This window comes from Magallana gigas, chromosome 10 (genome assembly GCF_963853765.1).
Source record: "Magallana gigas chromosome 10, xbMagGiga1.1, whole genome shotgun sequence".
In the NCBI taxonomy this organism is placed as follows: Eukaryota; Metazoa; Mollusca; class Bivalvia; order Ostreida; family Ostreidae; genus Magallana; species Magallana gigas.
In genome coordinates, this window is record NC_088862.1 from 1,700,755 (window position 1) to 1,824,458 (window position 123,704).

Here is a 123,704-nt window from a genome sequence, read left to right on the forward strand (position 1 = left end):
AAAATATTAACCGAACCTATCTGACAATCAGACGAAGCAGGGACGGATCTGACAAATTCCATGCAGGTGTCTTTAAAATGGGGGTCGTCAGACGGAATTCGTATAGGAAAACAAGCAGGGCTGAATAATGAAAGAAAAAGGACATTTTAATTATACATGCACTTTTATGTATTTTTTTAGTAAAATTACTAAAAAGAAGCATGCTACTTTATCTAGGAAACATATTGTAAATCAGTTTCAATGACATCTTTCCTAGTTAATAGTAATTAATACGGTATACCATAGACATCATTCAATGTCCATGGTATTTGGTTCCTTTGCTGTAAGAATTGCTGCAGCTAATTGAAAGTTATCTTTTTTACTACTGCATTCCAAATAACTAACCATTCGGACAAGTTCATCGTTCTCCTTGTCGCCATATTAAATAGTTTGATGTGTTGAAGGCAACTACATGTAATAATTCCGCTAATCTTATATAAATTAATACACCTTACTTTAACGCAACAGTGAATATGAGAAAACACACGGAGCGTCTATAATTTCATAATGTTCTATGTAATAATATTAAAATCATGAAATTGTACAATGTATTTGGATTTAAACTTTGTCGGCAAATAAATGAAAAGTATTACGCTCTCTTCTAGAAACGCACCAGTATCCCAAATTAATTAGTTTGTAAATATTGTACTTGTTGTATAGCAGATAATGCAATCACAGTGTAAGTACTTTGGCAAAAGAGTAAATATGTTATAGTTTAATATTGCTTCTATGCACAAATTTTATATAAGCTTTGGGGTTAAATAGAACAGCTGTCTATATGACCAACTTTGTCTCACCAGAAAAAAATGCTCGACAGGAATTCTGAGCTGTTAGCAGAATGGAAATCAAGTTAATGTAATATTGGATATTGAAGGATCAACCTCCTAGGTCTCAAAATTTTGTTTGGAACATAAAAGTTTTTTGCTAACAATACGGCTTTTTTCCAGAAAATAATACGTTTTTCGACCTATGAGGGTATCCTGTTTTCATAAGAATACCTTTTCTGTGCTTCCATACCGCAACATGTTATATGAACCCCTTCCTCGCCTGAAAAAAGGACACATTTATGCACAGCTAAGAGAAATGCATCTGGTATGAATGTTGTTTCTAAAGCATGCATGAAAAACATTCAACAATGATGTACTTTTTTTCAAAACGAAGACTGTTGCAAGTTAATCGCATTGACCTAGACTATGGCATTTTATCTAGTTTTTTTTTTAATTTTAATTTTGTTTTCATTTAATTTGTTATGATTTTGCTCCGGTATATATGTTTCAATCTTGTTCTTAAATCAAGTTTTTCCAACTAGAAAATCACCTAAAGTGGGAAGGGTTGAAGATATGTCATGGTCAGTGAACTGTCCCCAGGCCATCACCATCAGGGTACGGGCGTGGTCCGTCTCTGTACAGTCTCCTGGGGCACGGAAAAGTTTGTTACTGATAAGTCGTGGGCTGGGAAGTGTGCTGCCATCTTTTCCGGTCGTTCGTGGAGAATTTACTCCTACCAAGAATAGAAACTATGTGACTTTTTAGCGCTTAATTTGGAGTTAAAATTACAAAAGAAATCAGTGCATTCAAGTGGTAATGAAAATGAAAATTTAAAATAACACGACTGAGTGTGTTGCTTGTAAAAAAAAAAAATATAAAAAAACACTAGATACCATCGTCATATTGCGCAGGTTGGTAACGAGGCTGAGGTGAGAAAATCGTTCCCCAGTTTGGATGATTTAAGTTGTTGCAACTCCCGTGAATGAATCGATATGGGCTATATTTTGCGTCGTCACAACTTATCTGCGTTGGACAGTTTACGGATCGGGCATCTTCTTGTACTTCTGCGTTAGAGGCAACATTAGACCTTAACATAGATCTACAAAACATCCAAAATACCAAAAATGTTTCTTTACTAATGTGAAAAAAAATTAATTTGTCTTGAAAAAAACATTCAGAAATTGTTTTGAAAACATATATTTCTGAAAACAAGACACATTGCTAGTTCGGAAGAAACTACTCCCATTTTCGGCTGTCCTTCAGTTTCTTTTTGAGGATCTGTCAACATGCTTTTACTGGTTTCAGTTTCTGTTCTCTTGAAGTCAATTCCTGAAAAATAGAGATAATGTGAGTTTTTTCAGTTTAAAAGGAACTACCTCTTGCAATAAAATTGAATATTCAGAAAATTTCAAGGATGACTTGGGGAAAATATAAAACAAAAACAAAGAGGAAACAGTAAGAGAAGAAATAACCTATTTCAGCAATACGCGCCTATAGTGGACTTACTTAAGAATTATGTTTATGGCAAAATGATTTTCATTCCTCGTTGATTTAAAATATTTTGGGAACCTAACAGATATAGAAAATTACGTTTATAACGAAGCAAAATTGTCCTTTCATTGCACTTTGTAATAAGCGTGCTTTCCTGTACCAAATGTTTGGGAATGTTATTATTCTTACCTTCAACTGGGTACAATAAGAAAAATATCAGGACTACAAGCGAACCGACACGTGAAAAATCTTAAGAAAGTTTTGAAATCAGTGAATATTGAGAAAGCCAACGTCATACTGAGGGTACCGCAAACAAGATTAATCGCAAACATCTCTCATAAGCTGTTCCATATCTGTATTTGTGAAGTCTACAGCGTTTTAAGCACAATAAAAGGTCATTGTTCTTGTTTTAATAAACTTGAGTTGTTTATACTGGATGAACAAAATAAATTTGTTTCAATATAACATTCACTTTGATATTTAAAACATTATTCAGCTCTAGTATATGAAATCATTGACAAGTAATGGAAAATACCAACAGCTCTCTCTCTCTCTCTCTCTCTCTCTCTCTCTCTCTCTCTCTCTCTCTCTCTCTCTCTCTCTCTTATATATATCCGATGTTTCCTTGAACACCTGCATCCCTGCCAAATCCAATGCTAATGAGTCCACATTCAAAAATAAAAATCTGAACTTGTACTTCATCAGAAATAACACAGTTGACTTTAAGAACAAGTGTTTTAAGAGTACTTTATTTCAGGTTTTTTTTTTTTTTACCGTTTATTCATGGAACTGTCGTGCATTTCAGGTTAAAAACTCCTAATGCATTTATTTTGAATTAAGACTCAACACTTATATATTGATTTTTATGAATCAAAATACTTGTGTAGAAAATAAATTTATCTCCCTAAGCTTTAAACATTATTTAAATAAAATCTGTCTTTCATCAGTGAATTTTATGTCCTCTTTCCCGTATAGACATGTTTTGTTTACACCTGGACATTTCACATGTGTTTTCAGTGTTTTGTTTTAGAATTTGATTTAAAACGGTAATTTACTTTGAAACTTGTTTGATTTGAGACAAATAAGATATGAAGGCATGTATGCATCATTTACATCTTTTAAGGATCTAAGTTTCCTCCCTTTTGTCATACTTATTTTCGCCAGCAAACTGTGTTCAACAGAGTTTTTATATCATAAAAAATATTATGCACTTTAGGTGGTGAGTGACAGTTTTAGGTCTCACCTTGGAAGATAGTACGTTATATTTAGATTTTAATCATACATCCTTTTGAAATTTTAACATTGAACATCTGATGACCTTTAGATGCATTTTAATTTTGCGCTCAAAACTATATTACATAATTCAGTTTAACCAATTAAAATACATTTGAGTAAATAAGAAATTCAAATCATAGCCTCCCTGAAACACAGGGGTTAAGGTGTATAGTTTTTTTTCAGTAGAACTGTCTGTCAGATTAGCATAGATATAAAGTTCCAAATATTTTGCCTCCAAGTGTTTTGGATAAATTATAATGCATAAGGTCATACCCAGTCACATGTGGTCTCTCATTGGAAACAAGTCATTGAAAATGATTAAAAGTTGCATATTAAAGAGTGTTTCTTCATATGGTTATAAAGTACATGTATCACCTTTAATCAATCATTTTATCAAGTATTCAAATCTTCCAATATATGAATGAATATCAAGGAGATAATGTCACCCAAAATAAAACCCATATTTTTTTTCTTGTCAAATAAAACGTCTATTTGACCCCTATGTGTACTTTAAAAATTTTACTTGCTTTGCTCATTCTATACGCCACCCTACCGCACTTTATGCAGAGAGATGGATCTCGGGACAGGTTGCAATCTGTAGTCTAACATGTCCCCTACCTACCAGTCTGTAAAATGTATCGCACCACCTCTCATCCATTTCATTTTCACATTATCTCAGTATAGCCTGCCCTACTTTCTTAATACATGAACAGTGAGCTAACCTGTAAATAGCCACCGTTCTGCATCTGATTCCCACGCACTTTTTTATAACACCATGTGACATACATGCTTTACATCAAAAACAAGGATCTTTATAGATTTTAATTTTTTTGGAGGTTGATATTAAACAACTCACTACTGCATTTTAAATAGATTTTAAATAGATTTTAAAGTCGTGTGCAGGTCTTATTACATGGGTTACAGGGTTTAACATTGACAAAAAGGGAAAATGTACAGTGGATGAGATGGCGTGTACTCTGTATATAGATGAGGGGTACAAAGGGTGACAAAAGAATGACACAGGGCTACAGATATACAGGAGAAGACATATTGTTTAAGGCAAATTCGTGTAACATGTAGAAATAATGAAATATAGAGGAATACAATTTCGAAGTGGTTATTTCCTGTGTAGACATGTATGAGAACATGTACTTCTATTGATAATGCATGAAATACGATTGAAATATGTGCGATGAATTTATTCTTTTCATATATAAAAAATATCTACAGCAAACCTTTTTTGCAAATGTTCTTACACTTCATTTGCGATAATAAACAAGTTAAAAATATTGGTGCAATTTTTAAATAATAATCAAAATACCAAATGTTGGTTGTTATAAATGTCCAATTATAAGCAGAAGACAAACAACAATGCTGTTTCAACGACATGCGGATTTGGCTTATAAATAAGACCTATTAGCTGCTTTTATGAGAATAATTTTAAATCAGAGGATGAATCTCTGCCATTCAGTTAACTGAAATGTGACTGATTGGTAACTGAAAAGTGACTGAATGGCATAGCTATGCAGTCACCTTTCCAGACCATTCAGTTAACATTTAGTTCACTGAATGGCAAATGTTTATCCTGTGACTGGTAAAGTTCTTCATCTTTCAAATTAAATTTTTTCATACAATGTTTTTTTTTAAACGAACTTAGGATCCGTTTATGAAATTGTTGATAATTTTATTAATTCACCTCCTGAAATTCCTAACGTTACAGAGCAAAACAACTTCCACAAAAATTGAACCACCACGATTTATAATGATTCTACAGTAGTCACTTTACCAGACCTTTGAGTTGACTGAAAGGCACGAAGTTAGCCTATGTAGCAGAAAGCTTAATCTATAAATACGTAGAACTGTCTGTCAGATTAGCATAGATATAAAGTTCCCAATATATTGCCTCCAAGTATTTTGGATAAATTCTGATGCATAAGGTCATACCCAGTCACATGTGGTCTCTCATTGGAAACAAGTCTTAGACAATGATTAAAAGTTGCACTTTAAATAGTGTTCCTTTATATGGTTATAAAGTACATGTATCACCTTTGATTAATTATTTTATTAAGTATTCAAATCTTCCAATATATGAATGGATATTAAGAATATAATGTCACCCATATTTTTTTTCTTAAAAAAAACCCCGTCTATTTGACCCCATGTGTACTTTTAAAATTTCACTTACTTTGCCCATTCTATACGCCACCCTAACACGCTTCATGCAAGGAATTGGCCCTCGGGACAGGTTGAAATCTGTAGTCTAACATGTCCCCTACCTACCAGTCTGAACAATGTACCTCCCCACCTTCTATCAATGTCATTTTAACATAGATTCCCACGCATTCCCTTTTTAAAACACTATGTAACATACATGCTTTACATCAAAAACAAGGATCTTTTTATAGATTTTAATTTTTATGTAATTACCCATTTTTGGAGCTTGCTATTAAACAACTCACTACTGCATTTTCTTTCTCTAAACGAATGTGAACCATGTTTGGACAAGCACAACCATTAACCGCTGAATAAATTGATACTTAAAGGTAATCAGGAAATTTGATGTAGTTTATTCAGAAGCATTGATTTACAAGGAAAGTTATTTGAAATACCTTGAATACAAATAAGATATGAAGGCATGTATGCATCATTTACATCTTTTAAGGATCTAAGTTTCCTCCCTTTTGTCATACTTATTTTCGCCAGCAAACTGTGTTCAACAGAGTTTTTATATCATAAAAAATATTATGCACTTTAGGTGGTGAGTGACAGTTTTAGGTCTCACCTTGGAAGATAGTACGTTATATTTAGATTTTAATCATACATCCTTTTGAAATTTTAACATTGAACATCTGATGACCTTAAGATGCATTTTAATTTTGCGCTCAAAACTATATTACATAATTCAGTTTAACCAATTAAAATACATTTGAGTAAATAAGAAATTCAAATCATAGCCTCCCTGAAACACAGGGGTTAAGGTGTATAGTTTTTTTCAGTAGAACTGTCTGTCAGATTAGCATAGATATAAAGTTCCAAATATTTTGCCTCCAAGTGTTTTGGATAAATTATAATGCATAAGGTCATACCCAGTCACATGTGGTCTCTCATTGGAAACAAGTCATTGAAAATGATTAAAAGTTGCACTTTAAAGAGTGTTTCTTCATATGGTTATAAAGTACATGTATCACCTTTAATCAATCATTTTATCAAGTATTCAAATCTTCCAATATATGAATGAATATCAAGGAGATAATGTCACCCAAAATAAAACCCATATTTTTTTTCTTGTCAAATAAAACGTCTATTTGACCCCTATGTGTACTTTTAAAATTTTACTTGCTTTGCTCATTCTATACGCCACCCTACCGCACTTTATGCAGAGAGATGAATCTCGGGACAGGTTGCCATCTGTAGTCTAACATGTCCCCTACCTACCAGTCTGTAAAATGTATCGCACCACCTCTCATCCATTTCATTTTCACATTATCTCAGTATAGCCTGCCCTACTTTCTTAATACATGAACAGTGAGCTAACCTGTAAATAGCCACCGTTCTGCATCTGATTCCCACGCACTTTTTTATAACACCATGTGACATACATGCTTTACATCAAAAACAAGGATCTTTATAGATTTTAATTTTTTTGGAGGTTGATATTAAACAACTCACTACTGCATTTTAAATAGATTTTAAATAGATTTTAAAGTCGTGTGCAGGTCTTATTACATGGGTTACAGGGTTTAACATTGACAAAAAGGGAAAATGTACAGTGGATGAGATGGCGTGTACTCTGTATATAGATGAGGGGTACAAAGGGTGACAAAAGAATGACACAGGGCTACAGATATACAGGAGAAGACATATTGTTTAAGGCAAATTCGTGTAACATGTAGAAATAATGAAATATAGAGGAATACAATTTCGAAGTGGTTATTTCCTGTGTAGACATGTATGAGAACATGTACTTCTATTGATAATGCATGAAATACGATTGAAATATGTGCGATGAATTTATTCTTTTCATATATAAAAAATATCTACAGCAAACCTTTTTTGCAAATGTTCTTACACTTCATTTGCGATAATAAACAAGTTAAAAATATTGGTGCAATTTTTAAATAATAATCAAAATACCAAATGTTGGTTGTTATAAATGTCCAATTATAAGCAGAAGACAAACAACAATGCTGTTTCAACGACATGCGGATTTGGCTTATAAATAAGACCTATTAGCTGCTTTTATGAGAATAATTTTAAATCAGAGGATGAATCTCTGCCATTCAGTTAACTGAAATGTGACTGATTGGTAACTGAAAAGTGACTGAATGGCATAGCTATGCAGTCACCTTTCCAGACCATTCAGTTAACATTTAGTTCACTGAATGGCAAATGTTTATCCTGTGACTGGTAAAGTTCTTCATCTTTCAAATTAAATTTTTTCATACAATGTTTTTTTTTAAACGAACTTAGGATCCGTTTATGAAATTGTTGATAATTTTATTAATTCACCTCCTGAAATTCCTAACGTTACAGAGCAAAACAACTTCCACAAAAATTGAACCACCACGATTTATAATGATTCTACAGTAGTCACTTTACCAGACCTTTGAGTTGACTGAAAGGCACGAAGTTAGCCTATGTAGCAGAAAGCTTAATCTATAAATACGTAGAACTGTCTGTCAGATTAGCATAGATATAAAGTTCCCAATATATTGCCTCCAAGTATTTTGGATAAATTCTGATGCATAAGGTCATACCCAGTCACATGTGGTCTCTCATTGGAAACAAGTCTTAGACAATGATTAAAAGTTGCACTTTAAATAGTGTTCCTTTATATGGTTATAAAGTACATGTATCACCTTTGATTAATTATTTTATTAAGTATTCAAATCTTCCAATATATGAATGGATATTAAGAATATAATGTCACCCATATTTTTTTTCTCAAAAAAAACCCCCGTCTATTTGACCCCATGTGTACTTTTAAAATTTCACTTACTTTGCCCATTCTATACGCCACCCTAACACGCTTCATGCAAGGAATTGGCCCTCGGGACAGGTTGAAATCTGTAGTCTAACATGTCCCCTACCTACCAGTCTGAACAATGTACCGCCCCACCTTCTATCAATGTCATTTTAACATAGATTCCCACGCATTCCCTTTTTAAAACACTATGTAACATACATGCTTTACATCAAAAACAAGGATCTTTTAATAGATTTTAATTTTTATGTAATTACCCATTTTTGGAGCTTGCGATTAAACAACTCACTACTGCATTTTCTTTCTCTAAACGAATGTGAACCATGTTTGGACAAGCACAACCATTAACCGCTGAATAAATTGATACTTAAAGGTAATCGGGAAATTTGATGTAGTTTATTCAGAAGCATTGATTTACAAGGAAAGTTATTTGAAATACCTTGAATATATTAAGTATTGAAATGGTTCGAACAAATTAGATATTGTTTGTTATTGTACATGTATGTATTTATACGCAAAAGTTCAATAAGACTGGTTTGCTGTCAATTATTATCGATGCAACTTTTATAAAGCGGTAGCGTTAGAAATTAACGGCAGACTATCCACTCTAAAAATAGAACTAGTACGGGCATATACTAGACTTTAATATTATATATTTGATAACAAATGTTTAGATATATTTTAGAAATATATTAATTGTACATGTAATATTAATCAGTCTTTGTTGCAGGAAAAATGTTTTTTCCTTACAACAGGTGAACATTCTTTTTTTATGGACCGTCACATCCTGTCAGTGTGTACCGCAATGTATGTCGTTACTCTGAGCTTTCTAAAAAATGTAACAAAATAATCAATTTACCACTGTACATGTTAAACATTATTGTATATTTGTAGATACACAAAGCATGGCTATAGTTCATAACAAATTAGCAATGGATATTGTGAATAAATACATAGGAAAACCATGTATATTTGTACAAAACCAGGTCATAAATGTAATTTAACTTTTTTTCATATTAAAAAGCACACATTGCAATAATATTCCTCAATTAAATTGTATAGCTTGACTCACAATCTCATAATACACTTTATTTTACTCAAATATCAGAAAAAGCTCTAGATAAACTCTTGGTTTTTTTTTTTTTTATCATATTCTATTTTTGAAAAGCATTTTTATTCGTACATTGCACAACCTAAATACAAATATTTGGAATAAATAATTTTAATGAATTCATGACTGAATCCAATTTGAAGAAAATTGTATAATGTCGCTTTTTAATTCTCTATGCAATGGCAACATTTATTTGATGCATCAAAATTCATTACTAATGACAAACATAACTGGCAGTTGAATTTTCTGTATATATACACTCAAGCAACTACACTAAATTATTTTAAATCAGACAAATTAAAAGTATGTCACTAAAACACAAATAAACATAACTGATTTCAGAGCCATGTATAGTATAACAGAACGACCCCATAAACATTTTAAATCTACCGTGTTTCAATGGTAGGGTTTTTCACTTTTGGAGCGAAGAAAAATGTTTTTCAAAGTATAAAAGTATATAGTGTTGACAAACTAACAACGTATGTATGAAGACAATTTAGACCAAACTTGTAAATTCAATGTCCCTACCAGAAGGGATTTTTAATTTTGAAGTCAGGCTAAAAATGGTCGTATAGAATTGGTTCGGAAGAAAAAAAATATAATTTTGTTTGATACGTTGTAAATTATTTTTATTGGAAAACACTATTTACAAAATTTTGTCCTCAGAATATTAATAAACCTGTTGACAAATATAGGATTGGTTAAAGACAAATAGGATCTGTTGTGAATGGTTATTGGTTGTTTTACCTCTATTTATTGTAATCTTACATCTAAATTTGTTTTGCTTCATACCAACGCGTTGTCGTCATCAAGATATCATCACTTAAACAGTCGATATTCAATAGTTGACCGAGTAATACCTAACCCTTTTGAATGGTTTTATGTTTTATTAGCGTCTTCATGTCTGTGTATGTATCTTTTATGAAGGGTAATGGCTTGAAATACTATCTATAATTGTAAAAAGTACGCTAATAGGAAAAGTTCATTTTAAAATGGGTTGTCTAAAATAGTACCTAAACAACGAGCACCATTGTTGGTAACACTTATGTTAAACACTTTTCTACAACTCTCTTTGATATATTTTTCTGAGATTATATACTGTATTTTTTATGATAATTAAAAGCAGCTGAAGTACTTGCGCTGTTATTCACGTGGCATTAATTCAAATATATTGAAAGAGCAACAAGATTAATTAAAGACACAAAAATACACTACGCTAATTATATTGATCTCCCAAAAATGTATTTTAGTAAAAAACCCCAAAAATGGGTCATTTGATTACGTTGGCTATTCGAACAATATTTAAAAAAAAAAAGATGAACAGATACACAATTCTTAAAATCAAGTCAAAAGACTTTCAAACTTAATTTTTAACAAAACATTTTTTTTATTATAGAATTGTATGAGTTTTAATGAATTCCATTAACATTTACATTATGAAGCCATGTAATCAACGTAAATATAGTTGAAATGTCTTGAAAGGTAAGCTTTCTGTTATTTAAGTTGCCAAAATTGTCAGAGATTGATTGTTGTTTTGTTTTTAAAGATAAATGTTAAAACCAATGTTTCTAACCAGTCAGAGTCCATGAAATAGATTTTAAAGTCGTGTGCAGGTCTTATTACATGGGTTACAGGGTTTAACATTGACAGAAAGGGAATATGTACAGTGGATGAGATGGCGTGTACTCTGTATATAGATGAGGGGTACAAAGGGTGACAAAGAAATCACACAGGGCTACAGATATACAGGATAAGACATATTGTTTTAGGCAAATTCGTGTAACATGTAGAAATAATGAAATATAAAGGAATACAATTTCGAAGTGGTTCTGATCTATGTATAGAAACAATCAAACATTACTAAAGAACTGGTGGCGCAGTGATAAATAATAAGAGTTAAAACAGATTTCAAATTCATTTTTTTTCACTCAGTCTAGTCTATGAAATAAAACAATTATTATTTTGAAGAGTTATGGAACTTTAACAAATTTTGATTAAACCTAATAATCTGAGTTTTAAATAAAACATTTCCATAACAGAACCCAAGTACAAACAAGAACACTTTTTTTCAGTATGAATTTTTAATATGAATTTGATTTAATTTACAGATAGTAATCTTGTTCTTAAAGTTGGATTCATTTTTCTCCGCATCACTCTTAGTGATATCAAATATATTGATTTCGCTGAGTTACAAAGGCGTGCAAGATGATGTACTTTTGTTTTACTTTTAAAATTGAATCATATAAATGCATTTCGCGTTATTTTATAGCATAATGAATATGACCAAAAAATGTCAGAATTGTACAAACCTTGATGAAATGTAAGATTTTTTTTTAATTTTTTGAGGAGAGAACTAAAAGACACTAAGAATTGTATTAATCCTTTTCACGTCATGCTTGAAGACCTGGATAAAGATTACGCCATGCATGGCTAGAGATTGCCACGGTTTTTTTTTCATTTTTATACAGCCACTATCATAAATCACTAAAGGGCTGTTGACGCAGGAATAAAAAAAAATCAGACTAAAACAAATTACAAATTCATTTTTTCACTCACTACAATCTATAAAATTAAAGAAATATTCGTTTAAAATATTAATCGAACATTAACAAATTTCGATTCAATTCAATAATCAGTCTTTAACAAAACAATTTCATAAGAGAACTCAAGTACACACTAATGCAATAATGTCAATATGTATGGACATCTGCTCATCTCCATCTGGCGAAGTCTATTTCCGGAAATTGACTACAGCTTTGCCAGTTATTACTGTAATGAAAAAAAAAAACCTTTGACTTTATGTTTCGTCGTTAATTTAAAGAGATACATATGTTTTATATTTCGTGAACATTCATTTCACGCACCCCCCCCCCCCAGTTTTTTTTCTAATCTTTGAGAATTTTTTTTGTTTTGTATTCTCAAAGCCCCATCGAGTATACAAAAAACTCCTTTAGTTATTCATTTTTCTTCTCAAGCTTTAAACAACAATTGATAAAATCTAATGAGAATTAAGGGAAAAAAATGTTAAACACGTTCATTCATCAACTGTTTCGCATAAACGTTAAAGTATTCAACCTAGTAAAATCGAATACTTGATACTGGATTCCTTTCATAAAATTATTTATTCGAGGTGCAAACTTTTCTGATATGTTCTCATTATTGAACACTACCAAGGTAATGTTTACCAGATAATTCATCATTAAACATTCAAGTGATAACAAAGATAAAACTATAGACACCAAACTGATGATAAAGATAAAACTATAGACACTAAACTGATCATAAAGATGGAAATATATACATCAAACTGCTGATATAAAGTTTAGGACATACTGACCTTGGGCTAGGAACATGGAACACATCAGGTTGGATGGGATCCACTCCTAAGTTTGTACATACGATCTTGGCAAGTTTGACTTTCCTGATTTCTCGTAGTTGCGCTAGTAAATTAAAATAATTATTATTGTTATACACAAAATTGTTATTAATCTTTGGAACTTATGATATTTATATAACCCAGAAAAAATAAAAAAAATATTTGAAAGTTAAAAAAAAACAAAGTCAACGTATAACAACAATGCAAAAATTGCCTTTGATTACAATCATTAGCATGTAATGTCACACATTGTTGATTTAACAGTTAACATGAAAGGCTTTATCATTCTTATTTTTGTCTATTTCAGAGCTAACGGATAGTTTTCGTATTTCAGAGCTAATGGATTGCTGATTTAGTGATCTCTCTAATAAAATGAAAGTACCTGTTTGAAAGAAATTTAAGATGTTATAAATATTAGAGGGAGCTGGAGTGGAAAACCGACTTTTTCTAGAAATAAAATATAGAAAATAATATAATTTTTTTAACAAAATATTCCTATACTTTTTTCGGGGTTAAACTCAAGGGAAAGTATAAATACCGTCAATATGAAAAGAAACATGTACGAGACCCCCCCCCCCCAACTTTACGGATTGGGATAATGTCAATTTTTGAAGTGATATATCCTAAATCTTTAATCTTTTATGGTTGTTCGACCAGATTTGTGGTCGGTCTGCCGCACCCCATTTTTCTCTCCCCACACATAAAATACGATGTTTGCACAAGCCAGTTGTCCAACCTTCTTTCGAAATAGCATACGTTCATGAAAAAAATATAAACAGGCACGGATAGTCAACAAATCAGACAGCTATACCCTGTCATGCCGGATTTTTAATTGATGACAACCATTTCAATATTTCAAGAAAACAGATTCATTGTATATTAAAGAAATATTATAAGGTAAAGAGGAGAGACAGCTTTGAAACTCGGCGCTTTTAAATAGATTTCATCAAAAAAGTTTTTATTTTTGGTTTAAGAAAATGAAATACTTTTTTTTTTCTTTTAAAGCCTCTTAAAAGACGGTTTTTAATAGACATTTGTTTCATAGTGTGTTTCTTTGGTTTTTTACATCATTTTTCTTATTGGCCTTTATATAATTGTATTGTAATTTACGTACATACCAACTATAGCAAATAAATGGCAAAGTACGTGGGAGAGTATTAAAGTAAATCTGAATTTAAACAGAAATACACGAGGATCACATAAATTTAATTCATCCAGCCATGCACATCAAGCCCATGTATTTTGAATAAAATATTAAACAAGAACATTTAATAGAACAGAATGCACTTTATAAATATAAACATGCAAGATGTCGATAACAATCGTAACACAACTTTAAATTATAAAAAAAACATGATTGAAAGCCATACGCTAAAATTCATGCGGAAAAACCTATGTTGCATAGCAAAAATGGTTTTATTCATTATCTCTTAAATTTCCATAAAATTAAAAGTAGTGACTTTTAATCTAAATGAAAGCAGTCAAGAAGTATATGGTAGCTTCCACCAATGATCAGAGCTGGTACGTACGTAGGTATAATGCCGATCTTTAATTGTAGATCGACTAATGATATAATGTAATATTATCTCTCGAGAGAGTTGGACAGAAAATACAAACATCCATGAAACATTCACCTTCCTTGTGATGGCTATTTCTGTCCAGTTTTTCAGATAATACAATGTACATGTATTAGCGGCGTTCTCCTGAGACCACGAATTTCAACGTCAACAACTGTACTAATTAGTGGTGAATGGTACAATTAAACACGCTCGTCAGATCGCCCAATTTCTTTTGTAGTATTTTAACAGCAAATGTATCTTTGCACATTGCTACCAACAACCAATTATAAAAGACAAAGCAGTCCCTTTCATCCATATGTTTACACTGGTACGTAGCGCTATAACTGCTCTTATGGAGAGATAACTCGTGTAACGAACGATAACTCCAGGTTACCAAAAATCCGAAAATGAAGGTTATACTTTACATTGAAGAAAAGATAAAAAGTTCACTTGTACTCGCTCAGCTTTGTTAAATATTAAATTTTTATTATTGATTTTTTTACACTGTACCTCATTTTCAAACAAAACGCTGTCAGAAAAATAATGTTTTTATGCATAGAGATGAAGATCATACAAGTAAACAATGATGATCGTAGGTGATATTTGTCATGCATATGATAGCACAACAACACCCTGCCATTTATTTGTATGAACACCTTTTCTTATGAATAATTTAGCCTTCGATGTTTTAATCACTCACCCTGTTTAAAGCCCTCCACTCCTCGGTTTTCGTACCAGTATCTGTCTCCATCTTTAAGGTCTCGGAACTGGTTCCCTATGATACAGGAGAACAAAGGACCGACAGCAGCTCCGTCCAGAGGGGTTTCTGCCACTCCACCAGCAAACAGGTCAATGTCATCTGCCTCACTATTATAAAATACAACATTTTTCTCTGACGATCAAATGTCATGTTTCTCTCAAGACGATCATGTTTTTTATTATTCTGAATGAAATCAATTGCTTCTGACAACGACACTCATTTTTGTTTCTAAAATAATAATCTTTATGGCAAAAAAATACAGTGGCGGAAAATTGAAACATTTTAAATGCATGCATACTTTGAAACAATTTATAACATAATTATATCAAGGAAACATTGCATTTTGTAATGATAGCTGGATTTCAACAACAACGATTTAGTTGCGTCTTTGCGGACATGATATCCAATGTACCTGTAGAGGGCAGCAAGGACAGCTTTCTTTTCATCAGTAATGTCTGGTAAATTTGAGAAAGAGGTGGCTACCGTAAGTCCACACCATTTGCGCCATGCATTATACGGAGGAAGTCCATGATCACGACCTCTTTGCAAATTAAGAGCCCCAAGGTCCATTCCTTTACCATGCGCGTTTTCAAAAAGATGGTCTCGCACCGCACCTTCTAGTTGACTAAAATGGTTCACATGTGTCACATAGTAATATTCAAAGTAGCCTTGATTAAAATAAAAGATGATAATTCTGATTTACTCAAACCTATGCCTCTTTATTCGGACTTACTTGTCAACCTTCATGGAATTCGATGTAACAATAAAGCGCGCCAAATCCGACACCCTTCTTCCACCTTCTGTAATCAATAGGTGCGGATTAAAGAATATGGACTCAATTGTAGTGGAGTTGACGCGTGACATAAAGTCATAAAGAAGGTAGGCAAGGTTTGGCGGAATCTGTCAAGAGGCAACAAAAAGATGTAATTGATAATTTTACCATTTTTTTAAAGTATACGTAATGTTTTGCTTAAATTTAAACTCACATTTTAACAACGAGGGTATGGAATATTAAAAGAACAAGGAGTATACGATTTAAGCTAGTTTAAATATTACAAAAACATTTAAGTTTATTATCTATCATTAATTGATCATTGTCTGAACTATAACCAATTCAAGCTTTAATGTTCGACAAGATACTTACCAAGGAATGACCAAATCGAAAAACAGCAGCGTTAAAAGCGTTTTTGGTTGCTGGATTTCTACTGCTATCATAATTGTTGCTGAATCCCGAGTTCCGCAGCTTTAGCTTATGATTCTCAAGATCCTGTTTGCTCAAGATGCTTGGAAGGAACTCTCCGTACGTCACTTGCTGCATAAGGGCTCCGATTATCTTACGCGCCTCCTGATATAATTTTAAAGAACTCCATTTTGGTTGGACTTTTCGGAGTTCTCCAACAATTCTGTTGTGCTCTCTGACAAACAGCAGGTGGTTTCCACCAAGGGAAGGAATCTCGTTAACCCTTAAGTCGCCTAAAATTGTGTTTTATTATCTTCAATACTAACACTGTGACTTCCATGCATGTCGTTGATTTCAATAAACTTTCTTTCAGACATGAATTGTTACCTCGTTTGGTTAAATATGATTTTAAAATCGGGATATTTTGTTACTGCAGTCAAATAAAAAAAACGTACTCACCTGCATGTTTTTATGTTGCAGCTATATAATAATGATATACTAACCGGCATTTTGACAGAAGTCTGTCTCAGCAGAAGATTCACAAGTGTCATTGACTGCTGGAGGCAACAAATCCCCGGGGGAAGTTCTCATCTGTCCTGAAAAAAAAAATTAAACATACGCATATAGCTCCATTTATTATTCTGATATTTTCCTAAACAATTTTTATTCATTTTTTTTTAAATCTTTCCATTATATTTGATCTTTGAATTCCAATTACTCATTACAAACCACCAGAAGGTAGTTGGTTAGATGTAGTTAAAGCAAAAAGTAGTATGCATTTTTTCTGAGCAATAATGAGCTTTCTTAAAGGAAGAACTGAAGACTTTAGTAGTGCTTTGTGTAGATAAATTGTCATGTTGAACTTAAAGTGCATAATAGATCAACAAAAACATATAATTATGGTATATAAAAGAAATGTAAATTGTGTATTAAAATTCATATTTGTCGACTTTTCCTTTAAATTCATCAGATTCTAAAATTTTAGTTAATATAATTGGATTTAATCTGTACAAAAATACAGTAATCTTCGCCAGAAAAATGTATTCTGCTAGCACTTCCTATTGCCATGTAAACCAAGATATAAATGTGATTTGTCAGTTTTGTAAAGTGTTACAGGAGAAGCAATATTGGCCATTCGCAATTGTCAATATTCTAAATTGGCTAAGACTTTATCCCCTTTATAACTAAAAAGTCACATACTAGTAGTAAATGAGATGATAAAAATGAAATGAGAATATGAGCTTATCATTTCGAACTAACTTTTTAGATATCTGAAGCATTAAAGTGTAATTTTCCAATTATAAAATCATTTGTAAGCTGAACCTGTGTCTGTGTTTTTAAGCTCTTCCATTTTCTCTTTAGAGCTTCCATACACTGAACCGCCATCAATGAATGATGTGATCTGGTTGATTTGTTCTTGAGGACCTAGGTGAATCAAAAATTCATTATGAGAAACAAATCCAAAAATACAGTACCGTTAATACCAACCTAACAGAAAGTGGATCCCTACTAGATCATGGTTCTTTTTTTGATTAATCCTGGGTTTACTCTACCTTTTTTAGAGTAGACCTAGATTTAAATAGGCATGGTCACGATTCTGGTGCATTTTTTTCAATTTTGATATTTACAATGCTTCAGTAAGGCATTTTTAACAGGCAATAAAAATGTGTGTGCCATTCGTTGAGTTTTAAGCGAATTAAAATGCTTACAATTCGTTGCTATGTAAACATAGCTTTCGTTTGCATTTTGAATGTTGAAGTTAAATCCAGTTTTAGACCTAAATGGATGTATCAATCATTAGAAACTGTTTATTTATGCTTAAGAAGAATAAGAAGATAGACCAAAAAGGTTGAATTTTTTTTTACTGGTTTATTTAATCTATGTAAACAAAACCTGGGCAAAAGATGGTACAGTGTTTGACAAAATACGGTTCTGCTTTAGTGCGTTAAGTGAACCTTAAAAGCAAACCCAAAGTAAAACCAAAATGAAAGCCCGAGTGAAGCCAAAGTAAACCCGGAGTGGACGCATTTTTTTTTTAAAGTAGACCCAAAGAAAACCCCAAAATAAGCCCTAAAAGTAAACCTTGGGATATACTCTGGTGTTAGGTTGGTTTGATTTGCAATGTATCCAATAAAAGTCGTTTTGCATACCGAAAAAATATATATTTTTGCAAAATGTATTTATCAATTTAATGTTACTTAATGATTTCGAGAAAAAATCAAAATTAAATAAAGATCATAGAATTCATGTTGTCCTAAAAATATATAAGGACTCAAAATCTATACCAAGTTGACATCCATCCCCTGGAGGAGAGGGGGCTGATCTGACGAATTCCATGCAAGAGTCATCGAAATGGGGATCATCAGACGGGATAGATATTGGGAAACACTGAGGTCTGAATCAATAAAGAAAAAACCCAATAGCAATAACAGTAATGGAATATTGCCATTATACTTGTATCCATAAACCTTTTTGTTAAAGTTCAATTCTTTTACAGATATAAAAGCAATATAATTATTTTTTTACTTTTAAATGTGTTATAAAGAAAAATATTTTCTAGATTAACTTTTCATTACATTCGGCGTTTTTATATTATACTTAAAGTACAAAAATGTGAAGAAAATGTAATCGTTTTCATGAATTTCCGAGATAAATGAAGATACAGATGTATGTTAAATTTGTTTCTCGGCATCAAAGGACTATGGGCAGTATTATGAATGTTCGCCCCCAAAGTACTTTTAATGAGCTTTGAAAATAAGTGGAAGATAGATAAAGCATATTTAAAATACGTGTGTAAAATGTTATTTCAACAGTGACGTCATTATGTATAAATAATGTCATGAAGAATGTCTTAATTTGATGAATGTTGTTTTGTAGCAAAATATCAATGTTTTCCGATGGTTTTTCAAAAGGAAAACATCCAGTGAAGGACTCCTCAAGAACAGATTTTAGTATGATGTGTATATTTATATGAAAAAAAATATGTTGAAATCGTACTTTAGCAGACCTGCGCTCTAGACTTCCGAATGCATGATATAAAGAAAAAATATTTCCATTAGCCTGTAAAATCGCAGAGGTCTGGGTTATTAAGGTGACATCACAGATAAACAGCAAATAAACAATGATGACTAAAATCAAAATTAAAGAGATAGGCATTTACGATGATTTATGAAGATTTGATTTTCATAGTGATACGACACGATTAAAAAATTTGTTAAAGTTGATGGCAGGTATTTGACCATACCAAACATAGTGACTGTCCTTTTAACAAAATTTCTTAGTCTAATGGTATACATCTATCAACGATTATACCTGTTCTGTACGTTCTCGCCGCAACAAGTTATAGGAACCTCACCATCACCTGTAAAAATAAAAATGTGATTAAAAAAATATTTAATGATAAAGGTTACTTGAACTAAAAAAGATACTTTAAATCACAATTGACACTCTATGATAATGGTAAATTGATTTTAACCTGGTAAAATAATTTGTACTTTGTAGGATATTTGACCGTTTAATTGATTTTAGAATTCTATTTTTTTTCTCGCTTTTTTCGTTTGATTTTGTCTAGAGCGTGTCAAGGAATATCTAATACCGTTTAACATTCGTATAAAGAGAAAAGGAAGGTGCGGGTAAAATTTTACTTTGCAAATTGTGACTTAAATAATGTTGAAATCGTTTAACAAAAATTACATCATATTTCATTCATTACTAAACGATTTTAACGAATTTCCTTATGCTTGCTTAATGCAAACATTGGATCATTAAACACTTGAATGTTTGTTAAAGCTCATTCCTACCTAAACTTGAATGTTAAAAATAGAAGTTTGTCATATTGGGGTAGCAAAAATCGTCTCTAAACCTTAAAGGAAATCAAAAGTCGGTTGAATAGTAACAGTTTGTGCTGCTTTTAATTCTAGAAATGTGGGCCTTATGGCTAAGTGGTCATAGAGTGGAGAAGGTTGCAACGTTAGGCATTAAATGGAAAGGTTGGTAGCTCAAAACCTGCTGTTGTCTGTGGATTTTTGTACAGTGCCGTTTGATAAGACACTATATCTATATTGTCTCAGTCCACCTAGTTGAAATTAGGTACTGGATTACGCTTGCAGATAAAATGCCATGGACTGGTGTCTTACAAGAACTATGGAAATAAAACCGGTATTGTAATAAATTATTACAATAGTGATTTGGGATGTATTTTATGATATGACTTACTTTGCAACCACTGTTAAATAAATATTTCACAAGTAGTTGGGGATGTATTTAATTATAATAGTCACTTTGCAACCACTGTTCAAATATTCTTTTTTTTAATTAAATAAGACTAATAAACTGTCTGTTTACAAAGTGGTAATTATAGTGAAATAATACCGTCAATAGTAGTTATATTTCAATAGTAGTTACAGAGTGTTTATTATGATATAATAAACTGGCCAAATTCTCTAACGTCTCACTTTTATATCTTTATTATTTGCCATTTTAGTCGTTGCCACTGTCGACTGTTGTTTAAAACGATGAACTTGTCATGTCAAAAAATTGTGATCGAGTATGTAATAACTCGACCATGGCTTTTTTTGTTGAAAAGCGGGATACATGAGATTTTCCCGGATGTTTAATTTGTTTTTTTAAAGTGCTCAATTCGATGGATTTATTATCTTTAACTGATTGTAAAACACATAAAATCAATGAATATAAATGCGGCGCATGCCTAAGGACCTTCAAGATCAATTGGCGTGGTCAGAGCTGAGCTCAGTTCACAATTCGTTTGTTCCCTTTCACGCTTTTGGCTGTATTTACTTTTAACCTTAACAAATGACATCCAAAACAATAAAACAGCTTCTCCTTATACACAATTTTCAAAACAAAACGCTAGATGTTTTACAACACAGACACCATTAAATCATTCTAAGTCTTGAGCGGAACTCAATGCACCCGGAAGTGTTGAAGATCACCATGAAGGTCAAACGCTGTGTAACGACACGTTAACGTCACTGCTACATTAGGGTAACTCACCTTTCTGATAGAAACTGTACAGCAAGCGCAACTGCACGGCACATTTTAGACCACATCAATGGCCTTTATGGGTGGGGCAATATAAACCAAGGAGTGAGAAAATACCTCAGCATCCAAATTTTGCAGAACTAGACCGTATGAACATGTGAATTTTATTTTATTCAAGCATGGGATCTCTATGAGATGCTGTTATTAGTGCAAATATGGAACGCATGATTTGTATATCTAAGGGTACCTGTACCTTCTTTATTTTTGACATAAGCCCTTAAGTAAATTTTGATTTAGTTTTAAAAAAAAAATTTGATCATTGTCCTTGTCCAAATAATCGGAATTACGAACAGTATGATACAAACACTTGTCTGAGACGTTAGACATTTTGACTAGTAAATATCCCAAGAGCTCTACTATTGAAATATTATTTTTTTTCAACAGTGGTTGTATTTAAATAATGGTTTCAATACTGGTGTCCCATCGAACGGGAATCAATGGCAGCTATCCTCTTTGCACCACGGGAACTGGGGATAGGCACAGGCCCTATAAATCACCTTGGCTTTTTATCTTAAATTCAACAATGATATTTGTACCTATTTCATAAATACATTATACGATAGGTCAAACAAAGTCAGTTAATAGTATTTGTTACTTTGAATACCTAAAATGCAAATTGTCCGTTATACGGCACAGGTGTTTGTGGACAGGACCGTGCACTAAATCCCCCTTTCAATTCTTTTTAATTTCTTTTTCGTTTTTTTTTTTTATTTATTATCGTTAACAACCCCATATAAATGTCTCAAGTGGAAAAATTACAGAAATATCACGACTCTGTGGCATATTTATAAGGGAAACGAGTGCGAATATAATATGCCACAGAGTCGTGATATTTCTGGGTTTTTTCCACTTGAGGCATATATAAGGGGTTGTTAACGATAATAAATTTTTTAAAAATAACGAAAATAGGATCAGAGGATAGTGCACGGTCTTGTCTACAAGCACTTGTGGTATACGGAAGTAAAACCAGAATAATAAAGGATTTAAAAGAACAAAAAGAGGTTTCAACAGGATAGAACCCAACTCACAGCCCTGGCCCTAGCCCCAAACCCATACTACCAATCTTGTCATCCAATCACTGTATAGTACATTTGATCGAAAGTTCATTTTTTAAAATATTCAATTGGTTGGCTCTGTTATTTTCTTGACCTGAGACCTTTTTCTATTAGAAGTATTGTAACACCCTAAGGAGCATTTATACAATCGACAGTCAGAGTCTGATGCAAAACTAAATTTCCCAATTCGCAGAGCAATTTCGATCTTTACAGCTGAGACATGCGCTTCTGTTGCGATGAATTTTAACCATTGCCTTGACTTTGTAATTTATCATAAATGAATTGTTTTAAAGCTTAAAGTTTGAATTTGATAAGTTTCTCAAACAAAGATCAAATTATTTATTGCTAAAAAAATGAAATTTTGTAGAGTAAAAATTTTACAAATTAATTTAAACTGCTTTTTTGTAAGACAATTATAAATTAAAATTATTCAAAGTGAGAAATAGTCATACACGTTTGGATTAGATTTGTAACAAACATGTTTGAATCATTTACATGTATAGCAGTACCAATCACCTTTCATAGTTGGGGTATGAGTTAAGTCATGGTCAATGAACTGTCCCCAGGCCATCACCATCAGGGTACGGGCGTGGTCCGTCTCTGTACAGTCTCCTGGGGCTCGGAAAAGGTTGTTACTGATGAGTCGTGGGCTGGGAAGGGGGCTGCCGTTTTTTGCTCTGTTACGAGGTGTAGAGATACCTGTATGCAAAATGAACGTTTTAATTGTTTAGATATGGTCACACAAATATCTTCACCAATCAATAAATGAGTCAAAGAAGTAATAAATACATTTGTTAATAGTATTTACAAAGAAGGCAGTTTATGTTTTATGCTTTATTAATAGATATTTAAATTAATAATTGGTCGTCAGAAAAACAATTAGTAAAATTTGAAATCTTGTCATTTATTGCATATTTACTAATATATACTAGAAAAGAACGACAGTAGTTTTTGAGCATATGTACTTTATGCTAATATAAATTACTTTAATCTATTTATAATCGGAATCGGGTGATACAGATAATATACAGTTATATACATGCGACTAAATATGAAAATAAAACGCCACCAGTGACTTCAAACATAAAGCTAAGATAAGATAAAATGCAGAAAATTTATCTTTCCTTGGATTTGACGAAAAAATTACACTATTTGAATGTATGTATTTTATTTCTGAAATTTCGCGACTTTTACACTTGCATGGATCCCTTAAGAAAGCTTTTTATTGTTTCAGCCAGATTGGTGCAAAATCAAACTATACCGTCGTCATACTCAGCTGGTAGGTATCGTGGTTGTGGTGTAATGGCGGCCCCCCAGGATGGATGGATTAGATTATTACAGCGTCCGTCAATCGATCGGTAAGGGCTTTTACTGGCCGAACCACATTCTGTATCCGTAGGGCAGAATTGGGTACTTACTTTATTTTGAATTTGATCATTATCCTGAATGTCAGATAAAGTCATTCCAAATCTGATAAGGATGAAGAGATATGATAGCATTTCTTCTTTCAAAAATATGTTAAAATAAGACGACACATATTTTAGACCTACGTCTCAAGTATGAGGTTTGATTTTTTTTTTGATTGAGAGAGAGAGAGAGAGAGAGAGAGAGAGAGAGCGTTAAAGAGAGAAATGACTTACTCGTCATGGAGCGTTTTTAACACTTCGATGTTAATGATACCACATTCCGTCAAATGCTTTGACTCATTTTTATTATAGGTTAACAAAAAATGTTTATTCCTCGGAGAATGTGGGACGTTTCTGTCAGTTCCTGCAACACAGTGTTTCAATTTGAAACATGTACCAGTGTTTTTAACAAAGATTACTTTATGTTTTCTAAACTAAACTATTTTACATATAATAGCATATAATGTTTACCTTAAATGGTTTTTAAACAAAATTTGCTTTTGTGTATATAAATAATTTTTGGTTAATTCAGTAATTTCCAAAAGAAAAGTGGAAAAGAAAAAAGTTCACAAAAACAAAAAAAGCACGGACGGCTTCCGAAAAGTAAACATAACATGTGGATGTGTCTGTTACCGTTCATTCGGAATTGACGGAGTTCTTCCTTATTCTGTTGTAAACTATTCTCCCCCTTCAAAAGGGATGATCTCACTGCTTTGTCTATTTCATTTTTGCTCATAGCGTCCACGACTTGAGTAATCACTATTACAAGCCAGACGCAATATTGGACTTTTCCTGCACAACACATGATTGAAAACCATTAAATCAACATGCCACACAGAATGGGTACACTAACGCAACGTAGATTTAAACAAGAGGCCCAGGGGCCACATCGCTCACCTGAGCAAAAATTGCCTTAATTCTGATCAAATTAGCATTACAGTATCAAAATATCTTGACAACTGAGTACAGTAGATCTTGCTAAAAAAAATTGAAAATCTGCCAATTTTTATCAACCTCTTATTTTTTGGTAAATACCAAGCCCCTTTTGTTGTTGTACCTGTAAGAAGATTTGTCTCTATTCCTATATACCCCCCCTCCCCCCCATTTCATGGCCCCATTTTTCTCTAGGGAATCATGGTTTCATCAGACTTAAATCTGCATAACCTTTGCTTTCACACTAAGTACTGAGTTTTGAACCGAACACTTTCCCAGAATAGTTTTAAAGATTTTCTCTTCATATTCCTATGTAAAAATTCAAACCGCCATCACGGTCCCGCCCTACCACTAGGGACTGTGATTTTGCAAACTTGAATTTACACTACCCGAGGATGCCTCTACACAAGTTTAAACCCTTTCTGGCCAAAAATTCTTTAAAAAGAAGATTTTTAAAGATTTTCTCTATATATTCCTAAGTAAAAATTCATCCCCCATTGAGGCCTCACCCTACCCCTGGACTATTATTTAAACAAACTTGAATCTATACGATCTGGGGATGCTTCCACTCAAATTTGGGCTTTCCTGGCCTAATAATTTTGAGAAGAAGACTTTTAAAGATTTTCTCTATCTATAAAAATTCATCCCCCATTGTGACCTCGCCCTCCCCCCAGGGACCATGATTTGAACAAACTTGAATCTACACTTCCTAAGGGTGGTTACATGCCAATTTGAGATTTCTTGGCCAAATATTTTTGAGAAGAAGATTTTTAAAAGATTTTCTCAATATATTCCTATGTAAAACTTGATCTCCCAATTGTGGCCCCACCCTACCCCCGGGGATCATGATTTGAACAAACTTGAATCTACACTACCTGAGGATGCTTCCATTTCAATTTGAACTTTTCTGGCCTAATAGTTTTTGAGAAGATTTCTAAAGATTTTCTCTATATATTCTTATGTAAAACATGATCCCCCTATTGTGGCCCCACCCTACCCCCGGGAACCATGATTTGAACAAACTTGAATCTACACTATCTGAGGATGCTTCCACTCAAATTTGAGCTTTCCTGGCCTAATAGTTTTTGAGAAGTCTTTGTCTCAGGTGAGCTAAAAAAGGTTAAGTTTACAATGCAATAAGTTGTTAAAGTTGGTTTCTGGAAGAAGAGACTTTGAAAATTTTCTTAATAAATATTGAAATTTTTTTTAGTTTTTTAATCTTTAGTTTTTAAGATCTGTGTACAAACACAGAATTGTGAGCAAATCTCTGTATCTTGCTTATAATTCGAAGCTTAACACTCAAATATGGTTAGTAAATAGAAATTGTAAACAATTATATAAAACACAAGAAACATGCACTATAACAAATAAAGAACACAATTTATTTTTTCGAAATGAATCATATATATACATGTACATGTATATACCTACATATTTCCGACAGCGATATCAAACTCTATTTAAACTGAATAAACTCGAGAAAATGCCGAGCATCTCAACAAAACCTATTGCATTAATATACCATTACGCAAAATATAATGCCGAATTACCGATAGAATGAATTGTATTTCAGTACTTTTTTGATACATCAGATTTTGCTTAATTTGCGCAGGTAAACAGTTTACTGTTTGATTTACCGAAGTCTCTGTTTGATTTGATACGTAAAAATCACGAAATACAGACGATAGTTCCCAGGTTACAAAGCATAAATAATGAAAACGAAACGAAAATCAGAACAAGCTAACACCAACGTCATGTGTGAAAACTGTCAACGCATTGAAATATTTAGCCTCAATTTACTTCACAAAATCGGCACAAATACATTTTGCATGTTTCAAAACTCTCCCTTCATTCGCGAACTGTTGCACAACAAGCAAATTCATCATAGTCAGATCGACCCTTTTTCGTATAATGTCATGGCTGCTTTAAACAAAGAACCTCGTTTTAGATGTATGGAATACGAGTCTTGGTAAAATGGGTACGCAAACCTGGGCCGTGGCAAAATAAAAGCCGGGGCAGATCGGCAATCGTCAATTCCAAATACGCATTATTTTGCAGCAATATTTACAGCAAATACAAATATACTGGTCCATCAAATATCCTGAAATTTTAATGAGATTGGCAGATTAATAACTGCCAATCTTTTGTTTTGCCCAGGCCAAGTCTTGCCTACCCATTTTACCGAATGCCGAATCCGAAGCTATTAAACTGATTGAAACACGCCTTTCCTTTATTATTATTTTCGTAATAACTCAGATTTGAAACATAATTAGACCTTAATTTTTGCAATTTATATTTTCCTTCCCATAAGGATAATTTATGCTAAACAACGTTGAATTGGAATCAATAGTTCTTGAGAAGAAGATTTTTTAAAATGCACCCCCCTTCTTTTACAGTTTCAAGGTTTTCTCCGCTTTGAATACAGATCTGACTTTTATTTCTGCAATTTATATTCGCCCTCCCATAAGGATGCTTTGTGCCAAATTTGGTTGAAATTGGATAAGCGGTTTTAGAGAAGAAGTTCAAAATGTAAAAAGTTTACAGACGGACAGACAGACGGACAGACGGACGGACAGACGGACGGACGGACGGACGACGGACAAAAAGTGATCAGAATAGCTCACTTGAGCTTTCAGCTCAGGTGAGCTAAAAAACCCAAAACAATTATGCTAACTTTGTTACAACTGTTTTTTCCTCGCCTTTACCCTTCTATATCTATATTCTCATGAAAAGGTACAATAATGCAACGTAGATTGTAAAAAAAAAAAAAAACAAAGCAAAACAATTATGCTAATTTTGTTGAAAAAGTTTTTTCCTTGACCAACTTATATATTTTTAGGATATTTTATACAACAATAATTGTGCACCTCTTTAATCTAAGTTGCATTGCTACTTTCAAAGAATGTTTAAACAACTGATAATTAATTCGCATTCTTGCATAATTTTATTTTAATATTTTTGATAGAAATGTCACGCAAATTAAGTTTTATTATCAAAATTTTATTTAGAGAATAAAAAAAATACTTTATTTGAATTAAAGTATTAAGAAATTGATTTTATTAACCATCGTTTGATTTTTACAAAAAGTCATTTAGAATATGTTGCTCACACATATTTTATAAAAAATATTTAGGAAATTTTGATTATTTGTATCGAGGAACATGATATGAAAATGCACAATTCATATTTACCCATGCTTGTGAAGTCTTGTACAATCTATCGCTTTGTCACAGGGTATGCGTACACCTTTATACCTTCGCTATAAAAAGATACAGCTAAAAAATGACATAATTTTACCAAGTATGTTTTATTCTCAGTACTGCAGTTTTTTTCGGAAAATCCAAGTGGTTTTTTTTTTCATTTGAATACCGAAAAGAATTGGTGAGAGGGACCTTTTCATAATACAAATGAAAAGAAATATCCTATTTCAGATATTCAATTTACAAATCTTGACTTCCTCCTTTGCGGAAAGAATCAAAGTAAACTCTGAATTTTTTTTATAATTTGGATTGAGATTTGGAGAAAACGCCAGGAATGAGCTCTTTTGTGACAATAGGGCATGAGTTGTGAATTATATTGACTGCTCGAACAACGTATCACTTCCTTGTCTGTTCAACTTTTCATAGATCAATAATGAAAGATACCAATACCACTGTGGGATACCCTTACACTTATAATTACTGTACCTACGTTCAGTGTTTTTTTTTTACTTTCATGTGACATCAGTTTATTACATACTAGGCATTATATTTGTCTAAAGCGGGTACATACAATAGAGTTACTACTTTCCGGAAGGATACTCATTTCAAACGGATATCTGTAATTTGTCATAGGTGAACTTTATTTTTTAAAGTCTACCTGACTACAAAATTGCCACATGTGGTCAGTGTACAGTACTGTTTTTCTCTCAGCAAAGGGTGATGTGCACGACTTTTTTGTTTCGCTTTTTTTGGTAAACCCTGGTGAGGTGGATTTTTTTGGGTTTATTTAAATACCGTGAATGAATGAAATGAATATGGGACATGTGAATGTAATACAATTATAACAATGTTGTCGTTTCGGTTTAGTTGGAAAGGAAGACATTTAATGCTCTGCTATTTAAAGTGCTTAGTAAAACGGGAATACCGGAATATATAGTTTCTATTTAGAAAAAAAGGTTCTTGTTATTGATGCAAGGATTGCGGAGGTTACAGTGCTATATATAAAATGTTTATTTCATCGTGAAAAAAGCCCATTGCATTTTTCTTTTAACAGGTGTTAGTGAAAGTTATTTTCGTTTTAGTTCGTATGCTTAGCCTGCTTATAAATGGTTAATAAACTTAATATTTAAATTAAATGGTTATTAGTTTTACCATTGTCATTTCCTTAACTTCAAATAAAACTAAAATAAAAAAAAAGTACGGAAGTAAATTAATTCAAATGCAAACAATAAAAAAAAATCAACAACAATACAATGTCAAAAAGGGATGTGTTCGGGACTTGCTTTTACAATTCAATATCAGATACGTTATTAACGTATCTGACATTAATTTGAATATCATTTTGTGATAATTGTAAATTCATGAATAGAATCTCTATGATGCTATAATTACTTTTAATTAGCGATGGCAATATATTATTAGTTAACCGATTTATCGGTTCGAACGATTGTAACGGATCACAAAATCAGGTTTGTCCTATAAAATATTAAGGAGAATATTTTATTTAATTTCTAAGGAAATTTCATTCTATTGTCCTTAGAGTCTATTATTTAATCAAGTTAATCTTGAGACGGTTCAAACCCCAGGACTGATTTCTTGAACGCAAAAGGTCAGTACGGGTAAGTTATATTGACTATTAAAACAATATATCACTGCCTTGTCTGTTCAACGTTTCATATCCTTTGCGAGAGATAACAATATCACTGTAGTCTGTGGCTCCCGGTCTGAAAAAAAAATCGGATGGACGACCAAGGAGCTACAGTGAAAAAATGCATAATTATTGCGCCCAAAAATCTGCACTGTATTTGGACTGATCTTTAACTGGGTCGCATGTTGACAGACGCATGGAAAAAATACTTTATGAAATGTTTAAAGTTAACTTTTTGAAAGAAACCAGACACTATCTTTGCAATCTAATCATTTTAAAGTTTTTTTTCGCTCAAGCCAGTTTTAATGACTCATACTGGTTTAAACGTTTCTTTCAATATAGTAAAATTCCAAGTATTTATTTAAGGAGAAAAACGAGAGACACGTTGCCGCTAAGTCTTGTATTCGCTTATTTGTTCGTTTCTCTTGGTTTTCCTGTTTTAAAATAGACATGATTACATAGTATAGAAATGTTTAAGCATTCATATTTATTGCAGAATCGAGAAATGAAAAAAAGCAAATCAGAAGAATTTGTCTTCATTATTCTTTTTAACGTTTACACATTTGTTTTATGAGTGTATGCAGCATGACTACCTCTTCTAGTAACTAAAAACAATTATCATTATGATATTCTATCTCTTGATTTTTCAGGGTGAAACTTCAATAAAAAATTTAACAATACAATGAAGTAAAATTTTCTTGTAGGAAGCTTCAATAAAAAAAATAATATTACTTCTACTGCATATATTAAACGGTGAATAATAGAAAACAGAGTTTCATTATATGTAAACAAAACATATTGATGAAAAGTAGGAAAAATCAAAAACGTTGGTATTTGAAAAATATGATAAAAAACTAAACTAATGTTAATTGTGTCTTCATTTCTTAATATGCAACAACTTAAAAATGGTGTTTCAACTTTGGTCGGATATTAAAAACCTACGCAATCGAACTCATCACGTGAGACATATGCATTTAAAGTTTGCGTTAATTGTTAATGGTTTTTGAGATTTCTTTTTGATAGACAAAACGGTAAATTCAATAAAAAGACATTTTTAATAAAAAAAATTATAGAATTTTTTTTAAATATTTGACCATCTATTCATCATTTGTTCGTCTGTCTGTTTATGTTTATGTCTTTCTATTTATTATACATGTACTTTAAAGAACACAAAATGGCAATATGCTTACATAAGAAATAGCTTCATGAAAGACACCGACATATAAATAATAGCTGCACAAATTACACCAACATATAAGGGATAGGTGAAAATATTTTTCTCACAATTTTTTGGTGTGCGTCCTGGTTGACGCCTTTTCAAAAAAAAATGTTAAACGTAAACCAACCTGTTCGTTACTTGAATATTTTTTAGCATATCAGATATTGCTGGTCTCTCTCTTTCATGTTCCAGTCAAAAATTCATGGTTGAATTGTTTTTATCAACGTTCAGGATTTTGTTTGTGATCCACCTTGTGTTCGGTATCAACACAAGACTTGCTATTACCATCTACCAATAACCATTCTCATCATGGAATACAATTTTCACTGGAACAGTGTCAACATGTGGCGTCGGTAGGCGAGTGGTTAAAGTGCATGACTCATGACCGAAAGGTTGTGGGTTCGAATCCTGGCCGCGGCAGGTCCACGTTGAGTCCTTAAGAAAGACACTTTACACGATTTTCCTCACTCCACCCAAGTGTAAAACGGGTACCTGGCTATAGACAGTGAAAGATATTGCCAGATCGTGAGTGTTTGAGCGCTTTAACGGCTGTCGCACCGAGAAGGCTCTGGAATGCTATAAAGTCTGCCGGGGTGATAATTGTATAAGCGCTTTGAGAATGCTCCGGCATTATAAAAGCACTATAGAAAAATTGCAATTATTTACTGTCGCCAACTACCAGGAGAGTAATCCCCATCGTGGAATTCATTTTGTGCACACCGCATACACAAATCTACCATGATGCCTATTATCACCAGGGCTTATTTAACATCTTTTTTTCCTGGGCTCCAATTTTGGCTACCAAACAAATTTTTTTTCGCAATATGGAACATGATAGGGATTCTTAGATCTTTGATGAAGGCAACTGTTTCCAGGGCCTGCTTAAAGCTTGTGAATAGGTGAATCACTGCTCCCAAGGTCTACCTAGCCATTAACCCGCTTTAAGCAAAACACTTTATTCAGTATTTGTTCCATTGATTATTTTTTGACTCAGTTTAACAATTAACAATAATGATAATTGGTATTAATAGATAGTTTGTTTGATTATCGATTAATTGATAATTAAAAATCCTATTGCTAATGTCATTGATTTATTTTGATTGATTAAACAATTTCATTGATTGATTTTTTATAGATTGATTGCTTGAACAATCCTTTTGCTGAAGTAATTGATTTATATTTATTGATTGAACAATTGATTGTGTATGTGGTGATTGATTGTTTGATTTAATGTGCAGCAATATATCTGCAAACCAATTTGGTTCACCTGGCAGTTCGATTGTTAAAATGCATGCTCAATTTCAATAAATAACCCACGACCAAAAACGCCAGTGCTGTCTTTAATAATCGATTATCCAGTAGAATTAGCCAGCCCTTTATATATTCTTACTTGTACATGTGTGTAAGTATATGCTAAACGATCTCAATATTTACAGAACACTTACTTTCAAATATAAAATGCATGTGTGCAGTTTTCACTTATAGCAATCGCATATAAGTAAATGCGTACAGCATTGTAGTTAAATGTACCATTGTGTTTTAACGAAATTTACACAGTACCAAAACTGAGTCTAAACGAATGATAAAGAGGTAAACAAAGTGTCGCAGTAAATATCATAAGACATCGAATAGAAAAAAGCATATATATCGAGCCGTATATTTTATCGCACTGCAATCGGTATATTTACCGCAAAAAAGGTTTACGATGGGAATCTTTACATTATGTATAAAGTCACCGAAAATGTATATGCATTGAAATCCATCTATAAGATTGAAAAATATAATATACAGTCTTGTCAACTGACGTCCATGAATTAAATTCATATTTGCATTAATGGATCTTACCTAGATCTCTCATGTTTTGGCTAGTAAAGCAAATACTCATTTATTATTGCTTCCTTAATTTTTTTTATTTATATGCATGTTTCCTTTGTCTCTATTTACTTATTTTACCCAAGGTATCTTTTTAGATAGGTTTAATAGATTAGTAAAAAAGAAACCTCTTTGTTCTCAAAAGCGATTTTCTAAAAAAAAAATTAGTTTACATATCATAAATTTTCTTTAAGGCAATTCAAAAATAATAGAAAGGATCTTTCAAAATGTTAAAAAAGCTTTAGCAAAGAACTGGCTTTTTTGTTAATAAACCCAGGAAAACTTTTTTTTTAATTTAGAAGTTTACATATCATAGCTCTTTCAACATTTTTAAGTTTAACACTGAAAACATTTTGTTGATTAGGTCAGTTTTTTAAAATAAGATTGTTTAAACATTTTTTTTTATTAATCCATACCATTGTGATCCCTACTCAACAATTAGTAAAATGTTGACCCCTTATTGTGGCTCCACCCTAATCCCAGGGATCATGGTTTTTAAATTTGGATTCTATACTTCCTGAGGATGCCTGGAGATAAGTTTCAGATTTCCTAGCCAAAAGGTTTTTGCGAAGATGATTTTTGAAAAGTTCCCAAGCATTTTTGATAATTCCTTATCATCTCCCTTCAAAAATGGGCATGGTCGTTATTATTCACAACACTGAATCCCTATACCTAAGAATGTATTGTGTCAAGTTTGGTTGAAATTTGCACTGTTGGTCTAGAAAGGATGTTGAGAATGTAAAAAGTTTACGGACAAACGAACAGACGGATAGACGGACACAGAAAGACGACAGAATATGATCAGAAAGTTCAGTTGAGCTATCAGCTCATGCAAGCTAAAAATGCTATTTTAAAGATCATCGCAAAACCGATTAAAATCCAAAACTTGAAATATTTTCGTTTATAAGAATTTGAAATAAATCAACAATTATAATTGAAATGTTATTATCATTTATGTTAAGATCAAACATTAAAATACAATTTAGTGATGAATCCATGGATTGTCAGTTAATATATATAAAATTTACAGCATAACGTGAAGAATTAAGAAAAACAAACATTTTTTGTCAATGCAATGTAAGTAAAAGTCTTTGTCTATAAAATATTAATAAGTTTGGTTCAAAATAGAACTAGAAGGTATATCATGTCAGTGATAGTATATTTTACATGCATATTTGTGGAAACCAATCCAAATAATGTAGGACTTATCATATGTTTGATATATATATATATATATATATATATATATATATATATATATATTTATATATATATATATATATATATATATATATATATATTCAAAAACATTTTTGGAGGATTAGGAATTAACGAATTTATCAATCATACATGGTTATATTGTGGTATATTCATACTTAAGTAAGCGTGTTTGTAACTTTTAAACAGTATTCTAGTTCATGTTAAAAAGCTAAAGACATATAACTCGGTCGAAAATGCCATTCAGTTATAAACATCATGCTTACATAACAGCATGCTATGTCAGTATCATCAGTCATATTTGTACACACAAAAAAATCAAATAATGATACAATATATTTTGTTTTGGGTTTCTTTTTCGACGTAGCGCAGCGACTTTTCAAACCATTGTTTGCTATAAATATATATCATATTCTTATGTAAAAAAGCGAAATTGTTATTCATTTCACTGTCCCTTGTGATATCGTAAATTGTTATTTTTGATCATCAGCAAAGTGAACCGATTTAGCTTTTCTGTCCAAAAGCTGACCCAGATCGTCTGAAAAAATATCATTTATTCCGATATCCTCGAGTCCCTGGGGGTTTGTGTCCGCGATAAAGTCTAACGGCGTGTTATCGATTTTGTTTTGATATTTTTGAATATCTGGGTAAATGTTGTTGCTCAGGTCACTCATCGGGTTGTGTACCGTTGTGATACACCCGTGGTAGATAGGACTATCAGACTGAAAGATAAAGACAAGCACTGGTTATATCTGAAACACAAATATACAGCTGCTCCTCCAGTTATAGATAATGAGTGAAACTAAACTTGATTAAAGAGTCTTACTTTACCATTACTGTTATATTCATAATTTTGAACATGTACAGTTAACCAATTATTAACATAGAAGTTAAAACGGTTATTGAAATGTATTGCAAACCCTTGCAGAATACACATCACATATTATTAAACATCACAATGTGAATTCTCTATAGCATATACATGCGAGAGACGAGATGCACATCTGATGTAAATATGATATTTAAAAAAGGCACATTGAAATATACTGCTGTCTTTTATAGTAAATGATATCGACTGAATTAATACATGTATTTGTTCTCTGCAGTTGTGTCAACCTGCTTTTCATTTGTTTGTTTGTTCATCGATAGGCTTAAACACAATTTAATTTTAAGCATAGGTTGAACTGTGTTTTAATGATATCAATAGTTTAATAAAAGTCCAATTCTATCTAATTGTTCTTTTTTCTTCAAATTGCCAATTTCTATAAACATTTAAACCTTTTTGGTGGAAAGTTTTTACCTTTTCCCAAACTGGATCTTTTATTTCAGCCTCAAACTTTGAATATTCAGCTCTGTCGTAAATTAAGATTAGTATCTTCCATATCACAATAATAATTAATCCAGCAAGGAAGACTGCCCCGGAAATCCCTATTCCTATTGTAAGGGGGTCCATTGGTTTTGGTGAACATCCTTAAACGGGAGTTAAATATCCTCATGTATTATTACATATAATATGATAATGAAAATTGAGAGACTTAAAAATGAAAAATCCTTTTTCGGATTCTTGTTTGTTACTCTGTTAATAAAACTTTAAATATAGCAAAGTCAACGTCAACATTTTTGGAATCATACTTTAAGCTTCCAATTAGCTCTTCTCATTTTGAATATTTCTTTAGAATTTTATTGTTATATTTTTAAAAATAAAATCATTTATTGTGACTCTTCTACATTGTCGTTGTTAACGTAAAAGATATATTATAGCGAGTTAATTCTGTGAATTTGTTTTTTAAATTAGTAGACTGTACACAGCTACATTGTGTCAATAATCCATTGTTTCTTACGTTTTGTGGACTTTACATGAACTGTTGTTACTTCATCTGAATCATCTAAATTTTAATATAAAGTATATATATATCAGTAATACAGTTCACTCTGCAAGTTTTGCCAGCAATAAATAATACAGAACACAATTGATTTAAGGAATAAGGAATAAATCATTATTTGAGTATAACGAAGTGATAATTTTGATCGGAGCAGAATTGAATCAAATTAAGTATGATGAGCCTAATGTTAGATTCGATCACGCCCCGACCGAAATGGACACCTCATGATATTCAGAAAATGATTCCTTTTTTTCCTTAGATTTAAATAATATTCATTACTTGTTTGATTGAATACTGTAGATTTCTTATTTCACGCGAGTACTTAATTCCCTGATTCAGATCGCGGGAACATAAAATTGCGAATGCCGATTTTTTTCATAGTTTCATGTTGTTTACATATCTCCGAAAATTAAAAGCGAGATTTTGAAATTCGCGAGACGGGCTTCTCGCGATTTTGCGCGGATATCAATTTCTCGCGTTTAATTAGAAATTTACAGTATCATATTATTGACACTTTAAGGCAATATCCCTTTTTTATGATTATGTAGAACCCGCATGCGCTAATACGTCAGTTGTGTCGTTGATGATATTATTGAATTATTTGTTTAATAGTCTAATCACAGAAAAAAAGTCAACTCAATAATGTAAATCTATCCGCGTATCATTGACTGGTCTCATAGGTGTATGTCCAAGACTACTCACACACGTCAAAGAATAAAAGACATCCGTACATATCCTTGCGAAAGCAAGATATATGGTTTCTTGTGAAATTTGAATCCAAATCTGAAAAAAGTGAATTACCATGTAAACGTTGCCTTGACTATGTGTAACAAAGCGTTTCATTTCAATTGCTTTGTCTTTAGACAATTATTACAAGTAGACACTACTTAAACAGCGTAAATGATTCATCAAGTCCTCTTTTAATAAGACAGATAATTGTCAAAATTCAATTTTATATTTTGAATTAATCGTTTACCTTCACTGTTTAATAAAGGGACTATAGCAACATTTTTGCATCTCTTGCTGCACATCGTACTGTTGAATGGTCCCTGGTTGAATCCAACACACTGTGCACAGTTGAAGTTTTTCTCACAAGAGATTGGGCAAGCCTAAAATTGATCTTGAAAATCAAATAATTAAAAAAAAATATAGGCAATAATGAATGAATAAATTGCCACCTTCTCTAAGTTGAATAGTCTTTATCCCTATGGATATTACTTTTAATATGATTTAAGTTAGTAGATTTTGGTGAAAATGTGGGATATTTTTTCCTTTTTTTAAGTCTTTTTTGTCACCCTTCAAAATAAGCTTTCAAAAAAAAAAAAAACATGTGCATTTCCCTATTGTTAATAGTCGTTTCATGTGTCACCCACATCCTATCCCATCCCAACCCCACCCCCAAAAAATCCCGCACCAATTTACTTGTTTACGCCACTAGAAGTATTATTTTAGAGAAATAGTGGGATATGCAGAAATTGATCTCATTTCTAATTCGAGTGTATATGTTACGTTTTTCAAACTAAAAACTCTAAACAAGGACTGAATATACATCCCAATTATTATAGAGTATGTTAATAGTAATATCTATGTAAATCATCTACTAATAATTGATAATGCCCGCTGCTGATTAAAATTGTTTTTCAAAACCCCGATTATTAGTATGCATTTCTGCTTCATCTTTCAAACTGTGTTATTATTGTCAGGAACAATTAGGTCTCATTTAGACAGTATTCTAAAAATATTCTTACAAGACATGTGTCACACAGTGTTCCACGGAAACCTACGTCACAGCGGCACCTCCCACACTCACACACCCCATGGTTTGAGCACATCGTCTACAAAAAAAACTTTTAGAATAAAAAGAAATCTTTAAACTGTGTAACTCTAATATTCTTATATCCAAATAAATCTTCTAACACTCTGCATATATCAGCCCTACGAAACATCTACAAAGCACTCCGTTATAAACACTATGTTTGTAAAAACAAAACACCAAAATCAAATACTAGTTAGTTAGACAGTTCTGTTGGGTTTTTTATGTAAACATATTAGGTATTCATTAACTCATCTACCTACCCCGTTATGATCCCTGCAACTTTCTTTAGACGTTTGGCAGTCACAAGAAGCTCCGGAGAACTCAGAAGTACACAAACATTTTCCACAAGAGCAGATCCCATGATCCGGGCCTTTCATTTGATATATAACACACATATAAATAACTTAAGTTACACTGAGAAAACTAGTGAAATACCTGACAATACTTCTATTTGAAACTTTTGTTTTTCAAATAATACAGCATTAACACGAGCTACTTGATATATTTTGAATACACGTCAAGTGAAGTTAAATCTATATATATATATATAAAAACAAATGAAATGTTCATTTATACAGACCCTGAAACGTACTACTACACCACACGCTCGCTGCACGCTCGCTACATGCTCGCTAAACGGTTCACACGAAACGCTGAACGGTTTTAACGAAACGCTGCACGCTTTGCCCGAAACGCTAAACGATTTACACGAAACGCTGAACGGTTTACACGAAACGATTCTCGCACGAAACGATTTGCTCGCTTATCACACGCTTTGGACACGCTTTTATTCTGATCGATTCGGGTCCTCTCGGATTTTTACCCTGTTAGTAAGAAATAATTCTAAGAAAACACGAATTAATAGAAATACTGATAATAAAAACATATATGTACATAAGTATTGAATCGATTAATTCAATTAATTTGGTACTTATATTAAAATCAAAAAATTATTTTTTCACAGAATTAGCCAAAAATATTACTTCAATAATTAAAATATATTTATTGCTAAAAAGAAATATCCATGATTCTTATTAGTGCCGTAAATAATAAAAATTCCAAAGAAAAAAAGTAACACAATATTCAATACCAAAAATAAAATCCGCTTGATTCAAAGTGAAATCGTTTTTTTATTATTCGGCGGGATTTATTTTTTCTTCTCACATTAATATTTTTATTGGTTTCAGAGAATACGATGTAAGAATACTAACAGTAAATAAACCCGTAATTATTTACATTGATAATTTTGAAAGTTATGTAAAATAAAATTAGTCACATAAGTTAGAAAATGCTATAAAACAACCGATTAATTTTTTTCTTATGTCGAATCATTCGCGTAAATAAATGTTCCGTACATAATATCACAGAAAAAAATCAATCGATTAAACAATAAAGAAAGATGTCATTACTATTTCGGATTTCGGAAAGAACAAAAAATAATAAAAATGATTTAAATTTTTGTCTCAATATTCGTATACATAACCGGCGCCCCGGATAACGGCGTAAAATATTTCTATTATAATCTATTTGAATTAAGTACCATGCAAGCCAAATAGATTCCCATAATAATTAATTGCATGTTTACATTTTAGGAAAATTTCAGTGTGTTAATAACTTGTTGTTTTCCGTAATCAGTGTTTAAATAATTAAAATTATAATAACTTGTAGAAATATTTTTAATCGGGATTCAGAAGAATCTACTCCCCCCATTTCATAGAAATGAACAGTATATTTTTTTTTCTATGTTTACATTTAATTTTGTTCAAATTAATGTTAAATAATCTATTATTGAAATTGTGTGCATCATCAAATACTGATTACGACTACCTTGAAGTCATTAAATTTCTATTGGCTATTGACAAAAAAAGAGACGCGTGACTATCCAATGAAAAAGAATACACAGAGTTTGATTGACAGGTTCAGCCAGGTGCAGGTCTTACCCGATGTCGGAGGTTATGTGTACTGGTTGTACACAGCCAAATAGTCTCATGAACTAGTCTTCTTTCAATACGCATACTTTTCTTTTGTTTGTTAAAAATTAATTCAATTTTGTAAAAAGATAATTAAGTATATCATTTATAGATTTTTTAACGAGAATATCTCAAAGGAGTTTTGCCAATCACAAACAGTTTAAAGTAATGGTTAACACGAGCGCTATTTTGAAACAATTAAATTGTCAGAGAGTTCCGAATGAAATCTGATGAACGTTTCACACGGTTCTCGCACGCTTTGCCCGAAACGATTTACACGCTTTGCCCGAAACGCTGCACGCTTTTCCCGAAATGCTAAACGGTTTAAACGAAACGCTAAACGGTTTACACGAAACGTTTCTCGCACGAAAGTCGCACGCTTTTTTGGTGCAGTAGTACGTTTCAGGGTCTGTAGCTGCACTACTGAATATCACTTGTTTTTTTGCAAAAGACATTTGACCACATATAACTATGCTTGTTATGCCTTGTTGTAACTTGTTTGGTAAATCATCGAATACTTCGGTATCAGCTCACAGATAACATACACGCTGTTTATATCTACCAAATTGTAATCATCTCTTTGTCGACGTCCGGTTAATCTTTTGCCGTTATATTAACTACTGTGTATATTACTTAAAGCCACATTACATAAAGGAAAAAGATCTATCAATAACGGTTGCATTTATATATCGGTCCGTATGTATCTTTCTATTATTCATCAACTGGATATATCCCAGTGAACTTGAAATAAAAGATACAACAGGGTGTGAGTTATTTATTTTATATTTAGATAGTTTACTAGCAAAATACATTATTGGTAACCTAACACCAAAACTTTATGATAAACGTGTTGACTTTCATGTTTCTATTGTCAACTGTTCTTACTTATGTAGCAATTAACCTCCATAAACCAGCAAATGATATTTTCGATTTTCAGTTAATTCGATATTCAAGGTTATGCTCTACAAACGAACAATTTCTAAAACGAGACAAGATACTGACAAGCAACTTTGAATTTTTCTGTTTTTCTGGATGTGAAAATGGGCGTACGGCGGATGTGAATGTTCAGCAGAAGATTCTTACTCCTCTTTTGCAACTGATCCTACCACTGATTTTTGTAGAGGTGCGTGTTGGCTCTGCAACTCTTTTGTGTTTTTCCTTAAATTTTGAACACTGTTCGTTACCGTATTTTCGCTGTAATTTTGAACACTGTCCGTTATCATATTTACATTCTCAACATGTATTTATAAGACATCAGCTGATAAAGCTGAGTGAGCTACGATACATTGACTACCACTTATACATATGCTTATAATTTAAATGACTAACCGCCACATAGGCTTCCGTTGTGGTAAGGGCAGTTCCTATCGTTGCATTCACACATTTCACCACTGTATCCCTCATAACAATGACATTTACTGCACGTACAATTTCCCACATTGTTACATATTCTATAAAATAAACAGTTGAAAGAACACTTAAAATTTCGACGAATTACATACAAATAACTTGTAAAACGGTTAGTTCATTTAATGTATAACCAGTAAATGTTTGTTAGTATTTTCATCAATGAACAACACGAATAAAGTTTAGTAATTTCTGTTGATCAGATTAACTAAACATTATCTTAAAACCTGTCAATGTTATGATCGGAGACTTTTTTTATGGACACATATCGTCAAAAGAATGTAATTTTTTTTTTTTTTTTTTGTATATTCAAACAATTAATTTCCAAAATTTTGTAGATGGAATAACACACGCACACTTTTGAGAATCTTTTTTTATCTCTAATAGTTTTTAACTATATACATATGTTTGTATTTTTATACATTTGCTTATAATTAATTCCCATTGATTTTTACAATTTTTGTCTATGCATTTTTTCTGATTTACCCCGCCTCTGTTCCACAGACCTCCGCCTCTGGCAATCTCTCGTCACACTCACAGCTGTCACCTGACCACCCCTCATTACAGTGACACACTCCACACTCATATGTCCCTCTCTGGTTACAGTTCGTACTATTAGGTTCCTATGTAGATGAAAAACACATATATAGATATATATATATATAGATTGCTTATTTTATCGAACCTAGCAAAAATACGATTTGCTCTTTAAGGTGGCTCTATACACCCACAGTTTATTCCAATTTTAAATAGAAGACCACAAAACATATTCTTATGAAATATTAAAGTGACGATAGGGATACTATAGGTATTTTTAAAGAATTTTTTATTTTTTTTTTCGTGTTTTTGCAAAATATTATTTAAAAAGACAGCTATCGACAAATTGAGAGAAATTACTTTGTCATATGATGGATATTTCCTTCGGACACATAAAAAAAAAATATAACACTTCTTAACATTCAAAAATGCTATTATTGCAATTTTTTTAGTATTTCCCCAAAACATAATTTTTCATATGTTCTTACTCTGTTGACAAATCATCTGAAAAAGTTGCTTGATGTTATAAGAAAATGTATTTTAATAAATGTGACATAAAAAATTGAATGAAAACCATTGCAAATAAACACAAAAAATATTTTAAATTTTATTTGATATGAAAGTTCCTCATGTAAGGGTTATCGTTCCTAAGTCCCAAGACCCAAACACCTTGGGGACTTTTCATTTCTGAGTTGAAGAAAATCTCCTAAATATAATGTTGGAATGATGAATACATACATATTCCATTATAGACTTTGCCCGGTATAAGTGAATACATTCGCTTTAATGCAAAACTAAGTCAAATAAATAAAGGGGAACATTGACTAGGCTAATAGGATTTATGTATCCTAACCTGAGAGAAATTCAAAGCAACCCTCTCATCCCCGTTAGGTGTCGATATTAATGTGCATTAAAGTATATTATAATTAAAATATTTTCACCTGTTTAGAATTTTCTTTCACGGTATTCAACCAAAAAATACATTTTAGAAATTTTTGGAAAGTTACAAAATTTTATTGTTCTCAACGGGAATCGAACTCATGACCTACTGGTTTGTAGTGAACCCACTAACCCACTGCGCTACGGTGTAACATATCCATGATGCTAAAGAAACTCTTTAAAAATTTAAACTTGATTTCATTGCTTATTTCGATAAATAATACCACACAACGTGAAGGTGTCACGTACCACATTACTTGTAGTAATGAATTTTCCAATTATCAAATCAAATTTATCCATTTACAATCGGCAATCCTTGGCTGATTCCGCTACGCTCCATACAAATGTTATTGTCGAGTGCACGAGACATCCGAGTAGTTCCGAGTGAGCCATTTAACAAATTTTTCAAAATAGCGGTTCCCATACAATTCACCTCAGTTTAAATCAGCCAGTACCGGAAATGCATGTTTCCAGATTTACTTTTTTGCGTACTGCGTCATCAGAAAATGGTGTATAGAGCCACCTTAATACGATTTCATTATAAAATTGTATATTTAAATCAGAGAAAACCAACAAAAAGATTGACCCACAGGAAGACGGATAGATAGATAGATAGATAGATAGATAGATAGATAGATAGATAGATAGATAGATAGATACCGCCTCTTGCTCCCGCTGACAGTCACATTCACACTCATGTTCAACTTCCATCCGTACTCGATCCTCCAGGCCCTCGGGGAATATTGTCATGTTAAAGGATTTCTGTGATGGACAGGTGGTCATATTCGATTGAAAAGCTATTGTAAAATTAACCTATAAACGAACAACGAAAAAAGTGTCATCTATTTACAGCAGACTTTGCACATGCCTTTACAATAACTGGAATAATCTTTAAAAGGCTTCGATATGCAACAATTGTACTACCTTTTTATATGATGATTCCATTGGAAATGTTACTCAGATCATATATATTTCTATAGCTTAGAAGAAAGTGTTTTATATATTTAAAAAAATAACATAATAAATAAAGAGGATATATTTATGGATGGTCATTCAGTTCCACTGTCTGTTGGAGAGCATGTTATGAAAAATGACAAAGAGTATTGTAACGTTTTAGTGTTTTAGCACTCACGGATTATAAAATATATAATTGTGGGACAAAAGAAAAACATACGGAGATCAGAATATTGTTAAACAAATTACGTTGAAAAGGTATTTTACTGCTTACCCATTTTTCAAAGTTAAGCCCCTCACACACGTTAGTCTTATCAATGTTTCTCCTGTAAAGATTTGAGTATTAAGTTTAAAGTAAATTTCAATGAACATCAAAATACCGATATACTTGTTTTTGTGATTCTGGAATATGACACAAAAGTCACATAGTAACTATAATTTTTAACGGTGTGACTGATGGATTTCTAACTTAAAACGCTCAAAAAATGATTATACATGTAATTAAACTCAACAATTATCAGCCGTTTTTCTTTCCTGTGCAGAGTAAAAGTAATCACTAAAATGAAATTGAATGATTTAACCATAACAAAGAAAGAATAAAAAAAACGCCCGAAAACTGTTTCTGTAACCTAATGACAACCTTTTAATACTTGCTCTTGGGCCAGACAGCAATACGATGCTTACCCAGTTCCACAATTACTGTAAAAACCTAGAACAAGTTCTTCAGGAACACCGTCGGCCGATAGTTTCACGGTTTCACGCAATTTCTAAAAGAAAAGAGACAGAAAAAACAACATACATATGCAGCAGAATTTCTGTTTCATAGTTCAAGAATGCCCTAACATTATTAACATAATATATATAGTGCATCATAGAATCTACAATCAAAGTTCTCTGGTAATGTAATGGTTATGGTGCAATGTAATCTTTACAAACATAGTTCAAGAATGGTACATATACTAGAAGAGTTTTTACATGAAATTGCATTACATCATTAGGATAGAAATAATTATGGATTTACTAAAATACCCGATAATTCTCACGAATGATATCAAGTATGTTGTTTGAGTCGTTAGACAAAGCCGAGGCATTGTGGATGTTGCCTGGTAAATGTCTGGTCAGTTCATCGTAATAGTAAGACCTCATTATACCACTTTCCTTTCCTCCAATCACAAATATAACGTTGACGTTGTTATCCCGGGCCTTCTGAATGATTTGGCCGACAGAGGGATAATCCTGTTTTTATAGATTTATAGATTTATGGTGAAGTGAATGTACGGCATACTCTAAAACCTGGCAAGACCCCATTAGCCTGGCCTGGCCTCAAAGTTGGCCTGGCCTCACTTTTGGCCTCAGATTTGGCTTGGCCCCGATGTTTGGCCTGGCCTCAAAAATTGGCCTTGCCTTAAATTTGGCCTTTACAAAAATGTTTGCCCTCAAATTTATGTATATATTCTTTTACATATTTGATGATTTTATTGATTTTTTTTTATTAATTTATTTCCAATGCACATTAAACATCCTTCTTGGTGGCTTTAGTATCTTATAGTGATAGTCTTTTAAAAATAATAGTTACAATTGAAAATATAGTACTCACAATGTATATTTATGACTACAGGTATGTCAAGTAGTCCATTATAATAGATTTTTATACAATCTGTTTTAAATTCATTAGAATGTGATTTTCGCTCTGCCATTGTGTAACTTAGTCATGTTTTTGCAATGTATTTAGATCAAACTGTTCTCAGGATCGGACAAAATCTATGTAAAACTTCTTTTACCAACGAATTGTTTCAGAAAAAAAAAATGAAATAAGCCTATATTTGTTTTAACCAACACTAAAGGTCACAAAATGTTTTGCTTTGTTCAAATTTTGATGAAAATTCTCCGTAGGAAAATAATTGTTTCATATATATACAAGGAGGTGATGATTAAAATCAATCGCTGAGTCGAATTATCGAAGGATGCAATGTTGCAGTCATCTACAAATGTAATTTATTAAATTAGACCGTGTGAAATATAAAATGAAAGGAAAGGCATCTCGCCAACTTTGAGACCAGGCCAGGCCAACGGGGACAGGCCAGGCTAGGTTTTAGAGTGTGTCTGGATATACATGTTATACTAAAAATTGCTTTATTCTACGTTATACTGGGGAAGTTTGTTCTTGATAACCGGAACCCACTATATCAAACCAACACTATAATAGTTCTATTAATTTACCCAATCAAAGTATGTATTGCTGCCTTAAACTATAACTATTCTATGTTGCATATCACTGTTTTTACCATGGAGAAAATGATAGCTTTAATATTTACGATCAGAAAATAAGAGACCGTTTTATGTTCCATAGATTAATTGTACTGTAAATAATATAATTATGTAAAAAATCTTGAAGTACCTGTATTTCTGCCTTTGTATAGTATCCTTTATCGTCAAGATGACATAAACCATCGTTTGGTTCCAATATCCCTGCTGTCTACAAAATGAATCGTCTTACATAATATGTTATTCTATGAAATAATGAATATACTTCATGTATTTTTAGATTTCTTAAATAAGATATATCTGTGATAAACAATGCACAGTTATACATGGAACCTACATAATGCACAAGCTATTGAAATTCTATTTTGAGAGAACCCTTCAGTCCTTTTCTATCATAATTAGATTATAACTAATGTAGATCACCATACCCGACCGTCCCCCGCCTGGTGGAAGTTAACATCTGTCGCGTACACAACCATCCGTCTAGCTTTTCTTCTCCAGCCTATCTTATCCTAAACAATTTGAGAAAATATTTAGGCCAGTCGTTTAAAATGCTTTTATACATGACAATATTCTTTTCAAATTACCTATATCGTTAATACATGTAGTTGTACTATATGGAAGTGTATCTAGTACATAATACTTACCCCACATACCATGACCTGCATCAGCCCGTCAAAAAGACCCTCTACTATATCTTGATTGCCAGTGCGATTTACTTTACCTAATGCAGCCTGTAATTTGAACAAAAGGAGAAAAGCATAAACACAAAAATTATAATGAATAAATTTGTTTCTTCAAGACCGTAGGCTTAAATGTTATAATCTTCATCTCAGCCATTAAATTAATAATTTTCTTTTGACTACTTTTGACAGCATACTCGTATAATACTTTTGGGCTGCATAAATACATATACAAGAAATTCAAAATAAATGTGGTCTTTTTCATGAAGTTAGCGACTTATTTAATATTTTCGATGAGTGTTAGAAAGCCACTGAAAACTGGCAAATTTGTATAAAATAAGTTATTACCTTAAACGCATCTGTATCAGCTGTGAGAGACTGTCGATGTAAAAAGGAATACGGATGGTCGCAATAAATGTGTGGTGTACCGCAGGGATAGATTAAACTACAAATACATTTGAGAACAGAAACCCAGAATGTTCAGTCATATTAACTAATCGGATATATACAAAACTAGAAAATTCATAAAATAAGGAATGTTAAAATCTGAAACCTTTTAAGATTATTTAAACTTTTTTTCCCCAAGATTTGACAATATATCACACACCCTATAGAAAGAGGCCTACTTTTATCGGACAACATATCTAAAGTATCTTATGATCTAAAATGCATTAAATGGCCAATCTGATCATTTTTTGGACTCGACGTATTTAAGATAACAAGATTATAAGATAGATTAAACACATATATTAAAAAAAAATAGTTATAAAAGGTGAAACAAAGTGACCTTGATATACATGTAAATATATGAAGATTTGCAAATGCTGATCCATATTTTATAATTATTAAGCGTAGTAGTGTTGCATATTATAACAGTTTAGTTCTCGAGAAGGTGATTTTTAATGTATTCCCTAAATTGTTTTTTGTTAAACTTTGATCCTCTTTTTGGGCTCAGTATTTTCCTTGAAATCTTGATTTACCAATATAGAATTTACACAATTTAAAAATTGCTTTCATTGTAATCTTACAAATTGAAGCATATTATTTCTTCAGACTGATATTTTTCTCCATTCCTCTTAATTCCTATGTCGAACTATGAAACGACTTTTGGGGCTTACATAATATTCCAGGAGTCATGGTTTGACCATTTAGAATAAAAAAAAGCATTATAAAGTAATATCAAAATATTTAAAATTGATTTATGAATTTAATTTTTTTTAACTACACAAAGTAGATCATTTCACAGTGTATATATGATAGCAAACTGTGAAATAATCTACTTTGTGTAGTTAAAAAAAATCAAATTCATAAATCAATTTTAAATATTTTGATACTTACTACTTAGGGTCTCTGCGAACAAAAGGACTAATAACTTTGTCCATGGCAGTTCCGAGTCCAAACCTAAAATCTGTTGTGATATTTGATATTTCATTCGCTGAAAAAAAGAAAATGTTTTCTTTAAAATTTCTCGCATGAATAAACGGACAATAAGTTTAAATCTCCATGTCCTACAACATGTTCTGAAGTTGTAAGCCATTAATAAGAAACTTCAGAATTTAGATGATACACCATTTACTTAATTTTAAACCCTGCCATCTATCTTTGTTTTTTAACTTGTCTAATATTTCAATACAAATTTACTTTAGGAATTTGTAACAATAAAAAACAATGACATAGGAGTCTATAGCTATAGTTAATAATTGCTTTGGTTTATCTGAAAAAAAAAATGTAAAAGGTCATGCTTTTAAATATTCCCAGGAACGATAAATTATAACAAAGTTAACATAAAATATTTTTAAAAATATATCTGTATATCATCAAATTAATTGGTTTAAATTAAAAATCTATAGATACCTATATCATTTGTTAATTGAGTGAGACTTGTTATTAGATCCTCCATTGATTTAGAAGGATCGTGAAGAAAGTAAAGATCAAGTGGAAAGTTCCGTGCAACCTTGTAGTGTAACATCACATAATGGCGTACACTGTCTGCAATGAAAAAAAACCTAAAGCATATAAAGGAAAACTTTAATCAAACTTTATATTGAAGTTATAATGTTCATGGTTTTCCAAAAGGCATTATGGTGATTGGCATTATTTTGAGGGATAATCTTTTACCCTTGGTTAACCCAAGCCCCATAATTATCAACGCATAATAAGTCTGCCTTTAAATGAATAAAAAATCATTTCTGAAATGAAAAAAATCAACTTGTGCCCTAAATCTTTAAAAGAATAAAGATATTTCATAGCAATATTACTCATTCCCGAAGTCGTGTAATTGTTTATTCTGCAGGTGAAAGGGCAATGTGCAGTATTATGCATATTTTGCTCCCAAAATTGAAATTCTTAAAGACCTTTAAAAATAAAGTGAAAGATATTTAAAATCATATTGAAAATAAGGATGTAAAAGTTTATCACCACAGTGACCTCATAATGTAGAAATGACGTCAGTAGGAATGCCTTATTTTGATATATTGATGTTTTGTAGCAAAATATGGGTGTTTTCGGATGGTTTTTCCACTGGGACACCACGAGCGCAGACTTGCTCAGTACCATTTTTTAGTATAATATGTATAACTATCTGAGGAAATACATATGTAAATATCTTACTTAAGCAGACCTGGGGTGCGTTTTACAAAAGAACTTAGGACAAAGTCATAAATATTTTCAGTCTCATGGAATGATATATAATTAAAGAACAAAACTAAGACAGAGCTTTATTTATACAACTACTCTAATGTCCATAATAATAATATACAGCCATAAGAATAAAACATTGATTAGTTTATGATTAATTAGCATTCATTAATTTGGTCGTAAGTTCTTTTATAAAACGCAGCTCTGCACTTTACACTTCCGAATGCAAAATATAAAGCAAACATGATAATATTCTCATTTGTTTGCAAATTTGTGGGAATTAAGTCATTTAGGTGATGCCATAAATAAACAGCGAATGAATAATGATGACTAAAATCAAGATTGAAGTGATAGGCATCCCCTGTACAATGATTTATGAAGATTTGAGTTTTATACAATACTATCTTAAAATTAGTTGAAATCGGGGGGGGGGGGGGTGGAGGAGAGATATTTGGCTATGCCGCACATAGTCCTTTCTAAAACAGTAATGTATGAATGAATCTATTTCTGAAACTTTTAGGGTTTTTTAAGTCTATCAAATGTATGTTAAATTTGATCACTCTCATTAGTTTTTGATCACCTTTTTATGTTCAAATGAGTTGTTATTCCTTTATCGTAAAATTACAAAGCTGATATAAATACCAAATGTAGAATTTATGAATGCTGACTTACTTGGTACCAGTCTGATTTTTATTCTTTGTGGTTTTATTTGAATTGGATCAAGTCCTGGACCCCCATCAGAAAATTCTTTGTTCTATTAACAAACATAATTCATTTTAATATTGTCAGCATGCAAACAAATCGCAAGTATACAACTGAACCTAAATATAGTTTATTTAAAAAAGACAAAGCGACTCAATATGAATGAACAAGTCAACTTAAACACAGTTTTAAAAGAGCAATGTATTTCAAATAAAAATGAAACAAATAAGATTATGTTCATTGATATCGTATTATCCTAGGTTGTCATTTTATATACAAATTCATTATTGCTGGCATAATATTGTTCTAGGTGCATTTTACATCGTTTTTGTAATATAACATCAATATTTTCTGTCAAATGTTTTGCTTATTACAAATATACGCTATGCGATACAGCTTGTGATTTGTTATAAGTATTTCAATTGTAAGAGGATAGACGTTAGATTAATATGATCGGGCTCGAGATTCTAGAAATTATTTAATTTTTTTTTTAAATTTGTAAAATAAATTTATTTATATACATGTATCTTTATTTAATAATTACATCAATGTTAGATTTTGGCAAGAAGTAATTTTGATAATTTTACACACTTGTGACTCTGATTGATGATTGTTTTACGGAAATGGACAGAAGGGATTACTGCGTTTTCGGCTGTATGTTGAAAAGAAAAGACGTATTGTCAGTTGCAGCTTTGTCTGATAATTGTAAGTAAGGATATTTTTTCTGTCTTGCATACATATTGAGTTAGGCATTTATAACACAAGTAAATGTTTATTTTGATACACATAGAAACATTCAAAAAAGTAAATCACCGCTAAAGTTTTTTTTATTTCTAGTGGGTTTTCTGATGTTATCAGCTGGTCATATATTTATGAATATGACAGACGCCCTGCTATGATTGATTTTAGGATTGCTTGATATTTTCACGTGTGTATAGTTTGAAGAGTAACAACATATTTATTTTTATTGTGCACAATCAAGGCTCTCACTTGGTTAAATATCTACGTATATTGTATTCTTCACCTAGGACCACTGTCAATATGCCAACTTATCAATTTGTAAACTTGTCAACTAACAACTGGATTGATAAATAAACTACCACAAAGACATCACTGTGTTACACAATAATCAGAGAGAAGATTTATTTTTATTGTCTTGTATCATATATATGCTACTTTTTCGATATATACATGCATACATATTTTTACCTCAAGTATCTCAACTGTGTGGGATTTTCTTTGTACAACTTCTTTACAACCGGAAACATTTAACTCCAAATAACTTCCACAACGTTGAGCATAAAAAACCTTGTTGCGAAAAAAAATAATAATAACTAGACCACTGTCAAGTGTAAATGAGGAAAATATTAACTTTTGTAAATGTGACGATATATGAGTCATTAAACTCTTAGGTTGTTTCAATTTATAAGCAAACAAAGCAAGAAATCTAAAGAAAAACATGTGCTGCGGCTCATAATTAATATTAGCTTATCATATATTGTGTATCAAATGACAATCACTTTCAAATAAACATATTAAATTCCTGTAGTCGTTATTTTTCTACAGCAATACTACAATAAGTATTAAATATCGTGCATAATCCTACAAATGAAATATTTAAAATATGATATTATTTCATTATACCAACGTATTACATTTTTAACACTGTCTTCGGATTTAAACTCGATTGAAAAGCATAATACATATGCGTACTTAAGGAGCGTATATCTTAAATTTTTCATCTTAATTATTGACGCTATTGCATTTTTACACATCCCTACCTGGTCCTTGCACCACAAACAGTGTTCATTCATCAAGCAATCACCACACCTCGATCCAAAACATCGCTGACCTTCAATAACTTCATCTGCTACAACTAGAAGTAACACAGAAATTTGTAAAAGTCATCGCGGGGGTCGTAAGGAAGCAAATAGAATCTGAGTTACATGTAATTCCGTGAAATCACAAATCTGAGTTATTATGTACATTTTTAAATATCTAAGCAACGAAACGTAGACTAAAACAAATAAAAAATACTGAAGACAATTTTCTTTTCATAAATTAGTTTGTATTACGTAGATTTACACATTGATGACGTAATGACTAAAAGTCGAATGTCGTGTGAATTTGATCGGAAAGCTTTGTAAACTTATTCAAAATATAACTAATCTAATAAAGAATTGTGATGTGATTTATTGAAAATTGAACATAGGAATACTGGGAGAGATGTTAGTTTTATCAATCATTCGCTAAAAGGTATGTAAACTTGTTTTTATTTCTCGGCCAGGCTTTCCTCTGTCGTTGTTTACGATATAGAAATCAGACCAGAACAACACTACCCCGTTTATATTGAACTAAAAAAAATTTACGTTTCGTTAGTTTGATTAATGCTTAAATTGGAAAGTGCTGCTAGAATCTCATGTTGTGTGTTGTTTTGTTGCAACATACCGTTTTCCGTACAAACTTTATAAAAGTTGTGAAGGTTTTACGAGCGCTGAATGAAAAACTATTTAATTAAGAAGAACATAGAATTCTAGCAGCGGTTTTGATTAAACTGAGATGGTTTGCCGTCATTTGGGGTATGTTTATTTTATTTTAAAAAACTGCGGGGTAGTGTTTGTTCCATATCATTTTTTGTAAAGGAATATACGTAAGCTATTTATAGTTGTCACGTGATAATGCACCAATGTGGCTGTTATGTACTACCCGATTTTATTGCACTGCCGTCTATTTTAAAGGATAATACACATGTACTAAGTTTTTGATTTTTTTTTAAATGGTTATTTAATTTCACGATTTTGAATATAACAGTCAAAATAAGAGGATTAATTGTCCACATGCTTCCTTAACACTCAAAGATAATACATGTCTTAATATTTTTTGTCAAAAAAATATTATCTTTAAGCTTTCCCGTGTTGAATCTCAAAAGGGTAACATAATTGTATGGAATTTCGTAGCAAAGAAATGTAATGATTAAACAAGCATTAAAACGTCAATTACATTTGATACAATGGATTTTTAACTGTAGGCAGTGTGCGGGTATTTATAAAATATGTACAAAACTTTTTTTGCAATCTAATAGCACTGCGTCCTTAAATCTTCCTGTCTCTTTTTGATATGATGAAGGCTGAATACTACCCTTTTAAATTACAATACAGCTTTAGAAAATTGCGGGAAAGAAATATCAAGTCAGAATACGTAATACCGTGTATGTATAGTAAGTGCCCGGTAAACATCCGTAATGAAACACACAGTTTATCATTATTTCCCTTTCATATCTAATTACATACACAAATCATATTTTTTAATGAGGTAATATTGCAACAGGTACATGACTCAACATATCAATATCGATATTTTATTTCAGATTTATAGTTTTCCGTCGAAATGTTTCTTCACATTTATGTAATAAAACCTGTCTTGAAGTAATTAAATATCTTAATTATAGCAAGAAAACCACAATTCAAATGAAATATATGTCTTCCTTTGTCAGACTATTAAAATACAGTTCTGAGCCGTCATCAGAAGTATTGAAGGCTTATTTATACTGATTCTTTAATCAAGTTTTTTCATTACTGAATATATCTCAAAAGAAACTTTTATCAAAACATGTAAATACCTGTTAGATACACATGTACATTGTAACAAGCTGCTTTGAAAGATACTTTATATTTAACATATGAACGTTTACTAAAGAATTATATAGCTTTTTTCATAACCACTACAAACCCCATTTCCTTCATAAAAAAACCCACAACAGACATATAAAAACAATGTAAAAATTTTGATATAAAATGTACTTACACAACGTTGCTATGAAAATCCATATATCAAACATATTGTTTTCGGGAAGGTGTCGGTGTTTAAATGATCGGGTGTTACAAGTACTGAGTCAATATCTACGTTAATTTGCCAGACGTATTTCCTTACAACAAGAAAATCAACACCACCTTCCGCATCAGATGTCTTACTTTTCTGTCACTCGAGCAATTGACATTCCAAATTGGACTGAAGAGACTGATTCATAATCAGTCAATAGTGTACGTAAATATCTGTTGATAAGGCGATCTAGCAACTTATGTACGTCTCTATAATTTACCAGGTCTACCTGAAAAAAAGATTGCTTAGTTAAACTTTGTTGTTTTTCTTTTAAATGGAAATGGTGACCCTAAATGGAATCTAAATTTTCTGTTGTATACACTTCTTTTGAATATCACTTCCAACAATTACAGAGTTTCTTAATTATGTCAATTTAGCTAGTAATCCAAACTAAGCAGAAGTAAATCATTCGACTGAAAGCGAAGCCTTTATTGAAATTTAACACCGGTTATAATTTGTTATTATGCTATTATATTTTATTAAAATTTTTGATATAATGGAAATCTATTTGGAAAAACGTTATTTTGAAAATGTACAGCAAATACAGATTTTTGAATGAAGCCGATATGTCGTGAGATGAAAGTTGACGTCACGGGGTCAACGCCGCTGAAAAAGAATCAAGACAATTGTACGAAAACTGTTTTGTTTTCTTGCATTTATTATAATTATATGGACAGTTTTATTTCATTTTTAGTTCCTTATCAAATATCAATTACTATGTATATGTTTTTTCTTTAAGTTTACACATGTAATTTGAAGTTTGTCTCGTATTCTTCTACCCCCCCCCCCACCTCCTTACTCTATCTATTTGGAGGTCTGTATAGCTCTGCTTTGAATTTGTATTTCGTTTTATGGATTTTTGAAATGGTTCATGGTTCGTTATTGTCATTTTTTGATTTATACAAGTAATTGAAACACGATACTGAAATTTTGTTAATTTTTGATTTTTTTTTTTTTTTGTAATCAAAAAGTAATCAAAACCAAGAACCAAAAATCTGCTTCTGCCAATGTTTAAAGATAAAGTAGTCATCGTTTAAAATGCAATTTGATGTTTAAAATCCTTCAAAGAAAAACTCTGACTCGAACAAAATGTGTGTGGACTCAAAGGATCTATTGCAAATAACTAAAGAATTTCCCTATAGAAGAGATGGATTTCCCGGAAAAAATCACTTTTGAATATCTTGGCTTTTTTTCTGGTAATTTTTTATCGAAGACTGAAGTGCCAGACATATTTCCTTAATAGAAGATATCAATCACGCATTTTGCATCAGATGTCTTAACAACCTCCTGTCACTCAACTTATTTATTCATATTCAACTTTCAGATTGGATGTTATAAACGAATCACAACTACACACATAAGTAATTTTTGCCCAAACCCAGTTTGTTAAAAAAAACAATCAAGCACAAAATGGCATTTGTTTCGCTATCATATCTAATAAATAAATTATTGTTTATATTAACTTTGTTTGTGGAGAAATAACATGGAGATAGTCGCAAAGTATGGCATCTAAATTCTACGTATATCATATTTCAGTTATCAAACAAACTCCCAGGAATAACAATTGGTTTGAGTTTTGTTGATTGAATCTGAGCTTCTAATCTAAACTAATAATGGGTAATTTATTTTAATGGAAGCCAAGCCCTTAATGATATTCAACACATTAATGTTCTGTTAAAAAAAAATGTACGTTATATTCCACTAAATAAATTGCTTTTCTTCTCATTCTAGGTATAACAAATACAGAGCTTTACATTTTATATGTAAACAGAGAATAGGAACTTCATAATCTCAAACAATTTATGAAATTGAAAAATAAGATCAAACTAGATCTCGTTACGAGTAACGAGTAGGTCTTCCGTCCGATTTTGTTATATGTGATATAATGAAATATCGATACTCTCTGCCAAATCTGAGATACTGGTGAAACTAGGTTTTTTGTCTCGAGACCGGAAACGGACGAATGGAAGTGATTAATGAAAATAAAAGCTAGTTTTTTTTTATATTTTTGCCTAGTGTTCATCACTGTTTATTAACACTGTTTATTATTAGATGAAACACCAAAGACAATCAGTTAAACTTGTTAAAAACATGAATTGTATGAACTCTTGTCGTGAGTACCGGAAGTGAAGGTTGACAAAAGAAACCCGTTAAACACATCTTCAATCAATTGTCTATCATTCACAAATGTTCGTGTCTCAATCACGTACAGTGACTGAAATCTCGTGGGTTTCAAATTTGTAAAAAGGATAGGACCTGAGATATTTCATATAACTCACCGGGAGTAGAATATGTTTGCTTATTTAACATATATAAATTTTCAAGAATATGTTTGCTTATTTAACATATATAAGATCGTGTAATGATATACCGGTATTCATTCCATGTAAAAAAAAAAAAGAAATAAGGAAAAAAATATTTTTAAGTGCTTCCGGTGACAGCCAGAAGTGACGACGATTCAAACAAAATAATGTAAACATGGATACATACTTAGGGCTATCATCCCACAAAGTTTGGTTGTTCAAGTGATCACTGTTTTTGAGATCTCGTGGAGTCATTGCTTTTTGGTCTCTTGACAGGAAACGGACAAACGGAAATGCTCAGTGAAAATAAAACTTAGTATTTTTTTTTACATTAGACACTTGTACTTTATTGTTTATTAATTGAACTAAAATTGTCAAAGAAAAACAGTTAAACTTTCAAACAGCTTGATTTGTTTTAACTATCCGGTGAGGACCGGAAGTGACGGTTGACAAAATGAAAGCGATTAAACGCATTTTCTATCGAATGTCTATTATCTATATAAGTTTCGTGTACTGATCACTTGACTTTCTGAGATTTCGTGGGTGAAACATTCATTTAAAAAACGCTTTCTGAGATATTTGAGATATCTCACCAGAAGTCGAGTTTTTTGTTTTTATTTAACATCGGATACATCACATATGTAAGGATTATTACTTATATTTCAATTCTATATGAAACAAATTAAATGCAAAATTAAAAAAAAAATTAAAGTGCTTCCGGTGACGACCGGAAGTTATGACGAACAAACCAAAATAGTTTAAAGGCATCTACAACTATAGTTCTATAATCCTTCAAAGTCTGAATGCTCAAGTCCTTATCATTTTTGAGATGTCAATGTCACAAGCTTTTTGTCGCGGGACAGGAAACGGACAACGGGAAATGCACTTTGAAAGAATTAAAATTTGGATACTTGATATATAATTTATTTCTATCACTCCTTAAAATTTCAAGAAAATCTATCGAGCCATCTCTGAGAAATGTTTACAAAGAAGGGGAACAAAATTCGTACCCAATTTTTGAGCCATAGTGAGCTCTTAAGAACGGCGTAAAACAAAAACAATAGGCACAACTTCAGACTCTGGTCTACCTATCCTGCAAATTTCATATTCATATCTCTGAGAGTTTTCGAGATGAAGCGTGCACGAAATGGATCGAAAAAATGACAAAATCACCAATAAATCGGCACCGGAAGTGACGACGGCAAAAATATTAAAAGCACAATAAATTCAGATCACTCTCTATCACCTGTAAAAAAAAAATGTGTAAAACGGTTGGATAGTTTCCGAGAAATCGCGTGCACAAAATTTGTGGGAAAAAAAACAATAAATAGATACGAACTCGTTACGAGTAACGAGTAGGTCTTCCGTCCGATTTGTTTTTTCAATTTTTTTTTAATGATACCATAAAATATCGATACAATTTAAAAATTAACACCCCCCCCCCCAATGTTAAGATAATGAATAAAAATTCCAAATTACGTCAAACATGGGCTTGACGATGAGTTTTTCAAACAGATATTGTAGCGATCAACAACTTTGATTTTAAAATGCAGAACAAAATATTTTTCGTTTTTAAGTTATTCGTAATAGACTTTACGAGGCTCTTGATCACTAAATAAAGGTGCCAGCCCCTTTTCTTAATTTTGTGGGATAGAACTTTTGATTCGCTACTACTTGTGTTCTATATGTCTTAACAAAAAATCAACCAATAAAAAGATACTGATCAAAACGTAAGAAAATTTTTATTCAAAATCTGTACCCCATTTTCGTGCCTAAGCGAGCTCCAAGGAATAGCACCACTGGTGCAAAACAACTGTATAGTGCACAACTTCAAACCATGGTCTAAGCGAGCTCCAAGGAATACCGCCACTGGTGCAAAACAACTATATAGTGCACAAGTTCAAACCATGGTCTACCTATCCTGAAAATTTCAAAGTCATATCTCTAATAGTTTCTGAGATCAGCTCTGCACAAAATACGTCGTAAAAATGAACAAAATGGCCGATAAATCGTTACCGAAAGTGACGACAACAAAAATTTCAAAAACTTATAAAATTCAGATTACATCTCATCATCTGTGAAAAAATGGTTGGAATCAGTCCAATAGTTTTTGAGAAATCGCGTGCACAAAATTTGGGGAAAAAATAATAATAAGAAACAGTACGAAAACGATAAGGTCTTCCGTTGGAAACGGAAGACCTTAATAATAAGAAACTGTACGAAAACTATAAGGTCTTCCCTTGGAAACGGAAGACCTCAATAAAAGATTGCTCATTGCAATTTTAAGGCATACAATTTAATCATACATGTATCTTTGTTGAAATGCAAGTAACAATTATCTTTACAGAGGTAAAACTATGCCTAAGTTTATTTTTCAGATCGTATCCATTTCAACAAAGCGAATTTTTTTCATCTAATATAAACGGGATTTTTTTTTGTTCAGTTACTTATTAAACGTAATTATTCTTTATCATCATTACGAGAAAACATTTTATAATTACGGAATGATTACTCGTAATTTTTCTAGATAATCACGATTCAACTTTTATACTATAGTATAAATGTTATGATGATAGTGTTTAGTTTCTTACAAAATCTGAGTTTAACCCAATCCCCCCCCCCCCTTCACCTTTTTACCAAATTGGATCTCTTATAACCGCCTTATATCTTGAGTACTCAATAGTGTCATAAATAAAAGAGAGTGTTTTCCAAAAAAAAGATGAGGATTAATCCGACTATTACAACGACCCCAGAAATACCAAGTCCTAATATGATGGAATCAATCGGTCTTTGTGGACATCCTACATGTAAATGAACAATAGGCATAAAAATACTGTACAGTGATCAAATTAGAATTAAATTTGTATTTATTATTGTTTTTAAAGATTAGTGCCAGTACACCAAGCAAACCAAGACTTCACAATTTCTACTGTTTTATTTCATTAACAATCTTTTGTCACTTCTATTTATCTTGTATTTTAATAGATTGAGTATTCATTGTTGACCTAAAATTAGTATTCCACTGGCTGTAGCTAACCTTGTAAGTAAATTAAGTTGCATTACAACCTCATAACACACAACTTCAATAAAACTTCTTTTTATAGAAATTTTCATATAATTAGCAATAACGAAAATCCCCAAGATCACATGTCCATCTCACTGAAGTGTAACCTTGAGAAGGGCATACTTTTTTGGAGGCAGATTTGTCGTTATATTATAGTCTGTAAGTCAAGTGAACTATCATGGTCTTTCAAAGAAATTACAAATCTGTCGGCACTTGCATTACTTTGATGATTTCTATGGCGACCGACTGCATAGCATAATGTAGTTGTATTTCATAACTTCTAATCCCAAGAACAAATTACCTTTGACTTAAAACTTTTAATTATATATTATTCTTTTCATAACTATAGGAGTTCAGCGTGTCCAACAGGTTAATTTATTATAGTCATGTAGTGTCTCGGAATTATTAATTCCGGATTTGTTTGTTTTCACCTTACATTTATTGACTGTATTCCGGATGCGATCTAAGGCATCAGTGCCAACCTCGTGGGTTCCAGAACCAAGCTTATTTTTTCGTCTTTAAAGCCACCTATGAAGTAAGTTTTGTGCCTTTTCATGTATTACGATGTGTAAACATTGCATTACACTCGTTTTCTAGTCATATATAATTTTTTAACTGTCATATTGAGTCAATGAGCATTTGATGCGTTTTTGCCTTTCTATGTTTTGGTCGTTAAATTTGCTTGCAAGTTTTTTGCTGTTTTTTAATAAGCCGAAATAGGAAACTGTTAAATTTTTACATCAATATCAATGTCCATGCTATATATTTTTTTTAATGAAAATTGACATCCGTTGCTATGGCAACAGGGCCAAAAAATAGGAAAAACTGAGAAACTGAAGATGTTTTTGGTATGCTTTAATTCCCGATTTTAGAATTTTTTTGCAACTGTTTTTGTTGGAACTTGTAAAAATTATCTAGATTTTTATTATATACCACACACAGCTTTGCTATGCAACAGTGAAATTTCAGATTTTTTTCAAGTGTCAGTATCGTTAAGGACATACTTTATTTTCTCTCACCATTTGATTTCATATATTTATTCATTATTAGTGAATAATATCGATTCAAAGATGTCTAAACATATTATAATTGTCCTTATTTTTAAGCTTGTTACAATAGCAACGGTTCTCAATTTTCATATTTTAATTCTTAATTGCACAATTATAATAGTGTTTACCAAAAAATCCATTATGAGCACTTTTTATTCAAACTAAATGAAAAAACAGATTTTAGAATTTCGGTTTAGTAACCATGGAAACGCTTTAAAAATATGCCCTTAATTTAGAAGGCCAGCCCTTTTTATTGGTTATAAATGAAAGCCCTTGATATTCTGCACAACTATTATTCTACATGTCTAACAAAATAGTTTTCGTTTAAAGAAATAAAGGAAAATACGTCTAAATTTTCGCACTTTTCGGAATCCTGTTTTTGACCCTCTACCTTTTCCTAAATAAAAAAACGCAATCCAAAAACAAAAACCCCAAGAAATCCGATGTGCACAACTACAATGTCTCTGTTGTTAAAATTCGTTAAATTCCCATTCTCTGCTATCATAGTCTCGGAGCCTTCGTCTGGAAACCAAAGGCCCTAATTTTTTTAAAAGGATAATAACTAGTTAACGGAAGAGGATTTCAAAAATGTATGAATTGAATAAGAAGGTGTTTTGTATAATCTATTAGCCCTTAAAATTTGAGCAAAAACCGTTTAGAAATGAGTACAATATGAGGCCTCAAAGTTCGCGTCTAGAAAGAAAAAAAAAGAAAAATAAGAATAATTTCAACCAGCACAATAATAGTAAGGTCTTCGGCTGGAACGGAATACCTTAAATATTCTAGATATAATTTCCAATTGAAAATATATCCAATAGAGTGTATTACAAGAGCTTGATAAAAGTGTTCATATCGATAAAACCATATAGCATTTTCAGTATGTTGAGTTGAAAAAAAGGCAGAATGTTTAAGTACCACTCTGTATTTCTTAAAAATAAAAAGCGATATACGTAACAAACAAGAAATGAGCGTTACATAAATTCATCAATAAAAACTCCTAATAAGTGTGGTAAGTTTTAGACGTTAGTCATTTGCTCTGACCTTAAACAGAAGTTAACGTCTACTAAATGCTGACGTCTACAAAGCATAAATTCAAAAACCAAACTAGCAATACATGAACAAAATTTAACACACAAAAAAAGCACACAACAGATATGATTAAATATTTATAAAATTTCAGACTTGATGATTAATTGTAATCAAAGATTGCTAGATTGAAACAAATACACTTTAACACTTTACAACGGTAAGCGTGATGACAATTATGTGTTTTGGTGGGTGTGTGAGAGTGTGACTTTGTGCTCGCTACCATGAGGGTAAGTAAGTAAGCGTCGCTTGTTTCTGGCACTGCATCATTTGTTGAAGTAGATGTTTTTCACGTGAAAACCGATCGAATATATTAAACTATTGGTTAAGTTTCCTTTCCTAAATTTGTGAAATTTCCATGTAATGATCTGCCGCAATCTGTCCCTCGTTGATTTCATCGTAATTGTCGGTGATATCAAGTTCAATTTCCTCCGCTTCATCGAGTTCTGTGTATTTGTGAACATCAGCTTGAGATTGATCAATTTTATCATATTTTTTCAATTTTTCCGGAGTATCGGTAGTATCATGATTCGCTTCCTTCATTTCTTCTTCTATTTCCAAATATTCGTGAGAGCTGACTCGTGTCTGTTTCATTTTATCACGTTTATTTTGTGTTTCTGGGATATTAGATTCTTTTCTTTCAAATTCTTCGAGTTTCTTGTATTCATGAACGTCAATCTTTGTTTTCCCGATACCCTCGTATTTGTTCTGATTTTCGGGGTTTATAAGTCTGCTGTAGTTACTAGTTGGATTTTGTGCCGTCGTGGTGCAATCTTTGTAAATGGGATTCCCAGGCTGAAAGTTTCGAAAAAAAAAACTGTAAATGTTAAGTTACAATGACAATTTGTGCTTTACAATAAGTATCATTTTTTTTGGTTAAAGCAAATATTCTCATCCTAAATAGACATGGTTACACAAAAAGCCACAATTTACTTAGCAACGTATTTTTACACGATTTCCATATTTTCAGTGTGTCAATCTCACTGTGACTAATTTCAGACAGCAATTGCAACCACATAACTCTCAAATGTGTTCACATTTTTAGCCCACCTGAGCTGAAAGCTCAAGTGAGCTTTTCTGATCACATTTTGTCCGTCGTCCGTCTGTCCGTCCGTCTGTCTGTCTGTCTGTCCGTCTGTAAACTTTTTACATTTTGAACTTCTTCTCTAAAACCGCTTATCCAATTTCAACCAAATTTGGCACAAAGCATCCTTATGGGAGGGCGAATATAAAGTCCGATCTGTATTTAAAGCGGAGAAAACCTTGAAACTGTAGAAAAAGGGGGGTGCATTTTTAAAAATCTTCTTCTCAAGAACTACCGAGTTCAATTCAACGTAGTTTAGCATAAATTATCCTTATGGGAAAGAAAATATAAATTGCAAAAATTAAGTGCTAATTCTGTTTCAAATCTGAGTTATTACGAAAATAATAATAAAGAAAAGGTGTGTTTCAATCAGTTTAATAGCTTCGGGCTCGGCATACGGTAAAATGGGTAGGCAAGACTTGGCCTGAGCAAATCAAAAGATTGGCAGGTATTAATCTGCCAATCTCATTAAAATTTCGGGATATCTGATGGACCAGTATATTTGTATTCGCTGTAAATATTGGTGCAAAATAATGCGTATTTGGAATTGACGATTGCCGATCTGCCCCGGCTTTTATTTTGCCACGGCCCGGGTTTGCATACCCATTTTAACAAGACTCGTATTCCATACTTCTAAAACGAGGTTCTTTGTTTAAAGCAGCCATGTAATTATACGAAAAAGGGTCGATCTGACTATGATGAATTTGCTTGCTATGCAACCGTCACGTATGAAGGGAAATTTTTGAAACATGCAAAATATATTGGTGCCGATTTTGTGAAGTAAATTAAGGCTAAATATTTCAATGCGTTGACAGTTTTCACACATGACGTTGGTGTTAGCTTGTTCTGATTTTCGTTTCGTTTTCATTATTTATGCTTTGTAACCTGGGAACTATCGTCTGTATTTCCTGATTTTTACGTATCAAATTAAACAGAGACTTCGGTAAATCAAACAATTAACTGTTTACCTGCGCAAATTAAGCAAAATCTGGTGAAGGGATACTGAAATACAATTCATTCTATCGGTAATTCGGCATTATCTTTTGCGTAATGGTAGATTAATGCAATAGGTTTGGATGAGAAACTCGGCATTTTCTCGAGTTTATTCAGTTAAAATAAAGTTTGATATCGCTGACGGAAATATGTAGGTATATACATGTATATATATGATTCATTTCGAAAAAATAAATTGTGTTCTTTATTTGTTATACATGTAGTGCATGTTTCTTGTGTTTAATTGTTACCCTACAATTTCTATTTACTAACCATATTTGAGTGTTAAGCTTCGAATTATAAGCAAGATACAGAGATTTGCTCACAATTCTATGTTTGTACACAGATCTTAAAAGCTAAAGATTAAAAAAGTAAAAGAAATTGTCAATATTTATTACGAAAATTTTCAAAGTCTGTTCTTCCAGTAACCAACTTTTTGAATTGTAAACTTAACCTTTTAAGCTCACCTGAGGGTGGGGCCACAATGGGGGTCGAAGTTAAACAAATTAATATATAGAGTAAATCCTAAAAAATATTCTTCTCAGAAACTAATCGGCCAGGAAAGCTGAAACTTGTGTTGAAGCATCCTCAGATAGTGTAGATTCAAAGTTGTGAAAATCATGACCCTCCGGGGGTAGGGTGGGGCCACAATGGGGGTCGAAGTTTAACATATGAATATAAAAAGTAAATCTTTAAAAATCTTCTTCTCAGAAACTAATCAGCCAGGAAAGCTGACACTTGTGTGGATGCATCCTCAGGTACTGTAATTTCAAAGTTGTGAAAATCATGACCCCCGGGGGTAGGGTGGGGCCACAATGGGGGATCGAAGTTTAACATAGGAATATATACAGTAAATCTTTAAAAATCTTCTTCTCAGAAACTAATCCACTGGCAAAGCTGGAACTTGTGTGGAAGCATCTTCAGGTAGTGTAGATTCAAAGTTGTGAAAATAATAACCCCTGGGGGTAGGTTGGGGCCACAATGGGGGGTCGAAGTTTAACATATTATTATATAGAGTAAATCTTTTAAAATCTTCTTCTCAGAAACCAGCCAGGAAAACTGAAACTTGTGTGGAAGCATCCTCAGGTAGTGTAAATTTAGATTTGTGAAAACATGACCCCTGGGGGTAGGTTTGGGCCACAATGGGAGGTCGATGTTTTACATAGGAATAAACAGAATAAATCTTTTAAAATCTACTTCTCAGAAATAATCAGCCAGGAAAGCTGAAAATTGTGTGAAAGCATCCTCAGGTAGTGTAGATTCAAAGTTGTGAAATTAATGATCCCCAGGGGTAGGGTGGGGCCACAATGGGGGGGGGTCAAAGTTTAACAAGTTTAACAAAGGTTCAGAGTTTGATGTACGTTTATATCCCATATATAAACTATTGTTAGGGATCTTTTTGAGAACTGCAATACTCAACATATGATGTGATTATAAAATCATCCTGTTAGAAAAGGGACTAATGATTATAAACATAAGAATATCCAGGGGAAAATGGATTTTACTTATACAGGATCTAAATGTATTATTGTACATTGTCCAGATAGTTTGTATTATGACTCCATTGAGCTGATTTTATCATACCTATTGTTCCTCAGGTGAGCGATGTGGCCCATGGGCCTCTTGTTTATTTACCAGATGATTTTTAACGACTTGTTACTGATTGTTGATGGCTTATAATGCGCAAAATCTTCTTTATGATAACATTCCGTATATTTCATCCTATTGCAGTTGCCATAATCAAAAAATAAAAATTTTGTGTGAGTCCAATAAAAATCCAACTTTTATTTTACACAGTTGGATAAACGTTTTGACGTTTATCCAATCCAAACGTCGTATGGATTGGAATTTTACGACTTACCTTCAGAATAAATATCAATGATCGTAAACCTTTCACAACTCTCGAGATGTCGATCTTACGATACATAATAAAAAGAATAAAGGAATACAAATGTTGGAATCTCCATTTTTAATTGCGAAATATTTTGTAGAAGAAGTGCAAAGCAAAACAGATACCATCTCTCCTAAATCTATGCAAAAAAGCGAGGACAGTTGGAGACTTACAGCCCTTTACGTTTTGATATCGAAAAGTTTTCAACTGAGAACGGACATTCATAATTCCAAATTGGGTGCTAATTAAAGTCATTTAACGATAGAAAAGTAAGTGAAAGTTCAAATAGTAGATTCACTTGAAGATGAAAACACTCGGGAACGCAAACTGGATTATTATGAAGACTCAAATATGTGTATGAACTAAAACCTCACCTCCCAATTTAGTTCTTTTATTTCTGTCTCAAATTTGGAATATTCCACTTTGTCATACACCAAAGAGAGTATTTTCCAAATGATGATGAGGGTTACTCCGACTAAAACAATAGCCCCGGAAATACCTAGTCCTATTTTTAGTGAATCAACTGGTTTTTGGTGGCAATCTGAGCGTAAAAAAATCAAAATAAAAGTAGCCTTACTAAATCCTTTTTAAAATATTCAACTGTTTTGTTGAAAACATAAAAGAAACTATGACCTTTTTAAAAAACTCGTGCTGTTAATATTCCTTTGAAATGAATAATTTAGATTGTTTTCTTAAGTCTGACTAGACTTTTACCCGTGCTTGCACGGGTTGACATTGCATATGATATCGGGCATTTACAAAATATACTATACACTCTGCTGAGTTGGAATAATCTAACTGTGTCTCAGGAAATGCCTTCATCACAGTCGAAATGCCTCTATCGTGGGAACCCACGGGTTTTCTATCCGTTACACTGCAGTATAACGGATAGAAACCCCGTGGGTTCCCACAATGAAATGCCTCCCATATACCCGGCGTAATGTAGCAGAAAATTAGAAAATTCTGAATCGCTCCAAAACGATTTGGGAGAACATTAAGTTGCATTGAATATAAGAGTCAAATTGTTCACAAAAACCATTTTGAAGCTGTAAATACCTTTTCTCGAAAAGTTTAAATCTGTAATTGCAGAATCCAACATATTTTAACAACGTTTTCTACACATCTTGTTGACATTCAAAACTATCGGGATTTTTTCTAGTAAATGCACTGTCTTAGAGTTATCTCCCGTATTTTCTTTGATGAACATAAAAAAATTCCAGTGAAAATTAACACACATTTGTTTTATCGTTTCCAAGTTTATCCATGCAAATATGTTGTTGTGGAAACATAAAATAAAGAGCCTCTAGTGATTAAGCGAGAATGTAATGCGCATGCGCAAGATTATAAAATCCTAAAAATTCAGATGATTTCCGGAATTTTTTTGAGGAATTTTCGTTAGTTATTAATTAAAGAAGCCAGATTGAGAAAAAATTGGTAATCTTCAAGTACCAATGATGTTTAAAATATATATAACAAAAGACAGTACTCTTCCGATTTATCGGTATGAAAACTAAGAAATTCGAGTCTATTATTTTAATATAGTAGTATAGATGTACATTAAGGGTGAGTGGGGGAAAGAGAAACAAGCTATGTTTGACAAAGAAGAATTACAACATGTATCAACTTTATTAAATGTGATCATTCACACCATTTTCTTCTTTAGTTTTCATCAAAATTTATAAAACTTTATGCAATCTAGTTGTCTGCTATTGTCACTTGACCTGTAAGTAAGCTTAGTGGTCAACTAAACTACCCATTAAATTTACCTTGAATTTGAGGGGAATAAAATTCAAATGAAAATAAAAATTCCGTATATTTTGATTGGTTAATTTGAAATCTGTTCTCGAACGCTCTTTTCTTTAGGATATTTAGATATACCAAAATCAAATATTGACACGACCATCCTTATATGAAATTAAACAGTATACAATTTAAATGTTACGTTAAGCATTGGAATACGATTTTAGCGTTAGTTTTATTATGACTAAAGCAATAGGGTTTTTCATACTATAAAAAATATTTTTAGCCAATAAGAAAGGATGCTACAACCGGAATCTTTTTAAATGAAAAAACTCATCTGAATGTAATTAATTAAAAAACACTGTTAAAAAGTATATATAATAGACAGCTCTTACGTTTTCTTGACTTGATCTGAATAGATCTTTCGACACCTGTATAATCTGAAGAAATAGAATAAATTGAAATGCCTTTCTTTTGTTACACAACTAGTAGCATTTAAAACGTATATATATATATGTATTTATATAGAATATAATTTTATATCACATTACTTGTATATAAAATGTTTGATTTTAAACTTTTTCTTAGTTGTTAGTTTAAAAATGTACAAAAACCTTTTATATGTAACAAATTTTTAAGAGCTCTAAATAGCGATGATCAAACGTGTACTTACAAACGTTAAAGTATATAAAACAACCAAATGTGTCCCGCAATATGCAAGATTTACGATTTCCGGTGAAATTTGATTCTAAAAGGAAAACAGTATCTTCAATATACCAAATTGCGATCTGTCCTTAATTTTAACAAACATACTTTACTGATCAAAATTAATCAATTGTCTTTCGAAAACGTTTTAGCATAGTCAGTTATGAATTATGTTCTTGAGAATAAAGTGTGTCCATTCGAGGGCTGTTAATATGGTTAACAATTTGATTTTTATATTTGATTAACTACCTTCATCATACAAAATATTAACGATTTCGATGTTCTTGCATCTTTCTTTGCACATTTTGTCGTTGAATGGACCCTGCCTAAATCCCACGCATTCAACGCAGTTAAAGTGTTCCAAACATGAATCTGGACATGCCTGTAAAAGTGGTAAAACTTTGCCGGATATTTATTCATCGGTTCATTGATTAATTTTAATAAAAATGATGTATCTCACAACTTATTCAAACTGAACGTTGTTGATTTTGTAAATTGTTGGATAACAAAAGATTTAAATCTGTCATAATTCACATGCATATTAAATAATACATCATTTCGTTTTAAAAATCATGAAAATTAAGAACTGCATTATAAGTATGTATTTGAATTGATTCTGATACACTCACAAGACACGTGTCACACAGCGACCCTATGAATCCTTGGTCACAACGGCACCTCCCACATTCACACACTCCGTGGTCAGAACAGATCGTCTACAAAACAAACTATTCATTAATAACCCAGAACTGGAAAGGTTTAAAAAAAAACACCCATCAGACGTTGGTAAACAGACATGAAACGGCCCTTAGTATTTGACTCCTAAGCACCATATCATGTTTGAACCTAATATATACCGACGAATACAGAAAATGGCTGTGATAATGAAAAAAAATCATTAGAAAATTGAATAAAAATAAATAAACAAATTAGACGTGAAAAAAGTAAAGCAATAAACGTAAAAATGATCGATCTGCGTGCAATCACATTAAAGGTACTTGCCCTATTATTATCCATGCAAGTTCCTTCAGATCTTTGGCAGTCACAAGCAGCTCCCGAATACTCAGAAGTGCATACACATTTTCCACAAGAACAGTTCCCATGGACATGTCCTTAAATTTAATAAAAACCTGTAGCACTAGATCAATCTACATCACTCATACCCAGCTAGAATCATTTAACATAAACTATTATAAAATAACAAAATAGATTAACGTAGGTTCACTCACAAACAACATTTAGGGAGGCCGATTCGGGGTTTTTTGCGGACAAAACTTCAATAGCAAAGCTCTTTATTTTTCAACCATATGTTATTTACACCAACGCTAATTTATTTGCAAAGTTTCAAAAAAATCGACCGTTTGGTTCTTTTTAGGGACCATCTCAAAGTAAAGATACATTTACCATAAAAATATATAGGAAAATGTCATTTCCACATATCAAAGCAGATTTAAAAAATACTACAATAGCTTTTTTTCTCAAATTGATATATATTATTAGTTAAATGATTTCCTACCTTATATGTGAAAAATTCTAAATTCTACTGTCTGGTTTTTAGTGGGGACCATCTCAAAATATTAAAATGCACCAAATTTTGCTAAATATTTGGATCATTACGATTGAAGATTAGTAAAATGGATTCATTAAAACAATAAGGAAAATATCCCCGGGGTAGCATCATTCTGAATATAAAATTTCAACGGCTTACAATGTTTACTTTTTCTTATAACGTGCTCCTATCAATTCATTTAATCATAACGTAAGAAAAGCCCAATGGCAACGCTCCCCTACCCCACTGCGGAAAAATCGTTTAAAAAATAAAAATCCATTATACAATATAAATATTTTTATCAGTATTTTATTTATTGTGTTCAATTTTATAAATGATATCGAAAAAATCTCATAAGAAGTATAAATCAACTATATTATACTAGAATGCGCAAAAACATGCGCAATGAAAACTAAAGTCGACCTCTTTAATAACTTATCATTTTAGGGCGTTTGTATCCTTTGCCTGTATCAAGAACAAATAATCAAAGTACCAAACGTATGCAAACTCAGGTTGATTATTAGTACTTATGTGAGTATACTGTATTTATTTTTATGTATATATTGCGATATCATCTGAAATAATCTAGAGTTTATGTTTTTATAAATAAGATAATGTTATAACAAAACTTTCTGTCACTGAATCGCACATCACACATACTTCGAAAAAAGAGAACCAAGTATCATAGTTCTGTAAATATTTGTGTTCTAATTATTGTCTCTAAATTCATTGGTATTTTTTACTAAATAGTTTCTCAATAATGACTACAGAGTTTAATAAGGATTTTTATAGATTTATTATCGTTTTCTATTTCTCTTTGATTGATAATTAATGCATATTTATATGTTTAGGGTTTTTGGTGTATGACGCAGTTTCCTTTTTATACATTTGGTATTAGACACGTCAAATAATGATAGGTGAACATCTGTATAAAAATAGGCTTAGTAGGATGCGGAGAAATGACTGTAGTAGCAAACTTTTCAGCAATAAAATATGAGTGTTGCGATAAAGCATGTGCCGTCACCCCTTCTCAATGTCGATGCAGTACGCGTGTGGGTTACTTTCTACTTGCGTTAGTGGTGGTTCCGACGGAGCACTATTTTGTAGTCATCTCTGCTGGTGTTGTAGCCTTTTGGTGCAAGTACGCGGAAACTTCTGCTTGCGTAAGTTTAACATTGTTGGCGCAATCGTGCAGTTATCCCTTATTGCATCAACGTTAGTTATTGTTGGTTGTGCATGTATACTGTCATTTCTGCCTGCGTTAAGTATTCCCTATATAGTTGCAGGCGCAGTGATTAAGTCTGCATTTGTAGATACTGCAGTATTTGGACCTATCCGATTTTTTAGGCGGGAGAAGACAGGCAGTGACTAACTTGTACGTTACAAAACCTTGATTTTTGTTTCGAATAACGCCAAACAATTACCTAAAACCTTCGATTCAAAGTTACTCACCGCCACATAGGCTACCGTTGTGACTAGGGCAGGTTCTATCGTTACATTCACACTTTAGGCCACTATATCCCTCCAGGCAATTACACTCTCTACACATACAGTTCCCTGCATTGCTGCATATTCTTTAAAATATTTTTGCACTCACAATATTTATCAAAATTATATATATTTTAAAAAAAACCCGTTTAAAGTATTTAAATTAAATATGCTCATAGTTTTAGAACAATATATACATTTTTTTTGATATTGCTAAAATGTAGGTTATTATGAATAATGGGTTTTAATCTACTGTTTAATTTGAAAAAAAGCATGAAGGATTTCATATATCCATCTATTTTTTGCTTAAGAAAACAAATTAATTCTTTAAGAACAAGTAATTTGTGAAGATTACTATATCAATACAATAAAATTATAACATTGGCAATGTGTAATATAGTGAATTTTAAAATTGCAGTTAAAATTCTTTTTTTACTCCGACAGCTATTTTTATCTTTTTACACATTTACGAGTCATTTTTTTATTATCTGACTCACCCCATTTCTGTCCCACACGCCGCGGCCTCTGTCCCCCTCTCGTCACACTCACAGCTGTCACCTGACCACCCCTCATTACAGTGACACACTCCGCACTCGTAGGTCCCTCTCCGGTTACAGATTGTACTATTTGGTTCCTTTATAAACGTATGTTAATATGTAATAATATCATTTTAGGGAGTTGCATTTTGTTTTATCATATTTGCTTTAATACACGCATTTGATGGGTAAAACATATTTCCAGACATTAGAGCAGGCGGATATTCCGGCAGTTATACAGACGGACATAACAGTCATAGATAGATAGATAGATAGATAGATAGATAGATAGATAGATAGATAGATAGATAGATACCGCCTCTGGCTCCCGCTGACAGTCACAATCGCACTGGTGTTCTACTTCTATCTGTACTCGATCCTCCAGGCCCTCGGGGAATATTGTCATGTTGAACGATCTTTGTGATGGACACGTGGTCAATTTTGATTCAAAAGCTACTGTAAAATTAACCTATAAACGTGGGAAAAAAATATTTATTGTAAATCTTGACCTTAAAGAGGTTCGTTACTCTCTTTGAGGGTAATTATTTTATGTCACCTCTTATCTAAAAATTGTGCATTATATATTATTTCCATTCGTATTTTTATATTTAACAATGCCAAATAAATCATATTTACTAAAATTGCGAAAAGAAAATTATATATTTACAGAGTTTAGTAAGGGACTATATTTTGTGGCAGGTTTTTCAAATGAAAATGAACAATTCAAATAACGCTATTGTTTTTTGTTTTCCCTTGGACTGAAATGTCACATTTTCATTGGTTTAAACATAGCACGTGATTGCCTCATATATCTCTATATTTGTTCTGTGAGAAATAATATTAGGCAATATGCCGTCATTGGTCGACGCTTCGCTTACTCATTTCGACATTTCATAGTATTTTATACATAAACTGCATGCTGTAAGTTCTTAAAGTATTTGGAGTTGTTGCCCTTTGAAATTCTTTAAAATTAGAGTAGTTGCCCTTAGAATATTGACGTCACATTGTTTTGTCTGGAGCAGAACAAAATGGCAGCGACGAAATTTGCTCAAATCTCTGCAGAGGAAAGGGAGAAAACATTTGAAATTAAATAGCAACAAAACATTGTAAGTAAACATGGGTAAAGCAAAGATTTTGAAAATGTATTTGAAAGGTGAGATGAAAATTTTGAAGAGTTCAAATGAGTTAAATTGGACGAGATGTAAGGCATCTTGTACATGGCTTTGCGTAGATCATCGCTATTTGTGAATAAATATGTCGCTTGATAGTCCTCGAGAAAACAAAACACTTATTAGGTTAGTTACTGACTCACTACGGAAATATATTGGGTTGATCAATCTCATAGAAGGCTCGGCTTCGCCTCGCCATCTATGAGATTGACCAACCCAATATATTTCCGTAGTGAGTCAGTAACTAACCTAATAAGTAATAATAGTACTGTTATTTTCACTTCCTAATTTGCAGCGCAGACTAACCGTTCAAATAGTTTGCGTATTACGATATATCATGTTATTCTGAAAAACACATTTGAACAATATTTATATATTTCTATTGATGTATTGTGGCGTATATATAGCCTATATTTCATAGAAGTTAAGGAAAATTAACTCTAATGTTTGCCTAAAATGAGCTTTTTACATGTCAAATCTTCATTTTCTTAGATATGACTTCTACTTTTGTTTTACTTTTATATGAGACATTAAATGTATGTCTATTTGTATGTAAATGTTTGAAAAGATGACATTTAATTTTTCTTATTTGAAGAATATTTTGATTACTCCAAAATTTGTAACAATCTTTACATTTGCTGTTGTATTCATTATTTACTGGCATTTGAAGCCATCAGTAAAGCAATATTTTCTTAAACTTTGACTTGGATATTACTTTTATAGTCACTACATGTGTTCAACTTCATATTGTATCGAAATAATAACGAAATAACTATTTGTTTGATTGATTCAATTAATCAATTTCCATGCCAAATTTATATTATTAAGCAATAATATCAGAAAAATTATCATTTTTGTTTCGGGCCCCATATTTCCAAAAAATGGCATGTGACATAGGTCACAAATAAAATAAACATATTAGGTTCTCATCTTGATATTCAAGATGTTTCTGGATTATTGACATTACTAGTATTTGAGGTGCCAACCTCCTTAAGCTTGGCATATGCTTTTATTTGAATAATCTTACAGAATTGATATGTTATCCTTTTTCCATCATAAAATCATTAAGAAAGATTAAAAGTACACAAATGATGTATATTTTGATAAATGTTCTTGTATGCCAACTAATTATCATTATAGTGATTATAAGGATAGATTTCTGGATAGCTGATTTGTGCCGTTGGTTATTAAAGATCACATTATGCTTTGGTGCATAGAATTACTAAGGGTGTCCTGTTTTTTATTGTGTCTTAACATTTATCTGATTATTACAATAAAACCGTCGATATCAGAGCATTGTTAAACAAATTTAAATGAAAAAGAATATACATTACTGTTTACCCAAGTGTCAAAGCTGAGCTTTTCGCACATGTTAGTTTTCTCAAGGATCCCCCTGAAAAAAGTAAGTTTAAGAAAATATCTATCAATTTATTGCGGGTATGATAAGGCAACTCTCAGCAATCGATTTAGTAAAAATTTCTCTGATCGATATGACGTCACAATAAGCAAAATGATTTACTTTATCTCTGGTTTAACTTATAAAAGAAACTACAAGCATAAAATGCCTAAACGCATGGCTCAGTGGTTATTGGCGTTAGGCCAGTAACCGAAAGGTCGCTGGTTCAAATTCTGCTGTGGTCACTTGATGTTGAGTGTTGTGCACTTAGACAAGGCACTTTATTTGGAGTTGATTTTAATCAACTCTCCTATGCTGTTACTCAGGCAAACCGAGAGTGAAACAGTGTTTGGACCTAAGCACAAATCAACACCGCTGACAACATTTAGTTCTAATCAATAAATTCGATGCAATGGGTTCTTTAGCATTGTTCTTCAAGGAAATTCATTTATAGATACCTTGTAAATAGTCAGATTTTAAATGGTACAAACAATTACGAACGATATTTTTTGAAGTCGTACATTTTATGTATTCCTACGCCAGAGTTCAATATAGTCTAGTTCAACCAGACGCTCGGCTGTCTCCGTAAATCTCCGACCAGCATAGAGCCTCTCTTGCTTGTCGGGGATTAACAAATACAGCTGAGAGTCTGGTTGAACGAGAGTTCAATTTTGCTTGGATCCATATAAACAATTTCTCATAACTATTTCGATTACTAATACGTAGTTTGATGGAATAATTCTTTGAATATTACACAACATGACTTATATTGGATTTTCACGAAATTCCTGTAGGATTCATATTATAAAAATGTGCGTAATTCAAATACTTATAGGAATTTACTTGCCATGCAAAATAACATATCGTTGATTTTGAAATAAATAACAATCGATAAAATCAACTCCCGTCTGTACTTCAGTACTTTGATCTACATTGTCTCAGCTGAAAATGGGTACCGGCTTACGCTGGTGGTTAACCTGCGATGGACTAATGTCCCATCCAGGGGGAGTCAATGGCTCTCACCCGCTTAGCACCACAAAAACCAGAAATATGGCACGGAGAAGGATTTAATTTTTAACTTAAAAAATGTCACTAAAAACTCTTTTAACTGCATATGTCTTCGATTTCTCTACATTACGTATAATTTTCATTGATGACGTCATATGCATGGTAATAGAGAAGATCAATGTTGGGAGACAAATCATCAGAATGCAGGGTAAACAATGCCGCAATATGACCTATTTCATACTGATACACGATATTTAGATACATGTCAGTTTGGATATCATTAGGATAATACGAGTATGGATATATTGTTTTGTTAGCAAGTTTTATAAGGTAATAAGATAGACATTTATATGGCTTGACCGGCATTTCCTATGCAGTGTGTGCAAAAAAGGCAAAAGTGTAACACTATCCCGAATATCATGAATATCATGAAAGATGAATTCGGCAATTATCAAAAGCATATGACCTAAACTACATGAGAAGTGCTGCTAGAATCCTGTTCTTTGTTGTTGTTAACCAAAAATACCAAGTATTTTCAATGAAATTGAAGAAGTCGAGGGGGTTTCTAATAAATAATGACAATATTTATTTTATGCAATTTACAATAGGATTCTATCAGTTATACGAATAAACATGAACTAATTGTCGATTGAATTGTTATATCTTACATACAAATGAACTTCGTGGTAATGTTACACTGTGTTAAGGTAAAATATTTATCTATTTTAAACTGTCACGTGATACCATGTCACGGCAGCTCCAAGATCGACTCGATTCCGAGGTAGAAAAATAATATCGTGGCAAACACATCCCATTGATTTTAATATTCAGCGCTGTTTTCATAAAATTGAACAATTTTTAAATTAATCATAACATTGACGGTCATTAAACTCGAAGTTGCCTTAAACTACTAGCGATAATACCATTTTTTTGTAAATTTTGAATATCTCAAAATCTAAATACCATCGTTTGATATGTACGGAAGTCCGTTGGTGCCATGTAGGAAAAATATTTATCTGGCGGCCGCCAGATAATTATTTGGCGGCCGCCACTTATTATCTGGCGGCCGCCACATAATTTTCTGGCGGCCGCCATAAAATTTAATATCAGCTGTGCGAGTAAACTAGCTTATTCTATACGGGGGGGGGGGGGGGAGGGGGCGACAAACATGTTAAATCACATTTGTCTTAAACATACATTGTAAGGAGGAATTTTTACAAAAGTGACCAAGTTTTTACAGTTCTCAATGTACTTGTTCAGATTTATTTACACTCTTAACGAGTACCCGGGTACTCGATCGGAAAAACGTCCAAGTAACCGAGTACTAAAAATTAACCAATTTGTCATCCCTACTAAAAATGGTTGTTTTGATTTTCCCGGTAAGTTGTAGTTTTCTAAAAAAATTATTGGGGTCTTATTTTACATAATATACCGTTGTGTCAATTTTCTACAATTATGAAGAACAGTCCCGGTCGGGATTTAGCAAAATTATGACAAAGTATCAGGCAATTACAAAAGACCGAACTTTAGCATACTACATGTAGATTGAAACAACTAATTCAAGCTCATAATTTTTGGAACATAACGGAGGAAAACGTAAACAATTACAAATTCAAACTTTCAAGACCCCGCCTTTCAGTACTCTCAGTACTTTGATTTACCCAGAGAGACTGTGGCCGATCGCGGTCTTTTTATTGTACTGCCTTTCATGTGATTTGGAATAAAAGTTTAACAACACAGTCAGTTAAATAGTTTCATTTTTATGGCCACGAATGCTAATTCACACTTATCCTTGTTTATCCTTATAAAGTCATAGATGGATCTGCTCTCGTGATAATATTGCCTGTACTAGCTGTCGTGGTCAATAAAGCTGACTTTAATCTGCGTTGGTAAATTCTTATACCAAAATTAAAACATATAGAAGGCAGCGCGTTCCTTTACTTATACATGTTTACATAAAATTCCTCTCAAGATAAGGTTTTTTAATGTTAAGATTTCCTGAACGGGTGTTTACTTCAGTTTTAAAAGTTCAGAATCAACTCTAAAATACCATGTTTTACAACATACATGTATAATACAAGGCACAAAGTAATATAAAATTCATTCTAGATTCTAACAACAAAGTCTTCTATACATTCAACTCAACCAGTTTTTCAAAATCCTAAGCTCTGCAATTGATATTTAATGTCAAGTTTCAGAAATAATTAATAAAACTAATAAATTAGAGTGTATCCACAACTCCCTAAAAAGCTCCCATTAAAACATGCGCGCGCATCAGGAAGCCAGGTTTTATCTGGCGGCCGCCAGATAATTATGTGGCGGCCGCCAGATAATAAGTGGCGGCCGCCAGAAAATTATGTGGCGGCCGCCAGATAATAAGTGGCGGCCGCCAAATAATTATCTGGCGGCCGCCAGAAAATTATGTGGCGGCCGCCAGATAATAAGTGGCGGCCGCCAAATAATTATCTGGCGGCCGCCAGATAAAATATTTTTCATACGTGGCACCAACGGGCTTCCGTAGATATGTTACCGTGTAGCAGATACATTTTATCATTCAGAAGTTGAACAATCGTTATAGTAACTCAAAATTAATTGGACATTTTTGCTCCAGGTATGTTCGAGTGATTATTGAATCTAAATGAAATAAAGAATAGTAAAACCCTCATGAAAACTTTCTTAATATCTGCATAATGGACATTTTTTGGGTGACAACATTAATATACATGTACCTACCCAGTTCCACAATTACTGTAAATTTTGAGAACAAGTTCTTTAGGAATTCCGTCAGTTGATAGCTTCACAGCTTCCCTCAGTTTCTTAAAGAATGAAACCGAAACACAGTATAAAACATAGTCAGCTTTAATTTGTTTTTAAAAAAGTAAAAAAAAAAAATGAATCTGTAAATTTTTGGGTTTTTTGGCGCATTATATTCCTTACATAAAGATTATTGAAAATGGTACTTATGATTGGAACATTGAAGAAAATGATAACGTAAGTATTCAGAGGTGCATTATTTTCGTGAATAACTATCAACAAATTCTAATTAGTATTTACTTTTACATAGGAAGCATTATAAATATGTAAAATACCCGATAATTCTCACGGATGATATCTAGTATGTTTTTGGAGTCGTTGGACAAAGCTGATGCGTTATGGATGTTGCCTGGTAGATGTCTCGCCAATCCATCGTAATAAATCGACCTTATTATACTACTCTCCTTCCCTCCAATCACAAAAATAACATTGATGTTGTTCTCTCGCGCCTTTTGAATAATCTGGCCGATGGAGGGGTAATCCTGTATTCATGTAAATAATTAAGGTGACGGATTTATATGTTATCATAAAAATATGAAGTGTTGTTAAAAAGGTTTTGTTTCACGTCATTCCTTTCAGTTTGAAATAATCTAATCATGTTTTTGGGGTAGTTATAATATTGTAATAATTTACATGTACCATTTTACATCATTGATGGCGTTACCTCATAACATACCAAATTTTTAAAGCTGATTCTAAACATATATAATTCTGTCTGATAAATAAAGCAATCCTGAATGAAGATGGTTTATCCAAGTAAATAATCAAACACTTAAGAAATAAACTCAATGTGTCCCCGAGTTATAAGAGTATAACCTGGGTTGCAGCAGTTAACGCTGTATTATCAGCGCATTGCTCCAACCAATGTTATACGAGTATAACTTTGGAAGACATTGAGTTCTTTCTGTATAATTTCATTTTTTGTTATTTTATATACCAATTGAATGAAATTTACTTTTAAGAATGGCATTAACCTGGTTAGATTCAAACGTAATATCAAGTGGATCAGTACGTGTTTGACGTTGCTGCATTGAAACGTGTCTTGCTACGTACAAAACAGGTTATACAAATTAAATTAAATTCTATCCACTAAAATCTAAAGCTATTCCCTTTTTATATACTACTGCTCTGACATTGAAAATAATGATAGATTTACAATTTGGATAAAATGTCACTTAACCTTTCATAGATTTTTTTCGTACTGCATAGAATATAATAATGTAAATAGCTTGAAGTACCTGTATTTCTGCCTTTGTATAGTATCCTTTATCGTCAAGGTGACATAAACCATCATTTGGTTCCAAAATCCCTGCTGTCTACAATGCCAATCACTTTCATGCAATAAGTTAAAAATTTAAAATTGAATTATGGATTTAATAATTTCCTTTAATATCTCAAATAGAATATGTCTATAATAATACGATTTAAAATTATATCTAAAAAATTCATAATGCACAGTGTACAGGCTATTGTTATTATTTTTTGAGAAAACCTTTTTAGTCCCTGGTTATTATAATTAGATAAAAACCCATAGAGAACACCTTACCCGCCCGTCCCCCGCCTGGTGGAAGTTGACGTCTGTTGCGTACACAACCATCCGTCTAGCTTTTCTTCTCCAGCCTATCTTATCCTAAACAAATGTAAGAAAATATGTAGATAAGTCCTGTCAAACGTACAGCCTTGTAATGCTTTATATATGGTAAAATTATGTTTCTGCTAAACTATCTATATGCTTTATAGTTGTACCATTAGTATATGTAGTACATTAATACTCACCCCACACACCATAACCTGCATCAGTCCGTCGAAAAGACCCTCTACTATATCTTGATTGCCTGTACGATTTACCTTATCTAATGCAGCCTGTAGGTTTAATATAAAGAGAATAGCATAAATTCAATAATAATGATTTGTACATTTTTTGGAAAAGGTTTAGACTGTAGGAATAAATGATTTAATTTCAAGCAGCAGAAATCCATCTCAACCGTTAAACCAACAAGTTGATGCTTTATACAACATATACCCTATTGGATTGCATTAATACATGTACATATACATAAAATTCATAATAAAAGTTGTCTTTTTGATAAAGTTAGCGACCTATTTTATATTTTCGATGAGTTTCAGAAAGCCACTGGATATTTTGGGAAAAAAATTATTTAAGTGTATAAAATTAGTTATTACCTTAAACGCATCTGTATCAGCTGTGAGAGATTGTCGATGTAAAAAGGAATACGGATGGTCGCAATAAATGTATGGTGTACCGCAGGGATAGTTTAAACTACAAATACATTTGAGAACCGAAACCCAGAATGTTCAGTCAAATTAACTAATCGGATATATACAAAACTAGAAAATTCATAAAATAATGTTAAAATCTGAAACCTTTTAAGATTATTTAAACGGATAAATTAAACTACAAATACATTTTGAAACCCAGAATGTTCAGTCATTTTGACTTATCGAATAAATACAAAACTAGAAATGTGATCAAATAAAGAATGTTTAAATCTTCAATCTTTTAAATGTATAAACCTCTCTTATTTTCCAAGATTTGACAATATGTCACACACTATATAGAAAGAGGCCTACTTTTTTTGGACATCATATCTAAGGTATCTTAAGATCTAAAATGCATCAAATGGTCATTCTTATCATCTTTGAACTCAACGTATTTAAGATAACAAGATTATCAAATAGATTACACACATATATTAAAAAAATATTGTTCTAAAAGGTAAAACAATGTGACCTTGATATACATGTAAGTATATGAAGATTTTCAAATGCTGATCCATATTTTATAATAATTAAGCGTACTAGTTTTGCATATTATAACAGTTTAATTCTAGAGAAGAAGATTTCTTAATGTATTCCCTAAATACTTTTCTGTTAAAGGGACATGGTCACAATTTTGGTCCAAAATTATTTTTCCGATTTTGATATTGACAATGCTTAAGAAATTCATTTCAAATAGGCATCCGAAATTTGAGTGTCATTTGTTGAGTTATAAGCGAGTTACAGAGCTAAAAATTCCTTGTTATGTAAACAAAGCGTTTGTTTACATTTTAAACGTTAAAGTAAAAATTTCAGTTTCAAACCTAAAACGAATGCGTAAAACGTTAGGAACTATTTATCTATGCTTAAAATAAATAAAAAGATTGACAAGTAAGGTGGAAAAAAAATTTTGATGGTATATTGAACCTCTGTAAACAAAAACAAGGCACGAGCCTAGTTTACATGACAACGCATTGTGAGCCCTGTCTCTTGCTTATAACTCAACAAATGACTCAAATTGTATTTGATCATTAGAAATGCATTTCTAAAACATTGTAAATAACAAAAACATAAAAATAGAATTTGACCAAAATCGTGACCATGCCCCTTTAAACTTCGATCCTCTTCTTGGGCTCAGTATTTTACTTGAAATCACGATTTACCAATTAAGAATTTACACTATTTAAAAATTGCTTTTATTGTAATCTCACAAATTGTAGCATAATATGTTTTACGGTGCGACCGTTGGGGCGAGCACAGCATGTGATAAAACAATGAATTATAATAAATCAATAAAAAATAAAATTAACAACAGAAGACATGTTTTCTTAAACCTACATATAAAACTTGACTCATCATAGAGCTCCCCCCCCCCCTGAACTACTGACGCCAAAAAAAAATCCGTTGCATGAATGTGAAACTAGTCCAAATTTTCTATTCACACATGCCTTGCCGGTAGAGCTCGCTTCGCTCAGGCGCTGCGCGCCGGCGAGCTGCGCTCGCTCTTATTTCTTCAGACGGATATTTTTCTCCATTCCTCTTAATTTCTATGTTGAACAATGAAACAACTCCTGGGGCCCACATATTATTCCAGGTGTCATGGTTTAACCATTTAGAATTTAAAAAATAGCATTATAAAAAAAAATCAAAATATTTTAGAATTATATATAAATTTAAACTTTTTTGTAACTACACAAAGTAGATTATTTTACAGTTTGTTATCGGGTTAACATATAACATACTACTTAGGGTCTCTGCGAACAAAGGGACTGATAACTTTGTCCATGGCAGTTCCGAGTCCAAACCTAAAATCTGTTGTGATATTTGATATTTCATTTGCTGAAAAAAGAAAATGATTCAATGAATAAACGGATAATAAGTTTAAAACTCCATCCTCTTTCACATTTTATGAAGTTTTAAGCTATCATTAAGGAAGTTCAGAATTTAGATAATACGCCATTTACTTAATTTTAATCTCTGCCATCTAAATTTGTTTTATAACTAGTATAATGTTTCAATAAAAATTCACAATGGGAATTTGATACAATTAAAAATCATTGATCTAGGAGTTTATAAATAATATTTGCTTTGGTTTATCAGAAAACAAAAATTAAGGGGAAAATGATGTTTTTAAATGTTCCCTCTAATGATAAACTATAACCAGCATAAAGCATTTTTCTTAAAAAACGAAATATGTACATCATCAAAATAATTAGTTCAAATTAATAATCTATGGATACCTATATCATTTGTTAATTGAGTGAGACTTGTTATTAGATTCTCCATTGATTTAGAAGGATCGTGAAGAAAGTAAAGATCAAGTGGAAAGTTCCGTGCAACCTTGTAGTGTAACATCACATTATGGCGTGCACTGTCTGCAATGAAAAAAAAACCCTGAAGCATATAAAGGGAAATGTTATCGATACTTTATATTGAAGTTATAAAGTTCATGGTTTCCCAGAAGGCATTTTTGTGATTGGCATTATTTTGAGGGATAATCTTTTACCCGTGGTAAACCTAGCCTCATAATTATCAACCCATAATAAGTCTGCCTTTAAATGAACAAAAAAAAAAACATTTCTAAAATGAACAAAAATCAACTCGTGTCCTAAATCTTTTAAAGAATAAAGATATTTCAAAGCCATTTTACTTATTCCCGTAGTCATGTCATTGTTTATCTTGCAGATTAAAGGACTATGTGTGTATTATGCATATTTTGCCCCCAAAATCAAAGTTTCATAATGAGATTTAAAAATAAAGTGAAAGAAAGTTAAAATCATATTAAATATAAGGTTTTCACCACAGTGACGTCATAATGTAGAAATAACGTCATGAAGATTGCCTAATTTCGATAAATTGATATTTTGTAGCAAAATATGGATTTTTTTCGATGGTTTTTCGACTGGGAAACATCAAGCGCAGGCTTGCTCAAGTACCAATTTTTACTATAATGTGTATAACTGTCTGCAGAAGAACATGATAATATCGTACTTGAGCAGACCTGCGCTCTACACTTCCGAATGAAAAATATATAGCAAAAATGAGAATATTTTCATTTGTTTGCGAACTTGGGGAATTAGGTCATTTAGGCGACGTCATATATAAACAGCAAATGACTAATAATGACTAAAATCAAGATTGAAGTAATAGGCATCCTCTGTACAATGATTTATGAGGATTTGAGTTTTATACGATACTATTTTAAAATTAGTTGAAATTGGGGACAGATATTTGGCTATGCAGCATATAGTCCTTTCTAAAACAGGTATTGTATAAATTAATCTATTTCTGAAATTTAGATGTTTTTTAACAATAGTCTATCAAATGTATGTTTAATTTGATCACTCTCAATAATTTTTATCACCTTTTTATATTCACTTGAGTTGGTATTCCTTTAACGTAAAATTACAAACCTGATATAAATACCACATGCAGGATTTCTAAATGCTAACTTACTTGGTACCAGTCTGATTCTTATTCTTTGTGGTTTTATTTGAATTGGATCAAGTCCCGAACCTCCATCAGAAAAGTCTTTGTTCTGTAAACAAACATAGTTCATTTAAATATTATTAGCATGCAAACATGTCCCAAATATACAAATAAACCTAAATATAGTTTACTTTAAAAAAAATACAAAGCGACTCAATATGAATGAATAAGTCAAATCAAACATATTTTTTATAGCAAAATGTATTTTGAATAAACATGAAACAAATAAGATTATGTTAATTTATATCATATTTTCCTAGGTTGTCATTTTATGTACACATACATTATATCAGTATAACTTTGTTCTGGGCGAATTTTACTCGTTTTTGTAATATAACATCAATATTTTCTGTCAAATGTTTTGATTATTACAAATGTTCGCTATTTGATACAGCTTGTGATTTGATAATTATAAGTCTTTCAATTGTAAGAGGGCAGACGTAAGATTAATTAAATCAGGCTCGAGATTCTAGACATTATTCAAATTTTTATTAAATTTGTAAAATAATTTTTTTTGAATACTTGTATCTTTTTTTAATAATTACATCAATGTTAGATTTTGGCAACAAGTAATTTTGATATCTAATTTTACACACTTTTGATTGTGATTGATGATTGTTTTACGGAAATGGATAGTAGGGATTACTGCATGTTCGGCTGTATGTTGAGGAAAGAGGAGGTATTGTCAGTTGCAGTTTTGTCTGATAATTGTAAGTAAGAACATGTCCGTCTTGTATACATATTGAGTTAGGCATTTATATTACAAATAAATGTTTATTTTGAAATACATAGAGACATCAAAAATAGTGAATTTCCGCAAAAGTTTTTATTTCTAGTGGAAGAATTTAGGTTTTGTGATGTTAACATCTGGTCATATATTTATAAATATAACAAATGCCCTGTAATGATTGAGTTTAGGATTGCTTGATGCAAAACATTCTATTATATTATCATTGAAATGTATTGGTATAATTTGAAGAGTAACAACATATTTATTTTTATAGTGCAAAGATCTATATTGTATTCCTCACGTAGAACCACTGCCAATATGTCAACTTGTCAATTTGTAAGCTTGTCAAATGACAACTGATTCAATTAATAAACTCTCACAAAGATATCACTGTGTTACACAATAATCAGAGAGAAGATTTAGTTTTATTGTCTTGTATAAATATATATGGTATTTTTTTTCGATATATACATGCATACATATTTTTACCTCAAGTATCTTAACTGTGTGGGATTTCCTTTGTACAACTTCTTTACAACCGGAAACATTTAGTTCCAGAAAACTTCCACAACGTTGAGCATAAAAAACCTTGTTGCCAAAAAAAAAAAATAATAATAATAGCTAAACCACCATCAATTGTAAATGAAGAAAACATTAACTTTTGTAAATGTGACGTAATATGAGTCATTAAACTGTTTGTTAGTTGTTTCTGTTTGTTCTGTTGGTTCTGTTGTTATGTCGATATATGAGTCATTAAACTCTTAGGTTGTTTCAATTTATAAGCAAATAAAACAAGCAATTCAAACAATAGCACTTATTATTTATTTAATGCTTATCATATATTGTGTATCAAACGACAATCACTTTCAAATAAACATATTAAATTCCTATAGTATTTAGTTTTCTGCAGCAACACTACAATAGGTATTAAATTTCGTACATAATCCTACCAATGAAATATTTGAAATATTATGTTATTTCATAATACCAATGTATAACATTTTTAACACTGTTTTTTTATTTAAACTTGATTGAAAAAAATAAGACATTTGCGTACTTAAGGAGAATGTATGTTTAATTTCTATCTAAATTATTGACGTTATTGCATTTTTAAACATTCCTACCTGGTCCTTGCACCATATACACCCTTCATTCATCAAGCAATCACCACACCTCGATCCAAAACATCGCTGACCTTCAACAACAGCATCTGCTACAACTAGAAGTAACACAGAAATTAGTGAAAGTCCTGCTCAAAAACTCATCTTTTCAAGGAATTTATCATTTCGTTCTTTGTGTAAGAGTTACGACATTTCTTCATTTAAATTCTCAAGATTATTGAAATCTATTTCAATATAATATGAACATTAAGATGCAAGTTTTTTTTTTCACGTAAATAAGCAACTAACAGAATATTTAATATTTGTTAAAATCATAATTATTTAAATATTACTTAAATCAAACAATAACACGTATTGGTTTACCTCAATTTAGTGTGCTTTGACTTTTTATTCTGATCAATCAACGAAATACACAACAAGAAGTTCTTTTTTAAATTCAAATTATACAATGCACAATCTCTATGAATGAATACGTTTCCAAAGATAACAGCATATCATGATCATATTTCAAAATGAAAAAAAAATACGAGAGTTGTCCAAAAAGTGTATCAGTTTTGGATCATTATAAGAATGTGTATATCTAAATGTATAATCTGGTTAAATTTAATATTTGCACATGTATTGTACTTGTGGAGACTTTAACATTCATTACAAAAAAGTTAATGACTTAGATACGACTGCATTAAATGAAATGTGTAATGTCATGGGGTTGTGTCAGCTTGTTAACTGCCAACCACATCGATCAGGAAACATACTTGATCTAATCATGCTACGAAGCAACGATAAAATTGTTTTGTCCGAACCAATCGAAAATTTTCAGATTAGTGGCCATAGTTTCATTCATACCTAAATATCTCTTCCCAAGCCTATGATTATCAGAGAAGTTCGGAAACTCAGTGCCATAAATTCGACACAATATATGAATGATCTCGTCCAATTCAATAAAAATGCAACGAAACATGAAAAGTTGGAAGATTTAGCAACATTTAACAATTCTGAACTCCGAAATATCTTAGACAAACAGCTCCTGAAAAGGAGAAATTATTGACGATCCGACCGACGTTACCATGGTTTACAGAGGAATCATGTCATCTGAAGACGCACTGCAGGTCAGCGGAGAGAAGATGGAGAGGGAACAAGACTGCGGATAATGACCACGCCTTCCGATGTGCCAAACCGGCCTATAGAAAACATCTCAGATACAACAAATACAAGCACATCAACTCGAACTTTACTGAGTGTAGAAAAGATGCATCAAAGATGTATAAACTTGTGTTGGGATTGATAGGAAGAACTAATAGTAATCCCATGCCGCTAAGCACAAGCGACGAATCACTAGCAGACGAATTTAGTTAATTTGTTATGGATAAAATTCTAACCATTTGCAAAACTTTAGATGATTTTGAAAACTTTGACCCTTATCTTGAATCTAAGTGGAAAAACGACTTTAAACATTTTGATTCAGTCTCTGACGAAGATGTGTTAGTTGAGATCAAAAACTCTAAGTCCACTACCTGCCCAACTGACCCAATCCCATCAAAACTGATCAAGCAATTTTCCAAGGTGTTATTGCCAACAATTACTTCCATAGTTAATAAATCCCTAATATCGTGTGTTTTTGCAAAATGAATGGACAAGAGCAATTATTTGACCCCTATTGAAAAAGAACGGTTTGGATGTAATTTTGAAAAATTATCGTCCGGTGAGTAATTTAATTTCTCTCAAAAATTGTTGAAAAGTGTGCTTTAAACCAGTTTATGAAATTTCTCGAATCGAATAAACTAAGTCACCGGATTATCAAAGTGCATATAGAAGGGGGTTCAGTACCGAAACAGCTATACTAAAATTATCATCAAACATTCTGTGGAAAATGGAGAGGCATGAAGTCACCGCCTTAGTCGCATTAGATCTTTCCGTTGTATTCGATACAGTGACCATCCCATACTTAGTAAAGCATTACAAATTATCTTTAGAGTGTCCGAGTCAGTACTTGATTGGTTTCAATCGTACCTTTCCTCAAGGAAGGCGGAAGTGCATATTAATACCTCTAAATTGCAGTCTAGATGCCTGAACTTTTCGGTACCCCAGGGCAGTTTATGTGGATCTGTGCTGTACACTGTATACGCAAGTACTCTACAACAGTTCATCAAAGACTCAGGGGTCTTATCACTGGGTTATGCCGATGACCACTCCGCATATGATAGTTTCAATCCAAACGCAATCGTAGATGAAAAGCGTGTAATGAAACATTTAGAGAATGTATTAGTTAATATCAATGACTGGATGAATCTAAACAGACTGAAACTTAACCCAAGTAAAACTGAATTTGTGTTATTTGGAAGTCAGTAGATGCTATCTTTGTCTTCTTCCACTTCCATAAATGTTGTGGGTGCTAGTGTAAATTCATTTATGTGTATCAAGTATCTCGGTTGTTATCTAGATGAACATTTAACTTTCAAGAAATTAGTCAGCAAAAAATGCAAAGCAATATCCTTGAATTTGTTCTTGATCAATAATATTCGCCAATACCTCACTGACGACTCGTGCAAGCAAATGGTACAGTCCTTAGTTACTAGCCATCTGAACTATACCAACAGTGTCTTGTACGGATTGCCGGAATGTACCATCAAAAGGTTGCAGTTATTGCAAAATCGTGAAAAAAAAAGTGAACTCTTCTTAGACAACATTTTTAAAATCTGCATACATAACAATTCTATGTATTTCATTTGTGTGTACAGCGCCATTGATTGCATTTTTATTTGTAAAATTGTGCCCTTTATATATTTTAATGATAATAAATAAAATATTGATACGCATATCTTATTTTTAAAATTCAATGTATTTACCCCTCCACATTACATATTTTTAATTAAAAAAAGATAATACATGTTTTAGTATTTGTTATCAAAAATTATATTATCTTTAAGCTTTCCCGTGTTGAATCTCGAAAGGGTAACATAATTGTATGCAATTTCGTAGCAAAGAAATTTTATGATCAAACAAGCATTAAAACGTCATTTACATTTGACACGATGGATTTTCAACTCTAGGCAGTGTGCGGGTATTTATAAGATATTTACAAAACATGTTCTGCAATCTAATAGCACTGCATCCTTAAATCTTCCTGTTTCTTTTTGATATGATAAAGGCTGAATATTACCCTTGTAAATTACAATACAGCTTTAGAAAATTGCGGGAAAGAAGTATCAAGTCAGAATACGTAATACCGTGTATGTATAGTAAGTGCCCGGTAAACATCCGTAATGAAACACACAGTTTATCATTATTTCCCTTTCATATGTAATTACATACACAAATCATATTTTTAATGAGGTATTATTGCGACAGGTACATGACGCAACATATCAATATCAATATTTTATTTCAGATTTATAGTTTTCCGCCGAAATAATTCTACACATTTATGTGAATAAAACCTGTCTTGAAGTAATTATAGCAAGAAAACCACAATTCAAATAGAATTTATGTCTTTTTTGTCAGACTATTAAAATATAGTTTTGAGCAGCATTAGAAGTATTGAGGCCTTATTTTACTGAATCTTTAATCAAGTTTTAATTTTCCTAACAAATCTCAGAAGAAACTTTCATAAAAATATTCAAATACCCATTAGATACACTTGTACTTTGTAATAAGCTGCCAGAAAAGATAATAATATTTACATATAAACGGGTTTTTTTTGTCATTCTGTCACTTTTAATTCACATACAAAATAATGAATTCATCTCAGATTATCTAATTGCAGTCCTTACCTATAAAACCTGATAAGTTTAATCAATCAATCTAGAAGACCATGCGCCAACATGCGCCAAGTGTAACAACTCTTACATTTTTTTAAATTTTTTTGTTTCAGATATTTATTTACAAAAGTACATGTTGCAAAAACAATATTCAAATGTATTCGTAGTAACAATGATATAATAATATACGGAGTATATACTTTTTTTTATTCAACCCTGGAGGAAATTAATACGCGGTTCGATTTCTATTTTAAATGCTACTTAAGTTCTCTAATTACAACGCATAAAAATAAATTTAATGCATTTTAGTATTATATGAAAAATTAAGAGATGTTGAAAGTAACAACACCATATATTCTGAAAATTCTATTTAGAAAATTAACACTTTCAAATTTTATTATTTTTCAGGTAACATATGTATGGTGTATGAAAAGATAGCATAGTCACATTTATTGCATAAAGCGTGTTACTTTTCTTTTTAAAACTGTTACATGGTAATGACATTGACATTAAGTTTTACCCAATTAAACCAGGAAGAACCAGATAATCTAAGACAAATTACGTAATTGTAATTTGAAAAAGAGATGAACTGTCATCAATTGTCAATTCAAGTATACGTTTCCGTCTCATTCAAAAATAAGGAAGGCAGGATAACATTAATATCAATGAAGCTTGAAAGTTCGAGAATTATTGTCATTGAAATATTGTCGCCCCTTGCCTATACTTTAACTTTTGATACCTCAGAAAACATCCGTAATAAGACACTTCATTTTCTTTTATTTCCTTATGATATATACATTTGTAAGTAATTTGGTTTCACTTATGTCATACTGATAACTTTTAATAAGCTGTTTCTAAAAATAAAAGACATAAAAGCCTTAACTTGAATGTATGCATTTATATTCCTTCATTGTATGTCACTGGGTTTACAGATGTGTGACTGTCATTCAATATGGATCAGGTCTCAACAGCTCAGTTGCTCAGTCAATATATCGGGTCTCAATAGTGCAGTGGTTAGAACGCAGGCCCGGTGCACCAGAGACCCTAGGTTCGATTTTCTGTTACATGTAAGACTTTTTACCACCTGTTACATGTATTTCATCGATTTCATTCAACAAAGTGTAATTGAGGCTTACTTGTAATAACGTAAGTAAGCCGAATGAATACAACCTGTTAATCATACTATTATTGCGTCTGCCCTGCTAAACCGCGTCTATATTTGGAAGAAAAAAGTTGCAAGCTCCAAACACACTGATGTATAAATATGTCATAATTAAGCAGATATCAGGGCACACTATAATCTTGGCATGTTTGTTCAGTTTTGTGTGAAAAACGACATGCTATATCGAAAGAAATGATTTATCCATGCCCATGTAATGTACAATGAAAATAAACATGTTCAATATAAAGAACATTCGATGCATAAAATAAATATTGGAAACAGTTATCATACAATTACCATTATACATGTATTAAATTGCGCAGATGATAATTTAAATATAGTTAAAGCCTTAGTGTAAAGCACTTTGTCCACGACATTTTATCTTCATTTCTTCTATCCCTACAACTACCTAATAAACCGCAGACCTCTGTAAAGTTCTCAGTATTTCGCTCGCTGTGGAGGTCTCACCTGTTGGAACGTACACCTGCAGGTATCACGTTTTCCGCACTTTTTTCGGTTCAGGAGAAATACAGATTAATTCTTAATTGTCATACAAAGAATACCACAAAAAACAAGAAAGATATACAGAAAATCTAAGTCAACGTAGGTAATACATGAACGACACGGCGGTCTCGAGTCCCAGTTGAAATGACATCAAAGGGTTCATATACAGGTACGGTAGTACATGAACTTGTTAATGAGTCTTTTTCAGCTTTAACACCGACTTCTTCACTTTCAGAATTTATCACTCTTATAAATGTTTATGATATATTACACATTACACAGAATGCATCTTTTAAACGAATATAAATGTTGTTAAAATACCTTCTAGTCGTTTACTCTTTATTGCCATATGGTTAAGCGTCATCTTTTAGTTCTATCTGTATTTTTAAAGTTTCGTACATTGTAGAAAAAAAAGATCAATTAAATTAAACGAAAAATTAGAGAAAAAATTGAGGTGTTAATAAATTTCCCTTTATAATAAGGTTTAGCAAATGCAGTCATTGCAAATTACATTTAAAAAAGATTTCCTACTGTAATGGTCAAGTGTGTCTATCTTCAAAACCTTAAAATATATTGTGCTTCCAGGGAAAACAAGATTTCTTTTTTTTTTAAATAAAAAAGATATGAATCACAATGATTTTTATCGTTTTTGGAAAGGGAATACATAAGATTTGTTTGTTACCCAAACCATTTGAAATTCCAATGAAATGTGTTTAGATTTAACAAAAATGTTTTAGCCTTAGAAATGTTAAGTAAATTAAACTTACGGAATGTTGCTACGAGATACCACACAAAGGACAATCGCATGCCTCTTGTTAACGTTTTTGACTTCGCATGTCAATATCGACGGCAAGTTATAAAGTTCTTTTCGTGAAAAGAAAACCGAAACTGAGTATAACCTTTTGCGCATACCACTATTATTTGATCTAACAACCTCGGTTGTAGATCGGATACACGAAGCAATGATTTTCATGGTCAGTGCATCTGAATGCATAAATGCATGGTTAGGAAAATCAGGTGGTTGAAGTTCAAATTCTAACTTGTATCCTGATTTCTAGAAGATTCTAGCTTATGTTGTTTGTATAAAAAACAATTAGATAGAGACTGTCCAGGCATTTGGGAACAATTTCTTTTTGAACATTTTATTTGGAAGATCATTTTTATGTTTGTAGCTATGATACAAAATACTGTACACATGGCGTTCTAATGAAATTCGTACGTCCTGCGTTAAGAAAATTTTGTCTTTCTGCAATTTAAGCATCCGGTTCTACAATTCTCACTAATTGCTACGATTTAAGTTGCATCAAGAATTCTATTGGATGATCATTCTAAGGTGCAAACAAGTAAATCATTTTTTTAACAAAATTCAAGGATGGGTTAGAAAATAGGCTTTACAAAATTATTACCACTGATGTGACCTGACTGCATTATTTTGAGTCCAAAATAAAAGAGCTTTCAATATGTAGACACACCGGTGTCTACCAGTACAAAACAAAAAGAATGTTTTGATACTTTGTACTATCCGGTAAGTCAATTAATGCATCACTATTTTTACAGTACTTTGTATGAAATATGCTATATTTAACTATCTATATAACAATGATAGATCATGGCTGTGTATGTACATGACATGTACATGACATTAAACAATACAGTTTTAAATCAAAACACACAGGTTCGTAGCATCCGAAGGGGGGGGGAGGGGGCGGTGGGGGGGGGGGGGGCTTTGCGCAGTGATTAACATGGAGTTGCCCCCCCCCCCCCCCAATTTTATTAGGCCATGTAAAAATTGAATTAAAAATAAGAAAATAAACAGTGAAATTGAAGTTAAGGTATAAAGGTAGAAGTAACGTTACACAATAAAAAAGTTAACATTTTGTTGCATGGATTTTAAGCCATTTAGATATGTTATACAGCTGTATATTGATCTTTTTGGTTTTGGAATTCCCCAATGTTTTAAACCAAATTAGATATTATTAAGGTTGATAAAGAGTTTGAAAAAAAAATTGATGTTCAATGCCACAATGCTAATCTAGTTTTTGTATCTAGTTCGCAGTTCAAAAAAAATCTTCCTTAAATTAGGGCCTGTATGCGTAATATCAATAAAAGTAAGGAGATTACTTTTGACAACTCTTTCCTGATCAATTTTAATCGATTTACATTGGGTTTTTCTTTATTTATTTGTTTAATTTTGATCGAAAATTAAATTAATTATATACCTTTTTCAAGTTAGGCGTTCAATAAATACGGCAAATACACACAAATTATTTAGAAGCCTTTAACCCTGTAAAAGGAGTTAAAGTGACATGAAAATACGCCTTAAAATACATTTGCCGTGGTATTTCTTTTGTCGAATATCTATAAGATGGAGCTAAAAATAAAGCTTTTCTAAAAAGATAAACAAAATCATTTTACAAACTTTATAGTATTAAACGTTTATTTAAAAATCTAAACTCTAAGCATAATCAATGACTACTGAGCATCAACTATTTATTGTCAAGCCGTGTAATACAATACAGAGAAATCAAATATCTATATTCATTAAATATTTTTGTCTTGTAACTTTTATAATGGTTTTCCAATTCAACATAGTCTGAAAACCAAAAAATGACAGTTGACATATATCACTAATAATGCACACGTTGAATATATTTAATGCATCGATTACTAATAAAATACTTTTTTTACCATGTATACATTAAAAAATCACAAATGCCAAAGGTGACATAATGCTTAGTTGGCTTTTCTATCAATGTATTATAAATGCAACTTGTGATATGTTGCTTAAAACAAGTCTACAGGTCTTAATCAGAATACATCGCACCAAAACAAACAACCCACAAGTGTTAGCGCAGCAAATAAGTTATTACGTGTGTGATGAAGTTGAATTCAGTTTATTTCATTTTTGTATTTTGTTTGTGTAAATAGTTGTAATTTCGGACCAAGTTGTGTTCCATATTTGTTAATCGAGAGTGTTCGGTATTAGGGCTATTTTTAGTATAACCAGTTTGGTGAGTGAGAGCAGTGGCTGCTTATCAAGTGTGCGGCCACGTTGTTGAATTCGTCCTCCAGTTCGTTAATTTTGGCGAAGTCCAGAAGTTAGTCTGGTAGACGGGTAGCCTTAAATTACTGTAAATCTGATTGGGCATTTGATTTTCTCCAGCCGGTAAGTTTTTGTATATATTTTGTCAGTTTCATGGTATATTTACGAGGGTGTGGTCTTTGTTACTTTCGTTGTATAAATGAGTATGTCTATAGGTTTTAGAATAGGTTATTATTGTTTCAGTGCAGGGATAGTTTATTTTTATGTAAACATGTCTTCATATGCTTCATTCTGTTGCAATAATTTACGGAACGTAATTGACTTTTATGATTATCAGGATTTGTAAGAATTGTTATATATGGGTGCGCCTTTTCATGTGGCAAATTTTCATTTCACCAATAGGAGCAAAAACAAGTCAGCTGTACGCTGTAAGCTTACTAGTACAACTATCATCTTTAAAATATTTTGGTCAATGATCACTTTTGATGCTGACCATGTTTATCTATCGACACATCCTTAAAGCTGCAATACGAAGATATATTTAAACATATGTATGAAAATGTAGCTGAAAATAAAACAAAATGTGTCAATGTTAAGAAATTTTTAATGTAAATACAATTAATACAAGCATGAAACAGGTTTAGAATAATGAAATGCAATTTCAAAAAAGGCATAATGCATGATGACCAGTCTGCATCGTATTGAAATGTAGGCGACTTACTTTACCACCAATTTTTTATATTTATTTAATGATATATTGTTGTTTCACAGAGCCTAGCGTTATAACCCCCGCTAAGAATTGTGAGTCTCAGACGTTAAACAGATGCTTAACCAAATTACTTTAAACAAAATTATCAATTCCAGTTTACTAGTTGTTGGATTATTAATTAATTAATAATTAAATAAAACGCATGAAATCAGTTCAAAACAAAACTGAAACATAAAAAAACAAATTTTGACACAAACAATATCAACAAATATTTTTTAAGTACAAAACAGTTGTACTTTACGATTGCAATTAAAGAATGTTATATTCGCACAATAAGCATTTTGTAAAGGTGAGTGTCTTGACAATGTGTATAGGTGAGTTTGTTTTATTTGCGTGTGCGTGCGCACTATCATGAGCGAAAAGTCTGAGTTATATATATCCATGTATTTGTATTATGCAAAAAAATTGATACATGTAACATTGACATTTTAGTCAACAAATAAAGCATCACGGTCAACAAACCTTCAACAAGTGTTTAGATTAGCAATGACACGATAAAGCTTTTGATCAAATTGGTTACAGCTGAGTAAAGTAAACACCTTACTTTACTACTAACACGAGCTTTGGTCGTTGCTGTCTTGATTTTTATCAGCAAAGTGGACAGATTTAATTGTTTTATAAAAGAGCTGATCCAAGTTGCTGGAACTCCTTATCATTCCAATTTCATAGTACTCTGATGATCTTGCGTCCATATGTAGGTCGATTTGATTTTCATTAGCAGAGCAAACAGATTCAGTTGTTTTGTGTAAAAGATGATCACTATTACTTGAACGTCTGATCATTCCAATTTCATTGTACTCTGGTGTTATTGCGTCCAAATATAGGTCGATTCGAGTCTGGTCGATTTCCTCGTAATTTATTTGATTTTCGGCGGAAAATAGTTTGCTATAGTCATGTCTTTTGTTTTGTCTCAACGTAATACTGCTGCCCTCCATGTAGACAAGATCTTCACACTGAGTAAAAAAGACAACAGTTAAAAGCAATTCATTGTTTTTCTTTCGTAATAGGAAGACACTAAACATAGTAAAGGGTCTGATTTATTCTAACTGGTTTCTTGAAAGATGAAGCGGGTTGATAATCTTTATAGTATGCAAGGCCTATTTATCTTTATTAGCTCACCTGAGCCAAAGGCTCAAGTGAGCTTTTCTGATCACAATTTGTCCGTTGTCTGTCGTTGTCGTCGTCGTTGTCGTCCTTGTTGTAAACTTTTCACATTTTAATCTTCTTCTCAAGAACCACTGGGCAGATTTCAACCAAATTTGGCACAAAGCACCACTAGGTGAAGGGGATTCAAGTTTGTTTAAATGAAGGGCCACGCCCTCTTTAAAGGTGAAATTTATTGGTATTTGTTGGTATTTTTCAAAAAACTTCTTCTCAAGAACTATTCGGCCTGAAAATCTTAAACTTGTGTGGAGGCATCCTCAGGTAGTGTAGATTCAAGTTTGTTCAAATCATGGTCCCCGGGGGTAGGGTGGTGCCCCAATTGGGGGATACATTTATATACAGAAATATATGGAGAAAATCTTTCAAAAATATCTTTTAAAAACTATTTGGCCAAGAAAGCTTAAATTGGCGTGTAAACATCCTCAGATAATGTAGATTCCAGTTTGTTCAAATCATGGTCCCTGGGAGTAGGGCAGGGCCACAATGGGGGCATTTTTTATATATAGAAAAAAATCTTTAAAAATCTTCTTCTCAAAACTATTAGGCCAGGAAAGCCCAAATTTGAGTGGAAGCATCCCCAAATCGTAGAGATTCAAGTTTGTTTAAATAAAAGTCCAGGGGTAGGGTGAGGCCACAATGGGAGATGAATTTTTACATAGGAATATATAGAGAAAATCTTTAAAAATCTTCTTTTTGAAGACTATTTGGCAAGAAAAGCTTAAACTTGTAGAGGCATCCTCGGGTAGTGTAAATTCAAGTTTGCAAAATCACAGTCCCTAGTGGTAGGACGGGGCCGTGATGGCGGTTTGAATTTTTACATAGGAATATCTTTAAAAATATTCTGGGAAAGTTGTCGGTCCAAAACTCAGTACTTAGTGTGAAAGCACAGGTTATGCAGATTTAAGTTTGATGAAACCATGATTCCCTAGAGAAAAGTGGGGCCACGAAATAGAGGGGGGTATATAGGAATGGAGAAAAATCTGTTTACAGGTACAACAACAAAAGGGGCTTCGTATTTACCAAAAAAAAAGAGGTGGATGAAAATTGGCAGATTTTCAATTTTTTTTAGCAAGATCTACTGTACTTAGTTGTCAAGATATTTTGATACTGTAATGCTTATTTGATCAGAATTAAGGCAATTGTTGCTCAGGTGAGCGATGTGGCCCTTGGCCTCTTGTTAAATTATAATGTACATAACCTTTCCCATATTGGGTTCTTCATTTCAGACTCAAGTTCTGTATATTCAGCGTTGTCATAAAGTAAAGTAAGTATCTTCCATATAATAACGAGGACAAATCCAGCCAACAAAACTGCTCCAGATATACTCAGCCCGATTAGGATTGCATCAATAGGCCTTGAAGGACATCCCTCGGAGAAAAAATGATTTCATGCTTCATGATACTTGTTTATTAAATAATAAGACATTTAAGGTAGTTGATGTTGTGACCAAACATATTCATGCGCATTATACTATACATAAGTTGTATTAATGAATAAAGGTAATGTAAGAAGTCTAAAATCTGCCTACGTTTCATGGCCTTTACTTGAATAGATTGATTGTTGCTTGCATTATCTATATTAAAAAAAACAAATTTAGTAAAGAAAAGATATTTGACTGTTGAATACGCATGTGGACAATTTGTTTAGCTGCTGTGAATATTTTTATGGTAAAACCTGAACAATCCATTCTGAAAACATAAAGAGAAGATTTGTAGAAAAAAAATAAAAGCCAGTTAACATCAAAGCTAAAGTTAAACATGTTTGGTTATTATATCCTGGTTTTCTTTCTGATTTTCAAACAAATTCATGAATATATATCTTTTTAAATTTACACTAACACTATGATATACAGCTACATGTAGCTGTGCTCTTACATCATGCCAGTGTACTTACAAACGTTAAAGTGGATTATACAACCGAAACTATCCTGAAGAATACAATGCTTGTAGTCTTCAGTCAGATTAGTATCTTAAAAAGACAAAACACACGCAACACAATTAGACAATACTGAGGCATGTATTTGTCTTGTATGTTATCTTTTTGCTTTGACTGTTTTCGGGGGAGAATGCCGATTAAGTTTATTGGATTTAGATTAAGATGAAATAAGTGTTATACAGTTTTGAACATTAAATTTTCATTTAAAGGCTCACTAAACTGATTTACCCTCGTAATACAGCAGAGGAACAGTGTTAATGTTGTGGCATCTTTCCTTACACATTGTATCATTGTAAATACCCTGTTTAAAACTAACACATTCTATGCAGTTATAGTTTGCCTCACACGATCCTGGACAGGCCTGCAAAACAAGAAACAATATATATTGAATGATTCTATTCCTCTAATTCTTACCGTGTAAAAGATTTTTTTTCTATTTTAATGTAGGTTCACATGTTTTTCTACGTTATAAATCGCTAACAAGTTATCTTTTTATTGAGTTTAAAACATATACATTGTGTAAACCACTGTTTCCCTTTTTTAACTAAAGGTGTTGAACAAATGAAACAACGTGGTTTCAATTGTTTTGGGGGGCAAAGTTATCGAATAAGTGTTTCAAGTCTAAAGTTTGAAGTTTAAAAATTTTAAAAATAATGAGTCTTTTAAGTCAATGAACATATTTAATTTTTTGGGTAAACCCTGAAATTAAATCAACAAAAATTAGTATTCTGTGAATAACCACGATAGTTACATGACATTCTTTACACATCGTTCCCCGGAACCCTTGGTCACAGCGACACTTCCCACACTCACATACTCCACGGTCAGAGCAGATCGTCGTCAAAACAAAGACTGAAGACTGAAAATCACAGTAACATTTGACAGGTGTAAGTTATAAAATAAATGTTTCGTTTAGCCAAAAAGTTGCGTATTTACCCTGATTTTTATAATTGGATGTACTTTGCGGATAAATTGAAACAATGGCAAACAGTTTTGCTGATGTTGATTCTACTCACTCCATTTTGACTTCTACATGTTTCTACAGATTTAGGACATTCACACATAACTCCTGAATACCCTGTGGTGCATGCACATTTTCCGCAGGAACATTTTCCGCGCTCAGAACCTGTAGTTGTACTTAAAACTTTAGCTTATATTTTAACTTCATTCTTACTATATCTTTATGAGTAACAATTGTTTGAATGATACTCGAAATTAAGAAAAAAATTAATAACTGATTTATTATTATCTTTGTGTTCATAGAGTATCTGAACTTATAAAATATTTCCATGTTTGAACTTTGTTTTGGAGGTCACTGTCCGAATATACATTGAAAAGAATTTTTAAAACATCCATGACGTTGACATTGATATCAATTTCTATGTAATATCCCTATATGTGCAAGAAGCATGTTGATTGAATTGCCAATACTTTTTGGATGGTTAACATTAAAATTCTTATCAAAACAATGCTACAGATATGCATATTACCATCGTTCTCCACTACGATTTGTTTCCCCTTTTTGGGGAACCAGCATTGGTCCATTGTTTATGAATGGCTTTAACAGTATACAATCTACATTACTTGAGGACCCTTGCACAGCAATCTCGCAAACTGTAACAGTTTTGCTTCTCAAGAAAAAAAAATTAAAAAATCAATGTATTCCTAAATGTATGTTAAACTTTAAACCCCTCACGGGGTTCTTAGTATTAATCCGGTGGTAACAGCTTTTTTCATTTAGAGTTACATTACATTGTTGAAGGATTTGTGCAAAGTAATCTCACATATTGAAGCACTGTAGTTCTGTAAATATTGTCATTTTTGATGCAGTGGTCCTTGAGAAGAACATTTTTGAAGACACGCACCCTATACTCACTCGTTTGCAATTATCTCCCCTTTAATTTACAATTAAAAATTGCCTTACCATAAGACTGCTTTGTACCAAGTTTGATTAAATTTGGCCCTAGGATTTAAACAATGAAGTCAAAAATGTCAAAAGTTTACAGACGTACAGACGAAAAAACGGAAAGACGTACAGACACCAGGTGATCAGAAAAGCTAACTTGAATCTTTACTTCAGGTCAGCTAAAAATCAATGTTACATTAAGCATTTGACTTCTTGGTTTGAAATAAACTATTATAAATCTCCATTTGAAATCATTTTTAATTATCAAAGCGCTTAAATAACAATTTGTTTTTGTTCATCAAAATTTGCTTCACCTTATTTCATATAACGTATGCGCCGTGATGCTGATTATGTTCAACACAGCATAACTATATTGATGATACATTTCATCGTGTTCTTAATTTATTATCTGCTGTTTGACTTACCGCCACATTAGCTACGATTATGGGCAGGACAAATATGATTGTTACATTCACATCTGTCCCCACCATATCCCTCAAAACAAACACATCTCCTGCACGTGCAGATTCCAGCGTTACTGCATATTCTGAAAACATGATATGTTCGAATCTATAAAACTAAATGATACTCAATTAAACGAATACAATATAAAATAATTTATGTACGAATCGACTTAACCAACAACAACATTTGTGATCTAACTTTATAGCCACCGTTTCCTAAAATAAATCAAAGAGCTGAAGTACTGGCTGGAATTGATTTTATCGATTATTATTTATTTTAAAATCAACGATATCTTATTTTGCTTAGCAGGTAGTTTATAACCCGTTTTTGAATTGTGCACATTTTAATAATATGAATTGTCAGACTTTTCCGACAAGAATTTCGTGAATATTGCTTATGAATCATGTTGTGTAATATTTAAAAATAGAATTGTTTCCATCAAACTATGTATCAGTAATCAAAATATTTCAAAAATTAAATGGACCCAATCAATAATGAGTTTTAGTCTTGTTAAACCCGACGCTCGACTATCTCCGTTAATTTCCGACAAGCAAGAGATACTCTCTGCCAACACCAGGTCGCGGGATAGCTGAGGACGCGACCTCTAAATATAGACTAACTCTCTGCTTGTCGCAGATTTACGGAAACAGCCGATGGAAGAGCGAGACTTTATTGAATTTTTGCGTAGGAATACATAAAACTGCAAAAAATATCTAAAAATTCGAACTATTTAAAATCTATTTTCAAGGTATTTATAAATAAGTTTCCTTTAAAACAATGCTTCAGCATACATTACATCGAATTTATCAATTATTCTCAAGAATTAAGTCTTGTCAGCGGTGATGATTTGTGCTTAGGTCCAAACACTGTTTCAGTTCCAGTTTGTCAGAGTAACTGCCTAATAAGAGAGATGATTAAAATCAACTCCCAAAAAGCATCTACTATTCCTACATAGAAAACGATATAAACGGGTTTGAGATAAGGTTTCATTTCTTAGACTTTTCGGTAATACTAGTTAATAGCCGCCTGTAGACTACTGGTTATATAAAATCAAAGTACTGAAAGTACTGAGAAGCGCTAAGCATTTGCTGTTTGTTACTGTATTAAGGAACATCTGTTAAATCTAATAATATGTAATGTACATGAGATATACTTTCTCTGTTTTAGAATTTTGAAATTGAACACTATTTGAAAAAGAAATGGGATAAGGCAAAAATTTATACAATGAAAGTCCCAGCGGGATTCAAACTCACAACCTGCAAATTTTTAGTTATTGCTGTACCACATTTTCTACGCTGTTGAACAACAATTAAAGGAAAGAGAAAATCTATAAAGTATGTCAAAGAATGAAGGTGTACCATTTTTTGTTGGATTTGACAGCCTTACCATGTTTACTGGAAAATGAAAGGTTTCAATTTTTAAAATATTTGCAAAAAGGTAATTATTGGTTTCATAAACAATGTTCTAGGTTATCTCAGATTAACATTGATGTTTTGTGCAGGTGAAAACATTTATATTCATTTTATTAGCCATGCATTTATTATTTCGTTTATATCTTAATTTAAATTGTAAAGGGAATTAAGAGTAATTTGCACAATGCATGCAGGTCTTAAGTTATTTGTAGAGGTAAAAGTGGAAAGAAATTTAAGAGATTTAACAAGTTTTATTGCAAAGAATTTCACAATGAATACAAAGTTAGAAATGCTTACAATGGTAATGTAAAACATTATTTGACACTGAAAAAAGAAATGAAAAAAAAGTAGAGGGTCTTTAGGATGAAGGAAAACATATTTTCTTCAATAAAAAAATGTAGTTAAGTGTGATAAATATTACAAAAATCTGTTTGCTGGCCTAAAAAATTAAATATGAAATTTAATGGTGCTGGAGATTGGTTTCAACATGTAATAAGATAAAAAACAAAACAAACTAAAAACCAACACATGTACATCAGGTATGAATTAAATACAAGCACAATCCAATCTGCAAGATGTTAATAACCATAACAATACTTCTTTAATAGTAATCATGTCACAAAATTGTTCATCGATAACAATAATGGACAAACAATTGTATCAAAAAATTGCAGATAAGGTTTAACCATGTCTTAATTTGTAACAAATGGAAAATGTTTGCAAAATTCATATAATATACATGTACACACAACAAGCAATATTGCTGCACAACAAAAGCTTAAATGTTCTTTCACATTTTGAATATATTTTTGTTTAAATCCTTTACGATAAAAATTTAAAAAAAACAAACGTTTTTTTCTAAAAATTGGAATGATATTTGTTATAACCATATATAAAAAGGAAGGAGAGTGTATACTTCGAAAACATTTTTTTTCCTCAGAATTTTACATAACTATTGGGAATAATTAATTTTCAGAAGTATACAAAAAATTTTGAGTTGATAAATAGAGCTGAAATTACAGTATGAAATCCATCTCCTTCTCATTTGAGATTGGTGTTGTGGTTGTTGTCAGTAAATGCAATGTTCAGACTGAGAATTTCAGATCCTTGTTGTGTGGTAATAATGTTAATTGGGATTTTACTCCAAGAGATAATCTTTTGGTTCATTGAAGGAGAGACTGGAGGCATGGTTGTCACTTTCTGATAATGTTGTTTCATTACTGATTATAGTTGAACTGTAATGTCCCTGTAGTTTGAATCCAGTGATTGTTCTTTAATGGCCCTATTGCAATTGTAGACCTAAGTGCTTCCATGTGTCCACTAATTTGAATTTGAAGTGGTTGTATTTTCTGCAAAGAAAGAAAATTGCAAATATATATTAAAAAATGTCAGATTGACTTTCTTTATCAGTATATCTTTTAAAAATATGGTAGTTAAGTGTGACAAAAACAATTTAAATTTAAAAATGACAGTTATAATATTGTTGTAATTTGCAATACATATATACATTCATGTAGTCAATGAACAAATAATTGACCTAAACAATAGTGTTCCTACTTGAATTAAGAGTTCCATATCTTGCAACTCATTCAACAGACAATGGGAGATTTTGATTTGAATTCCCTATCTGTTGTTCTTGTTCTGCAAGTTCTGTCTAAAGAGTGACATCAATGTACATGGGTTATCTTCTTGAAGAGTTATTGATCTAATAAATGTGTTGTTCCATTAACCGTAACAGTTTTTGAGGCTTCATTCTAAAATAAACAAATGGAGAAATTCAGATGTACATGAATAAAATACCAACATGTTGTGAATGTATGTTGTTTTCTACTATCAATGTCAAAGATTGAGATTTTACTATAGTCTTACTTTGATTATTTGTCTCTTAACAGAGAAAATGGATCTCCATGGAGAAGTCTTTGTTTCAGAAACCTTCTTTATTGGTGATGTGGGCACGATCATTTAAACTGCAGATTCCTCTAAGGCATTTGGTACATCTATTCTTGCCCTCACCCATTCTTGTTGTTTTTGGTGATGTGTTCCTTTTGTAAACACTTTGACAGTTATACCATTTTTCCTCCTTGAGGTCAAGAATGCTTTTGAATGGCATTCTACAAAGAAATAACAATATTGTCACTGTTCAACTTTGAAACAAAGTCAGAAGAGATAGAGAATAGCTTTTGATGGCACAAAAAAATATTATATTGATAATACAGTTTATCTCACAAAATTAACAGGGAATAAAGTGTTTCTTTTGCAAATGTATATTTTTCGAATTAACTAATATACACCTGATTGTAACTCAGATTTTTCATATTAATGGAATAACTGACATTTAAATTTATGTCAAGTTCAAGTCTGATTCGGTATGAAAAATTATTTCTAAACCCCAAGAGGAATGTTATATTGACAACTGAGTTTATGTTACATTGACAACTGAAAAAATGCTTAAATATCATGATAATTTCAAGGTTTTTTGTTTTTGTTTTTATTCAAGTTCATCAGTATGATCATCATGATATGGCAAATAAGCCACAATTGGCTTGTGGTCAGAGTAATATGACTCCAATGTTGCACTTGATATTTGAGAAGGACACATCATATTGGTATAAATGTGGTCCAAACATGAGTCATAATCACTTGTAACAGAGTGAACAACCTGGCTTACTTTATGGTCTATGAGAAATTCTGATAAACAAGTCTGTGTAAAAAAGTCAACATTTGCATCTCCCATAATAACAAAATGATGTTCTGTTCCAAGCAATTCAAACAAATTCTGAAGGTACTGACACAAATACCCCTGTGAAGCTTTTTGAGGAGAGCAATAAAAGAAGACAAGTTGCAATATTCTTTCCCGGTGAATTATATGACAAAGCACTGTTTCAGTTGCCATAATATGGAGTCTTCTTATATTCTGGAAAGGGATCTTTGAATAAATAACTATTCCGTGATATGGCCTTTCACTTATGTATTTCTCATCATCAAATCTAAAGGTGCTATATCCTTGTAATTCATAACATGTAGCATCATCTGATGGTTTTAGTCTGCTTTCGGCTATAGCAATGATATCAGCTGATATCAAGTTTTTCTCCAACTTCATATCATTGATATGCAAATGCAGTGATCTGCAATTATGATACAGTAGTTTTAAATCCTCGTTCAGATTTTGTAAAAGTGGCAAACATGAGTGTAGAGTAGCCTCCGAGTACAAACGATCCATTTCATCAGCAACACTCTTTGATACAGAAATCTTACTTTCATTTAGTTCTAATAAAAACACATCTTCTAATTTTCTAACTCGGCTTAAACCTACATAATGCATGTGCTCTTGCTTCCTTTTTCCAAAATGCAAAACGGCTTTATTCATGGTTGACCCCTGAGATTTGTGTATGGTTTTAGCACAGGCCAAACGCAAAGGAAACTGTCTTCTGATCACATATGCAGAGCGAAACATGCCTACATTAAAATTTATTGTAATTTCTAAGACAGGAGTCCAAGATTTACTGCAATATGGAGCAAAAAGGTGTGCATACTTTGTACGTGCTTTTGAACCAACAGCTTCATTTTCAAATGCAACCCAAATAATACTGCACCTCTGTGAATTTTCCACTCGAAAGTCTAATTTTTTAACCAAACATGTTGTTCCATTAGTGAGACCATCCTCGACATCGATATTGATACAAATTTCAGCCGGCATATCTTCAACTATTAGCAAATTTTTGAATAACCCCATTGTTTTTGATGGATCATCAGAAACTTTTGACAAAATTTTCTGTTTAATGTCTTTAGTTACATCTCCACTAACAGTATCTATGGCTGAAATTGTACATTTTTTACTGGTTTCTGCATTTGTGTATGCTAGCATGTTATGCTCATCTACTTGTGCATTAATAGTGTACAAGTAAGGCAAAGAAGATGGGATGGAATCAAGTGACTTTAACCTTGTTTTCAGAGTGGCAATATCAGCAGAAGAATGCAATCCCTTGCGCATTCTATTGAGTAGTTCAGCAAAACTTTTATCATCCTTTTGACGCATGATATCTGTCAATTCAAATACCCTGAAATGGTCTTGCCAAAGATTTGCTGCCAAAGGTCCATAATCATCTACCAAATTCTGAAAGATCCACCCATCAAATACCGGTTTCAACTGAAACAAATCTCCAATAGCAATAATGCTTACTCCACCAAATGATTTCTCTGTAGCAAATATTTCTTGAAGTCTTAGATTTATGTAATTGAAAAGTTTGTTTCCAACCATGGATATTTCATCAATGAAAATAACTTTCAAACTACGGAATTTGACTCTGAAGGAATCTAACTGCTTCATATCTAATGGTTTGTACTTCAAAGATTGATTTGCAGGAATACAGAAAAGAGAATGAATTGTTTGTCCACCTATATTGTAAGCTGCCTTTCCTGTTGGGGCACACAAAAGAGTTTTCACATCATCTGGATTTTCATGGATTTTTTTTGCAAAATACCTTGTCACAGCCTGGTAAATAGCAGTAGTTACAATGCTTTTTCCAACACCTGCTCCACCAGTCAAGAAACAGTAAATTGGTCCTTCATTCATCTTCATTTTATGTAATACATGATAGAAAAATATTTTCTGTTTTTCATTCAAAGTTCTGACCAAATTCATATAATCATTATGACTAAGTGAGTTCACAGGTGTATCACAAATGCTGATTTGTTTCCTTGTTATGCCTAAATCAAGGCCAATGTCATAGTCGAGACCAATATCTTTTGGGTTGAAACACCCATGAAATATGTTTTCATCATCTGTTTTTTCATATTGGTCAACTTCTTCATTGTGCTGCACTTCTGCTGCAATCACGTGGAATTCTTCATCACAATCTGTCATATTCTTTTCAACAATGTCAATAATGCCTTCATCTACCTCATATTTAAGTTTATTGGCATTTATGATTTCAACTTTTCTTTTGTAGTGTTCCTCGTATGTTCCATAGTTTCCTTGCAAATCCTTTGTCTCATTTCTCCAAGGGTAAAACAACATAAGTTGTTCTCTATAAAAGTTCTCAGGATCTTGGTCTTTGTTAAATCTTACATATCGAATTATTTTATTTGTCTTGCGTTTCCTAAGAATTGTTCCATTTCTCATGTGATACTCCATTTGCAATGAATCTACAGTTTCATCCTGTTCTGCAAGCATGTCCTCGTCTTCTTCATTTCTTTCATCCTCCGGTAAATCACCATCTTTGTTCTGATTACCTTCATTTTTTTTCTCTGAAATAACATCGAATTGTGACACAAAATCAGCCAAACAGATATTTTTTAAAGCATTTGGTCGTCTCTGGTAACGTTTCAAAGCATTATCTGACTGTATATCTGTTGAACTCTCGGGTAGTTCTGACAGAACATCCAATGGTTTTAAAAGGAATGTTCTGTTTTCATCATGATTGGTGTTAATAAATGCGAATGACCTAGTGCTAACACGCAGTGGTAACTGTAATATCAAATATGCTGCCTCCTGAGCTGATACTTCTACATGAGTCAAAAATTTGTTCCCTATATGTCTCACTTGCTGCTTCAAAGTTTTATTTCCTTGCCTTGCTTCTTTACAAGCTTCGTACATCAAGTTCGACATTCCTCTTTGCGATTTTGAAATATATGAAACAATGTAAGCAGCACAGGCATATGCGTCAAGAATAAACTGAACATCAATGTTTGCTTGCCAACATTTCAATATCATTTCATTGTAAGAATTGACTCTGATTTCAGATACATCTCTTTTTAGGAAAACCTTTGGTGATTTCAATGAAGATCTCAGAGCCATTATGTACATTTCCTCTGAAATTTCAAGTTTACAAAGAAATTCTGAAAAAGACATGTCAAAGCCAGTTTTCATTTCATTCAAAAGAGAAGCAATTCTTTCATATTCATCAACAATTTTTGGATATTTTTCCTTTTCAGCATCCTGTAATGGTTCAAGAATTTGTGTTCTTGACATAGGAGGTAGGGGGAAATTGAACCGGCAAATATTTTTCCCCTTCCTTCTACATGTGCGAGCATGTCTATGAGTTTGGTAATTGATGAGATCTGGGATATCAATTCTCTTTTGACATGAAGAATGGGTGTCAATGAAATTCTCCAAATCTTGTTTGTCAGATTTTGCATACAGGGGTGCATTTTCAATCCATACAAGCATGTGAATGTGAGGGGATCCTCTTTGTTGGAATTCTACCCTATGGAAATGGTCCACAACTCTTCCCAATGGAAAATTTGATGATTTCAAAACATCACTAATGAAAACTTGCACTCTGTGATTGAAAAATCGTGTACATGTTACAGGATCACTTTGTACAAGCTCACACTTCTCTTTCCATGTTAAATTGGCAATTTCTTCATCGGTGTATTCAACATGTTTAACCTGTTGTCCAAGAATTTTGAGAAGAGATGGCCATCTGGTTTCAGCAGCTGATAGAGAACAAAACCAGGTAGGTACACCTAACTGCCTTATCATTGCAAAAACATCCCTTTTCGCACTTTCCCAGTAAGCTGGAGATCCACGCAACTGCCGTAATACACGATAACCCTCATCAAGTCTCACAATATTATCAAAAGTTGATTGATTCAGAACTTGTCCTACTGTAACTTTTTGCCCATTCAGTTGACACTTTCTCATAGCCAAATTTACTCGATCTTGAATTTGCTTGATTTGCAGTTTTTTTAGTTTAAAGAAAATATTTGGAACTGAACAAGCTGCACGTCTGTCAACACTTCTCAATTCCCATTTGCAGATAGTGCTATAATGCACGGGCATTTGCCTGTCTTTGTTCTCGGGACGTTTCTGACCACAGTAAATACTTGGAAATGCTAAATATTCTGCATTATTGTCTTGAAAAAGACCAAGTGGTACCTGACCTTCCCAGGGGCAAATGAAAAGGTTTTACACAAGGACCTTACATCAACGGGATGAAGCAATGTATCTGTGCTACCAGTTAGCCTGTTTTCAAAATTTGGATCCTCTGTCCACTCATCAGAGTCATCATCATGATTTGCATTGTTTTGATTAGTCAGTTCAGTTTCACTTGATAATGTTTCAATATGTGAATCACTTTCACTATTACCCACATCATACCCTAGCCATTCATGCATTTCTGATTCTATGTTCCAATTTTCATTCATTTTAATCCCTTCTGTCTGAAATAATGAACTGTTTTTCAAAAGCCATTTTAAAGCTTTCAAGCATTTGTTTGGTCTGATTGCTTCATGCAATACAGAGTGCTTGAAATTCATCTTTCTTTTCAGCTTAACCTGAACAGTTTCGGAATCTGACAAAGTTCTTGGTAAAGATGTAACTGTAGAATTCACATCTGATGGTACATTGACAACATTTCCTCTCAAACTTTTCTGACCACCACGAGGTTTCTCTACGACTTGCATAAATGGTATTCTTGGACTTATTAATCTTTCTTCAAGTTCAGTAATGTCAAGCTCAGGGGGTTTCTCTGGGAACCCCATTCCATTGAAGACAGAACAGGATGGAATTTTTTGAGATTTTAGATTTCTATAGCAAGTATTACATACCCATTCTGTATTTTCCACACTTTTGATTCCAAGTAAGCAGTTTTGCAATAAATCTGATGAACCAATGAGGGAAGTGGCTTTATGAACATTTTCCCTAAACCATGTTTGTGTACAGCAACTGCATATATAACAGGGTCCATGACAAACTTTCTTTTGAAAGTTTTGAACAACTTTGTCTATTCTTGCATCAGTAACATCCTTCAAAGTGAAATCATTTTCTGTTTTTTCCGTATTCAATGATGATTCGCTATTTACAATATCAAAAGCATGTTCACATGTTTTGCCATTTACTGAGTGAGTAATGTTCAGGTCATCATCTACATCTGTATCCAAATCTAAGGAAGTTTTCTTCCGCTTTTTGGAAACTCCTATTTTGACTCGACAAATCTCATACTGAACTTCTTGTAAAGACTTTAAGTTGATGTTAGAGACAATGAAATACATAGTTTTCTAAGAAATGAACACAGATCTTGGAATGATGCTAAAGTACTTAAAACACCTGATCCATTTGGATCACACAAACCATTCAAACCCCGACTATGAGAGTCAAATACTCCATATGTGCCATTTCTTTCATTAAAAGTGATTGCAACTGCAGATGAATGGAAAATTAGGATGGCAAACTGTTTGGAACAAGAAGATGACAACACTGAATTCAAACTTGTTTCTAGCTTCTTCCCAACACCATCAACACTTCCATTGACTGACATGTTTCCATAAAATGTCGATAAAGTTTCAATTGAGAAACTAACGCATTTGAAATTGACAAACTTTGGTAAATCTGAAAACTGTAAAAGTTCTTGATTTGGTCGAAGAAAACCATATTGACACATCTTTTTATACAAAATATCACCTTTCACTAATGTAAAATTCAAATCGTTTCTGTCAATATCTTCAAAGCTTTTCAAACAACTTTGCATTATGAAGACAACACAGTTTGTCATACACTGTTTACCCCTGGATTCATTAGAGAAATAAACATCCCCTTGACTAAAATTAGCTTGAACTACTCTTTTCTGAGAATCATTTGTAGCCATTTTCTTTCAATACTTTAACTGTGTACTATCGAATGGTATTAAATTATCATCCTAATCAATAAATAAGTTGACACAAAATAAGAGAATTAGTCCTGATCTGTAGAGCATACTTGCAACTGTATCGGATTCATTTGGCATGACTACAAAGGGAACTTGAACGTCAGGCAGGCAAATATTTTATGTTGATTATTAAATTACGCTTCATATAATATCCCGCAGTTATATTTTTTAAAATAATCGATTAAGCTGTCATTCCTAAAAAATTTTGAATAATTTAGCCAAATGATGAAACAAATGGACACATAAAACTCTACATTACTAGTATCAATTTCTAATTTATAAAAAAAAAACTAATTATACACCATCTACAAAAATCTTATATTCTTTGAATTTGTAATCAAAATTCAAAACTAATGGACCTTTTTAGAATTATCTAAACAAGGTTTCAAGAAAAGTTCTACAGTGTCAATATTAATTATACAAAATCAAAGTTCTCACTTCTCATAAAGACAACATTGTTGTAAAGCATAATTGATCTACATTTTGAGTCTTTGTCAAAATTCAAGTTGTATGTTTCTCACAATTCACAATTTTTATACTGACTCATTGTTCATAAATGCGTGTCTCAGAATTCTAAGTCGTGTCAAAATTCTAATTGAAGTTTCATAATTCTCATGTTAATCTCATAATTCTCATAAAATCTCTCATCAAGGGTATCATCAAATCTCTCATAAAGTCATCAATCTCAAATGTGTGTCAAAATTCTAAGTCGTGTCAAATTTCTCATTGGAGTTTCAGAATTCTCTCATGTATCTCATGATTCTCAAGTCTCTCAATGTTCTCAAATATATATCATTATAAACAATCGTAAATAAAATTCTCATTCAAATACTCTCATATTATTTTAGTGTCTAAATGATAACGAATAGATCTGCTTCGACGTACTACTTTTGAAAATGGTTTAAAAGCAATTGCACTGTATGTACTCTTCAATCAAATTTACCGCCAGATATATGATTGTATTTACCTTTTCTCGGTCTGGTGATTCTTTCTCCGCCTACTTTAATTGTCTTCGTCTTGTTTAAACAGCTCTCAGGTTCGCCCACGTTTAAGATTTTTCTCGCCTTCTCGAAGTAAATATTGTATTATTCCGCGGGTTTGACCTCATCATTTATAAATCGAATATATCAGTAATTAAGTGGTAAATGGTTTATATCTGGCATTTCATTATTAAAAGTGTAAAAGAAATAAAGTTAAACAACAATATGAAAACTTTAAACACCTTCTTTTTAGAACTATATTTCACCGCGGAGATATTTTATGAGACCTTGTACACTAATCATAGAAACCCACTTTGTTTACATCATGATAGAGGTCGCTGTCGAGGTTGCGTTCGATTTCAAGGTAGATCCACGAATTTTAAATCTTAAGTTGCTAATGTGTCCGCTAAGTGAGAAAATGACGAAAAATTGAAAATTATTTCATGTGCAGTATCAAACATATAAACGTTTCTTAAATTAAAACTTTATATCATTGGGCGCGTATATAAAAAGTTAACTTACACGTTTTCTCTTGTAAAGTTAATATTAATCGTAATTTTGTCCTACACAATTCGGCGAACTTTGCTCTTATTATCATACATGTATATTCTATCGAAACAATTCTAACTTTAACTTGAATAGAAACTTAAACGGCACCCAATCTCTTCAATTCACAAAAACTCGATTGTAGCAAATATATTTACTATGTCTGGATATTTGTAGTATTGAACGCAACCACGATTGAAACTACCGATAGATGTCGTTGATTGAAAGATCATGGAAAGATCATGAGATCTGAGAAACCCTAATAAGCGCTTGCGCATGCGCTTAGCGCTTAATAAAAGTTTGAAGGAGTTGTGAGTTTCTATAGAGCTAATATGAATTATTCTCTCTGTTTATAAGAAGCATTGTCTACTCAATTAATGGTTTACCACGTGTACACATATAAAGATCGTTTGGTCGTTTGACTGTTTATGTGCATTGGTTTGTAAACAAAACAGTAATAAAATTGAAAGATATATGAGAGGGAAAATGTTATAGATATTTCCTACGAAAATCAAGCAAAAAATGGAAGAGGTAATTTATTCATATTTGCGTTAAGCATGAACCACAAGTACTTTAATGTTATACATTTTTTCAAGAAAAAAAAATGTAATTTTAAACACGCGTGATATTTTCGGTCTAATTTGATTGATTTAGAATAATATTCAAAACTTATCAATGTTGATGTTTATTTTTTTTATAACAATTCTTTACAATTTTTAACATAGATTGATAAAATTAAAAATGACACCACTTTATTTACATGCCTCTCTTTTTCTTTCCTTATCTACGTACAAACAATGTACAATATATGTTATGTTAAAAAAAAATGCGATCGGTCTTTGATTCTTGCATTTCTTGTTTTCTGTCTTTAAAATTACAAAGAAACGTGATTCCGATTACGCACGTTATATTCACATCTGTCATATTTCTACCCCTCTAAGTGAATAATTACCCAGCCTCTGTCCCGCACGCTTCCGCTTCTGTCCCCCTCTGATCACACTGACAGCTGTCACCTGACCACCCCTCATTACAGTGACACACCCCACACTCATAGGTCCCTCTCTGGGTACAGTTCGTACTGTTTGGTTTCTTCAAGAATACAATGACATCAACCTATGGAATAGCGATAATTTTACAGAGTCACAAAAGTAATTAATTTATTAATCTACTCAATTTACTTCTTTGAATTAAAGAAAAAACAAAGAGGTGTGTTTAAAATTATAATTCTTATACTTGCATAATTTCCCCAATTTATTAATAAATTTGAATTAAACCCTTAAGAGGAAAAATTGAAGTCTTAAATTAAAAAACAACTGTTTTATTTCAAGAATGACAGATAATTTTAACTCTTTAGTTCTCATTTTCCCGTTATTATGAAAACCTTTTTTAAATCATTTTTTTACTTACGGACTCATTTTGGGGAAAAAAAGTGCTACGCCCCCCACACCAACCCCTCTAAATGAGCCTCAGACTGCAATGTATTGACAGGTATATCGATCTATTTTACTAAGGTCCACACTTTATTTTCATCTATATTCAAAATCAACGTTAACAAATGGCTACAAATCAAGGTGATTTCCGCTGTATTTTTTCTAAAGAATGGCAATAATAAATTTATCCCCGTAACAGTAATGTTTCAAACTGTTTTAAAAATGTCATTTTAACTTTATTGTGTCTGAAAAACTTACAAAGTTGGTGTAGATTCATCGTATAAGGAGGGAACCCCCAAAAAGTTGTTACAGCATATCACCCTTCAATTTTTCTGTACAAGTATTTAACGTTAAGTGAGACATTTCTAGTGATAAATCAAAATTTCAGCATCAATCTTAGAATTAAAAGCAAGATACAGAACTCACAATTCTGCTAGGTTTGAGTGGATTTTTTGTTCACAAGAGTTAATTACATTCAACGTAAGATTTTTAAACTTAATATATCCTATTCAGAATGAACAAAAGCATGGCCTCAGATCTGTGAGCAAAGCTCTGTATCTTGCTTATAATTGAAACTTGACACAGCTGAATATGGTTAGTAAAGAGAAAATTGTTAACAATTACAAGTATTTACAACAGAAGAAACATGCACAAAAACAAAGAAAGAGCAAAATTTATTTTTCATAATATGCATATACCTATATATTTCTAGCAGCAAAAACAATCTCCGTTTAGACTGAAAATGCAGAGCATCTTAACAAAACACGTTGCATTATAATCAACTATAACGTAGAGATCGTACCGAATTACCAATAAAATGTATAGTATTTATAATATGATATGTTGTTAGTGCATCAGAATACGCTAATTTTGCGCAGGTAAACAATTAACTGTCTGATTTTCCGAGGTCTATATTTGATTCGATACGTAAAAATTCCAAAATGCAGGCAATATTTCTTCTCAATTATAAGCATCAACGAAATTCAAAACAACGTAAAACCACGGTCATGAGTGAAAATGTCAACGCATTGAAAGATTGAACCTCAATTCACTTCACGAAATCGGCACAAATAAATTTAGCATGTTTCAAGTATTCCTTCGCATGTAAACTGTTGCACAACAAGCAAAATCATCTTTGTCAGTTCGACTCGTTTGTCATGCATCAACATTCAAACTTGGCTGCCTTACACAATGAACTTTCGTTTTCGATATGGAATACCGAACCCGAAGTTATAGACTGATTGACAGCGATTATCTCTTTATTTTTTTTTTCGTTAATTACTCAAATTTGAAACAGATTTCACCAATAATTTTTGCAATTTATATTTTCCTTTCCATAAGGATTATTAATGCAAAATTACGTTGAATTTGACTCAGTAGTTCTTGAGAAGAAGATTTTTTAAAAATGCACCCCCCCCTTTTTCTACAGTTTCGAGGTTTTCTCTGTTTTAAAATAAAGATCGGTCCTTCATTTCTGCAATTTATAATCACCTTTCTATAGGGATGCTCTGTGCCAAATTTGGTTGAAATTGGTTAAGTGGCTTTAGAGAAGAAGTTTAAAATGTGAAAAGTTTACAGACGGACGGACAGACAGACGGACAGACGGACGACGGACAAAAGGTGATCAGAAAAGCTCACTTGAGCTTTCAGGTCAGGTGAGCTAAAAATCATATCCCCGTAATTAAACAAAAATCTCTTAACCCATGAAAATTGACCCCATCTAAATAAAATGATTCCACAGATAGATAGATAGATAGATAAATAGATAGATAGATAGATAGATAGATAGATAGATAGATAGATAGATAGATAGATAAATAGATAGATAGATAGATAGATAGATAGATAGATAGATAGATACCGCCTCTAGCTCCCGCTGACAATCACATTCACACTCATGTTCAACTATTAACCGTACTCGATCCTCCAGGCCCTCTGGGAATATTGTCATGTTGAACGATCTTTTCAATGGACAGAAAGTCAGGTTTGAACGAAAAGCCAGTGTAAAGTTTGCCTGCAATAAAAATTTCTGAGCATTCACAAGAAGTTTATTTCCAAAATCATCAAACTTACGGACGCCAGAAAAAAAAAGAAAAACAGAAATGTTTGTTTTTATTATTATAATATTTCTTTGGGGTTTTTTTTCTGAATAAAAGAAAACATACTTTGAGAAAAACAAATTTTAACTTTACTTTTACTATATCTAGATAATACTAAAATTGCTTAACTACATGTTGTTAGACGTGAAAAGTGAATAAGATTTAAAATGTTACGTTCATTGTGTTTATGATAGTTATGGGAAAAAATTTTGTAGCCTGTATTTCGAACACTCAAACTTTTATAACTTTTATACTCATTGAAGGTTATCAGTCTAAGGTACCTACGATATATAAGCATCTATACCAGCAAATAAGTTTTTTCACCGGTCATTCATGTTAGAATCTACGTGTATGTAAATATAAAAATCCAAAACTGTTTACCCTGTTTTATAGTTAATTGGTGCTACATTTTTAAGAACATAAATACTGACCGTTATCTTAAAAACTACTTTTATATACCTCATCATAAAATCTAAGGTTCTTCGATAATTTAATTTTCCTAAAAAAAACTTACCCATTCGTTAACGGCGAGGTTTTCGCACAAGTTAGTTTTATCAAGGACTCGTCTAAGAGAAAAACAAGGACGATTATTAAAAAGAAAATCATAAAACGATGCAATTTGAATAGATGGTCTGATAAAATTATAAAATTATGTAACAGACCGTCTTCATTAAAGATAGATTTGACGACAATCATTTAACAAAGTACATTAAGTGTATCAACCTGAAGAAGTGTATTACTTGGTTTAGATTATTTTTTACTTGTGGTTTTATTTGTTCACTTACTTGGAATTAGTTTAATTTTTATTCTCTGTGGTTTTAATTGAACTGCATTTTGCCCCAGATCTCCTCCGTCAAAAAAGTCGTTATTCTTTCCAAAGAAAACAACAGTATTAGACAATAAATACACTCATAAACAACATAAAAGAAAACATATAATACCCACGAGAAGGAACACAATCATTTTCTCTGTTGATATGTATATATAATATTTCTGTTAAGAAGTTCTCTGGAGTTGAATTATATGTGACACGTTATTGTGATGTTTTATTTGTCTTTATATAAGGGCACTGTTGCATTTCACATTATAGTTATACCATTCAGTTATCTAAATGTTAACTGAATGGTCTTGAAAGATGACTAGAGGGTAGAGTTATACCATTGAACAGCTCTTAGAAATCTTTTAAGACACATTTCTGAAGGGCTCATCTTTATCATCGGCATTGCGTATTTTTTTTTATCTGATTAGGTGTACTATCTCTACAAAGATTCTGCCACAATGTTTGTAGTCGCGGAAACAAACTACATGTAAATAGCATGTTGATATGGCTGTTCCATGTATGCTCAATATCGTTGACTAAGAAAGTATAAAATGGGTTTAATGTGACAATACATAAATAACTCATTCACAAAACCCTAACAGTATAAATATAACTATTAGGTACTCAAAATGTAAATGGTACAACCAAAGTTCGATGGTCTACCAGACCATAGTTCGATTACGTCACGTCATGACAACGTCAATCGTGACGTTGCTGCTACATATTTAAGATCAACGCATAATTATAGACAATGGTAAACTGCAAGAAAAAAATATAACGTTATGTTTTATTAAAAAAAACAAAATGTATAAGCTGCCCCAAAATATGTTGTAATTAATGTGTAATGAATTAATTAATTAGTCAAAGATGAAACATCATAGCAATCAAAATGGAAGGGACTGTCAATTAAATATAACTATCATATTGTTTTTCGTTTTACTCACGATTTAATTTGAAAATCATCAGGTTTCGGCGTATCAAACCATCGGACTTTGGCCACTGTCAAATCATCGTGCTTTTGCGCAAATTGTCGGAATTTGGCATGACCAATATAATGGATTTTTAGAGTCATTTGATTTTAGATGTACGAATATGGGCTAGATCATATATTTACCTCTAATATATCAACTGTGTGAGCTTTTCTTTTTACAATTTCTGTACATCCATCTTTAAGTATCGTCAAAAGAGCACCACAACGTTGGAAGGCAAATTCCTTTCAAATGAAAAAAAAAATGTCAGCGTGTTAAATCTATTTGTTTGTAAAGGTCTTATTTGTTATGCTTAGATAATGATGCAAAATATTTCTGCTTTGAAATTTAGCAATTCGTTTGTTATGAACCCACACTACACATAATTATATTTTTTACATTGTTTAGTCAATTCAAGTATGCCTCTTACAGCATACACCATAGGATAGCATACCATTGAAATCTCATAGCATAGCATTACAACCTCATATCATAGCATTGGAATCTCTAACCATAGCATACACTCTCACAGAGATTCAATCTCATTCTCATTCGTCATATCAAGCCATAGCAGACAACATCCTAACATACAACGTGGTTTTAACTCGGTTTAAAATCCTTTTATTTAAAGGAACAAATCACATTGCAGATTAGTGGTAAACTTGGGCTTCTTATCATTTTACTTCAAAATGTTTTGAACTCTTCTAGATCTGTTTATGGAGGCGTTTGTTTTAATCTAATAGCTCAGCATAACTTAGCGTACCATATCATTTAGTGCTTCATTACAATTCATCATATCATGGCATACAAATCTATTAGAATATCATTAAAAGAACATATCATAGCATAGCATAAAATTGTGAGAGATTTGTAAGAAATGACAGTATGTATTGTATCATTTTATTTCTTTAATATGAATATAAATGATTATGAGAACATCTTACATGATTACATGACTATTAGTAAACGCCAGTACCTTGTCTTTGCACCACGTGCATCCTTCGTTGACCAAACAATCTCCACACCTTGACCCAGAACATTCTCTACCTCTGACAGAGTGAACTGCTAAAAAGGTAAACTTTTTATACGAAAACTGTTTTTTTTAAATGTTCCTGTTCATGAAAGTATAACTTTTAAACATAATAAGGTATTGCAAGAAGATGATATGACATGTTTAAAGTAATATGAGAAACAAATACATTTTTTACATCTATATTGATATATTGGCATATATTACATGTGTTTTTCCCTTTTTCCTAAGCCTTAGGACAAGAAGAATATAAATGTACTAGTACCTGATAATAATGTTTTTATTACTACATGTATTATTATTATTATAAAATTCTTTTTTTTCTCACAAAGTGGGAAGAAAAAAGGTATTGTTCATTGTTGTGACTTTTAAAGTTTAGACTTAACAAGATTGCACAGTAAGTAAAGTAAAAAAGGGGAAACATCAATATACTAAATTACCAGTACAAAAGTTTTCAAGTTAGATCAAATGCATTCTTTTGACTGTATTTAGCATGACTTTCAAAAATCTACAAAAGCTTGAGCTTCTGCTAATAGATGCTATCAATAGTATTTGCCAAGCAACAAGTGTATTATTGAAATTGGTGGCTTCTTTGAGAGATTTCAAAATATTTTCTTTAAATCAGAAATGCCTGAAAAGAAGTATTACAAATTAACGCCTACGTCTTTTTAAAAAGTACTTTTAGAAAAAGGGACAATTTCATGTCTGGTTTTTTTCTTTGACATATTAATAAAACCTGATTCTACGTATGTCTTTTGTCTAAGTATGACATAAGTAAAATAAGTATAACAACGAATATATTAACTTCTACGTGAACGTTTTTAATGACGTCAAAATGGTTACATGTATAACCCGCACTTATCACTTGACGGTTGCATTATTGTAAACCATTAAACTGCGGCAAAATGATTCGTTCAGAATCAATAATTTCATGATATATCTACGTGCTTTCAGTTTACTAACGTTGATCACAATTTGCAAGTAAATTAGTGAAATAATTTTGGCTGATTGCCATTTTTGCACTAGGTCGTTATGAACGAAATGAAAACAATCGTAAAAATTAACAAGCAAAGTACAAGGGGAGTGATATTACGAATCAAACTGGTCTTACCCCATGATTAATAACAGCTTCATTTTCTCAATTAAAACTTATTAAAATCATACATGTTTTTGTTACTGTAATAATGCTCTTACATTGCATGTTTTTAAGGGGGAGCGTGCAACAATCGCCACAAGTTTTAGCCCATACGAACACCAGGGACAGTAATATATCGTTTTTATTATACTTTCATGATAAACACTGAAATCTAATTGGTTAAGACACATTTAATAATCCGTACTATTATCCTTAGCGTTAGCAACATACTTAGCAACGGGTAACACGACGAATTGTTACATGCACGTAAATTATGCGCGTACGGTTCGCTGTAGAATTCAACGCCATTAATATACAGAAGAAAGCAGTAAAAATTTTCTCTAAAATTAAGACATCCAGTATAATAGAAAAATAATGCCTGTTTGGAAGATCATTAATGAATATATGACAAACCACTGCCAAACTATTGTCAACTCCGCTTCGCATCGGTTGACAATAGTTTTCTCGGGGTGTCAATTTCAACTGTTACCCTCCCAAACAGGCACTACTTATATAATATCAACATCTTTGTTAGAATCGTTCTGGTTCTTCATATAATCATTAAAAGTAAGTAAACTATGATTGATCATTAAACACAATACAAAAGAAACATCATATTATTTCAAAGTTACATTGTACCACTGTTAATCCAAAACGTCTAAAATCCGTGGAGTTCCTGCTTTATAGCTTATGTTTCTTTCGAACAAAAAAAAAAATCAACGCAAATTCTACATCAACAGTATCAAATAAAAAACCCCTATGCATTACGTTAGATTATGTATTTAAATTAATCATAATATTCAATCTAAAAAATTGATTTAAAGACAATATTAAAAAGAATTATGTTAATGCGCATATGCATACACAGATAATCAATTACCAAACTTCTTGTTAGAAACTAGAATATTAAAATTGTTCTCAAAAAGGGTTTGTTATATCCTGATAAGAAATTAATTTAAATTAACTTGCGTTAACAAATTTTACTAGGAATTCAAAATATGAATATTACACAAAATACTTACAAAAGACAACTATGAAAATCCACACATAGAACATTGTATTTTTAAGTGTTTGTTGCTTTAATCACCTGTCATGATAGGAATAGTAAACAAAAAGGTATGGAAAGTAATTAAGTTCTCATGTTTGCTTTGCAAAGAAAAATTTCCCTAAGGAAATGAGTTCAAAAGCTCTCTTATGCGGCACTTTTACATGAGAGTTGTGTTGGAAAAAACAAAATATTAAAACTTTCTTGAAGAACTGGGTGTTTTACTACGACGTATTTAAACAACAATACTCCATATCAATATATGATAGTTTCCTGATGTGTTTGATCAACTAATGCTGAAAGCAAAAGGTGTACTAGATTAACACAGAACGCTATCAAATGCCTCCAAAATAAACAAGAAATAAGATAACGTTAAGAGACGCTCTTTTTTTTATACTAAACTTTGACCCGTGCGTGTGATATCGGACATTTACGAAATAGATACATCGACACACCGTATGTTGACATTTACACAATCAGGCTTTAAGCCTACAATAATGCTGTTAATTTCGCTACAATCTGCTTAGTAAGAATAATATGTGTCTCGGGACAGGTCTTCACCACCGTTAAAATGCCTCCCATATACCTTTAACAAGCCATGGTAGCAAAATATTGCAGAATCGCTCCGAAACGATTTTGGAGAAAATTAATGCATTCAAAATAACAGTCAAATTATTCATAGCAAACCATTTTGAGGCTGTAAATACCTTTCATCTAAAAATCTAATTCATATTAATAGAGAATTCCACACTTTTTCATCAACTTTTTCACTCGCTTCGAATTTACCCACCATGTTAACATTCGGAACCCTCGGGATTTTTCATATTAAATGCACTGAGTTAGAGTAATCTCCCGTATTTCCTTTGGTGAACAGAATATTTGACAAAATAACAATGAAAATGTACACGTATTTGTAATATCGTCTCTGAGTTCATCTATGCAAATGTGATATTATTGAAACATAAACTAAAGAGGCTCCCGTCATTTAGCGTGACTGTAATGCGCATGCGTAAGATTGTAAAATCCAAAAAATCCGGATGATTTCCGGATTTTTAAAAGAAATTTCGTTGATTTTTAATTAGCAAAGCTTGATTAAGAAAAAATAAAAACAAATTGGCTATCTTCAAGTACCAATGATGTTTAAAATATATAAAACAAAAGACAGTACTCTTCCGATTTCTCGGTATTGAAGGCCAAATTCGAGTCTTTTATTTTAATATAGTAGTATAGATATAAATCGTCTCGCTGGTTAAAAAAAAATGTAACTATTTTAAATTGGACAATAACAGAGTCTAATTTTTGTTAGAAACTAAATAACACTTGCTGGCTATTACGTTGTTCTGTAAAATATATCATATTCATATTGAAGCATCTCAATTTGTCATGCATTTACAGAAAAGTATATTTATTACATTTTTAGTATTAATAAAAACGAAGACATCAATGCTGTCAGTTAGTTAGTACTTTCATTTATATGTAGATAAGATATTATTATTCAATATTATGTTGTTAAACATGAAACTAATTTTTAAAAAAAATTAGGAAAAAAAGAAACACAAGCTTAAACATATTTACAGTCATATTTACAATCAGTTATGGGGAAAACAATATTCAATTTACTTTTTTCTAAAGTCAATTACAAAGTGACCCCATAATGAATATACAATTGTTTCCCCCTTTTCAAATGTAATTTGAAAAAAAAAAATTCTGGCATTCTCATTGCACAGTTATAGAGGGCCAGGTATTGGATGTTGGTGTCTTTCAAATCAAAGGCGACATACTGGAATACAACTGAGATATGTAATAGATTCTATAAAAGCTTATTTTTCTATTTCATGAATAATAAACAAATGAGCATTGCATGTATGTTGATTTTGATTTTCATTATTTTACAGTGGGTACACATTTTGGAGATCGTTTTTATAGACAATAATGTAATAAAACAATTTTAAAAATTCTCAGCCCAGAGTTTTCTTAAAAATGTGCCCATCAATGAATTGTTAAACGAATGTTTCCATTTTGTTTCCTCTCAAAAAACATTCCTGACTACTTTTTTCGAACTTGTTTCGAAAATATAGTTTTGTTGCTTTCAGCATATAAATCGAACTAATTTGACAAATATACTAAATTGCTGTTTTTTGAAGAGTCTTGGAAACAACATATTATCTGGAACATCTTAGGAAGATGAAAACATAAAAACCATATAAAGAACGGAGGTTTCTTCCGCTCTCCTTTGTCCACCGAGAAATACATACAGCAGGCGGCATTGACTTATTTATTTTTTCTGACCAGAGACCGAGATTTGCTGTACAGGATAGAGAACGCTTTTGGACATTTCTTAAAAATTGGCGTTGTGTATATTTAAACGATATACTGCTTTCTTTGGTGATTCATACGGGATATGAAGGTAGCGACATTACAGAAAAAATACATAACCCGTGTTAGCGGGTTATGGAAATTTTTTCTGCAATGATCGTTACCTTCATAACCCGCATGAATCAGAAAAAAAAGTATTTTATTGTTTATAATAACATATCTCTTTTAACTAATTTATAAATTGATTATGATAAGTTATTTAAATTAGCTAAATTACTGTTAATGTACATAAGTACATTAGCTAAAAGAAATAGCCAAATCGAATCCTGTAAGACTTTAAGTCTGACATCATCATGATTATTTCGTGCAGTCCGTGATATATACAGGGCGTGTCAATTTAAGACCTGTCAGTTTCTTTTCAGTTTCAGCAGCTATAGATTTCGACCAATCGATAAACGGGGCGTGTGGATGTCAGTCAGTTTCTATAAAGCTATGAATTTACTATACGTTTTCCTAAGAATAGAGGGAATAATACTTGGAAGATGTAAATATTCCATTATGTGTTGTTCCTTTTTTCATAAGATCTGCCAAAAGAACATGAATAATTAGAAGAAGAATGAACGACCCTTATCTAAATTTTCGCTGATACAACTTGATTTATTTGGAAACTATTAATACCAAAAGACTAAAGTAAATAAATTTTATTTCCTGTGGGTTTTTAAAGCTCGTTTACAAGTATATCGCTTTTCACATAAGCCTGCAGTAAACAGGCAGAATAAATAACGTCATTGCAATTGGGTATATTATTGCTGAAGAATAAAAATTAAATTTGTGACTGTTTGTTGAAGTCCAAAGAAACACTTTTATTTGAAATGTACTGTTATCTCCATTTGTAAGCATATTATTCTACAATGTATAATGAACCTTAGAGAGATCGAGGGGAGTTAATAATTAACGCTGTATTATCAACAAGCAGAATCCATGGATTATGCAAGCTGCCCAATAGTACATGTACACAGTTCGTAGGTATAGATAATTCATACAACAAGTCAGTATACACAGGAAACATAAAGGCGCTGAGCTTTCTGCCTTGGTCAACGCTTGAGATTGTTATAAAGTTCAGAATTGACTCCAGCTAGAGATACAAAACATTTGCTATCATAGTACCAACTTGGTAAAATTTGCCACAAGGTATCGTCAATTTCAAGTTCATATAACTTTCAACTTTCAAGATCTGCGTAAAAGTCTTTC

At 32.0% G+C, this 123,704-nt stretch overlaps 3 protein-coding genes, 2 long non-coding RNA genes and 1 other non-coding gene across 12 annotated transcripts; all 6 read right to left on the reverse strand.

Moving 5' to 3' along the window:
• Nucleotides 1-12,194: 12,194 nt before the first annotated feature.
• LOC105327574 (eosinophil peroxidase) lies at nt 12,195-28,320 on the reverse strand. Its single transcript, XM_011428138.4, has 15 exons — nt 28,189-28,320; nt 24,698-24,856; nt 24,299-24,428; nt 23,920-24,128; nt 23,175-23,357; nt 19,855-19,903; nt 18,828-18,937; nt 17,866-17,967; nt 17,046-17,138; nt 16,507-16,835; nt 16,096-16,262; nt 15,775-15,987; nt 15,303-15,469; nt 13,005-13,107; nt 12,195-12,436 (listed from the first exon to the last, which is right to left on the reverse strand). The coding sequence occupies exons 1-15, from the start codon at nt 28,190-28,192 to the stop codon at nt 12,379-12,381; spliced, it is 2,076 nt and encodes a 691-aa protein (XP_011426440.3). The 5' UTR covers nt 28,193-28,320; the 3' UTR covers nt 12,195-12,378.
• Nucleotides 28,321-34,226: 5,906 nt separating this feature from the next.
• LOC117683862 (integrin beta pat-3-like) lies at nt 34,227-91,577 on the reverse strand. 7 transcript variants are annotated; one of them, XM_066073179.1, is made up of 23 exons: nt 91,510-91,577; nt 85,322-85,416; nt 84,687-84,785; nt 83,435-83,516; nt 82,219-82,353; nt 81,721-81,817; nt 79,886-79,982; nt 79,478-79,564; nt 79,248-79,331; nt 78,940-79,017; nt 77,977-78,183; nt 77,621-77,703; nt 73,825-73,876; nt 71,631-71,783; nt 41,717-41,853; nt 41,153-41,274; nt 38,114-38,223; nt 37,786-37,872; nt 37,014-37,146; nt 36,740-36,820; nt 35,996-36,040; nt 35,455-35,624; nt 34,227-34,876 (listed from the first exon to the last, which is right to left on the reverse strand). In XM_066073179.1, the coding sequence occupies exons 1-23, from the start codon at nt 91,547-91,549 to the stop codon at nt 34,628-34,630; spliced, it is 2,523 nt and encodes an 840-aa protein (XP_065929251.1). In that variant the 5' UTR covers nt 91,550-91,577; the 3' UTR covers nt 34,227-34,627. The 7 variants fall into 7 exon arrangements, with proteins under 7 accessions (XP_065929251.1, XP_065929253.1, XP_065929248.1 ...); XM_066073176.1 differs by lacking the exons at nt 71,631-71,783; nt 73,825-73,876; nt 77,621-77,703; ... (4 more) ...; nt 79,886-79,982; nt 81,721-81,817 and adding exons at nt 43,367-43,519; nt 43,935-43,986; nt 44,345-44,427; ... (4 more) ...; nt 46,957-47,053; nt 47,947-48,043 and having other exon boundaries at nt 34,231-34,876; nt 91,510-91,564; XM_066073177.1 differs by lacking the exons at nt 71,631-71,783; nt 73,825-73,876; nt 77,621-77,703; ... (2 more) ...; nt 79,248-79,331; nt 79,478-79,564 and adding exons at nt 43,367-43,519; nt 43,935-43,986; nt 44,345-44,427; ... (2 more) ...; nt 46,354-46,437; nt 46,573-46,659 and having other exon boundaries at nt 34,231-34,876; nt 91,510-91,564.
• LOC136272202 (uncharacterized) lies at nt 61,396-71,351 on the reverse strand. Its single transcript, XM_066073416.1, has 9 exons — nt 71,276-71,351; nt 70,743-70,777; nt 68,740-68,853; nt 68,371-68,457; nt 67,991-68,123; nt 67,710-67,784; nt 67,432-67,476; nt 65,671-65,837; nt 61,396-62,123 (listed from the first exon to the last, which is right to left on the reverse strand). Exons 1-9 carry the CDS (start codon nt 71,349-71,351, stop codon nt 61,668-61,670), a joined length of 1,188 nt encoding a protein of 395 aa, XP_065929488.1. The 3' UTR covers nt 61,396-61,667.
• Nucleotides 91,578-97,261: 5,684 nt separating the features above from the next.
• LOC105327572 (uncharacterized) lies at nt 97,262-98,491 on the reverse strand. Its single transcript, XR_010709912.1, has 3 exons — nt 98,405-98,491; nt 97,882-98,014; nt 97,262-97,686 (listed from the first exon to the last, which is right to left on the reverse strand). It is a non-coding gene; the product is annotated as an uncharacterized protein (transcript).
• A 3,164-nt stretch (nt 98,492-101,655) lies between these two features.
• LOC105329114 (uncharacterized) lies at nt 101,656-111,726 on the reverse strand. The gene is made up of 4 exons (XR_004602969.2): nt 111,052-111,726; nt 103,306-103,547; nt 102,994-103,190; nt 101,656-102,785 (listed from the first exon to the last, which is right to left on the reverse strand). It is a non-coding gene; the product is annotated as an uncharacterized lncRNA (long non-coding RNA).
• Nucleotides 111,727-115,924: 4,198 nt separating this feature from the next.
• LOC117683863 (uncharacterized) lies at nt 115,925-120,243 on the reverse strand. The gene is made up of 4 exons (XR_004597715.2): nt 120,115-120,243; nt 117,904-117,992; nt 117,074-117,172; nt 115,925-116,009 (listed from the first exon to the last, which is right to left on the reverse strand). It is a non-coding gene; the product is annotated as an uncharacterized lncRNA (long non-coding RNA).
• Nucleotides 120,244-123,704: the final 3,461 nt, after the last annotated feature.

Bases quoted from the DNA above. Each gene is read 5' to 3' on its own strand.
- LOC105327574 (XM_011428138.4), bottom strand. The intron at 16,836-17,045 runs GTTAGTATATCA...ACACAATTTTAG, and splicing joins AGACTTCTGTCAAAATGCCG to GCGACTTAAGGGTTAACGAG. The intron at 13,108-15,302 runs GTGAGTGATTAA...TTAATTTACTAG, and splicing joins AGTGGAGGGCTTTAAACAGG to CGCAACTACGAGAAATCAGG.
- LOC136272202 (XM_066073416.1), bottom strand. From the start codon at position 71,351: ATGAGGGGTGGTCAGGTGACAGCTGTGAGTGTGACGAGAGGGGGACAG. The intron at 70,778-71,275 runs GTGAGTCAGATA...ATGTAACGATAG, and splicing joins GCGTGTGGGACAGAAATGGG to AACCTGCCCTAGTCACAACG. The intron at 67,477-67,709 runs GTAAGTACACGT...CTATTTCTTCAG, and splicing joins TTTTATATACTTTAACGTTT to ATTATACAGGTGTCGAAAGA.
- LOC117683862 (XM_066073179.1), bottom strand. From the start codon at position 91,549: ATGCGATTGTCCTTTGTGTGGTATCTCGTAGCAACATTCC. The intron at 82,354-83,434 runs GTAAGTTAGCAT...TTTTCATTGCAG, and splicing joins AAGAATCAGACTGGTACCAA to ACAGTGCACGCCATAATGTG. The intron at 41,854-71,630 runs GTATCTATCTAT...TCATCTACATAG, and splicing joins GTCAGCGGGAGCCAGAGGCG to GAACCTAATAGTACGAACTG.